The sequence below is a fragment of the Artemia franciscana genome, chromosome 17 (assembly GCF_032884065.1).
Source record: "Artemia franciscana chromosome 17, ASM3288406v1, whole genome shotgun sequence".
NCBI classification, from domain to species: domain Eukaryota; kingdom Metazoa; phylum Arthropoda; class Branchiopoda; order Anostraca; family Artemiidae; genus Artemia; species Artemia franciscana.
The window spans coordinates 16,839,926-16,962,713 of NC_088879.1; the positions used below are offsets into that span (position 1 = coordinate 16,839,926).

The 122,788-nt window shown below is 34.7% G+C and overlaps 6 protein-coding genes across 12 annotated transcripts in view; 4 read left to right on the forward strand and 2 right to left on the reverse strand.

The window, feature by feature from the left end:
* Positions 1-6,074, forward strand: part of LOC136037928 (ribonuclease 3-like) — a 104,786-nt gene extending 98,712 nt beyond the window's left edge. The window contains exon 3 of the mRNA XM_065720792.1: positions 5,938-6,074. Within this exon, the coding sequence (XP_065576864.1) occupies positions 5,938-5,966 (29 nt within the window). The 3' untranslated portion in view covers positions 5,967-6,074. The remainder of the gene's footprint in view (positions 1-5,937) is intronic.
* LOC136037925 (serine/threonine-protein kinase 3-like) overlaps positions 1-11,041 on the reverse strand; it is a 50,234-nt gene extending 39,193 nt beyond the window's left edge. Inside the window, exons 1-3 of one of the 3 annotated variants that reach the window (XM_065720785.1) lie at positions 10,952-11,041; positions 4,020-4,164; positions 1,657-1,740 (exon numbers count right to left, since the gene is read on the reverse strand). In XM_065720785.1, the coding sequence (XP_065576857.1) occupies positions 1,657-1,740; positions 4,020-4,027 (92 nt within the window). In that variant the 5' untranslated portion in view covers positions 4,028-4,164; positions 10,952-11,041. Of the gene's footprint in view, positions 1-1,656; positions 1,741-4,019; positions 4,165-10,913 lie in introns of all 3 variants that reach the window. The other 2 variants (XM_065720787.1, XM_065720786.1) reach the window with 2 other exon arrangements.
* A 62-nt stretch (positions 11,042-11,103) lies between these two features.
* On the forward strand, positions 11,104-31,814 carry LOC136037927 (ras-related protein Rab-14-like). The gene is made up of 6 exons (XM_065720788.1): positions 11,104-11,266; positions 14,645-14,771; positions 19,311-19,428; positions 26,568-26,686; positions 28,245-28,313; positions 30,756-31,814. Exons 1-6 carry the CDS (start codon positions 11,158-11,160, stop codon positions 30,856-30,858), a joined length of 645 nt encoding a protein of 214 aa, XP_065576860.1. The 5' UTR covers positions 11,104-11,157; the 3' UTR covers positions 30,859-31,814.
* A 4,640-nt stretch (positions 31,815-36,454) lies between these two features.
* LOC136037929 (calcium load-activated calcium channel-like) lies at positions 36,455-65,957 on the reverse strand. Its single transcript, XM_065720793.1, has 6 exons — positions 65,828-65,957; positions 57,617-57,754; positions 51,454-51,531; positions 49,318-49,489; positions 45,988-46,132; positions 36,455-36,629 (listed from the first exon to the last, which is right to left on the reverse strand). Exons 2-6 carry the CDS (start codon positions 57,675-57,677, stop codon positions 36,537-36,539), a joined length of 549 nt encoding a protein of 182 aa, XP_065576865.1. The 5' UTR covers positions 57,678-57,754; positions 65,828-65,957; the 3' UTR covers positions 36,455-36,536.
* Positions 65,958-69,718: 3,761 nt separating this feature from the next.
* LOC136037930 (phenylalanine--tRNA ligase alpha subunit-like) lies at positions 69,719-98,199 on the forward strand. Of its 5 annotated transcripts, none has more exons than XM_065720796.1 (11): positions 69,719-69,849; positions 73,926-74,078; positions 75,130-75,267; positions 77,202-77,425; positions 79,039-79,260; positions 80,844-80,959; positions 83,682-83,863; positions 87,711-87,852; positions 88,583-88,805; positions 91,671-91,803; positions 97,378-98,199. In XM_065720796.1, exons 2-10 carry the CDS (start codon positions 73,941-73,943, stop codon positions 91,774-91,776), a joined length of 1,491 nt encoding a protein of 496 aa, XP_065576868.1. In that variant the 5' UTR covers positions 69,719-69,849; positions 73,926-73,940; the 3' UTR covers positions 91,777-91,803; positions 97,378-98,199. The 5 variants fall into 5 exon arrangements, with proteins under 5 accessions (XP_065576868.1, XP_065576866.1, XP_065576867.1 ...); XM_065720794.1 differs by having other exon boundaries at positions 91,671-91,772; XM_065720795.1 differs by having other exon boundaries at positions 91,671-91,772; positions 97,381-98,199.
* Positions 98,200-104,156: 5,957 nt separating this feature from the next.
* On the forward strand, positions 104,157-119,689 carry LOC136037933 (WASH complex subunit 1-like). Its single transcript, XM_065720800.1, has 5 exons — positions 104,157-104,256; positions 108,316-108,568; positions 112,880-113,026; positions 116,706-116,830; positions 119,252-119,689. Exons 2-5 carry the CDS (start codon positions 108,332-108,334, stop codon positions 119,499-119,501), a joined length of 759 nt encoding a protein of 252 aa, XP_065576872.1. The 5' UTR covers positions 104,157-104,256; positions 108,316-108,331; the 3' UTR covers positions 119,502-119,689.
* Positions 119,690-122,788: the final 3,099 nt, after the last annotated feature.

A 122,788-nucleotide genomic window follows, 5' to 3' on the forward strand; every position in this document is an offset into this window, starting at 1 on the left:
TTGAACCAAGGGAGAGAGCCGATACATTTTCAAAGCTATCCATTACTTCTAAATGTCACATAGCTTCCACACTAAAGTGTCTGCATTCACTTTAATTATGGTAAGAAAGTACTTACAGGCAAGGAGTCATCAATCAGGAAATTATAGACTGTTACTTTGCAGCCCAGGCATTAGTAGGCTTTAAATTTAAGTTTTTCAGGAACTTCTCTTCTATCACAAAGAGTAACTGGTAGGCAAGAATCGTAAAGTTTGTTCCTGTTCGTGGGTTGCGAACAGAGTGGTTCCATACTTGTGCTTATTGGTCTACTTTTTGGTTCATTTCTGATACAAATGAGGGTATGATACTGTGTCTTCATGCAAATGGTTACGCAACAATCAGAAATGCAGCGAAATAGCAGTTTGGCATTTATTAGTAAGAGTTAGTGATAGACGCATAATCAACTGTTTCTACAATAAAATAAATATGAAATAATTAATAGGTGTTATATTTTGAGGCACAAAGTAACGAAGTCTCATCTTGAACATACCGTAATTTAAGCAGGAACAACATGAAATATGTTGGGTTTTATGGTTGGGGGCAAAATAATGAAGCGTTTGCCGGTTTGTTTTGTGCTTTTTGAAGGGACATGTCATAATTTTTTTGTTTTTTTTTAACAAAAGAGTTCTTCTTGAAACACATCATTTTAAAGCCTTAAAGAAGTTCACAGCTAAAGCATTCGAACGATGGCGAAAAAACAAAATCAATGTTTTGCTCCCACAATACTTTTGTCGGCGAAAATGGCCAAAGGTTGCTGCAGGGCTTTACGTTATTCTGGCAATGTAAATCTAGCAGTGCTGTGGAGTCGGAGTTTTGGTAAATTTTTGCTGAATGGAATCGGAGTCTTAACTGGAGTTGGCATACTAAAAATGTCGATTATATGAGTTGGAGCCAGAGTTGAGAAATGAAATATATGGAAAATCTGAGTTTGATGAGATATATGGAAAGTTTGATTTAGGACGATTTCTTAGGTTCGCAATGGAGCACAGAAGTAGATTTTGCAAATTGTATTTTTTGTGCTACGTGATGGTTAAGTTGTGTTTATTTAATGACTGTAACTCAAAAGAGAATTTCCTTTTTAATCACAGTAACTCAAAAGAGAATTTCTTTTTTGTTTTGTATTGCCATCGCCCTAGGGCTTTTAGTGCAATAAAACTTACTTACTTTTAAAATCCTGTTAAATGAAGCTTTCAAACAGGGCTGTGGAGTAAGAGGCTTAGTGAATTTTTGCTGAATGGAATCAGATTTGGTATACTGGAAATGTCTAGAGTCACAGATAGAGTCGGTTATAACTTACAACCTATAACTCCACATAACTTGTAACTCAGCAGCCCTGAAATCTAGCAGACTCTTGTTTCTTCCAAGCTATAGTTTAAGAGAAAATGTTGCTTTCCAATATTTAACTTGGCCAAAGATAAGATTAATCTTAAACATATAAAGTATATTCATATTGACGATTTATGCATAGTATTTCAATCAACTATAAGTCGAAAAATTCATAATTTTTCAAAGAGAAAATCCAAATTTCGTGTTTAACAAAAATAATCTCATTTCTTTAGAAAATTCAGGATGTGCGGAAAATCGCAATCATGCTTTATTAGAAGTTAACGACTACTTACCCTTCTCCAAGCTTGCAAATTATATCAAATACTTCTTCTGGAGCTTTAGTCAAACTTTCCTCAGATAATTTTGTCAATTGTTCCCTGTAAAATTAGAAATACAAATACTCATTGTTCAGCTTCAAATTGTTCAGTTCTACAGAGGGCAAATCAGCCCACAAAAGTATTCAATAATTCCCCTTATAAATTGTTCAGTTCTACAGAGGGCAAATCAGCCCACAAATGTTTTCAATAATTCCCCTTATAAATTGTTCAGTTCTACAGAGGGCAAGTCAGCCCACAAAAGTTTTCAATAATTCTCCTTATAAATATTCCCCTATAAATTGTTCAGTTCTACAGAGGGCAAATCAGCCCACAAAAGTTTTCAACAATTCCCCTTATAAATACATCTAAAATTAACACACAGCAAAACTATGTGAACTCAACTATTCAGACATTTAGTAGTGTAATCTAATAAAATAGTTCTTAAGCAGAAAAACACAAAAACTTCACATATCTTTCTACAATCATATTGACCCAACCATAAAAACAAAAAAATGTTTTGCCCCTTCGCCAATCTTAGGTTTATTTATACCTGAAAGCCATGATTTACTAGTAACTTTCATTTGGTTGTTCAAATCATGAATTTTTTAGGGCAGTATCACATTTTTGAAAAGTCTTCCCACGTTTGATCCATGAAAATAAGTACAAAAATGTAATGGGAGGGGGGAAAGCTAAATTTATTTAGGAGCTTAAGACACATTAGCACTATGGATGATATCTTTAACACGAATATCCCACTTTAAATTAGGAGAAATTATGGCGCCATGTGATTTAAAGGAGAACACAGAAATCTCAGGAGGGATAGGAATAAGAGAACAGGGAGAGAATTTTAGGAAACATATCAGCATTATTCTGGACTTAGAGGGGTTTACTGTTATGTCTAAGCCCGAGGCATCATCTCGAATTTTAGTGAGGATACTCAAAAGGTTGCTTATTAAATTTCTGAATCAAGTTTGAACAACCTGAAGGTCATTAACAGATTTCCGTTGGTCAGGAAATTCCTTAATATGGCTGTTAATCATAACTGAAAAGAGGAGGGGACCTAGGATAGTTGGGGAATTCCTTTGTGGACAGAGACAGGATTAGAACAATGATTCTGGTATTTGACTACTGCAATCTATTAGATAAGAAGAGGGCAACCATTTCACCTGACAAGTTTCTCAACTAATATACTTTATGAAGGTCAACAGAAATTAGATTTAGCCAGGAATTCGGCTTTTCGAGGATTTTCCTTGTGTGATCGATAAGAGAAACAAGGCAGTGGAAGGTAGAAGTGAATATGAAGCTCCTGAATTGCCTCAGGTCAGTAAGAGGTACAATTTTTCCCTTAAGTCAATCTGCAAGGAATCCTTCATCTAGTTTTGAGAATATAGAAGTGAGAGAAATAGGAGGAACCTCTTCAAAACCACGCATTCTGCTTTTTCTTTTTCAAAGGGGTTATGAAACCCTGTTTCCATATTATTAGAGTTCGCCCAGTCATGCTAATCTCATTGAAAAGGACAGACAAGGGTTTTGAAAGTAAGTCACTGAAAGAACTAATAGGATGAAATGGGATATCCAAAGGACAAACACTTGTTTTTTTAGTTTCCCAATTCTTCTCTATCTAAGATGGGGAAACAGAGGGGAAAAAGGGAAAGGTCACCTGTTGGTAATTGATAAGACAACAAGAGAGAGGGTGTTATTGCACTGTCACCATAAGCTCACATACTGATGAAATTTTGAAGCAATTGAACATTCAGGAATGGCCAAAAAGTGACTCACAAATTTACATGAAAAACAGTTAAAAAGCGCCAAAAAACTGGTGAGTTAAGGAAAATAAGTTGAAGCATTATAAAAGCTGAATTAAATTATTACACAGTTGATTAAAATTTCGATGACGTTTTTCAACCATCAAATATGTATGTTAAAATACTGACCACCTTTTCTTCTCAACACACTGTTGACATCTGTAAACAAGAATCTTGCAGAGCAATAATGACATGCATGTCATTATTTTTTTTGTCACTTAATGAGCAACATTACAAGTTAATATCCTGAGCAAATAAAACCCAAATTTAAAAGAAAGTAGGTGAGATTCCAACTTGTACACTAGAACAGGAAAAAATTGCATATCAATCTTCTTGTAACTGGTAATTTTGCTTGCTAAAAGAGAGTAAGTGACTAGACACATAAATTAAAAACTAAACAGAAAAAAACAGTTGGATAACAAATTGAATGTACTCTAAACATGTTGCATTATATCTCTCAACATCCTGCAAAAATAAATTAATACTAATTTCATATTTTTAGAGATAATATAAGAAAATTAATAAATTACTTACCCCTCCATTTCTGATGATGTTTCACAGTTGAAGCAGACTTATCTGTGTTTTTGGGAAGCAGTTGTGGTAATACTAACTGACAAAGTCTCAAAACCAAAGGAATAATTTCTAGATATATTTTGACTTGGAATCAACTGCCTAACATCTACAAAGGAATATTGTTAGATTGAGAGATAAAAGTTTGTAAAATACATGTCTGCTTATGCATATAGCAATTTTTTTTAACGAAATTCACTTAAATTACTATATTAAGGGTATGGGACTGAAGTATAATTTCTTGATATCTTGAGATCTAAAATCTTGAAGTAGACCTCTTTTTTGTGAATGGCATTTAATCATGCATTCTTATCTTGGAATTAAAGTATACCAATCTTTTGAAACTCATGGCATTGGATTTTGCAATCCCTACTGGTGATTTGTTTCATGACCCTTCAGCCAAGAAGTATAATAGGGTTTGGGGCCAGCTATTGTGCTTTCACACACCCTTCAGGTTTACCTTCCTCAGATTTCTCCAGGGACCCATCTAGAGCTGGTTCAATTCTGGCTGAACTTACAGTCATGCCCCTGACCGCCACTCAAACTAAATAATCAGCAACGCCAGGACTCAAACCCCTGTCCTCACAAACAAAGAGTCCTAAGTCTAGTATGCCAACCAATTGGCTAGGATGGCCTATCCAACAGCTAAAGCTTTAGAAAAACTTGCTTTGTTAATTTTTAAAAAAAATGGAAGTCTATCTTGTCGTTTTTTGTTTGTCCCTTCCATCATGAGTACAATGGGGGTTGGGGCCAGTCATTATGCTTTCAAATACCTTTCACGTTTACCTCCCCCAGATTTCTCCAGGGACTCATCTAGAGCTGGTTAAACTCTGGCTGAGCTTTCCGAGCCACACCACTGACTCCCATTCAAACCAAATAACCAGCAACACAAGGACTCAAACCCCTGTCCTAACAGACAAAGGGTCTCAAGTCTGTTGTACCAGCCACTTGGCTAGAAAGACCTATCCAACAGCTAAAGCTGCAGAAAAACTTGCCTTGTTAATTTTGAAAAGGAAATGGAAGCTCTTTTTGTCGTTTTTTTAATCTTTCAATTTTATGTACTCTTGCAGTCCAATCTGCTAATAAAATATATGTAATCACCTATAACATTAATTTACAAAGCAACAAGATGGTTTTCTTTTTTACTAACTATTCATTTTTTAAGTTTATTAGAGTAATCTTGCAGTATTATTCTCCAATTAAAGCTTCAGAAGGAATTATTTTACTGTATTTCAAAGAAAAGTTTTTTTTACATATTCAATCAGCTTTTCAAAGCTCTTGGATAGAATGCTAGAAACTAAAATGAAGAATGGAGATCAATACAAGCTTTCTAAATAAATAAAAAAAAACTATTTTATCAACATCTGTATAAAATATGTTTCACTCCCAAATTGTTTTTTTAGCATGTTATTACCTGAGCTTATCCTTTCCCATTCATGTTGTTGATAATCAACATGTAAAGAACATCATTGAAAATAGTAAAACACACAGAAGAAGCCAGGTGAAAGAGGCAGTGCTAAACAGTTTCAAAAATAAAAATTGGAATAAACTTCTTGTAGATTTTAAACCTTTAACTAGAATTTATATTCTTACTTATATGATTCCCAAAAGTTCATCACTTTATTTGCTCCCCCCTTAACATGCAAATTTATAGCCCAAATTACATAAACATGAATTTCACTGTTGCTTGTTACTTGTTTTCTCATAAATAAATTTGAAAAGAAAAGAGTCACCCAATAAAACTCACAGAGTTTTTAGATTGGGCTATGCAATGCAACATTAGGGAGTGGAGGCCTTTTAGAAATTGCTTTGCAGGTGATTTGCTTTTAGAAATATTCTAAGTCCTTTACAATTTTTTGAAGCAGTTTTCTGATTTTTTCAGTCGTTCCTCCTGAGGAGTCCAACCACTAAACAAGAGCCTGAACCCTCTTTGTGAAGTAAAATCTGAATGCTCATCCATAAAATTAACTGATAATCAGATTGTATAAAATTGGAACAAGGCTTTCAACAACCTTGACAAAGGTAGGTAACCTTGACAAAGATAGAGGTATAATAATGTATTTAAAAGACAATTTGCAAGTGGACCAAATTAAGGTGGCTTGCAATGTTAAACCATAGGTCAAGCTGATATGGTTAAAAATCTACCTGTCAGATGACTTTTGGATGTGTTTATTGCAGCCCAGTTCACCTAGATGACTTCTTACTTTCTATTACAAAATCAATAACCCAACTAGTCAAAGCATATGATAGTTACAGGAGACTTTGATTTACCACACATTACCTTAATTTGCACTTCAGAGCAAATTAAGATCTATTTTCATCTGTTAATTGCTCTATACTTAACAACGTGAATGATAAATGCATCAACTTCCAGGGAACACCATTCCATTTGTTATATAATAACTTCTTGAAAGCTTCATCATTGGGTGCTGAAACTGCTGCACTTGAAAGACTATTCCAGAGCTTTACTACAAGGTGGGAGAAAGCCTATTGTCAGTGTGAGTTTTGACACATGGCTTCAAGAGCTTCTTAGAATGTCCTCTCCAGTCAGTGCCAATATTTTAGGAAATTGAAAAATTAAATGGGGGAGGGGTCCCAAAATCTGAGACAGAAAGTTATGGAGATCCTGAGGTATTTACATGATAATGACTTGTATCGGTTAAGTCTAATTCAAGATACTAAGCATACCAGGAACCATCCCTCCTAGATTTACTTATAGTGGATGGTATAGATGATGTTTTATCAATATATGATTTGCCACCAATTGGGTGTATTGATCATGTGTGCATAATTGGTCTTTACTAGAAGATCAAGATCCTGTAAGTATATAGAGTAAAATGAGAACTTATATACAGTTGAAAAACATAAACAGTGACGTCTGTAAAAAGATGCTGGACACTTCCAATAATCTCCAAGAGGTACATAAAACTAATAATAATAATAATAATAAAAAAAAACATGAATGCTGACAAAATCTTTGCATCCCCAGAAAAACTACAAAAGCTCAAAAAAGTAGGAATCACCTCAGCCAAGAAAAGCAACTTGAGAATATGAAGGATTTTTGGCAACAGAGAAGATAATCCCAAAAGATTTTGGAAATGGGCACAGCAGAAAAAACCAGACAGACATTCAGTGGCCCAATTATAATCCTAAGGTCAGTTGATTACTAACCCTCAAAACATAGCAAATGTACTAAGTGAACAGTTTAAGTCAGTGTTTACAACCCCCAGATAATGCAACTCTACCAGAAGAGCCAAACTACTAAATTGATAACCCTATGCAAACCTAGGTTGCCACAGCAAAGCAAAGGAGTGGATGTAGATGTTGTACTTCTTGACTTTGCCAAAGCCTTTGACAAAGTACATTACAGAAGACTGAAAATGAAGCTACATATTAATCAAATTAATGAAGGTGTAACCAGGTGGATAACAACCTTCTTTTTCTAGAGCTATCCATTTTGGGAAAACTAACCTTGGTCATGTATGCAATATGGAATCAAATAACACACAACCTATTCCTGCAAGCACTGAAGAAAGAAATCTTGGGCTTATTATAGGCTAGATAACAAACTGAGATTCACATCCACACAAGAGTAGTTGCTGGTAAAGGATCACAAAGACTGAGGTTAATGAAAAACAAACTTCCTCCAGAGTTCTGCAGAACATGCTTATGCTGTAGAAAGCCCTAGTTTAGCCTGCCATGGAACTCTTTACTATCCTGTAAGATTAGGAAAACTTAAGTACCCTCACTAGTTTACAGAAGACAAAAGGGAGATATGATCTTGACTAAGAAGTTATTAACCAGTGACATATCTCTCTTATCTCCAAAAACATACCCAGATGAAGATCAGAGGTCACTTATTGAAGCTGTTTGAGAAGAATTCATAGACATATGACCAACCACTTCTCTAGTAGAATGTGTCCTATTAGAATTCATTGACATATGAAATGGTAACAGCCCTTACCACCAATGCCTTGAAATATAGAGCTGATTGTGACTAGCAGATTTGAGCCATTGTCATTGCTCTCTACTGCCATCACAGGATTTAGCTTAATTGCTAAACAGCATGATTTACAGCCATCACTTCATGTCTTTATTTATGCTTCTCTGAATATAATAATTACTTCTGGGGTAAATTCTATTTCAAGCCCTTAGTGGGACCACAAAAGGTAACTGGTAAATATTTCACCAGTTCATATAATTGACTTACCAATAAAGTGAACATACCACTCAATGCCTTTTTTTATGTTCTTTACAAATATAATAATTGCTTCTATGACAAATTCAAATTTAAGCTTTTTTTGAGTTCTTAAAAATAACCAAAATATGGAGTATAAAAAAAAAGCTTCCAGAATTTGTAGGCTTAAAACATTGGTCTCAAATTTTGAACATAGGCCTAGCACTTGATGCATTTTTTATGATCTTTACAAGTATAATAATCACTTCTACTGCAAATTCAAGCTCTTAAAATTCTTCTTCTATGACACCAAATTTTCAATTAAATTATGTATTTTCGGTTGTTTTCAATAAAATAATACTATGTTTTCTAAGTGCCAAAATTAATTATAGTTAGGTTAGGTCAAAAAGTGCTTAAATTTGGATTTGCAATAGAAGCAATTACTATATCTGTAAAGAGCATTAAAAAAAGGCATTGAGTGGTATGTTTACTTTATTGGTAAGTCAATTATATGAACTGCAAAATATTTACAAGGCAACTTACTATCTTGTCTATAATTTTTAAACTATGATGTAAAGTTATGAAATTAGTTAATACTTATTAGACATTGCAGATTAGCTTTTAAATGAGTCATATTGTTTCAGTGCCTGGCTTGCAACACAGGAAAAAAAGAACAAAAAGGAGGAAACATTAGTAATAGAGCCTACCAATTAAAAAATATGATTTTCCTTGTTAGTCAAATGAGGGGGAGGGGTTGTTAGTTTCTTGCTCAGGATTTTCAGCAAAGATGGTTTTGAATGATTAATTTTTGCTTTGCTGTGATGCCTTTTTGCAGGGTTTTGAGCTCTTTTTAAAAAATCCTACAAACTTGTTTTTAAAATAATATTTTGCTGTTAAGACTTATGGAAACAATAATGACCATTCCTAAATCAGCTATAAATGGCAATTGTTTCCTCACTAGATAGGCCTAGTTCTATTTAGAAATGTAGTTTTAAACTATTAGTTAGTTATATCAGGCCTAGCCTATATGAAAAAGTACAAAATTACTGAATCAATTCAAAGAAAGTCACATAGGTTATATAAATTCATAGAGGTTGTATAATTTAGCTATATAATTTAACAATATGTAGTGGATTTGGTCATTCTAAGGTTACTTACTTGGAAGGCCTTATTGTTTATTCTTAGTATTTCATAAGACATATTCTTGGACCAACACTTTTCAACTTCTATGTTAACAAATTACCCACCCTTCTTTCAAATCTTATTACCCTTTATGCTGATGACTCAAAACTAGTTGGAAAAGCGGCTATTCCCTCTGACCAGTAATCAATTCAAACAGATCTTGATAGTCTAGAAAGATGGGCTAACATGTGGCTTCTGACTTTCAATGTTGACATATGCCATGTAATTCATTTTGGCAAAAATAACAAGCATCATAAGTATTTCCTTCAAGACAACTTCCTTTCTGCTGTTTCTGATGAAAGAGATCTTGGGGTTATTGTAGATCACCAATTAAAGTTTAGCAGCCATGCTAAGTCTGATTCATCTTCTGCAAATAAAACCCTTGGTATCATAAAAAGAACCATCTCGAGACGACACCCTAGAGTTCTTATGAAGTTATATAAGGTGCTTGTACGTCCACCCCTGGAGGTTGGAATGTCATTGGCAGCCCCTTTCTTCAAAAAAGATAGGAAGTTGCTTGAGGATGTCCAGCATCATGCCACTAAGATGGTTACCAACATGAATAAATTTCCATACAAAGAAAGACTACATCATTTGAAGCTGCCAATGCTGACATACCGATGGAAAAGGGGTGACATTATTTTAACCAAAAAAATCCTCTCTAAAAATACCCTTCCCAGTCTCTTTGCACAGCCCTTGCATTCTGGTACTAGAGGACATTCTTTGAAGCTCTCCATGCAGTGTTCCATGAGTAGACATAGAAGCCACTCCTTCAGCCAAAGAATCATCAATGTGTGGAACCAGCTCTCTGAAGAAACAGTTTCTGCTACTTCAATTAACATGTTCAATCCCACCTTGATAGGGAATTGCTCTGCCAGGAGTTCCTTTACAATTGGGAAGCTGCAGAGTCCTCCACAAGAGTCTAATCTAACAGCCACAATCTACACCAAACAAATTCTTTTTTTTTTCTCATGGAGCAGCACAAGGATGGATAATCCTTATATCGCTCCAAGCTGCAATTTAAGGTAAGGTAATTTAAGGTAATAGCCTAAATGATGTCAGAAATTGGTCTAGTAAGATTAGACTACTTGAAACACTTTGGATTATCCTAACTGTTGAAAAGTAGCTTAACATCTACAAACACTAGAAAATGCACAATTGCACTAGAAGAGAAAGTAATTGAGAAATGTGAAACACCATAAGGGGTTTCTAAAGAAGCCATGCTTACAATGGAGTAGGCCTACTCATGATTAACTAGAATGTTACTTCCCTAGAGTGTTTAAATTCGGGAGTTGCCTGACAAGTGTTTGTTGTTATCTTTTACAGTTTAAACCCTGATAACATAATATTAAGCAGGTGAGTTAGACAAGGGGTGCTTAAACACACTCAGAAGGTGCTGTTAAAGTCAAATCCTTTTAAGAATGATATAGACAAGTCTATGTAAGTATTTCAAGATTATTTTCAAAATTATAGTGTTTCATATAAAGTGGGCAGAATACCTCGGAATTTACTAGAAAAAACGCATTTCATAGCCTACCAGGAGCCTATCTTAAAAGCATTAGGCTACTTCTCTTTTGTCTAGCCTACTTATTTTACTTTTTCTATGAGCTCGACTGCCAAGCATTCTGAAAGAAAAGTGTAAAGGTCGACCGAAAAAATATGGCACGACTGCCCTTCTTGAATATGTCAGAGCCAACATGAACAGAAATCATTTCTTGAAGTAATAGATGATACAAAGTCGAAATGACAAATACAGGACCTTATAATTATTCATATATTTTTAAATATATTATTATTGGTGATATGGGTGTTGGCAAGTCATGTCTCCTACACCAGTTTACCGAAAAGAAATGTAAGCTTTTTTTTTTCTCTGGACTGAACCCCTTAATATAGGCTAGACAAGAACTAAGGTGATTCAGGTAAACTTGTGGTTTTCTTGATTAATTTGCAGAAGTATAATGCTCCTTTGTTGATATGTATTTAGAATATGCTAAGTAGTACCGTTTCTCTTGCAATTGTACCCTAGACTCCACCCAATGGGGCCTAGGCTAAATTGGCCTCTAGATGAGGGATTTTGGTAAAATTCTAGTTAATTGACCTCTTGCTATCTCAGAAAAGGTTCAGGCTAGGAAAATGAAACTTTCAGGGATGAATCTACAGACTAAAGCATGTCCTGGGAAGGTATTTTGAAACAACTATCTCCACTCCTCCCTTTAGAGGGCCCTGACCTTTGATGAACTTTACAAATATGTGTGTTATAAAATTGAAACCTTACAAAATAGATCTTATGCTTAATTGAAGTACAACAAAATTGTTTTCAGCTTCATAACTTTGGTCAATTCCATTTTATAAGGTTTAAAGATATGCAAATACATTTCCTAAATTTTGAAAAAAATATTGATATGGCTCTAAATTCTACTCAAATAACAGGAATTGCTTTTTTAGAACTAAAGGCAGAGAAAAAGCAATTAGTAACTGAAAATTAAGGTAAAATGTTGTTTTGTCAATATTTCAATAGGTATAGACATGTCATGTAGGCAAATTTCATGGCCCTCTAGAGGGAGAAGGAGTGGGGCAAATTTCATGGCCTTCTAGGGAGAGAAGGAGTAGAGATGAGTACTTTAATGTACCTTGCTGGGACATACTTTAGCCTGTAGACCCATCCCTGAAAGTTTCACTTTCCTAACCTAAACCCTTTCCAAGATAGCAAGAAGTCAATTAGCTAGATTTTTACTGAGATTTTTTCTACTTTTTTGAAAGGCAGTTGAGAAAAGTATATGAAACTCTCACCAGGACTGAATTTATTACAAACGGAAAGAACTCTAATTTGCTATAGAATCAAGTTAGCCTTTTTGATAGCCTACTAGGCCCTAGTTTAGTTGTTGGCCTCCTCAAAATAAAAAACTAAAATTTTAAAAATAACTTTGAATAGGCCTACTATTAAAATACTTAGGTTTATACTATTCCTAAAAGTGTTTCACTTTACTGGTACCCCTTGCCCTCTGCCCACCCCCTAAGCCTAAATTATGTAGGCTATTTTCCATGAATTTTTCCAGCACTATATTTATGAAAATTGTCTGTTTGTTGTGTGTAAGTGTTATGTAATTTCAAAAGACCCTAAATACAGAATCTATCCAATAAGATTAGAATAGATGCTTACATTGCAATTGTTTGTAAAGGAAACTGCAAAGATACAAGGCCTACAATTATTGACCAATTATTTTCATCTTGGAAATAAAGAAAGTCCTTGAAGCCATATCAAACTCAGCCATTGTTGAACAATACAAACAAATTAGAATTGCCTTGCCAGCATGGCTTCTGTCTCAGTTGACACAATACTAATTGGCACACATAAGCATTCACCAAATATTTTTTGCAACTGTGTGACTGTCATGTGAAATTCAATTAGCCAAAATACAGTCATGCCCCCTAGTATGTATACTAGGCTAGAAGACCTAAAGATTGAGTATTGGACTGGTAATACAAATGCTTTAACTTGTTTGTTTTTCTGTTGAAGTGTTATAGATTTTTGCTGAAAACTACTATGTTGAGCTAGAAATGTCAATTAAGTACAGTATAGCTTGGATTTAGGTGCATATCAACTGTCTACCACTAGTAACAAAATGGATATATTCTTATATTCCAAATAAATGCAAAATTGTCCACTATGTAGTATTTTACAGACTTGGATATTTAGTTTAGACAGAGAGATTTGTTTGATAGCAAGAATAATTAGCAGCTACTAGGGAGCCTTAAATCAACTTCTCATGTGTAAAGAGTGGCAATAGCTACTTTAATTTAAAAGGTTTAGAGGCCTGTAATTTTTTTTTTTTTTTTTTTTTTTTTGACTGGGGTCTTTTGCCTTTGTATATGGCTTAATCAGCTTTGAAATGCACATGTATGTATGTATACAGATTGTTAATTCTCAATATTTGCAGTGTTTTTAGTGCTTAAAGGTAGGGTTTTCTTGGGTTCTATTTGCCTGCATGCCAAACTATCTTTAATTTAAGGTCCAAATTTTATTTTAGGTGCCAGTTACTGATGTATTACCAAAATGTTTTTCTTTCAAAATGAAACTTTTTTAAAGTAGTAGAAATGAAGTAACTGCCTTTTTAAGCAAAATAATTTAGAAATCCAATGAAAGAGAATGAGAAGAATCATGTATCCCTTAGAGCTATAATTAATGCAAGAATAAACCAATCTTAGCTATAGTCTAAACTCATTGTACTTATGCCAAGAATGTGATCATACCTGAAATACAATGATCTGAAGTTGTGAAAATGTCAAAGATGCATCTACAGCTTGAACTAGGGCAAAAATTGAAGTTTAACAGTTTGATCTAAGTTTTGTGGCTAATTGTGTTTTGTTTTTTTTTAAGCAGGGCTGTATTTAGTTAAGATTAGGAAAAGTTTAATTCCACATTTAGAGCATTTTGTTATTTTGAAAATTTGTTGCACCAGATGAAAAAAAAAATTTCAGGAATGGATCTACAGCCTCAATTAGAGCCTTGAATGTGTTCTTTTGGAAAAATATTTTTAATGTTTGTTAAGTCTGCTTCGTCTTTGCTTTAGTTCCTTGAAAGGCAGTTGAGATTAGGCAATATATATCCATATGAAATATACACATTTTCAAGCATATAAATGCATTCAACATTCTACACCCCTTGTAATGCTCTTTGATTTGGGATGCAAGGAAGAAGAAAACAAAAAGTAAAAATAAAAACACTGAAAAGAAAAATTAAGTATAGGATATATTCCCAGACCCTTTTGGAGGCTTTGGGCTCATTTCGGAAAGTTTTGTTCCTCTGGTATAACTTTTCTCCAAGTTAGAAGAGTCTGAAGCTTCAGGTGAGTGTGATTGGATGAATGTGGAACTATTTCATACTGTGCTATTTTTGAACATGTGCTCTTACCTCAGCCAGTATTCCACAATTCAAGTATCTTCATATATTAAATTAAAAAAAAAAAAATACTGGGTTTAAAAACTGTTTGTGTGTGCATTTTTTTTCTTTTTCTTTTTCCTGCTTTATTTTTGTCTCATAGATGTACACAGAACTATTAAAAAAGGGAAGTGGTCAGAGGATTTCACTGGAGGAAGTTTGGGATGAAGCACAAAAAAACATCTTGTCTATTGTTTCAGTGAGGGGGGGGTCTGTTAAGTTAGTCTCAAGGGATTAAACTCTCCCTATATTGTAATTTTGGATTATGTTATCATAAGTTATTTTTTTCAGTTATGGCTGATTGTCCTCACACAATTGGTGTTGAATTTGGAACTAGAATAATTGAAGTTGCTGGACAAAAAATAAAACTCCAAATTTGGGACACAGCTGGACAAGAAAGATTTAGAGCTGTTACAAGGTAAGTCTTTTACAAATGTGGTCTAGTCATTTCTATCTATCTCTCATGTTATCTAAAGGTTTTGTGATTATTATTCAAAACAAGTTTCTTTGTCCATACAAAATCTACTGTAAAAATCAGAACTGTAGTCACAGAGTTCAAAGAATTGAAAGATTATCTTTAACAAGTTCAAGATCTTATTTTTCAAAGAAATCAATTGGGGACTAAAAATGGCCCCAGCAGCAGACCATTTGGGAAGCCACAGGTGAGCAGCTCACTAGTATCACAAAAGCTGGAAGATACAGAAATTGTTCTATTGCCAGTGAGTGTGGAAGGCAAAGTAAATTTAAAGTAAAACAAAGGATTGGGTTATATTTACCAAATATGTAATAGAAAGAGTTCTTTGACTAGATATAGGAATATTCCCTATCCCTGCTGGGTGTGGATGTTTCTGGAAAGATGTCTTATTAGATTTATGCCTTTTGTAATTGCTCAACTGGGCTGGGAAGGGTCATAAGAAGGGATTAAAAGGAAATAGGAACTTGATGGGAGGTAGTTCAGAAGGAAGCTCTTGACATATTTGGGCAAAAAGCTTGCAAAACTGCATGTTTCTTAATGATGAAAAAAGCGTGCATGTTTTATCCAGGCTTGTAAATTTTAAATAATTAAGGAAAAAACCATAAATTTTATATTTTTCTTGTCACCAACCAAAGTCACATACAGTTGCTTTTTTCCCATGTTAATTTGCATGGCAAATGTGGAAGTTTTTTTGATTTTTGTGTTGTTCTTGAAAAAGCAAAACAGCAACTACAGTTGCTACATGACGCCATAGATGTAAAGGCAGACAAAGTTGGGTTTACAGTGAATATCAGTAGGATAAAGAACATGACCACATCAGACTCTCCACTGAAACTGACATGTGAAGATAAAGCAAATGATCAGGTCAATAAATTTAAGCACCTCTGGAGTTGGATTGATTATAATGGTCAAATAGCCAAAAAAATGGAGAGGAGTACTGGACAAGCTACATAGGCTTTTAATAAGTTGAAACCAATGCAGCAGGCGACCAATGCAAGCAGGTGCAGCAGGAAATATTCTTTGCGCTTGAAGCTCTGTCTCATGAAAAGCAGTGGGATGTCCATTCTATTCTATGCAAGTGAATGCTGAAAACTAAATTTATAACTGGATAAACTTTAAAAAAAAAATGTGCCTTTGAAGAATATTGAACATATGATAGGGAAACCATACCTTTGAACAATATTGAACATGTGGTAGGGAAAGGTCAAGAATATGGGAATTCGTTGGCGAACCAGTCAATCATCAGTTCCTGACCTTCTGAAACCTAGGAGATGGATGTACATTGGCCACGTCCTTCATATGCCAGAGGATCAACTCCCATGTCTATTTTAGGAGTGGTACCCTCAAAAGAGGTCGACTAAGACACACCTTGTGATAAACCATTTGTGGCTCTGGAGGATCTAAAGTCTAAGGTAAGTGACCAACTGTTACTGGCCAACAAAACTACAGTTGTAGATGATATTTGATTGGCCACCCATATATTTGCGAATCTCCATATTGCACAGTTAATTCTAACGCATCTATAGGTTTCTTTGAGGAAATGTGCTGGTGTTGAAATATTTTTTCCATATCTTGGAATTCATGGAACGACTGAATAAGATATTCTTTTACTTGCTTTTATTTTCAAGAAATTGTAATGGAGACATGAGAAAAACTAAAGTTTTAGATTCAATTTGCTTATACTTACCACCAACTGTACACACAACTTCATTTTAGTGAAAAGATAATTTTAAAGATTAGTAAATTTATTTATAATTTTGGCCCCTGAATTGATAATTTGCATGGCAAATGTGGAAGTTTTTTTGATTTTTGTGTTGTTCTTGAAAAAGCAAAACAGCAACTACAGTTGCTACATGACGCCATAGATGTAAAGGCAGACAAAGTTGGGTTTACAGTGAATATCAGTAGGATAAAGAACATGACCACATCAGACTCTCCACTGAAACTGACATGTGAAGATAAAGCAAATGATCAGGTCAATAAATTTAAGCACCTCTGGAGTTGGATTGATTATAATGGTCAAATAGCCAAAAAAATGGAGAGGAGTACTGGACAAGCTACATAGGCTTTTAATAAGTTGAAACCAATGCAGCAGGCGACCAATGCAAGCAGGTGCAGCAGGAAATATTCTTTGCGCTTGAAGCTCTGTCTCATGAAAAGCAGTGGGATGTCCATTCTATTCTATGCAAGTGAATGCTGAAAACTAAATTTATAACTGGATAAACTTTAAAAAAAAAATGTGCCTTTGAAGAATATTGAACATATGATAGGGAAACCATACCTTTGAACAATATTGAACATGTGGTAGGGAAAGGTCAAGAATATGGGAATTCGTTGGCGAACCAGTCAATCATCAGTTCCTGACCTTCTGAAACCTAGGAGATGGATGTACATTGGCCACGTCCTTCATATGCCAGAGGATCAACTCCCATGTATATTTTAGGAGTGGTACCCTCAAAAGAGGTCGAGTAAGACACACCTTGTGATAAACCATTTGTGGCTCTGGAGGATCTAAAGTCTAAGGTAAGTGACCAACTGTTACTGGCCAACAAAACTACAGTTGTAGATGATATTTGATTGGCCACCCATATATTTGCGAATCTCCATATTGCACAGTTAATTCTAACGCATCTATAGGTTTCTTTGAGGAAATGTGCTGGTGTTGAAATATTTTTTCCATATCTTGGAATTCATGGAACGACTGAATAAGATATTCTTTTACTTGCTTTTATTTTCAAGAAATTGTAATGGAGACATGAGAAAAACTAAAGTTTTAGATTCAATTTGCTTATACTTACCACCAACTGTACACACAGCTTCATTTTAGTGAAAAGATAATTTCAAAGATTAATAAATTTATTTATAATTTTGGCCCCTGAAATTTCTGTGCCAGGGGCAGGTGCTCTCGCCCTCTCCCTCCTAAAACCGCCTCTGTCCTTGCGCATTCAGTTTGGAATAAAGCAGTCTCTTTGCTGATAAGATCGCGTCATGCGTAAAGAAATTCATGGCCGTGGTTATAATGCAATCCATTTTCGCATCATTGGATAGCGATCGCGCAAGAAAATTCAGCACAGTATTCAAAACGAGTTTTTTTTGCTTTTGTTTGCCTTTCATAATTAAGCATAATCCAAGAATCATAGTCCAGGAGCAGTCCAAAAAATACGTCACAAAACAGAAGGAAAGATGATATAGGAAGGCAATCAGAAAGTAAGCCAATTTAAAATGCTCATATACCAATAAGCAAGGGAAGCATAAGTTTCTGCTACCTATTCCCTGCAATTTCAAGGAGACATCACTTCTGGCAGATACGGCGGCATTTGCGATAGAAAACTTCACGTCTTGTGCTCGCTTATCAGTGAAATTGGCAAAAGTGATTAACCAGTCAAAATAATAAGGTTATTATTCTCTTAACATTATCTCTTACTATTGACTTGAATCTTTTGGGTATATGTTCCTTAGATAAAAACATCTTGTAAGAAAACTACAGCTGTATTGGCCCCATGCGACTTGGTTTTGCAGTGAATTCTTAGCAGTACTTGCAATACAATCTCTTTCACTGCATAATTTATTTAATATGGTTCTGTTCCAGTTGCTACCCACTTGTTGATTTTTCAGCTTTGTATTTTGCATTAAAATGCATCTGCACAAAAAAAGTGCGGAAAACGTGTAAGTTTTTTTTTTATCATTGAAGAATGAATATTCTATTTGGAAAGAAATTTCGAAACCAAAAAAATATTTTATTTCAAGCTCCAAAACAAAATCGTGTATTTTCTACTAATTTTGCTATAAAGATTTGCTGTGTTAAACAGAAGTTTCTTGGAACTTTTTTTTTCAGTTTGTGTCATTTTTGTTCTCTTTTTGTACATAGTCTCCATTGTTGCCAGTTGGTGGGGAGATTTCTAGGGGACCTCTATATTTTGGAAAATGTTTTTTTTCTTGTATTTTCATTGAAAATTGGCTTTTTGTGTTTTTATTGGAAAGAATTGGAAAAAAACAAGTTGTGTCTCCTTCGACATTTTGAAGTATAAATTTTCCCTTCCCCCTACATGCCTATTTTAAAAAAATCACATGATTGTGTTCCGATTAGCGATTGGCTGGGAGTTATTTGTGATTAACAATTTATTATATTAGACGAATTCATATATTAGACGTCTATGTTTAGCGTGTGCAGAGACACTGCAGTAAATTGTAACTAATATTACAGTATTAGCTTTGATTGCAACAGTAAATAATATCTATGATTTCCTATGTTTCCATTATATAGCCTAAAAAGGTCTTTAAGTTATATTTGGTCAGGTGCACCTCTGTATCTCTTTGGACTTAAGAAAACTATTGACAAATGAAACACTGGAAACATTTATGATGCCATAGAGATAATCCAGCAAACTATGTTGCCTGATTATAATCCTGGATCTGGACTGAATCAACTATAATCTTGAAGGTGCTCTGAAAAATAATGAACTAGTAATTATTAAATTTTAGGTCATATTACAGAGGAGCTGCTGGGGCGTTGATGGTTTATGATGTAACTAGAAGAGCCACTTTTAACCACTTAAGTAGCTGGTTAGCTGATGCCAAAAACCTTACAAATCCAAATACAGTAGGTGCTATTTTTTGTGCCTCTTTCTCATTTTTGTTTAATTCATCTCATTTATGCAAAGATTTGCAAAAGTCATCAGTTTTTTTTTATGTAGAAAATGAAATTGAAAGATTGTTTTTCCATGATCGTTTTCCCATGTTTTTCCATGAAATTGAAAGTTTTTCCATGATCAGTAAAGAATTAACTTGAAACTAAAAAAGCAGAAATTAGATTATACAAGAAGCCAAATCTAAATAGATTAGAAATTACATTGAAGCCAAGATTAAACTGAACAAACATTACCACCAACAGTGGTGATATCGAAAAACGTGACACAGTGAAAAACTCTTAATTACCAAATTTGGGGAAAATCAAACGCTTTTCAGGAAATATGTACTTTCAGCATTTGATTTTGGACTCTTGTATTGTGACCCTTGTTCCATAAATAACACAAACGGAATAATCACAAAAAGGTATACCACAAATACTGTGATTGACAATAAGAAGCTAATACTACAATATTGAAGTTCAAAATCAAAATACAACTAGTACTTGTTCCATAAATAGGGTTTTATTTTCACAACAATTTCTTGGCATCTTTCATTTAACTCCTGGAAAGGGAACAAAGTAGCAACATGACCAGAAAATTTGGTTGAGATTGGAAAAAAGACATTGTCAAAAAAGAGGCTACATACTTGGTATTGTTTTAGGGTCCTAATTTTGTAGTTTTGGAATGATATTTGTGTTTAGTCTTTTCTGAAACCCTTATTGCCTCCTCCCCTAAGATGTTCTTCGCCCCTCCCCCCCTAGATTATGAAAAAACACCTTTTTTTGGTACTTTCATTTGAAAAACTAAATTTTGAAATGTACGAATTTGTCCCCGCTCCCTACCTAATTTCTGTGAACTGAGACCACTGAATCCATTCTATAGCAAAAGTAAGACATAGTATATATTTTACTTTGGGGGGGGGGTGGAGATATGCACATTGCAATTGTAGCCTCATTTTTGTAATTAGGGACTTTAAAACTCCATAAATTCGAGTGAACAACAAAACAACTGGCAAGACAACATAATTACCATATTTTGATTTTGACTTCTGTATTACAAATACCGGCTCACATCAGAAATTCTTCCACTTTTCTGGAAATCAAATCTGAGACATTATTCTCAGATTTGTAATTGATGATCTCAGAGATTTATAAGTACCAATTTCGATGAAGATTAAACTTTAAGAGTGACTTATCTTTTTTATAGACTTATTGTGTAGCTTAATATATACTTAACGTGTTCTGATTTTGAACTTTTGTTTTCAAATCTAGCCTAATATTTAAGACGTCTAGCTTTCTACTGGACCGTATGTAAAATTTCTGTTGTAAATGAGCTATTAGAATAATTTGGAGCTACTATTTTTGAAATATTTAGTTGTATTTTTACTCTGGACTACTTTGTTGTAATATGGGTCTTAGGTTTGTAATCAATACCCTCGTAAATCCTTAAACACTAACTTTGGTATGGAACATATACTCAGCATGTTTTGGTTTTCACTTTGACATTGCAATGTTACCCACAGATCTGTAATTAATAAGCTTAGAAACTGTCATATGTCTGTTTAATGTCAAACACCATTTTCTAAAAAAAAAATCAAACACCATTTTCGAAATATGCACCTAGTATGTTTTTATCTTGGACCGTTATATTTCAATCTTGGGGATTTTTAATGGTTTACATTTGAATATTTAAGACCATTCTCCAAGTAATCCATGAGTTATTGTAATTTGGAAGAGGTGCAACAATTCTCTATACGCCAAGTTGAAGACAAAGGGAAAGAAGGGTAGAGTTGGAACAGACATAAGAACTTCCCAATCATGAAGATTGAAATTCCTTGCTTGATACCATTAATAAGGTGCAACAAATTCACCTTTTATTAAAGTTGATTTAAAAATCTTTATCCACAAACAAGTTTTTCAAAGAAAAGTAAAGAGCTCCATTAAGCCAAGAATGAGCAGAAATTCAAATAATCTTCCAAGCGTAAAACTGCCACAAATCATTGCCAATAAATAAATTAATATAAAAAAGAATAGAAATTACAACAAATAGCAGAGTCAAACCCAACACGAGCAAAAATTAACATGAGTAGGGTTGGTAATCCCCATTCCTTCTCAAGACCAGAACATAGTTTGCACTCTACCGCAAATTACAGTAGATTTGCAGTTCAATTGATATGTACTGATATTTATTCCTTAAAGTATTGATTTTTTTAATTATAAAAGTATAAAAAGTGGAAACATTTAAAACGTATTTTGTTTTCTGTAAAGCGGGAATTATCTTCCGGTTTTGAAAAGGCATGGGGCTATCAGCTCTACTCATGCTAATTTTGCTTGTGTTGAGTTTGACTCGGCTATTTATTGTAATTTCTGGTCGTTTTGAGTTCATCTGTTTGGTTGGGACATAACTTACAACCCTTGCCCCTAGACTTTGGGGAATGCTGTCCATCCCATAGGCCTTATTATATGATATTTGGACTCTTTTGAACAAATGGCTATCTAAAAGCTTTTACAGGATGTATTTGTGGAAAATTCGATGTGGGGAGGTAACTGCTCCCCATCACTTTTGACTCTTAAAAAGGGAATTAGAAGATCTTATTTCCAAGCCAACGAGCCCCCTTCGGAGTTTATACGACCACCCTTTGTAAAAAAAGGGACATGCCCTCAGGGCATAACTTACAACCCTTGCGCTCAGGGCTGCGTGGGGGGGGGATGTCATCCTCAAAGATATGATTTTGAGACCTTTCAACTACGCTGAACAAAATGGTTATCTCAAAATTTTGATTATATGTGTTTTGGGAATTGGTGGGCGTGTGGGGCTTGTTGCCCTCCAATCATTTTGACTATTAAAAAAGACCCTTTTGATTTCCAATCGAATTAGCCTTTTTTTAGTTTCTATGAATGCAAATGGCCATCTCAAACTTTCTATTAGAGGCATTTCGGGAAAATACGGGGTGTAGGGGTTATGTATTATCAATCATTGTCGCAATTCTGTTTACACTTCTGGTGACTTTTTGCCTGCCAGTGTATTCCAGGGCTTTTTCAATATTATCTGTTGTATATTCAGGTAATAAACTATAGTCGAAACCATATTATTCAGCTACGCCAAAAAGTTATCACTTTCATAAAATTCCTTGATAAAAAATGTCCTCAAATTTCATTGGTTTATGTCTGTGACGTAAGCCAATAACATCATTTATTAATTAATTGTTAGAATATCATAGCCCGGCCTTTTTAAAACTGATGATTCAACTTGGTTGAAATTTTAAGGCAGTACAAAACACGATAATTTTTGGTCTTTTCGGTACTCCTTCTGTTTCTCTAATTCTATACTCTATAATCTTATTCATATTTTTCCTCTTCAAATTTTGAAAAGGTTATCGGACTTTTGAAAACTTCGAAAGGCTTATTTTGCTTTTCAGCAGAATTATGAAAATGCAGAATAGACGCTTTAGTTTTCACCACTGCATAATTCTTTTTTCGTTGTGTTAATGGTATTATATGATCATTGTTTCAGTTTGGGTAATTTATTTTACTTTTCACTATGTAAAATTTCCAAACTTTTCAATTCGGTCATATGGTCTTGGCATAAATTCATAATTTCATTTTGCTATATTTAGAAACTTCTCATTTCTGTTTTAATTAGTAAAATAGTTCTAACATAGCATTTAAAACCTTTTATAAGCAATTCAATCAGTTTACGCACGTTTGAATTTGTTTCGGTGAAAGCGATTCAAATAAAACCCACAAAGACAGTCTAATTATATGAAAACTTAAAAAAATATGGGCAAATTAAAAGCCCCTTCAGATGTTTGGGGTGGGGGGTGTTGGGGAAGCACAAAATCATCCCTTTTATATGATGGGTCTAGAGTATATTTTTTAACCTCTTATTAAAAGTCAAAAGTTTCCCGGAGGGAAGTTATTTGGAATGCGAGCTCGATAGTATAATATTTTTCATAAATAGCGTTTTTGATATTTTTAAATAATATACACTTTTTTTTCTTTGTAAAAAAAGGAGGATAAATACCTGTGTTCTGTGTTTTCAGTTGCATTAAAGCTTCTATCTCGAGCTTTCATTTAATTGTGAGCTTTTTCATATGGATAATTTCGGAATTTTAATGAGTTTAATTTTACAATTTTGTTGTAGAACATATTTTACTTCAAATTTGGTACAGAAGTCCTTGATATGAGTTTCAAGGATTGTCAAGACTTTCCCACACTCCCCTAAAAATGGATGTTTCTGTCCTTTGTGCCAGAATTCGTCCATTTTTGTCATAATTTCATCCTTCATGACGAATCGCCGATTACGACGAAAAACTTCCACGCAGACATTCGTTTAATATCCTAAAAGTAAATCATTTTTTCGGAATCTACTACTACTACTAATAACTCACTGCAGCACCAAGTCGCCTGAGGCCAACACAGCTACGCACGCTCCTCCTCCAACCTAATCTATTTAAAGCCTCCCTCTTTACACCCTCCCAGGAAGTTCCCATTTCCTTTAAATCTTTATTTATGACATCCTCCCAACCCAGACAAGGACGACCTGCTTTCCGTGTAGCCCCAGACGGTTGGCCAAAAAGGACAATCTTCGGTAATCTGTCATCCTTCATCCGTAGAACGTGGCCTAGCCATCTCAATCTTTCTTTCATTATAGCCCCAGAAAGCGGGATTGAATCACACTTTTCGTACAACCTACTGTTTGAAATACGGTCAGTCAGCCGGGTACCCAGAACAATCCGTAGGCAATTTCTCTGGAAAACATCTAGTAAATTTTCATCTGCTTTTCGGAGTGCCCATGCTTCAGAGCCATATTTGACCACTGTCATCACTGTAGCTTCCAATATTCTAATCTTGGTTTGTAGACTTATTTTTCTATTCTTCCAAACTTTTTTTAACTGGGAAAAAATACCCTAGGCCTTAGCTTATCTACTTTTAGCATCTTCACTGCTCCCACCATCTTTACTAATAATACTACCAAGGTAACTGAAGCTCCCAACCTGATCAACCTTTTCGTTACCTAATGTCACCTGTTCATCTTCACTTATTCCTAGCCTTAGTGACTTAGTCTTCTTAACATTAATTTTCAAGCCTATTTTAGCACCCTGAACTCGTAAAATCTCTAAAAATTCATTCATTTTGCTCACACTTTCATATAATATGCTTAAATCATCAGCATAATCTAAGTCCAGGAGCGTTCTTCCTCCCCATTTGATTCCATGGTCTTCAATTGCCTTTCCTGTGCTCCTTAAGACGAAGTCCATCAAAATGATCCATATAAAGGGGGATAGAATACAGCCCTGCTTAACTCCTGATTTAATACAAAACCAGTTGCTAACCTCATTTCCTACCTTAACGGCAGCAGTATTATTCTCGTACATAGCGCAAATCACTTTAATGTATTTTTCAGGTATACCATATAACGACAAGACCTTTGTTAACGGTGTTCTATCAACAGAATCGAAAGCTTGCTCATAATCGATAAAACTGAGGACCAAAGGTGTTTGACAACGAAGGGACTTCTCGATTATTAACCTAAGAGTGAAAACATGGTCGACACATCCTCTACCTTTTCTAAAACCGCATTGTTCTTCCCTTAAAACTTTGTCTACAGCATGTCTCAGTCTAAAAAGTATCATATTACTCAGTAATTTGTTACCTACAGAGACCAGACTAATGCCTCGATAACTCACTCTTGTCACCTTTCTTATACAGTGGTTTAATTAAGGTTTTCCTAAAATCATCGGGTACTTCCCCTTTTTCAAAGATCATGTTCATAATCTTCAGTAGCTTATTCCTAACCTCAGATCCACCATATTTAAGAAACTCATTAATCATACTATCAGCAACTGGGGCCTTATTATTTTTTAATCCTTTTAGTACTGTCGCTAATTCTTTCTCACTAAACAAATCTTGCTTCACGTCCAAGGTATCACAAACTTTTTCATTTTCATCTATATCTTTTCCTGCAACTGTATCTTGGTTTAGCACATTCTCAAAATGTTCCACCCATCTTTCTTTAACTTTTTCCTTATCACTAATTGTGGCCCCATTTCTATTTTTAACTGGGACTAGTCCAGATTGGCTACTCCCTTTCAATTTATTAACATGCCAGTATAATATTTTACTATTATGCCGTCTAGCTGCATCTTCCAGATCCTCAGCAATTTTATCCATCGCCTCCACTTCACATCTCCTTAGTTCATATTTTAATGCTTTCTCCACTTTCTTTACATTCCTTTTGTTTTCATACGACCTATCACTCAGATAATTTTTATATAAACCCCTTCTACTCTCTATTAAACCTAAAGCTTTTTCACTAATATTCCTAGTTACTGTCTTAGCACTCTTCCCTAGGACACCATCAGCAACTTCACAAATTGTTTTTCTGAAATTATTCCATCCATCTTCCACATTGTCAAATTTTAAACTCTCAAGTTTAGTACTCAACTGTTCCTGGAATTTTTTTCTCAAATTTTCATCCTGAAGTCTACCAACATCATAACTTTCCGGGAGGGAGTTACCCTTCCGAAATTTCAGCTTTAAATTAACCTTAGACACTACTAGATGGTGATCTTTACTTGTAACATCAATAACGGCACTCCTATACACCCTAGTATCTTGTATTGATCCTGCTAGTCTTCTGTTTACAATAACATAATCAATAAGGTTTGCTGTCTTACCATCACGTGAATACCGTGTCAACTTATGGGTCATTTTGTGACCAAACACCGTATTGGTTATAACTAGGTTATTATACCTACAAAATTGCAAAAGCCTATACCAATCAGAAAACAGATCTTTCAGAAAAATAATTTCGTTTGTGACAGGTCTATAAGTTTAATGCCGAAATTTATCCCTTATTTTTTTTAAGAGTAAGTTTTTAGCTTGTTTGCTTTGTACTCAGTTTGTTATTTTCCTTTATGTCTTTGGCTGCGTCCGTTGGGCGTCGAAAGGAAAGCAGCAAAATACAAACACAGTAAAACAAACAAACACTAAGTAAAACCTTTTATTTAAACTTTACTGTCTCTAAAATTTTGAATTCAGAGTTGTGATACTATTGGCTTTCCGGAACAAGTTAAATCTTGCTAAAAAGTCTTTTTTACTTTTTCAAGGTGATTTTGATGGTAGGTAATAAATCAGACATGGAAGCCCAAAGGGATGTTAGTTATGAAGAAGCTAAGCAATTTGCTGACGAGAATGACCTGATTTTTGTTGAAACTAGTGCCAAGACGTAAGTTGTTATTTCTACGCCTGTACTCACACCTGACTTTTAAACTAAATTGTTTTTCACAGCTTTCTAGTGCCAAAGGATCTCATCTGATCAGATGGAATAGAAAAAAAATGAATATCCTGAATGTCTTAAAAGAATGCCAAAATTTTTTTTCATGCGTCACGATGTATCGTGACGCATAAACAATAGCAAGAGGATTTTCACTTAATTTTCACGTAATACAGTAAAGAAAACTTTTGTAGCCCGTGTGCCGAATAGATATAATTCAGTGCTTCTAAACAAAAGCCAAAAATTTATATACTAGAAAATTATTTTTTTAAATATAGAAAACAGTAAGAAGAAAGGCTTAATACATTTTCGAGGAAACGGTCACCCTCAGTCTTCAGTTTCAAAGGTGTGGTTTAGACTGGAAAGATATCTAAATCAGGCTGGTCAACCGCTGTTTTTACCTTTCCTTTTGAAATGTTATATCTAAGATAACTTGGGCTACCATTTTTATTCTTGATCATTTCTCTTTATCCATCGTCTCATCTTTATTTTTATTTTTGATCTGCGAAGGTGCGCAAGAGGATACAATTCAAACTGTGTAGCTCAGAAGATGCTGGCTGACTGTGACTACTCTAGACTAATATGCCTGCTAATTGGTCATCAAACTACAAGGGCCTTACTTCTCTAATGAAAGGCCTCATTACTTGTTGTTTTTTGTTTCACTTAGATCTTAGTCTTCACGCATGAATGGAAATATAAATAGCAAAGGCTCCTTTATTGTCACTTATAATGACTGAAAATCAAAATTATGTTTTGATTCCTTGCATTTATAGGTGAAGACTTTGAAGCAGGGGTGTTACGTGACCGTTTACCTTGGTCAAATGATACTTTTTGGCCTTTCAGAATAGGATTTGTCGAGGATTGTCTTTTTCTCGTCAGTTTTCGGACGTTTAATGGACAGCCTTTTTGTCAAGAGGATTTTTTTTATCAATCGTCATAGTCCTTTCACAGCACCAGACTTGCTTATAACCCTGTTAACTATCATTAATATTTTAATACCGTCGAATTTTGCCGCTGTTTCAAACATACTAGTATTCAACATACTAGTATTCTATAGCATCAATTAAATGGTCTTTATTGAAGTCGACTTCTTTAAGCTAATTGACTCGGCATTTGCATGGTATTGGAACAGACAATGGTCATTCCTTGGTTGGCTTTTGGGTAGCTCCTGCAGGAGGTCTTGTGGGTTCCCTGCTTTTATAATATCCCCATGAGACTCCTGTTCTTATATCAGAGGCTAAAGAGATTTAATGATAAACAAACATATGTGAGAAGTATGGCCTTGGTTGTGGTATCGAAGTTTAAAAAAAAAAATCCCTAGAGAAGTAAGATTTTAATCGTTTGATTGCTTACACTTCAGTCCAGATAGTTTGAAAAAACATCTAGGATGTTATATGATGAATATATGTATGAAAACTGTTTAAGGCAATTGTAGATTTTGAAATTGTATTTATAAAGGTATCCCGTCAATCTATATATCATAGTTTATGTTACACTTTTTTCGTTTTAGAGGTGAAAACGTTGAAGATGCTTTTCTTGAGACTGCCAAACGAATCTTCCAAAACATTCAGGATGGCAGGTAAGAAGAATTATTTGTTATTATATTATTTACTTTTTTAACTTGTGCATATATTTTCGCAAAAAAAGACGGTAACTTCATCATTATGAAGGTTATTTCAACAACTCTATAAAGAAAATAGAGCGTAATCAATTGAGGACCTAACAGAAGAGTAAAAAGTAGTTCTTAACCTAGTAGAATAACCTTAACCTAGTTAACTTAGAAGCTAGTAGATTTAATTATATTCGATATGTGAAAATTAAATTTGAACTAAACAGCTAAGAGCTTTGTAGTCTTGTTGCTGTGTTCTAAGCCAGTGCAGTTAATTGTATTGGAACGAAAAAATTAGCATGAAACTTTTTTGTTGTTTTTTACGGTTTTTACTTGTTTTAACATAGTTTGCTAACATGCCTCAGATTTAGTATAGTTATGTCTTCTATAAATTGAAAGCTTTTCGTAATTGCTCATAACACTACTAAAAACTATTAAAAGGATAAACGGACTAATTTATTTCCTTTGACAGATGTGCAAAATCTACAGGTAAAATTAACCATACATCCTCAGTTGTAAGAAGAACACATTGCTCCTGATTAGAAATGAAACTACTAAGCACTCTTGCAATCTACTTCTATGTACTAAGTTTTTGCTTTTGTTAAGAAAGATTGAGCTTTTAAAATAGCGCTCTCTACGATCTTGTAATTTCGAAATGATTTAACATGGCATATGCCTTAGGTACAAGGCAATAGGCTGTACTATGATTAAGCCCAAGGTCTAATTGAGCTGGGTTGATATTGTACTGGTGAAGTCAATCACAAACTAAACTTTCAAAACCCTTGGAAAGCTGGTTTTTATAAGTAGGTCATAAGTTACCAAGACACTACTATTATTTCTAACAACTCACTGGGGCACCAAGCCACCTGAAGCAAACACTGCTGAGTATGTTCCCTGTGCATCCCAATCGATTCAAATCATCCCTCTTTACATCCTCCCAAGAACTTCCAATTTCCTGTGAATCCTTCCTTGGGGCCTGTTTCTAATCTTCGAATGCAGTAATTAGTCCTTTTTCCATCTCTTTTTTGCAAACATCAAAAACAAGAAGAACAATAGGGAATTCTTTTCGTAAGACTGTGGAAATCTAATTAGAGTTAATATTTTCGGCCCTATGTCTAAGGGCCGTCCTCATTAAAACATGAATATATAAAAGAAGAAACTTACAAACATTCCAAGCATTTTTATTTCAGTGAAATTCAACCAGGAGTGATAAATAAAGTGGGATAAAACAAGGCAATTCATTGAAATGAATGAACAATAATTAGAAACACGTTTTTAGTGCTAATCTTGCTTTTTCGACAGCTAACCTCAAAGGTTTATTTGTGTTTGGTTCTGTGTTGATATCTACTGTTTTTTTTTAATATTTTGCAAGATTGTTTTTAATTAAATTTGCGTATAGAGCATTTAGTGAATATTCCTCCAAGTCCTTATTTAAGGAAATGTTATTATTAATAATACGTCTCATTTCAATGCTTCTCGTACTACCTGTTTTATGCCTAGGTCGTTGCTAATAAGGGAAGATTCTTAAAAAAATATTTTGTGACTAGGATTTTCAAATACACTACCAACATAGTATTTTCTGAAGTTGCAGAGTATTTGATAGAACCCCCTTTGGCTAAAAACTGGGGTTTTATCTTTACCAGTTTAGGAAATTTATGATTTTGAAATTGTTGGTAAATAGTACATACTGATTGTAAGATTCGCTGTGATTTTTAGGATGCATTTTTTAGGATTCATTATGCCCATTTTCTTCTTTGCCTATTCATTGCTTCTAATGAATGAAGAAAAAGGACTTTTTAAGCCCATTGGGAGTAGTCAAATAACCTTGTGCCGTTGAATGTCTCCATCATGTGTTTTGCAATTTAAAAGTTTTTTTCTTGCTTTTTAACCCTTAGTAAAAAAAAAGGGAAATTCATAAAATATTTAGGTAAATGTTTACTTTCGGTCCAAGTGCTCTAAATTGCGTATTACTGCATATAGCAAGATTCTGATGATCGCATATTGTTCTTTTATCATTACTAGAGAAGCACCACCATTTCTGGTTGAACCTCCTCCTCCATGGGGCAAACTAAAAATGCGTAAAATGGGCTTGCTTACAGTTAACATTACCTATAGAGCAAAGCGTATTAGTTCATGAGCCCCGCGGACAGCAGGGCGAGGTCTGTATTCTACATTTATTTAATAAACCTCCTTATTTTAGTTTTATCAGTCTTTGTTGAAAAATAAGGATCGATCCAAAAAAAATTTAATCCTTTAAAATAATTTTTCTTATTGTGGAATTCATTAACTTAACTGAAAACACTGCCAAGTAAAATTGTACTAAAGTAGCAAGACAGGGATTAATATAAGAACAAGAAAAACCGTGGCTCAAATGTGAATCAACCATGTATTGATAAAATTCTTCGTTTTTAGCTTGGATTTGAACGCTGCGGAATCTGGAGTCCAACACAAGCCAATTGTAGCATCTAGACAACTACAAAATCCAGAACAGTCAAAAGAGTCCTGCTCGTGTTAAAATTTTTCGTCATTCTGATCGGACTCTTATAATACTTTGTCTCTGGCGTGGTGACTTCGGTCTTAGGTTTGATAGCAGACTCTAGTCAAACTTTGTTGCTACCTGCCTAAGAAGTGTTTACATTATTCTTTTTGTTTGATTAGAGTGGATTGCTTAAAACGTATTATTTTCTATTGTTGTGTCGATTAATTTTTTTCGCTTCTTTAAATTAAACTTTGTCGAACCATGTTATGCAGGAATAAGGAGTTCAGTACTGCTGTTAAGATACGTGTCGAATTTAACTATACCTTTTAGATTTATTATTTCAAATATAAATAATGATGCTTATGCCTATTGATGGTGGCTTTGGATAACTTTCGCAAATTAAATAACACGGCTTATTTAACCCTTGTGGCCTCGTTAATTTCAAAATTCGCTTGTATGTGTAAAGCAATGAAGTAAAATTTGGCTGTTCACTTCAGAATATGTTAAATTTAAGCTGTTTGAATAAAACTGAATAAAAAATTATATCTACCAGTTTAACTTCAATGGACACTTCAGTTCATAATCATGTAATTTGAGGAATCTTAAAAGCCTATGCCAAAATCTAAAATTCGTATTGTGGATGAGATTCGAGCTAACTTTGGTATTCAAATCTCTCTCAAGTGAAAACAGTTAGGTTTTAATTGTGTGAACTAGTGTACGGTTCAAAACTTGAAATTTATACTGGACATGTTTGGACTTGCAATAAAATATGTATTGCAAGTAATGAAAGTGTCTCTTGAGGGTTGTTCAGTTCTTGTAAATAGTCCTAATTAGTGTGACTTTTTTGATCAGATTTTGGCTATATTCGGAATTCTGTGTTTATTCTTTAGCTTTCCCCTTTTTGTCTTTTTTGTTCCATTCCAAAAATTTTGTAATATTGCTTTTCTGCTGTGTATTTAGCTTTGTTGAATAAATTATAGTATGATCTGTAAGACGTTCGTTTTATTTGAATAACTACTTCTGGAATGAACTATCAGCGCCGCTGAAAGCACAGCGTCATAAAGCAGAATTGAAAGATTTCAAAATCAGTCTGAATCTAATCTTAACTAGACCTACGTTGCCTGAACAACGTGAAGTGTTGCGGCAACCTTTGTCCGGCTTCGCCGAATAAAGTGCTGCGAGAGCAACACTTTGGTTTTCTTTCTTTTCTATCGGTTAAACGCTGAAGTTGTCAGCCTATCGAAGCTTTTATAACGTTATGTTCAAAGAAGAACGCGATCAGTAATCACATGATCAAAGGCTATGTTTCAGCGTTGAAAAAACAACAATAACAAAAGAATATCGAAAGAAGGGACTAAATTGACTTTGCAGCCAGTTGAACTTTATCCTTTTCAATCGCAGACATCGTGACGGATCAAAACTTGGAACAATATCTTATATAATCTAGTTGGTATTATAAAGCTATCCGTAACTTTTCAGGATCAAAATACCATAGATGACACTATCAATTATTACGAAACAACCTCGTTGTTTTACGTTATCGTTTGTACCCGTTGCGTAAACACTTAATTCTAGGTTACAGTGAGTATGGGTAGGCTACACCAACTAGCAAAAGTTATAAACCTCTCTTTACTAAAGATGATTGTAGCCTAACAGACGATTAATACTTACAAGTCCCCTACATGTCTTACCACTGGAACCAACTCGGTCTTATCATCAAAAACACTGGAAATAAATAATAGGTACACCAAATAGCAAAATTTGCAAACCCCTCACTGCCGAAGATGATTATGAGCTAACAACTGACCTTTCCTTACAAGTCCCCTACGTGTCTCACAATTGGTATCGGCTTATTTTTGGTTTCAGTGTGTACTACTGAAGTTGTCAACCCCTTGAAACTTTCAAACTAGTATATCTCCTGAAGGAATTTTTGCATCAAAAAATGGATGACATACTTTGATCAGCTCATCAAGAGCTATCGATTGCCATCGAAAAAAAAATTCTATCTGTCTTAGTTCAAAAGTTGATTTTTTTTTTTTCGTGGGCCAACTTTCTAACGTCACCACTTAGAAAGGATAAGCTCCAATTTCTTTAGCAATGACAGAGCTTTTAAGTTTAAGAGGTACATCTGATGAAATTTCTCTACCTCAATCCCAAGTCCGAAAAAACAAATGATAAACCCAGCGAAAATCACGGCAGCACTTTCGGACCCGTGGGAAAATGCCGCTTTTTTGCTTCTGTAAATTTTTCTATTTATCACTCAATATATGTTGGCTGTGGGGCCGGGTAACTGCCGCATATTTTTAACACTTATAGATTTTAGTCTTCAATAGATCTTTAGATTTAGTCGTTATAGATCTTCAATTTGAAAGTGGTGCCTGTCTGCTTGCCTGCTAGAACGGGGCTTTCCACTCGAAAGCAGAAACATGGTTTGATGAAACGAAAGCTTGGCTGCACAAAAAAACGGGACAAAACCAAAGTGTTGCTCTCGCAACGCAGTTTCAACGAAAGGTACAAGTTTATCCGTAATCAACCAGAAATTATCTGAAATTAGGTAAATTAATTTGTTTTTAAGCTTTATTTACTAATTATGTAAAATACTTAAAGCTTGGCATAAATACTATCTCTTTAGAACGAACAATAATTATTTATTTATGTATGTATTTATTCGTTTTTTCTCGAAAACGGCTCCATATTTTTTCGGGAAAATTGGCATCCTGGGATTTCCTGGCCTAAAAAAATTATCTATATTGATCAGAAGTTTGAGAAAATTCATTAAAAGCCTTAATTTTGGGAGGAAGATTCATGGCAGTGATGTCTTGTATGAATACATTCGAAAAGCATACATATATCGTATTGGCCTCAGTAGTGGTCGTATCGTTTTCAGTGTCTATGATGCAGGCAAAATTACACAAGAAACATGATTGACAAGAAAAATCATGATTGACGTCATCAGGAACAGGCTAACGGCGTCTGCGGTTATAAGATAAGTGATAATGAGAATCAATATAAACAAGCCTATTGCGTAGCCATTCCGGGGCCCGGGATGAAAATCGGCTACATAGTTTTTTTCTTCTTAGAACTTGCGCATTGACATTTCTGACCACAAGAACGATCTAAATAGGTCACAACTTTAATAAAGAATTCCTACTTTTCCCAGGGTAGCTGTATCAAACCTGTGGTGAACTGTCATGACATCAAGAAAAGGTTCAAATTGCCTGCGGTTAGAAGACAAGCGACAATGAGAATCCATATATAGAAGCGTAACGAGTGCCGGGGCCCAGCGGCGAACCCGCTGGGCTCCCGGTAATCTATATATATAAAAATAAGTTGTGTGTGTGTGTGTGGTGTCTGTCAAGTGACGTCATGTTTGTGTGTCGACTGACGTCATGATGACGCCGGGGGCACAGGGGGATACATAAATGACGACAGGGACACAGGGAATGTTCGATTAGCAATCACCATCAACAAAGCTCAAGGGCAATCATTAGAATAATGAGGTATAGATCTGAATACAGATTGTTTTTCCCATGGACAATTATATGTTGCATGTTCAAGAGTCGGTAAACCTGACAATCTATTTATATGCACAGACAATGGGACAGCCAAGAATGTTGTACATTCGCAAGTTTTACGTAGTTAAAAAAATATATATATATATATATATATATATATATATATATATATATATATATATATATATATATATATATATATATATTCACAGGTGGGACTTAGGGACACAACTACAATGGCGCGTAACGACTTGCGCGCGCTGTCGCGCCACCCCAACAGCTAGTATGTATATATAACATATACATAGATATCTTCAACCGAATGTCAATTTTTATGCCCATGATGGATAGCTGCCCGTGCCAAATATTCATGGTCAGCTTTAAACCGAACTAATGATGCATATTTGAGTTCGCCAAGGAAAGCAGATTTATATTTTATGCATATAATATTTGGCAAAATTCGCTTTTTAAAGTTTCGATTAGTATTGGCATGGGCCACTTTTTAGCTAGAATTCGTTACCACAAACTATTCAATTAAATTTCGGCACCCAAGCATTAATCATTCATTTCTCTTCTTTTCTAGTTGATCAAGTAAGTAAGTGACAACACTGTTCAAACTCTTTAAGAATTAAAATGCAATTCAAATGTCATTGGTTTAAAAAGTCTATGTTCAAACTTCCAGCAACTCTTTTTTGTATTATTGTATTTTAAACACTAAATCTGATTTCATTTGTCTGATAAGCAGTAAATGTTGATCGATACTTTCTTCATTTTAAACACATTCCTTTTAATTCGTAAAAAATCAATTGGTGAGATCATTTACACGATCGTCAAATCAAAATATTGCTTAAACAAACTAGATTACTTCAAAATTACCGATGTTCAAAATTTTACTTAGGTCTCAATTTTCTATGTTTGAATGAAATAGAATCACAAAAAAAACTTTCGAAAAAATACCCTTTAAAATTACATAATTGGTAAGTCATAAATATAATTATTCTAAAAAACTTATTTCCTTATTCTTGAATAGTATTGTGATTTCTTCTTTATCTCTAGTTGTTTTGACAAATAAAACCACTTTTCGAAATACGTTTCCTTTTGGCGAACCACAAATGACACGCACCTTTTAGGGGATTTGGGAGGAAGGGGGTAGGTATTTGTTGTAGCTCTTATTTTTAAACCTTGATTGGGATATTTCTCTTGTTGTTGTTGTTGTTGATATTATGATAAATAAAATAACAACACTCGAAATAAAACTAGTTTTCAGTAAAGCACTAATTACACTCGGGCCGTTAAACAGTTTAAGGGGTCTAATATCGCTCTTCACTTTCCTTTGAAAGATGTTTATATATATATATATATATATATATATATATATATATATATATATATATATATATATATATATATATATATATATATATATATATATATATATATATATATATATATATATATATATATATATATATATATATATATAAATATATATATATATATATATATATATATATATATATATATATATATATATATATATATATATATATATATATATATATATATATATATATATATATATATATATATGTCTTGAAAAGCTCAACGCACATAAGTAATTCTATCATTATTCATTTTCTATCATTCTTGCCCCAAAATGTCTCATAAGAGGGTAAATATTTTCTTATGAGAAAGTACGAAGGTACGCGTAGCAGCCATACTATACCACAGTCCTAGATTTACATACTTGACATAAATACAAGTTAATTAAATTTTACCGTAGAAACAAATCCTTTTCTTTATAGGCGCGATTCCTTTTACGTTTTTAGACAATTTCAAACGACTTTACAAACAACTTTGATATTGTATTCGATCAATACAGCCAGGGGCGTCAACTAACGAAAATTTAGAGGCGGGGGTAAAATGTACTTCTTAAAATTTAGTGGTGGGCAATGTTGTTGTTTTATCCATTTTTTCAATGCAGAATATAAGAGGCAACAAATGAGGGGGATCACCCAATCCCACCCCGCGAATCCACGCGCATCAGCGCAGATACAAATATTAGTCGATATATGCTAAGTTCAAGTGACAATCCTAAAATCGATCAACAGGTGGTATTTAGAAACCACAATTTCTAATTCATAGGTACTGCACAAAAACTTCAAACTTCACAAAATAAAAACAAAAACACAACTGGTTTCACTTCATTCCTTGAGATTGAGGTCCAAACATTGAATTAGCTTGTTTGCTAGCAGCTCGACTTGGCGTGAAACCCAACATTTTTTGAATATTCTAGAAAACATAGATAATCATAGCACCTCTGGCAATAAGAATCAATTTGAACTTTAATATTAAGTCCATTAAAAATAATAAAATCTAAAGTTTCTCAAAAACACAATAGAATCATTTGCGTCTCGTTTTATTTCTTGAAAAAAAAAAAAGTAAAAACACTTGTAAATTCAGAAGGTCTTTCGGACTTTAATAACTCTATTATTTTTCATTAAAAATTTGTAAAACGAACACTATCATTTTATTTAAAATGACTTACAATCATCAAAATGACGCAAAATTTACTGAAAACCAATCAAGAAGAGCATACAAACCATGCGTGCAAATCAAGCAATGAGACTGGCAACGTGGCGTTTGTTCCGCCAACACTGGAGGTGCGGCGCTTGGATGGGCTGCATTTTATTGTATGATCCAACTAAAGTATGGGTTTGAACTCATTGAGTTATTTGGTGTCCGTAGCGGAAATTTTTTGGGAAGCAGTCTTTTCTATTCTGCTCTTAAAAATGAATGACTTCAATTTCGAGTAACGGCGTGCTCAGTCTTCTATTGTGCTCTTAAAATTGAGCGGTAGGTCATCAATTTCGAGGTAGGTTAAAAGGGACTGTTTTGTCAAAATATTAGGTTTTTTGGCGGTCCGAGACATTTTCAGAAGGAAGAGAGTGAATTGAAGATTAACCACGAAGCAAGAGGCCTTCCTCTTCAAAAACCAATAAAATGTTGGCAGAATTCGGAATCATCGACAAAAAAATTGTCCATCGAGGACAAACGGTCAATAAACACTTTTACACGGAGATTGTTAAAAATTGTTGCTCCGACAAATGAAGCCGACAATTCCGAGAAAGACTGTTTCCATTAAGAACTTAATGATCTAGTCAATTAAGCGGTAATAGCCATAGTTATGTACCTGAAGTGATTGGACAACATGGTTTGGGTGACAAATGATAAGGGGGTGCGATTTATAAATATTTGTGCTGACTGTGGCCTAATTGTTGGTGGCTCGTGGTTTCCAACCAAGAAATCCACAAGCATACTAGGACTTCCCTCAGATGGAGTAACAAAAAGCGAAATTGACCACCTCTTGATAAGAAAGTGACACAGACGATGTTTGGAGGACGTGCGTCCCTTTAGTGGTGCCAATTCGTTCTCTGATCACCAGCTAGTGATCGCCCGTTTCAACCTGAAGCTACAGACCATTGTGAAATACAAAAGAACTCTTAGAACATTTGATGTGCAGAAGCTAAAGGACAAATCATTCGACAAAACTATTGTCTATATCTCTCCAATAATTTTATCTAGCCTTGTTTGCGAGGAGAGGACAACATCTGCTGGTGAAACATGGACCAAGATCGTGGAAAATATGCAAAGTGTAGCTGAAGAGACTCTTGGTTTTGCTAAAAAGAAAAGGAAACAGTGGATAAGTGATTCTTCTTGGAAACTCATGTCGGTGAGGAAAAGTTGAAAATTCAACTAGACTCCTGCGACCTCAGTGCCACCTCCAAATATAAAGACCATCTAGGGAATAAATACAAAGAAGCCCACAAGGCTGTAAAAAGGTCAACTAGAGCAGATAGACGTGGTTTTTTCGAGGCCAAAATTGCCGAATCCGAAGCTGCTGCTAGTAAAGGCAATTGCCGGGCAGTTTATCGCATAACAAAAGAGATCACAGGAAATTTCAAAAAGCCTGCTACTGCAATTGAGAGTAAATCGGGACGACTGCTAACACGCAAAGAAGAAATAGATAATAGATGGAAAGAGTATTTCCATGAAATATTAAACTTTGCCCCTTCTGCAGATCCTGCAGACCCCCAGATGGTCGACTCCTTTTCCAATCAGACATAAGTACAGAGCCAATTAGTTTACATGAAGTACACAGTACTGCGTAAACTAAAGAATGGAAAAGCAGCTGGCATTGATGTTATATATCCTTAACTATTGAAATACGGTGCTGGTGTTCTAGCTGAGCCGCTTCACCAAGTGTTAATGCAGATATTGCGATACTGAGGATTTTCCCACAGATTGGAAGAAAGGGGTTATAGTGAAACTATTTAAGAAGGGTAGAACTACTGATTACAATAATTGGCGAGGTATCACCCTACAGTCTTCAGGAAGCACTGTCCTCTGCCAAGTACTTTTGAATCGCGTCCAAACAAAAGTTAACGCCATGCTCAGGGATGAACAGCATGGCTTCCGACCAAGTAGGTCATGTGCTGACTTGATGTTTAGTCTTAGAATACTTATTGAAGAATCAAATGAAAGATAGACAGAAATCATACTGGCTTTCATCGATTCCTTGAAGGCTTTCGACTCAGTCCATAGAGATTCATTGTAGAAAGTATTGCGCTACTCATGATGGGGGCTTGACTGAGTGGTTCAAAGTCAACTCGGGCGTTCCACAAGGGTGCATTTACAATACTACTACTACTACTACTAATAACTCACTGCAGCACCAAGCCGCCTGAGGCCAACACAGCCACGCACGCTCCTCCTCCAACCTAATCTATTTAAAGCCTCCCTCTTTACACCCTCCCAGGAAGTTCCCATTTCCTTTAAATCTTTATTTATGACATCCTCCCAACCCAGACAAGGACGACCTGCTTTCCGTGTAGCCCTAGACGGTTGACCAAAAAGGACAATTTTCGGTAATCTGTCATCCTTCATCCGTAGAACGTGGCCTAGCCATCTCAACCTTTCTTTCATTATAGCCCCAGAAAGCGGGATTGAACCACACTTTTCGTACAACCTACTGTTTGAAATACGGTCAGTCAGCCGGGTACCCAGAACAATCCGTAGGCAATTTTTCTGGAAAACATCTAGTAAATTTTCATCTGCTTTTTGGAGTGCCCATGCTTCAGAGCCATATATGACCACTGTCATCACTGTAGCTTCCAATATTCTAATCTTGGTATGTAGACTTATCTTTCTATTCTTCCAAACTTTTTTTAACTGTGAAAAAACGCCCTGAGCTTTAGCTATTCTACTTTTAACATCTTCACTGCTCCCACCATCTTTACTAATAATACTACCAAGGTAACTGAAGCTCCCAACCTGATCAATCTTTTCGTTACCTAATGTCACGTGTTCATCTTCACTTATTCCTATCCTTAGTGACTTAGTCTTCTTAAGATTAATTTTCAAGCCTATTTTAGCACCCTGAACTCGTAAAACCTCTAAAAATTCATTCATTTTGCTCACACTTTCATCTAATATGCTTAAATTATCAGCATAATCTAAGTTCAGGAGCGTTCTTCCTCCCCATTTGATTCCATGGTCTCCAATTGCCTTTCCTGTGCTCCCATATAAAGGGGGATAGAACACAGCCCTGCTTAACTCCTGATTTAATACAAAACCAGTTGCTAACCTCATTTCCTACCTTAACCGCAGCAGTATTATTCTCGTACATAGCGCAAATCACTTTAATGTATTTTTCTGGTATACCATATAACGATAAGACCTTTGTTAACGCTGTTTTATCAACAGAATCGAAAGCTTGCTCATAATCGATAAAACTAAGGACCAAAGGTGTTTGACAACGAAGGGACTTCTCAATTATTAACCTAAGAGTGAAAACATGGTCGACACATCCTCTACCTTTTCTAAAACCGCATTGTTCTTCCCTTAAAACTTTGTCTACAGCATGTCTCAGTCTAAAAAGTATCATATTACTCAGTAATTTGCTACCTACAAAGACCAGACTAATGCCTCGATAATTACGACACTCACTCTTGTCACCTTTCTTATACAGTGGTTTAATTAAGGTTTTCCTAGAATCGTTGGGTACTTCCCCTTTTTCAAAAATCATGTTCATAATCTTCAGTAGCTTATTGCTAACCTCAGAGCCACCATATTTAAGAAACTCATTAATCATACTATCACCACCTAGGGCCTTATTATTTTTTAATCCTTTTAGTACTGTCGCTCATTCTTCCTCACTAAACAAATCTTCCTTCACATCCAAGGTAGCACAAACTTTTTCATTTTCATCTATATCTTTTCCTGCAGCTGTATCTCGGTTTAGCACATTCTCAAAATGTTCCACCCATCTTTCTTTAACTTTTTCCTTATCACTAATTGTGGCCCCATTTCTATGGGTGCTACTCCTTTTCAATTTATTAATATGCCAGTATAATATTTTACTATTATGTCGTCTAGCTGCATCTTCCAGATCCTCAGCAATTTTATCCATCGCCTCCACTTCACATCTCCTTAGTTCATATTTTACTGCTTTCTCCACTTTCTTTACATTCCTTTTGTTTTCATAAGACCTATCACTGAGATAATTCTTATACGAACCCCTTCTACTCTCTATTAAACCTAAAGCTTTTTCACTAATACTCCTAGTTGCAGTCTTAGCACTCTTCCCTAGGACACCATCAGCAACTTCACAAATTATTTTTCTGAAATTATTCCATTCATCTTCCACGTTGTCAAGATTTTAAACCCTCAAGTTTAGTACTCAACTGTCCTGGAATTTTTTCTCAAATTTTCATCCTGAAGTCTACCAACATCATAACTTTCCGGGAGGGAGTTACCCTTCCGAAATTTCAGCTTTAAATTAACCTTAGACACTACTAGATGGTGATCTTTACTTTTAACATCAATAACGGCACTCCTATACACCCTAGTATCTTGTATTGATCCTGCTAGTCTTCTGTTTACAATAACATAATCAATAAGGTTTGCTGTCTTACCATCACGTGAATACCATGTCAACTTATGGGCCATTTTGTGACCAAACACCGTATTGGTTATAACTAGTTTGTTATACCTACAAAATTGCAAAAGCCTATAGCCATTACTGTTTTCTTTTCCTACACCAAATTTACCTAAGCTAGGATACCATCTATCCCTATTTCTACCAACCTGGGCATTAAAATCTCCTAGCAAAAACACCATATTTCTACCTGGTACCCTGTCTATTTGCTCCTGTAACTGTAAGTAAAATTCATCCGAGTCACTACTATCTCCATCAGTTGGTTCAATGGGGGCATATACTACTATAACTGATACCCTAAACTTTTCAGTCATAAAATGAGCAATTGGCATTCTATTATTAATAATATGAAAAAAACTTCGTTTTCTTAAAGAGTTAAAGAGGCTGCGTCCCAAAGTCGAACCTTAAAACGTACAGGAATTAGAAGAGGCAGTTGGGGGGCTGCCGCCCCCCAAACCCCCAGCTTTTAAAGACTCTTTTGTACAGGTTTTTTGTGTTTTTGCTAACCCCCCGCTCTTGGCTTCGGAAAGGCCCTCTTTTAATTAACAAAAAATTGAAATGAATGAATAATGGAATAACTTCGAAAAATGTTAAACACAAGAGGACAGGAGAACCATTGCGCCGAAACTAGTAAATAGTAACAATGAAGTCCCCCCACAAAAAAAAACCTGTACAAAAGAGTCTTTAAAAGCTGGGGGTTTGGGGGGCGGCAGCCCCCCAACTGCCTCTTCTAATTCCTGTACGTTTTAAGGTTCGACTTTGGGACGCAGCCTCTTTAACTCTTTAAGAAAACGAAGTACAGGTTTAATTTTTTTTTCATATTAATTCTGTACGTTTTTCTACAATCCATGGTGGATGTAATTTAATAATTGTGAAAAAAAATCGCCCGTAAGGGACTTGAACCCTTGACCAGAGGATTAAAAGTCTCACGCTCTACCAACTGAGCTAATAACTTGCATGTGTGTAAATATAACTTCTCAATAGCTTTTAAAAATTTCAAATTAACATGGGCTCTTATGGAGAGAAATCCGTTAATTTAAATAGCTAATGGGTGGTTTCTGGAAAACAGGGAAGGAGTTATCGGATCAAGCTGAAATTTCGCGGATAAGCTCCTGGGCCGTAGGGGACCTTAACTTGTGAATTTCAGCCCGATCAGACAACGTTAAAAGGGGTGGGAAGGGTTGGAGGGTCGAAACTTTCGGGGGGTTAAGATTTTCCTACGAAACTTTCATGGGCACTTACTCGGAGAATTCCGCATCGAATGAGTCTTCGTACACCCAGATCCGATGTCGGATGTGACCTGTAGGCGTGGCGAAAAAAAAAGTAAATGAATTTTAAGTGGCTATGCGTGGTTTCTGGAAAACAGGGAAGGAGTTATCGGATCAAGCTGGGCCCTATCGGATCAAGCTCCTGGGCCCTAGGGGACCTTAACTTGTGAATTTCAGCCCGATCGGACAACGTTAAAGGGGGGCTTGGGTTGACAGGTCGAAACTTTCGGCCAGATTTTCCCCATGAAGAAAAAGTTGGAGGGGGATGAAATTTTGCAGGTTTCTTAGTTGGAGCTCGGGCTACGAAATGCATCCCTCCCCATCCGTCTGCGACCACTGGAACCGAAGATCGCTTAACATTGTCGTGTGTCGCCTCTTTATAGAGGCACGAGTGTGCCTCCTTGATACCTTCCCAGCCTAAACAAGACTTAGCAGCTTCCTTATTCATCATGAGCCCTACTCCCTGTCTATGTACCCCATCCTTCCTGCCTGAGTAAACAAATTCTATGTCACCTAATTTCATGCTTCCTACCCCTGGGATATGAGTTTCTGAAACTCCTAATAAATCCAGTTCAAACCGTCTGAAGTCGTCAGTCAAAATGTCGATGCGATAGTCATTTTTTAACGTCGTAACGTTCCAAGTTCCAATTTTCATGTTCTTTAAATCTTTGAAATTATTTTGGCCTCAAGAAAAGCAGTGATCCCGGATACCACTGCAGGATGTGGACCAACATATCTTCTCAAGTCTACACCGAAGCGCTTAAGCCGGCTTTGAACCGGACAGCAATAAGTCCCTGGGACCTCCAGGAAGTTGGAGGCTTTGTGCAATCCTGGGCCCATCTTGGTCACAACATGGTTTTCAGCACTTGGCGATGCTCTTCTATCAACATGAGTCGAAATCCTGCACAGACAGTCCCAAGCCTATTACCTCCGACTCATTATATATTCATGCCTACAAATATTATGCTACTATGGGGAGGCAGCCCATAGTAGAATAAATTAGCTAGGAAGAGGTTTTTCAGCCCGAAAACGCCCATCAAAACAAACCAAGACCAGAATATGCTCACTGATTTTATCCTGCGGACGTGCAACTTCATAAGTGGCATCCAGTTGAATGAAAATTGCAGTTTATTTGATGCAGACTTCGCAGATGATATAGTGCTCCTTTCTCGAGAGGAGCTCCCGTACAACATAAATGAGCTCTCGAAAGAATATGAACGAATAGGTTTGGCAATAAGCACACAAAGGGAAAAATCATGCGCAATAATGTGAAAATTGGTTGCTTCTATTACTTCCGCAAATAACAATTTCTGGTCAGATACTACTTTTAGAAAAAACTGGCAATCTTAGTTCGACAAGATTAAGACTCAATAGCCTTAAGTGAATATCCCTTTCCTTGGCAAAACCGCTGATCTTAAAATGTAGAATTCACTGATCAACTTAACTAGTTTTAACTTGGAAGATATAATTACTAGAGGAATACAAATATTGATTTTATTTGATCTGATGCGTGTCGCTATTACCCCCTTCCACCTCTCTGCCTCATTTAGTGATGGTTATCATTCCCCTTTCTATCTGTCCACTAATGTCTCCACCGCCCGGTCTTGTTCTATTATCAAGCTGATTCATAGATCATTTAGTGACCATTATTGCAAAAGCTGGGACGACTTCTGCTAAAGAAGTTAACGGGGATCTTTAGTGAAGTAAATCTACATTATTATCATCATTGGTATTACTATCATATTGAAAACATTATTAGAGTGAAACAGAGATGGATATAATTGAGATCTAAGAAGATCCACTTATCTAAAGTATTTCATTAACTGGTCAAAAAAACCTGGAACTCAATCTGGGAGTATTCTGATAAACCACTGTTTCAGAGGTTGCTGAAAAACTATCTGGAAATTAAACCTCAGGTAAACAGATCCAATTCTTTTGTCTTTGTTTGATATGTTAGTTCAGATGCCTTCCATTTTCGTTCGTGCTTAATTTGTAGCGCTAACGTAAGTCACTAGACATGTGCGCTTATTTTTAAGATTAAACATATTCGTGTTAAAATAAAAACTTTTTTTGGGGAAGGGGGGGCTGGTTGCCCTCCGACCGCATTTGAATCGTAAAAAGGGAGCTAGAACTTTCAATTTTCAATCAAATAAGCCTCCTCCAATGTTTATGTGACCACCCCTTCCATAAAAACCTTTTGTGTTAACAACGGGCACCTTATATAACTTACAGCTCTTGCCTCCGAGCTGTGTAGGTTTTGTCAACCCCGGCGGCATAGTTATTTGATCTTTGGGCTATTTTGAACAAACTGGCTATCACAAAATTTTAACTGGATGCCTTCCAGGAAAAGAGAACGTGGAGGGGGCTGTTTGACCTCTGATCACTTTTGACTCTTAAAGAGGACACTGTAACTTCCGCTTCCCAATCGAATAAGCCCTCTCCAAAGTTTATATGACCATCCCTTCCATATGAACTGCCTCTGGGGAAAATAATAACAAAAGAACACTGAAGCATTCCCTCAGATCTAAAGATCTCATGCTAAACAAGCTTAATTTAAGCTTCATTACAAATTTGACATTGTTCTTTGCTTTTTTTATTTTACTTCATTTGAAAGAATTTTATCACTTGTCTAGCTTCTTAGTAAGAGCTTAGTCAACAGATTCTGGTAAATGGCTGACCTTTCTTATTTGGGTTTATAGTTTTTAATTCGTTTTCTTTTATTTTACATGTAGTTTCATTCCGCGTTGTTAGCTTTTTGTTCCTTCCAATTTGGGTTCTTGTTTTATTTTGATCTCTACGTTGTTTGTTTTGTCCTTTTATATTCTTTTTTTCTGGTCTAAATCGTTCCCTTTATGCTCAGGAAATACGAGCCTGATTTTTTTAGACTTTTTCAATATTGCAAAAGACGAGAAGCAGTTGTCTTGGAAACTGGGAAAACTTTCGCTGAGCTAGGGTAAAGTAGCATTGATTTGAACAAATAATTACACTCCGTGTCTTTCATATACATTTTCAAATGATTAATTTATTTTCTCACCTTAAACACTTTTTAATCTCAGTTTCCCTATCTATATCTCTTCTTTTGTCTTTTATTTTAATCCTTTTAGTTATTTAATTTCACCTTTTTGACATTCGGACAGCGTGAAAACCCCGGATAATTAAGATAAAACTAAATTTCAGTCAAGTAAATTTAAATTTGTTTCTTTTTCTTAGTACAACCTTTCTGTCAAAGCATACTGTACTTTCAGGAAAATGTCAAAAAATAAAACAAAATAATTCTAACAGTTAAAACCAAAATTTCTGCCAAAATTTACCAAATCTACCAAATAAACAAAATTTCAAATTGTTTATAAACTGTAGAGGGTCTGAATGTTTGGTTACTCACCTGTCTAATTGACATTGTACATAGTATATACAAAAATATGAAGCTGCAATCATAGTAATTTTCTCCAGGTAAGCCTCTATGAGAAAGTCCTTGAATCCAGGAAATCGGCAAAAACGGTAATTTTGCTACAACTTTTCCTTCAAAACTGAAAAAAAAATCTAAATAGAGCAAAGTAAGATTTAGAAAAAGAACTTTTTCAATTTAATCGTTTCCTTCCAGTGTTGTCATTTTTGGACTTGAATTGTAAATAAGTTCCAAGATTAAATAATAGTAGAAACGTAATAAAATCAGGAAAATTTTCAGCCCCAGTACGATTTAAAAACCTAGTTCGTAGACTCATTCTCGAACACTGTATCTGCTGATTTTAATGCAGAGATCAAACAGTTCGTGGTAACGAACTATAGACTAAGAGCAGTATGAGCCCCTGCTAACCAAGATTATAAAAAGGTAAAAAATAATGCCAGTGCGTAAAAGCAAACCCACCCCTCGCCCCGATTCTTTCTAAAAAAAAATAAATAACGCCAAACTTTATTAGCGTTAATAATGTTTCCGCAGATGATCTCCTCCCCTCTGCAACAGAATCCCAGCTTAGCAGGCATACTTATCTAGGTCAAGAAAATGCACAACATGATTTTTTTTTCATGCTTATATGCCATAGAAAGTGAATTTTTACTTGTGGAATTTTCGACAATTCCTCAATAAGTAAGATATTACGCTCAAAATGTCGAAATTTTACCCGAGGGCACTCTAAATTAATTTTGGGGATAACAATATCTCCCTATCTACTTTTATGTCAAGGCATGAACAGGACTGTCGGCCTTAGTGACTGATCTCAGTTCTAGCGGTTTGTTCTTTCCCCCTACGGAGCTTTACACTGTTTGACACGGCTTTACACGGTTAATTTACATATATTTAGCTTGTAAATTCTGTTTTTGCAGGCACAAAGACGAAAAAATTTGCTACTGAAATAACTTCAAGAGGGAAATATTGTCATTTTCGAAGCAAATATTTGGAAAAGCTGGTAATCAATGCGGTACTGACAAGAAAGCTGATTGAAGACAATGGCTTTGATTCTTGAGCACTTAAAAAAAAGGTGTGTTTGGTTTTGAAAAAAAAGGGAAGAAAACAGCTTTGATTCCTGAAGCTGTTTCTGGCTCTGACAAAAAAAAAACAATTGAAGGCAGCGGCTTCGACTTATGACACGTAACAAGCGTCTTTTTAGCCTACATACTCATTCCAAAACGTTTTCCCTCTCAAGTAATTACGGCGAGCAACGAATCTTTAAGATTAGTCTATTTCATGTTTTAATTTCATGTTAATAGAGAGGAGAAGGGGCATGTACAAGAACTGACAAGAAGTAATAGACCATATGAAAACAAAAGCATTGTAAAGAAAGTGGAGAAAGCATTAGAATATGAACTAAGGAGGTGTGAAGTGGAGGCCATGGATAAAATTGCCAAGGATCTGTAAGATGCAGCTAGACAGAAATATATTAAAATATTGTACTGGCATGTTAATAAATCGAGAGGGAGTAGTCAATCTGGACTTAAAAATAGGAGCGGGGCCAAAATTAGTGATAAGGAAAGAATTAAAGAAAGATGGACAGAAAATTTTGAGAATGTACCAAACCGAAATAGAGTTGCAGGAAAAGATATATAAATAACTTTATTCCTCACGCCTCTTAATACAAAATTTCTATACAACTGACACCTTTTTAAAAGAAAAATGTTATGGCAGGGCGAAGAGCGGATCGACTGCGGCACGATTTCCATTTAAAGTCGTCCTACGTTAAAAGTCTCGAGATATGGTATGTTTATGTTTAGGCTGTTGGAGATAGAAGAACACGAAGAAGTTTGTAATACCTTGAATGTGAAGGAAGATTTGTCATGTAAGGAAGAATTAGCGACAGTAATAAAAAGATTAAAAAATAATAAGACTCCAGGTGCTGATAGTGTGGTAAATGAGTTCCTTAGATATGGCGGCTCTGAGGTGATAAGAATGAGTGTGGTAATTATTGAGGCATTAGTTTGGTCACTGTAGGTAGAAAATTACTTAGTAATATGATACTTTTTAGACTGAGAGATGCTGTAGACAAAGCTTTAAGAGAAGAACAGTTCGGTTTTAGAAAAGGTAGAGGATGTGTCGACCAAATTTTCTCTCTTAGATCTGAGGTCAAATTTTCTCTGAGGGCCTTTGGTCCTCAGTTTTATAAACTATAAGAAAGCGTTAGATTCTGTTGATAGAAAAGTTATAGCAAAGGTTTTATCCTTGTATGGTATACCAGACAAATACATTAAAGTGATTAGTGCTATGTACGAGAATAACACTGCTGACGTTAAGGTAGGAAATGAGGTTAGCACCTGGTTTCGTATTATATCAGGAGTTAAGCTGGGTTGTGTTCTATCTCCCTTTATAGGGACCATTTTGATGGATTTTTTCTTAAGAAGCACAGGAAAGGCAATGGGAAACCACGGAATCAAATGGGGACGAAAAACTCCCCTAGACTAAGAGTATGCTAATGACTTAAGCACCATAGATGAAAGTGGGAGCTCAATGAATGAACTTTTAAAGAATTTGCGAGTTCAGTGTTCTAGAATAGATTTGAAAATAAATTGTTAAGAAGACTAAGTCACTAGGGCTATGAATAAGTGAAAACGAAACGGTGGCGTTGGGTAACGAAAAGATTGATCAGGTGGACAAATTCACTTGCCTTGGTAGTATTATTAGTAAAGATGGGGGGGGAGCAGTGAAGATGTTGAAAGTAAAACAGCCAAAGCTCAGGGTGCTTTTTAAAAGTTAAAAAAAAAGTTTGGAAGAAAAGGAAGATAAGTCTAAAAATCAAGATTAGGAAATTGGAAGCTACAATGACATTGCCTACGGATTGTTCTGAGTAACCGGCTGACCGACCGTATTCCAAATAGTGGGCTATACGAAAAGTGTGGTTCAATCTCGCTTTCTAGGACTATAATCAGAGAAAGGTTGAGATGGCTAGGGCACATTCTGCGGATGATAGATTTTTAAAGATTGTCCTTTTGGGTCAACCGTCTAGGACTAAACAGAAAGCAGGTCGTCCGCGGCTGGGATGGAGAATGTCAAAAAAAAGATTTAGAGGAAATGGGAACTTCATGGGAGGATGTAAAGAGGGAGGCTTTGAATAGATTGGGATGGATGAGGAGCGTGTGTAGCTGTGTTAGCCTCACGCGGCTTGGTTGCTGCTGTGAGTTGTTCGTAGTTGTAGTAGTGTTCCATGCTTTCTTAGGCCAGTATTAGCAGTAAAAAATAAAAATTAAGTTAAAAAAAGTAAAATAAATTAGAACTGAAAATACTTACATTGAATTAAAAACTCCAAGTAAGGCAGTAAAGGTGAAACCGATGGCCAACATCGACTTCATTTTCACAAGCTGCAAATCTCTACTGTTGGCTTTCAGTTTCTCCTCGTCCCTCTCCAGTCTCTTCTTATGTCCTTTATCTAATAGCTCACTTCCTTCCCTTTTCTTCTCTACTGAAAGAGTTTAAAATAGTATAATTAATTTCCATTTTGATTTTCTTCTTTGATTCTTAAATTTCCTATTCAGGGTGCAAGAATATATTGAAGAAACTATAGTCACTACTGTATTTTAATAGATTAGACAGAAACTATACTACCTCATTGTGCTATGATTGAACATTAGAAAACACATTTTCTTTTTATCAGGGTCGTTTTGAGTTTTAAAAATAGCCAGTGCACAACATAGTAATAAAAAAGCGTGTTTTGGAAGAGATGCACCATAAAAAAAAAACATTGGGGAGATACACCATCGAAGAGTCAATTAAGACAAAAAAAGGTTTAAGTCAAAAATTTTCAAAGACCTCCTAAAGCGATTTAACATTTTGAAGCTGAGATATTGGATTTATGCCCTTTTGACAATATGCATGCAAATAGCATGTTTTGATTTAGTCTAAAACAATCTCCTCAACACTCCCCCTCAGCCTTTCTGGTGACCCAGGAATCAAACATGTCACCATTTCCAAATAACAAAATGTATCAGGAAAACAAGTTTTTGTTAACCCTTTAGCAAAAACTTAATAGTTTTTTACCAAACAGAAAAGAACAAGAAGAAAAATTTGGCCTGACAGGCATGAAGGTGGAACTAGTCGAAAATTGTGATGCTAAACTGGTTAAAATGCATGATGAGCCAAACACGGGATTGGCAAAAATATAGTTCACTTTCTTAGAGCCAAAATCTGCAGAGCAATCTTTTTTTTTTCGCCAATTCCATGTTCAGCTTATCCTCTATTTTAATCTGTTTAGCAACATAATTTTCAACTAATTTCACCTTCACGCCTGTCGAGGATCTTTAATGGTAGTAAGAATGTACAAAAATAGAAGCAAAGTAAGTAAGACGGCACTAGACCCTTAAGGTCCAAACTGGCGGTGCTGATCTGGATCAAGAAACAATGATTTTTGGAGTAAAATTGTGCTTTTATAGATTCTAAGCGCGAAAACTTCTTTAAAGTGGTCTGCATTAAATTTTTAGGCCATGAAGATGCTCCAATTAAAACTTCAGGACCAAGGGTGCCTCAGTAAAGACAAAAGATCAAGGAAGCATATCTAGTTGCATTGATTCGTAACGCCCTTTTTTAAACAACAAAGCAAAACTATTTTTATAAATGGCCTTGCCATGGATGTATTTAAGCAAACAAACCATAGCAAACAAAGTAACTACAACAAAGTAAACTATAGCAAAGTAATAAAGGCTTTGAATGGTGGATTGAAATACGCGTATATTCTTGGGCGTTTAGAACATGGGAGTCGGGATCGCTTCAGCCCAGTAGAACACAAAAAATTACACTGATTTTCAATTCATGTAAATGATAATCCCACTCTCTGGCCACCCAAATTTCTACTAGTACAATTATTATTATCAATCTAATTTTATTTGAATTTTGTCCCAGAGTTAAATTACAGTCCAACATCATGATTGTTAATTGGAAAAACTGTAAAACAACTCTGAAAGCCATGGCAAATTAAAGCGACATTTTTTGGAAAAAAGAAATTGTCACAATATAAGATCGTTTTCTGTCAAAAATCATATTGATACTTCATTATGGAGCAGAGATTTGGGTCGCAAGGAAGCTGCTCATCTTGAATTATGTAATATGAACTGTTCAATAGATTGTATGGGCTGGATATGTACGTTCACTCCCAGTATTTGAAGGGGGGCCAGGATCTATAGCCTCTAAAAAGTAATATACTCTTTTCAATTATATAATCTTGTTTAATTACCAAGAGATAGTTTACTTAAGATAATATATCAAAAGTGATAATAGTAATGTAAACTAGTCCCTAAAGTCCCCTAATTTAGCAATGTAAACTCAATTTCAATTCCAAGATTAGATAAGTAGAATTTATATAGTAAAATATGCATATATTAAACTAACAAAAATATAAAGTTATACTATATAGCTAGAGATTAAAGAACTTACACTTTTTGCTTTGCTTTTCAACTTCAGTTTTTAATCTCTGATACTTCTCTGTCCTATAAACCAAAAGCCATGTCAATCCTGTAAACAAAATCATTCTTGCAATTGTAACTTCATTCGAAGATATTAGTAAATATAATTCACAACCCTGAAATGTACTGTTAGTCAAAGCTAAAATCTATACTACAAAATGTTTTGAGATTCTGCAAGGTAATATTGATGTCTCTGCAGGCCCCACCACATCCATCTTTCAAGAGAGGTCCAACCAAACTATCATTTATACATCAGCATTTCCTGATTTATCTGTGGGGTTTTTTGGATTTCTTATGTCTAGTCTAAAAATGCTCTTTTTCCATGCTCGCCTCTCATCATCCTTCAATTGGGATTTTTAGTAATACTCTCCACACCATCTTCTTTTTCAGGATACAAAATGAGATGCTATGGGACTCTACTCTGCAGACTAGATAAAAGTATTGAAGTCCAGATTTTAACAATGACTTAATATTGTTTTTCCCCATATTTTGTAATATACTTTCTGACAACAACAATGCAAACCAAGAATGCCACGGGGGGAGGACATTCTCAGGTGGTTCACAACTGGTAGGATAACGTTGTTTACAAAATGCGATCATTGCATGACATTTACATACAACTCTTCATGCTTAGATTTTCCCAAGTAGAAAAAAAGTTGTATTTTCTACCACTGCAAATCATATAGCCATGCCTTCAAGAAGAAGAGTAAAAGTCCAAATTGAAATATTACTTGATTTTCACTTTTTGCACAGAGCAAGTAAAGTTAATATTTATAATAGTCTGTGTTGTAATTTTGACGATGCTCAGCTCAGAAATATTTTAATGTCATACACGAAAAAGGCAATCCATTGCAGGTGACGTTGATCTACATAACCATATAAGGAACGTTGTGTCTGTCTAGGATACAATCTTAAATAATCCTTTCTACATAGTTATTGATCCTGTATTTATTATGTGTCTCCTCACAGGCGTGGACTTGGACACATGTCTTAACTCCGCTTGGCTTCTCTCCGCTTCGCAAATAATTATGATGTGTCTATCCGTGGACATTTTCAATTGACTACTCCCCGATAATAACCATGCTTAGAAAGCAGAACTGATGGAAATAGAACTCTCTTTTCTTGGAACTTCAAGGAAGACCTAAGGCTAAGATGGAGAAGAGTGGATAACAGCAGGCTTGCTGACATTGACAATTCTATCGAACTGTTTGCTGAAGAACTTAACATAAAGATCTCTTTATTCACAAGAGTTCAAAGAAAAAAAAATCATGTTCCAGGTTGGACTGCCATGCATCAAAAAGCACACTTACAAAAAAAAAGCAAGAAACTTATTTAGGTGTAACCGATCCTGGAAAATATGTGCAAGAAAACACAGAAAACATATGTGTGAGAAACACAGAAACAGAAAAAAAAGTTTTCTAAAAAAAAGTCATTAGGGAAATTATGGCTTTTTGGACTTCTCGTATTGGAGACAAGCTCATTCTACAAAGCTCTGAAGAAATTTTCCCAAGCATACAAAGAAAAAGAAATAAGTTGCATACCCCCAGTATTCGACAATGGGTTTCAACCAGAGGTTGATGCATAAACTAAGCTTAATCATTTTAAAGTAATTTTTCTTATAGGTTTGTCTGAACACCAAAAAAAAATACCTGGAGTAAGTCCAATAGCCCAGTTAGAACCCACAGCTATTACCTCTGATAAAAACCTATAACACACAACTAGTCATAATTAGTAATAATCAGTTATGCTTACCGAATGTGCAGTGTCGGTGAACAATTTCTATACTTCTTTTATATATATTTATTTCTTTGTTGCATAAAACACATCATGTGTTTAATAATAAATTGTAAAAAAAGAGCTTTATAGCATATGAGCTTTCGGAAATAAAGTATAATTACCCAAAATAAAATATTATCTCAGCAATATATATCAACAAAGGAAAAAGCTTTTGGCTTTTTCTTAGCAACAATCTAGTAAAGAACGAACCACGTTGCCTTTTCTTTTACCCAAGCTGCTCTTTGAAGTAATTAACTAAGAAAAAAAAAACTTTTCCATAAAATAGGTTTTTCAAAGAAAAGTAATGAGCTTCATTAGACAAAGAATTAAAAAAAATAGAATCAAGTAATCAAATAATGGGGCTCAAAACCCCTATGCCTTCCACGGGCAAAAACGAAATTTACACTATACTGGAATTTTTTTTTTTAGTGTTTTTACTTTTATAACTTTAGCAAATCAAATATTATTAATATTATAAGGAATAAATATCACCATCTGTACATTAAACTAACAATGCACACTCATGTGAATTTTTTTCACATTATGATACACCCATATCATCAATCTGTATACAGATTAAATAAAAAAAAACTAATTTTTTTAGCTGAAAGTAAGGAGCGACATTAAAACTTAAAACGAACTGAAATTACTCCGTATATGAAATGGGTTGTCCCCTCCGCAATCCCTCGCTCTTTACGCTAAACCTCTTAATTGTTTTAAAAAGTAGAATTGTGGCAAAGAGTCAAACTTTAGCGTAAAGAACGAGGGATTGCGGAAAATTTTGATGCGTTGACTTTGGGAAAAAAATGAGCGTGGGAGGGGGCCTAGATGCCCTCCAATTTTTTTGGTCACTTAAAAAGGGCACTAGAACTTTTCATTTCCGTTAGAATAAGCCCTCTTGCGACGTTCTAGGACCACTTGGTCGATACGATGACCCCTGGGAAAAAAAAAACAAACAAAAAAAACAAACAAACAAATAAACACGCACCCGTGATTTGTCTTATCTTGGGGAGTAATTCATCCCCAAAGACATAGTTATTATGATTTTCGACTATGCTGAACGAAATGGCTGTCTCAAAATTTTGATCCGTTGAGGGGCCTAGATGCCCTCCAATTTTTTTGGTCACTTAAAAAGAGCACTAGAACTTTTCATTTCCGTTAGAATGAGCCCTCTTGTGACATTCTAGGACCACTTGGTCGATACGATGACCCCTGGGGGAAAAAGATAATAAAAAAAAATAAAATAAAAAAAATAAACACGCACCCGTGATTTGTCTTCTGACAAAAATTACAAAATTCCACATTTTTGTAGATAGGAGCTTGAAACTTCTACAGTAGGGTTCTCTGATACGCTGAATCTGATGGTGTCATTTTCGTTAAGATTATATGACTTTTAGGGGGTGTTTCTCCCTATTTTCCTAAATAAGGCAAATTTTCTCAGGCTCGTAACTTTTGATGGGTAAGACTAAATTTGATGAAACTTATATATTTAAAATCAGCATTAAAATGCGATTCTTTTGATGTAGCTATTGATATCAATTTTTTAGAGTTTTAGTTACTATTGAGCCGGGTCGCTCCTTACTACAGTTAGTTACCACGAACTGTTTGATAGTATGTTTTGATTTAGTTCAACTTTCCCGTCAACGTTTCCTCAAATATTTTTTCAGTATCCTCAGCCTTACTAGTACTCGCTATAGAAGTAGAAGTTTTAGTGACGTTAATGGTAGTAGTTACATTAGTTAGGTAGCTGTAGAAGCAGCAGTAGTTGTAGTGTAGTACCATGCAAATATGGCCTTTTTGGTCAATTGATCACCTGCCGTATCATTTCCTGAAAGTCCCAAATTAATATACTTAGTCATTCTTCAGTTCCATCTTTTGACATACCATATATTTAGTTCAAAACTCCCCTCAAAATTACCTGAACAACCCATCTTAGTTCCCTTCGTACCTTGGGAAAGTAGAAGTCAACCATGCATACCTTTTCATATACTATATGTGAACAATAAACAAATTGCCTTGCTTGCATCCCTAAACGCACAATTACTGAACTTTCCAACAATGCTGAAAAAATGATGTCTCAAAATTTTGTTTGGATGTTTGTTTTGGAAAATGATGTGTGTGGGGGTGGGGGAGGTTGCTCTAAAGTCACTTTGACTTTTAAAAAGGACACTATATTTTCCAATTTCAAATCAAATGAGACCCACCTAAATTTTATACAACCACCAATTCCACAAAGATCTTATATACCCCCAGGGCATAGCTTAAAGCCCTTTCCCTAGGGCTCTGGGGGGTTGTGTCAACCATGAAGGCATTGTAATATGTTCTCTGGACTATTTTAAACAAAATAGCCATCGCACAATTTCAATCAGATGCGTTTGGTAAAAAGAAGGGTAGTTAAGGGGGGGGGGGCTAGTTGACCTCCATCACTTCTGACTCTTAAAAGGGAATTATAACTTCCAATTTTAACCAAATGAGCCACCTCTAAAGTTTATAAAACCATCCCTTCCATAAGATCCTTAAATGCCCCAGGGGAAAAACTTACAGCCTTTGCTCCCAGGCTCTGGTGGTTTGTATCAAACCCAAAAGCTTTCTTATATAATCTTTGGACAATTTTGAATTTAAATACTGTCTTAAATTTCGATTGGCTTTAACTTAGGAAAAAACAACGAGTGTGTAGGGGGGGAAGGGTGTAGCTGGGGTCTGATCATTTTCTCTCTTAAAAGGACATTTGAACTTCTGATTGTCAATCCAAACGGTCCCCTCCAAAGCATATACGACCTTGAACTTCTGATTGTCAATCCAAACGGTCTCCTCCAAAGCATATACGACCACCCTTTCTATAAAACCTTATATGCCCCAGGGCATAACTTACACCCCTTGCTCCATGAGCTGGGGAGGCTGTCTTCCTCAAAGACATAAGGGGGTGGGCTGGTTGCTCTCAAATCCCTTATGAATTTTAAAAAGGGCACTATAACTTCCAATTTCAAGTCAAATGAGCCCCATCTGAAGTTTACACCACCGCTAATTCCGCGGTTTCCAAGCACTAAATATGATCTCTAGACAAATTCAATTATGAAGACTATGAAACAGCATTTATTTTATTTATTATGTTTAATATCTCTATATTATTTTATTTATGATTTTAATTGGGTAACCACTACAAAATAAAATGTCTATTAGATAAAATAATTCTGAATCAAGAAATTATTGGGAGCAACTTCTGAAAGCCTTATTAACTAATGAAACTAAAACTCCTTGATTACAGAAACTGGCTGGCACAAGTTAAAATGCAGATATATATCACTGTTTGTAGGCTTTGAGAAAAGCATATCAAAATCTCCTTTAATTAATAAATCCAGTTGCTTTGGTGTTCTCATTTAAGCAACCCTTTTAGCGTCTGTGATCTATAATCTCAATTGCGACTGTTGTAGATATTAATATTATCTTTTTTTTTATTTCTTTGTTTTGGATTTTATTAACTTTAAGTTCAGTTTAGTTTATCTTTGTTTTTATCAGTCTTGGAGACGCCTTGTTTCATACAGGCAAAATATCCATGTCATTTGAGTTATTAATTTTTTTGCTACTAGCCATAGTCTCAATTATTTGTTCATTGTTGAGATTTATTTTTTTGTTGTTCTTTGTCATGGTCTGAACTAGACAGTTCAGCTTTAGATTGCTCATTTTCTCTAAGGAGTATTCTAGGCTATCCAGAGATACCAAGATGGGCCAGAATAATATCTACACATTATAGGCAATATAATTAGAGCGACTTAGTGAATCTTGGACAGAGGATAAGAAAATGTTAAGATTGAAAGCAAATACATTGCTGCTGTAAGTTTATGACTCTTGATTTACCCCTTTCCTTAATTGGTCAAAATTATATCCCAATTCCGTAGCCAGTATAATATAGAGGGGAAAGAACTTGACTTTATGTTCTTGGACTTCCTGCTTTATAAAGATAATTATGCATTAAGGGGACCTACTCTTAATACATACTACAAAGTACACAGATTATCTCTATTGCCTAAAAGACTTCTTTATAAAACAAATCCAGGTTTCCCATCAAGTGTTAACTAGCAGTAAGATGACAGTAACATATGCAAAAAGGCAAATCACCTAAAAGCACGATTGACTAAGACAACAGCAATTACTGTTTTTCATTTTTAAAGACTTTTTTAAACAAGTAAGGGTGCTTTGGATTGCTATGTGACTGCTGAGTTGGTATTCTTGGTTTTTCCTGCTTAGTGTTCTCAGTTAGCAGACATTAAGTTGAGTCATAAACCAAAATATTCTAAAGAAACCTATTTTTCAGAAGAGAAAATAGAAGCAACAGAACTGTGATTTGAAGTTATGCTTACCTTCTCCGAAAAATGCAGTACAAATTGAGATAAAGACAATCAGCAAGGTTTCACCCCACATTCTCTTGGATATTAGTATGATTTATAATAAAGCCTTTGGGCAGCTTGGTTTGCCTCTTTTTATGATGTCTTGACTTTCTGAAAAATCACTAGATTACAAATAGTACATACATTAACTGTAAACAAGGCATTGAGAGACAAGGTGGTCATTGATTATAATTAGCTGTTGATACCTCATTACTTAGCTATTAATAATTGATAACTCTTTAGAAAATAATCTGTAATAGATTAAAACATTCACTAATAGTTGATGGTTAATAGTTACAGATGTATAAGTGCATTTAAGTAATTAGTGGCATGACACAAATAATGCTGCTGCAGTTAAGGGATAATAACATCAAATTTAAAGGTAATACTCTCCTAGACTTAGATCACATAGATGATTTGAATGAGATAAGTGAGATATTTATTTCAAAAAGAGCACTATCACAAGCCCTCAAAGGGCCGAATTCGGACTTCGGAGTCGACTAACAAAGCAAAAAAAGCAAAAAATACTAATAATAATGAATAATCAAATTATGAGTCAAAGAAAAAAAAAATCGGTCAGTCAAACTACACTTGAACAAATACAGGTCAGAAAAAAAAGAGAAGGGGACAAAATAATCAAATAATACAGAAAAGAACAAGAAAAAAACATGTATATCTACAAATTAAAAGGGACACTAAAAAAAAGTCCAAAAACTCACAAAAAAAAGAACAAAGCATAAAACACACAAAATATACACATGAATTAAAAGGGAAACTAAACCAAAAACAGCGGGGGGGCAAGCAAATTAGTGCAACCACCTAAAGCACCTCACATGAGAAAAAAAAGGGGGGAGAAACTAGTTGGCTATTTTATTTATTTTTATATCTGGAAGTAACGCAGTGGATGGGGGACAAAACTGAGAAAGGCTCAGAAACAGCTCGAGGCTGTCGTAATCTGGATGGCGAGTGACGTTTGGGGAAAATACTTGCCGTCTGAGGGTTCGTTATTGCATTTTTTGAAAAACGGAGGCACAACGACGACCTCCTTCGCTCAAGGGTTTCCAAACTAGCTTTTTTTTAGGAGCAGAGAGTAAGGCACCTTGCCTTCTTTGAAAATTATTTGCAAAGGCTCTTTTTTGGATTGACTCAATTTTGTCTGATTCTTCACGGGAGATGCCAGGGTGCCAAACTGGACAAGCATATTCAAGATGCAGGCGGACAAAAGACAAAAGAATGACCTAATTAAAGGTTTTTGCAAAATGGATGAAACTAGTTCAGGGCAGGGATACACACAATTGAATAATTCCTAATTCCTTATATTAAAAATAACCACAAGGAAATCATAATTATCTGTTTCTTGCAATTAATTTGACAATTAAATCTAACAAAAAATAATAAATTTTAGTGTGCTGTCATTGATTTTATTTCTGCTTTGACACTTTTTTCCTTGAAACTCCAATTAACCCCAGAACAGAATATGCATACTATATTATCCCAAAACATACCAAGGGCATTGCAGATTCAGGTTCAGGACTTGCTTCGAAGCTAATGTACAGACTTATGTGAAACTTTGAGTGTATATTCTAGGGAACATACTAAGTAAAGCATGCACACAATGATTCATTTTTTCCCTTTTAACTGAAATATATTCATCACTGAACTAGAAATTATTGTAACAGAATGGAACCTTACCTTTGACCTTAGATACCCCTGTGCCTTTGGAGGCGACCAGGACATTGTCAAAGAGACGCCAGTCGTCCCTCAAATAGGCTACTGCCATAACACCTACCCAATTGGGTTGTATAGATGTATTCCCATTGAGAAGGCCCCTCTGGTATGTCTTGTGTAGTGTGTTCTTTGGTTTTCCCTTTTGCTGTATTCTTGTTGGTTGCCTCTGGAGGAAAGACTTTGGTGTTTGGTCGTCTTTCATCCATACAAGATGTCTCATGTGTTTCCATCTTCAAATCCTGATCACCATTGATGAATAGAGGTTGCCCAGTAATTTGGCATATTGTCTGTTTCAAGACATGTGTCCAGTTTATGTTGAGGATTATTTTGCTGAAAATTGTTTTCAAAGGCTTGGAGTCTCTTCTCTTGCTGCCGATTTAACTTCCAGCATTTGCTTCCATACAGTATAAATGGGAGAACATTACTATTGGAAACACAAAGTTTTAGCTAGTTTGAGAACTTCTGTGAGCGCCAAATCTGTTTAAGTCTAGTAGATGAGCCACTAGCATGTCCTATACAAGAATAAATCTCTTTGCCTGTTGCTCCTCTGTGCTTCTCAAACATTTAAACTGAACAACCAGTTCTACAACTTTGTTGTAGCACTTTATGTTGAGGGCGGATCCTATGACAGCCATACTTTTACTTTTTGATGCATTTATCTTGAGGCTTCACCATAACGCATTTTTTCTCCCAGCATCCAAGAACTGTTACAGTTTCTGCTTGTCTAATTCAAGGAGACTAATATTGTCTACTAATTCTATATCCTACAATCCTCTTTTCATTTCTGATAGGGATTCCATAATTTGTACATCTGTGAAGGATATAATCTATTACCACTATGAAGAGAAAAGGGGACAGGACATATCCTTGCTTTACTCCAGAGATGATCCTGAAACATCTTCATTTGCCTTCACTTATATGTACACAAATTTCCATGCTTTTGTACAGGGCAATAATTAGCCTTACGAGTTCATCAAAGATACCATAGTACTTGAGGATTTTCCAGAGTGTATTTTGATGGACAAAATTGAATGATTTTCCAAAGTCTATGAAAATTAGATATAGCTTCTGTCTCCAGGCGTTTGTCTCTTCTAACATCACTCATAATGCAAAAATGAGATCTACAACAGAGCAGTTTGGGCAGAAATCATACTGTTTATCCCTTAAATGCTTGTCAATCAGGGACCAGATATAGTGCAGAATTATGAGAGCAAGAAGGTTTCCCAGAATAGGGAGCAAGCTGATTCCTCTCCAGTTGTTGCACAGCATAACATCACCTTTACTGAACGGTTTCACAAGGGTACTGCACATCCAGTCTTTCAGGACAACCTTGGCAACCCATATCATAATAAACAACAGAATCCAGGTTTTGACACAAGATCTAACAGATGTTTTAAGCATTTCAGTGGAAATTCTATTGTTTCCTGGAGCTCTTCCGTTCTTCAGCTTCTTTGATGCTGAGATTATCATAGTTTCTGTAGGAGCATTGGTGTTGATTTCAAGAATAAGCAAAGGAGGCTGTGGTATACTGGGGGATTTAATCAATTCTGGATGGTTTGTGACACTTTTGAAATGGTTGGCCCAGACTTCTTCTATATCTATTTTTCTGTGACTGTTCTTCCATTTTTGTCCTAGACAGGACCATCAGTTTTTCACTGCTTGCAGATCATCTCGTTAGTGATCTTAGACCATCTTGGAATCTCCTTTTTTTTTGCTGGCATCTCTGCTGCTGCCTTGCTCTCCAGGAAAGTCTTTGTCAGATCTTGAACTTTTCTTTACAACCTTGTCCTTATCTCTATATGCCTGCATCTTCATCTCTACATTGTTCTGGAACCCTGCTGAATCTAAATGTTATTTCAGAGTTTGTCTTTCATGGATCAAGTTCCAAGTTTTATCAGAGATCCACATTGGTCTTCATGTCTCTTTTTATGTCCAATTGCTTCCTTTGCAACATCAGTGAAAGTGTTTCTGATGCTACTCCATATAGTGACCATGTCTCCCTCTCTTTCACCAAGATGTCTAAGAGACTTAATTCTGTTGTGGAGACTCAAAAAAAAACTTCCTCCTGACCTCTGGTTCAGCAAGCTTATGAGAATCATATAGGGGCATCAAGGAGTCTGTCTTTTTTTTTCAGATTCTTTAGTTTGAGCACAATCTTGTGCTCACTGTAGTCTGAGCCAGCATCAACACCTCTGAGTGTCCTTATGTCTTGCAGACTTGATTGCCATTTCTTGTTTATAAGAAAGTGGTCGGTCTGAATTTCTTGCTGTAGCGTCAGGTTTGGTCCCAAGTGTACTTGTGGATGTTCTTATGATGAAACTTTGGTATGCCAATCAGGATATCATTTGCGGAAATGAGGTCTGTAAATACAGCTCCATTTTCATTACAGTCACCTAGACCATGTGGGCCAAGTACTTTTGGGCAGTAGGATCTATTGTTGCCTACTTTGACAATGAATTCTCCAGAAAATATAACCATATCATGACACAGTATATTCTTGAAGCCTGAGTGAAGAGTGTCATAGAAATGCTCTTTAACCACCTCTTCAGCATCAATCATCAGTGCGTAAGAGACAACTAATGTGACTTTAATTGCAGTCAGAACTGAACAGCAATTACTTTAAAAAAGTTGTTACCAATAATTAATAAACCCTCAAGAGTACATCCCTATTTCAGCATGTAATAAAATATTTGAAAATCAGTGTTACAAACACAATAGATTAAGAAATGTCCTGTGGTGGTGCAGTGGGTTTGACCTTAGCTTGGTAATATGGGACCCAGAGATCAAATCATGCTGCAGGAATTCACTGCAGGGCCAACGCAGGGACCTTAGTAGTCAAGAAGCGTCGTTATTCCAATACAAATAGATTAAGAACAAATGAAGAAGTGATCTTAAATGAAAAAAATATAGACATTTTCATTTATAGAAAGCTGAATACAATAAGGAAACATAAAGAACATCCCAGATGCCCAACAAGCAAATATGTATAATGCAAGCTTGTCTTAGCTTAAATCCACTTTAAATTTTAGCCCTTATTGACTGAAGTTGAATCAAGGAAAAGATATGGCTAACTTACAATCTGAAAATGATCCTTCTTATGGATGCTTGAATCAAGCCAAATTAACAAATTTGCCACAAACAAAACATATACATGCAAGAGCAGCATGCCCATTTTTTCATCTTTAGGGTTCATGTTCTTGAGAGAGAGAGAGAGAGAGAGAGAGAGAGAGAGAGAGAGAGAGAGAGAGAGAGAGAGAGAGAGAGAGAGAGAGAGAGAGAGAGAGAGAGAGAGAGAATGGTTTATTACATAACTTTCATAGCTCTAGGCTAATTTACAGTTGCAAAACATTACATGTTAAACATAAATGCAAAGAAAACAGCACAACATTACATGTAAACATAGATAAATATTAAAACATTACATGTTAAACATAGAAAAAAAGATGGCACAAATGCAGAGCTTTAATTGGATGAACATAGGCAGTAAAGTGGCCACCCTTTCCTCACAATAGTCCAAAACTTAAATTAATCATTGCACTTCTCACACATTTACTTTCTATTAATCAAATCCCCTAAAAAACAACTAGGCTACGTTGTATTCATATATAATTTATAAGTCAACAAAGGTTGACTCTAGTTTGGCATTGTAGAGTGAAGTGCATGAGAGGTGTAGCATAAGTGGGAGATGGTAACAACAGCATTGAAAGGGGTAAAATTAACCTTGACTTGAGGCCCACTTAATTGGACCATCTGTCTTGGCTTTTTCTACAATTGGCCATGACTTGACTTTTTCCACAACTATTCGATTTGAATTAAAAATTGAATAGTTGTGGGCAAGTCAAGTCATGGCTAATTGTAGAAAAAGCTCAGGCAGATAGTCCAATTAAGTGGGCATCAAGTCAAGGTTAATTTTGCCCCTTTCATTGCTGTTGTTACCATCTCCTACTTATGCTACACCTCTCATGCATGTTAATCCACATTGCCAAACTAGAGTCAACCTTGTTGAAGGGGTCTCCACAGGGAACACATGCTGGTTGACAGTAGTAGAGTTGAAAATTTTTGACTATACTTGAAAATTTTCCTCTCATGCATGTCACTCCACAAAGCCGAACTAGAGTCAAGCTGTTGTTCTAACCAGCTAACTCATGCTGGGGGAGCAAATTTGCAATTATATTGACTGGTTGCAAATATATTTGCAACTAGCCATGGCTTGAAGGCATCCATGCTTTTATATTTTATTCCTATAATTTCATTCATATTGTAAAAGCCTAACTTTTCCCTCAGCTTCAAAAATCTGCCCCCTTTATAAATTTTCAGTTTGCCCCATGGAGCAGGGGGGTCAACAATAAAAGGATATGCTTCTAAAATTAGCATTTCTAAGTGCTATAATATGGAAACTATGCTGCTTTGCAGCTTAGTTTCCAGTGTAGAGAGCTTGTGATGAAACTAAGGTTTTACCTGATTTTTAAGTAGTTGTAGTGGGTATTCCCTATACTAAGCTTAAAATTAAAGAGAAGATAATTTTGCCATCTTTGTCTACACTCTCTGCAATGAGGATGCACAAGTTCTTTTTTCTGATGAATCAAGATAGACTCTACTTAAATATAGATGAGTTCAATTTTTTAATTAATTTGCCAGCTAAAAGATAAATATATATTTTTTGTATGCCTTTTAAAACTCTTTCTAAATTTTTACATGGGAATATTTGCTAAAATAATGAATTCCATTTTGAGGGCTTAAACTTAAACCTTGTTCATAATTTCTTTGCAGGTAGAACAAAAGAAAAGAAATTTATATGGTAAAATTCTAGTTAATTGACTTCTTGCTATCTTGGAAAGGGTATAGGTTAGGAAAATGAAACTTTCAGGGATGGGTCTATAGGCTAAAGTATGTCCTTGGAAGGTATTTTAAAGTACCCACCTCCATTCCTTTTCCCTCTAGAGGGCCCTGAAATTTGTCTACATGACAGGTCTATACCTATTGAAATTTTGACAAAACAACATTTTACCTTGATTTTTAGTCACTAGTTGCTCTTTCTCTGCCTTTAGTTCTGAAAATGCAATTCCTGTTATTTGAGTAGAATTTTGGGTAAAATTGGTGCAAACAGTATTACTGGCTTTCACATAAAGTGAATATACTACTCAATACCTTTTTTAATTCTGTTTACAAATATAATAATTGCTTCTACTGCAAATTCAGATTTAAGGACTTTTTGACCTCTTAAAAATGACCTATATATGGGGTCATTACAAAACGGGGTAACAGTTTAGAAACAAATTTGGGCTATATATTTGCACATCAGGGGGGGGGGGGTAAAGCATAGCATATATTAAATACGTAAACTAACCATTACTGTTTTTTTGTTTTTGTTTTTTATGTGTTTGTGCTGTTGCACTGGTGATTTCTCTTCTCATTAAAATTCAATGTGCACAAACAAATAAAAAAAAAGAAAAAAAATACAGCAATGGTTAGTTTACATATTTAATATATGCTATGCTTTACCCCCATCCCCCTGATGTGCAAATATATAGCCCAAATTTGTTTCTAAACTATAACAGATTTGTGATGATCCCATATATAGGTTATTTAAAAGAGGTCAAGAGGTCAAAAAGTGCTTAAATCTGAATTTGCAGTAGAAGCAATTATTATATTTGTAAAGAGCATAAAAAAGGCATCAAGTGGGATATTCACTTTATATGAAAGTCAGTAATACTGTTTGCACCAATTTTTACCAAATTTTGAGCCATATCAATGTTTTTTTTTCAAAATTTAGGAATTGTATTTGTATATCTTTAAAACCTTATAAAATAGGATTGAGCAAAGTTATGAAGCTGAAAACAATTTTGTTGTACTTTAATTAAGCAGAAGATCTATTTTGCAAGATTTCACTTTTATAACACACATATTTTTAAAGGGTCATCAAAGGTCAGGGTCCTGTAGAGGGAGAAGGATTGGAGGTAGGTACTTCAAAATGCCTCCCCAGGACATACTTTAGCCTGTAGACCAATCCCTGAAAGTTTCATTTTCCTAACCTAAACCCTTTCCAAGATAGCAAGAAGTCAATTAGCTAGAATTTTATATTTATACTTTTAGTTCATTGAGTCCCCTAGTACTCAGACAGTACCTAACCTTGGACAAACATTGTGATTAGAATATAGGCCTATCTTTCATAAACATGGACAGTAGGATACAAATCTTGAATATGATGTAGATAGTTTTGAATAGGTCATATTGGACGACTAAAATCTAGGAATAGGCCTACTTCCTTTTTTAATACATATTTAAATAGCCTATAGGCTATATGAACATTTAGGCTAGACCTATTTGTTTTCTAGTTTTAATATTTAGCCTGGGCCTATGTAGGGGATGGAGATGAATTGTCGCAAATACAGTTTTATCATAAAAAAGAGCATAAAATTAGCAATCTAAAAATGATTCCTCATAGTTCTAGCACACCTCCTTCTGAAGAGTCAGAGTTTCATGGATAAAAACTCAGCAATGTCCTTGCAATTTGAATGTAGCACGGTAATTACGATGTTGCAAAATTTATAGTTATTACGAAGAAAGACTTCATGAAAAATCTTTTGGGAATGTTGAGCAGTTAATGACTTGACAAATTACCAAAACCTTTGAAAAAGGCAGATTCAATATTTGGCAATATAAGGTTAATAATTGTCACTATGTTTAAAAATATGAAGTTTTCCTGACAAGATTACACATCGAATATAAAAGTAAAACTCCAAACTCTTATTTTACAGCCTACACGACATTGAATTAAAAAAAAAACAATTTCTTTTCAGCTAAAAGTAAGGATCAACATTAAAACTCAAAATGAACAGAAGTTGTTCCATATATGAAGCAGTTTCCCTGACAGTTTATTCCTGAGCATAAGGCCTTCTATAAAACAATAACCAACTAATATAAGTTTTAGGCTTCAAAGAAAAATAAGCGGTAATTTTTCGACGGACAAATAAGATACAAAATGTTTTTAACGCTTACACCTTTCCCTAAACATCATATTTTTCTCTCCTTCCCATAATACTTTGGGAGGGTGAGACCCTTTGTTCTCCCAAAGATCTCTCTGAAAGTTTTATTTCCATCCCCTAGTTGTACCTGATATTCAAAAGACAAGTCACTTTGATAGCCTAGGTGAATCTACTTTATTTTGAATCGCATCACTACTTAACCCAAATAGATTTTGAATTATATTGGGTAAATTGCCGAGTTTCAAGGAATGAATATTGTTTTTCATTAATTTTTTTATTTATTTTCATTAGTTTTTTCCAGTCACCTTGATTATTATGGAAGTTTTCTGTTTAATTGTCATCGAGGGTTTGAAAAAAAACAACAACACTGTTTAAAATACGTACAGTTTTCATTGTTTACTGCTACTTCAATAGTTAAATCACGGCCTCTAGACAAATAAAAACCAACACCCGTCCTAAATGGGCCTCTGCGTCAAACTTCAAAGGCATGTTTTAAGTCCACGTGAACTTTTGGTTTTTAGATTGATTCAGTTAGTGAAAGTATGTTTGTGGTTTCGTCCTTCTTTCGTTCGCTTCTGTTGAAAGTAAACAAAACACTTTCATTCAGTTTAACAATATCGCATGCAATACCGATGTATTCTAACCTATCGATAGGCTCCACCCTCCAGCAGATCTATTTCATCAAGTTTCAACAAAATAATCTCTTTTTCTTCAGTTTCCAGAAAATATAATGACATTATGCTTATGGAGCAATTACCAGTTTTGACGTACTACCTAAAGGTGCAGCTTTTCAACTGGGTCCTTTTTAGTTTAGAATCGGCATGTCGTTACCTTCCTATTGGCTTATGAAACAAAAACGAGTTTTGTGACGTCAGGTCTTAAAAGTACCAGTATTCGACGAATTTTTCTTTTTGTTTAAAATTGGAATGACCGCAAGAAACCTCTGACTCAATTCACGAGATATTATCACGCAAAGATCCAATGCTAATCACAGTAAACTAACTTTATCTCTATTTCATACAAGAGTAAATACAGTGCTATATTATCGGCTGAAATCAGCTGCCCTACTTTTAAATAGCTTGTTATTTAATTGGAAGCTACATCACTCCCCTTTATGCCGAGTCTGCTTTTCAGCAGATGAAACAATCCAGCATATATTATTTGATTACCAGGCTCAGAGTGAGGAGACTATTGCTCTTAAGCGTTTCTGCTCCTTGACTAAGATTCCAAATACTTTTACAGCTATCCTGGATTCTAACCTGCCATGGGAAATTGATCTTAAGATATTTAAGGCAGCAACTGATATCTTAAAGAAAAGAAATATTGTTTAATAATGATTAAAGCTTGAAGAGGTCAATTTTTAGAATTATGTGATTTATCTATAGTTTTTGATTGTGCAGAAGAGAGCAGGAATGAGTAGGAAGAGCCGTAATAGTACAGGCCGGCCTAGTGGCCTAAACTGCTGGGAACAGGTAGCTCAGGTACTCGCACTTACCATAATCAATAACAGTGTATTATTGTTCATAATTTCATATATTCATTGTTTGGAGACTGGAGGAGAATAGCGCTTCCAGTGGCTAGTTTTTCTGAAGAAGAAGTCAAAGAGGTGAAAGGACTTGTTGTTAGTCCATATACCTCCCTGCAATTTTTGGAACTGGAGCCTGTTTCTAACATGCTATAAGGTGGATGTGCTCGTTTTTATCCGACCCACACTGATTATTAAAATTATTAAGTTGATTGTTAGATTATTAAATTGGAACTATCTGGGCACGAAAAAGGGATGTTGAACTAGACCAAAAAAGAACAATGTGAATATTATTAGTTTTACTACGACTAATTCTACTACCAAATGGTATCCTTTACACTTGTTAATCAATTTAAGGTTTCTGCTGCAATGATACAAAAAATTGTTGAGGTTTTCTGGATATTCTTTTTATTATCAAACCCAATGGATATTCAACAATTCTAATTTTATTTTTCAAATGCTTTCGAATTTAAAACACAGTCACTGTTTAAATTTGGCCAATGTTTCACAATATAATGTTTCACAATGTGGGTAAAACTTTGACTTAAACTGTATCTTTACTTAGACAGCTCTATTGCGCTGCCTATGATTTTTGTGTTGGCTTTGGTACGCTGATACCAATGCTATTTATTAATATAAATCGGCGGACATACACACAAATCAATTTACAAAAAGATCGTAAAAAATATTTTGTTCGATAAATCATTAATATTGTAAGTTTAATACAACAAATTAAATTGTACTGCGTCAAAATCCATTCAAAATTACGAGCAAATGAATACACGATATCCAGGGCTGTTAAAGTAGACCTGGTTCAATTACAATATTTAGTATCCCGTGTTGGGCGTGAAGAGGTGGGAGAAGTGAAGGGGAAATATGTACTGCAACATCGGTAGTGAATCTGGTTGAAAAAAGCTGAGTGTAACTAAATTCATCTTCCCCCACCAGAAGCTAGTTTACGCTGTACTACTTTTGCCTGCAGCAGCTCATTGCTGACAATTTTAGTAAAAACTGAGAACCAATACTTATATTTATGATTTTTTTATGCGTGTTTAATGTTTAAAACGTACTGCATAATGTTTTTAAATTCACCATGTAGTGTATTTGTTAAATATTTTCTTTTATTTATTACCATTTGAATAGCACCCGCGTCAATAGAACTTTTTCGTACCCCCTCCCCCAATAAAATATTGTAGCTACGCTCCTGCCCGGGTGCCGTTGATGTATTAAATAAGTAACTGTTTTCTCCCTCCCCTTTTTCAAAAATATGCGGATTTTATTTAGAATCTTTTTATTACGTTTCTTATATTCGTTTTTTTATATTAAGTTTTATATTAATTTTAGATACATGACTAAATTGGGTTTGTAGTTTTACTTGGTTTAGTTCATTTTGAAATCTGTAACAATGTTTGTTTTTTAATAATATGTAACCTGTTTGACATATTGGTATTTATTTCATTTTTTTTCATTTATTGGCTCTAAAATGTGAATTCAGCCGATATGTGCATGTAAACGACATTTTGTGGAGATAAATCCCATAATATTAATTTGGTACTTCAGTGGGCTTCGGACTTCACAAGCCCATAATGAGCGTAGAAGATATTGCGGTTGCAGGAAATATATCATAATGACAGAAATGTAAACTATTTAACTTTTAAATTCTATTTTAATATCCAACATTGGACATTATTTCACCCCAGAGTGCAGACTATTTATATGTAGCAGATTTGTGTCAAATCCGGGTCTGAAAACATGCAGCGCAGATTCAACACATGTTGGAGTCCGCTAATTGAAAATGAGGGATTTGATTTTTTGACGTGTCAAAGCTTCCAACTTCAACCGCTCATATTTAGGAAGAAAACATTAAAAATTGTTCGAATTTGACAGTAGCCTAGGTTCAATTTGAAAGTGACAGGCTTTAACTCATTTTAGTGTAGTTGTTGTGAATTTGACTTCTTTGCTGGACGGTATTGATTTTCCTAAAGATTGATCAAAGACAATTGAAAAATATATTTACTGATGAATCAGTTTCTAAATATATGCTTTGAATAGAATAATACATCAGTGGGAGTTAGAGGGTCTCCAAATTTTCCATTCAGAATAGGCCTACTTTGTTCTCTAAAAAGTGTTGGACACTATTCTGGAAGCTAGCTCATTTGCATTTGTTAATCTCTCTGGCTCTGAAAGTGTTCTTTCTGATCTAAAAAAATAGGCAAGGAAGAATAGCCTAATTCCAACCAGAACTCAATTCAATTTTTTTTTTTGGGGGGGGGAGACAGCTTACTGGCCTGACTCCAACCATTTACTTTAACATCAAAAGACTCAATCAATAGACTAATATCTTCCCAGACTTTATGGGTTAAAATAATTTGGGCTTCTTCTCATCAAGCCTAATGATTAAGGGTAATGAAACTTATGACAATATTGCAAAACAGGCTATTCACCACCCAATTTCTTGGAAGAAAGATCTCTCAGTAAATAAAATCTTAAAGCTGGCTAGGCTAATAACTTCTGTTTTAAATAACCAGAATTAAAAAAACTCATACTGCTGCTAGAATGACATACCTTTTGTCTTTTGCTCAGCATTTTATTCCCCACCACCTAATCCATCCAATAGGAACATTACCAAAACTGTTTTGTTTCAAAATTAAGAATGCAATTACCTTAAATTGAAGCTTGGAGCAATCTAAGGATTTCTACTTGTAAGCTTCAGAGTTGATGGTTTTATTTGTATTCAGTAATCTTTTGTGACCAGGTACACTGTTTTGATACATAACTTCTCAGTTGAGTTTACACTCCCTCAGCACCTGGTCTTTGTTTAGAGATTTCCACAGATTTGGCAGTAATAGTTTCTTCAGAGAGGTTATTCCAACTATTCATGATTCTTGAGGAAAATGATTGAGCATGTACTCTAAGATAGGGTAGTTAGTCTGGCTAACAAGTTTCAACTGATAACCTATAGGCCTAGTTTTTTAGTTAGAATCAACATTGGGAAATAATGCTGGAAGTATGTTAGCCCTCATTAATTATAGGTTAAGATGACATCACCTCTATTTCTTCCATATACAAAAGTTAAGAGTTTCAGTTTTGCTAGTCTTGCAGGATAGGAAAGTTCCCTCAGGTTGTATATCACTGGTGGCACATATTCCAACATCTTTATGTTGTTATTTTTTTTTTAAATAAGGACAAGCTAGAGACATCCTTAGGATGCAGAAGTCTCTTATACAGAAGACTGATGACTTGAGGGAATGGGTAGAAAGAGTATGCTTAATCACCCCCATGGTTGAACTAGCACCAGCAGCAGACTTCTTAGCATGAATACTGAATTTCAATTCATTATTTATAGTGATTCTGAGATCTTGCTCAATATTTACAGAGGAAAGTAGGTGACCTGAGAGAAAATAAGAGCAACAAGGGTTCATTTTGCTAAAGTGAATGACAATGCACTTCAGAACATAAAATTTAAGAAGCCTCAGTCTATTGATCAAGCAGTCTAAGGATTATTCTGTAGAAGGACATGACCTTCACAGGGCAAGGCTGGTTCAATATGCTTCAGGTTGTCAGCATAGAGCATTAGTTTACTGCTTATACTAGAATGAACATTGTTGATAGAGAAATTAAAAAATATAGGACCCAAAACACTTTGTTGAGGAACTATATTCAAGACATTTTTAGACTAAGAAAGAATATGGCTACCAGAGTCTTCAAATAACCAAACACATTGAAGTTGCATATAAAGAAAATCAAGGACCCAAAGTAAGGACTTCTCTTCAAGCTTGACAGCATGTATTTTGATTGTAAGTCACTTATGACAGACTCTGTCAAAAGATTTAGGAAAGTCAAGCAGAATCATGTCAGCAGGCACCCCTGTATCAAGCCACATAGTTGTATGGTCATATAATTCAAGGAGGCTGGTATCTACATATCTTGGAGTACACAACCATGCTATGAGCTGTGCAAGAGATTATTTGCTTCAAAATATCTAATAACTGCAGAATTGATTATTCTTTTAACAGCCATAATAACTGCTGATGTCATGCTAATAGGTCAGTACTTTTCAACAAGGTTCTTTCTATTTTTCTGAAATATTTGAACAGTATAGGCTGTTTTCCAATCCAGCAGTAGTCTGAAAAGACTTGATAACTGAAAATGATAACTTGAACTGCAAGGAAAGAGGTTGGGACAAGACTGTCCAACATTCATGGAGGATAAAAGGATGAATGCAGTCTGGACCAGCAGATATTAAGCAATGACTGAACCATTTCAAAGATGTGCAAATACAGATGAGACAATTGATTTTATCCTTTCAGAATTTCCTTATTTCATAACTGAGAGAAATATCCATAAAAGAAATATAGAATTATTAGGTCTGGAGATTTCCACTCTGCTAGTTTTGGGTTTTAGTTGTTTCAGAAAAAAACAAAGGAAATAGGTGTATTTGTAGTTCTCTTTTCTTTGATAAATATCTACAATTGGTTGTAGTTTAGATATTGTTTAAGGAGGATATTTTATCAATAAAAAGCCTGAATTTTTCCAAATTATAATTACAAATTGATAGAGAACTGATATTTAATAAAAACAAATTTGGGGCAGTTTGTATCACTGACCTACAAATAAAGTGAACATACCACTTGAAGCCTTTTTTATGCTCATCCCAAAATAAATATTGCTTTACTCAATAATTTAATCTTAAGCCCTTTATGGACTCTCAAAGATGATACCTTTTTTCTCCCATTTTAGATACTGCTGTTTGCATCATTTTGTATAAACCAGTGTACCTGTAAGTTGAATCAACAGTGACAAAATTGAGAGCAAGAAAACAAATAGAAAATGTATAATTTTGGCTATATATTTACACACAAGAAAGAGTGGGGTAAAGTATAATGAAGCTACTGTTAAAATTTGTTAAACAAAATTAATCTCCATATAAACAAGTAAGAATTGTTGTTTTTAGTCCTTTTATATAGCCAGAAATAGAGAAAAAGGCATCATCTTTGAGGGTCTATAATGGCCTTAGAATTGGATTTCCCAGTAAGGCAATTATTATATTTAGAAAAAGCATGTAATGATGCTCTTTCAATATAATACAAGATTCCATAACTGACACAAGGGGAAGGTGAATATACTATCAGTTTGGCTTTACATGCTCTTTCCAAAGATACTAATTAATTCAATTGAAAATGCACTCCTTTTCCTAACCAATGGTCCTATATATGAAATAATAATGGGTTTATTTGTTACATCAATGCAGTCATTCCATTTAGCTCCTATATTAAATTAATTGTCTTCTCAGTTTGCAATTTATCTCAGTGTAGGATTGACTGCATAATTTACCAAAATGTTATTTGAAATGATTGTTAAAAGTGTATCCTTCCCAGCTAACAAAAATTAACAAAGAAGGTTCCAGAATACTACTGACTCTTGTTGAATCTGAAAGAAATATCAGCATTGTTGTGGACTTGAAGCTAAAATTTCACTGGCACATTTAAAACATGATTTCTGAGGCATCAGACAAAGTTTCAAGCACTTAGGGAATCAGATTCTTGTACAAATCTATCAGGGGATTGTTGGACCTACAGTTGAGTATAGGAATGTGATTTGGGAATCCCACTATAGAACCAATTCATCTGTAGTACAAAAGTTTCAAAGAGACATCATCAAACTTATCTCTGGTCTTAAAGACTTAAGCTTGGAAAAACAATGATTTAAGTCACTGAAAGGAAATGAAGTGCTTCTACCTCAAATGTAATTTCATTACAAATACAAAATTACTTATTATTTATTGATTGCCCACTTGCCATAAGTATACACTGGAAAAGGTATCCCAAGGATTGGCCTAAAAGAATTACTTTTTTTTAAATATATTTTTGAACATCCTCCCACCTTAGGCTTGAACCTTCATGCAAACATTAACTTTATTCAATATAAAAGCCAAAAGTCCTTAAACAACCAGTGTGTATCCTGTCATACTTTTAGTATTGTCATTTCTAATGCATTCATAATGCCACTCTTATACAATTTTGTCTAATATTTACTGTTTTAGGTATACTTGAAGAATATGTCTGACCTTGTTGAAAAAGTCTTAAAAGAAATTGATAAAAATGAGAAAACCAGCTCCTTAGTGCTTGCTAAACAACTAAATGTTGACCATCAGAAAGTGGTTGGTGCCATTAAAAGTATTCTTTCAGCAGGAGAGGTAAGTAGTGTTGAAATAAAATTTGCTACTTTTTCAGTAACAACTTTTTAGTCAGTAAATCAACCTATCAATTCTTCTGTCAATGCTTAAAAAAAACAACTCAAGAATCTAGATAGGCTGACAAAAATACTATTTTTTTTCAAAATCATGGTGAACTCCACATAAAACTTTATCACATTATTTTCATCTCCTATCAAGCAATGTAATTGTGAGATTTTTTCATGATTTTTGTGAATTACTATAGGTAATTACCTCCTTTATCTACTTTGTGTGTCATTATTTTTGAATTATTTCTTCATTGCAGCATTTGAGCAAAGCGAGATCATGTTGCTCTTGAAAGTTGGGATTTACCATGCTTAGCAAAAACTCCTTAGAAAACCCTTCTAGCTTTCTACATTCCCTGCATCAGCCCTATGATTTAGTGTTCTTGTTTTGAGCATCCAACCCAACCTTTTATTTTGTGTATCCAACCCAAGTATGTGCAAAATAGAACATTGAATGCATCAGTTTATGAAAATATATACCCAATTCTGGTATTTGATGAGTGTAGTCTATGCCTGTTAGAGTTTAACCAACAATAGCAACTTTGACATAGCCTTGCTTTTACTAATTACCATCAGGAACAAACTTGTAGGGTGGATTATTTATTGAAAGGCCACTTTCACTAGCTAGATACCATGTGTAACAGCATCTCAACCAAAATTAAGCCCACATCTTTCTTCTTTCAAATGTAAGATAACTGATTAGATTAATAACAGTAGTATCATTTTTGCTATTATTTCTAATTTTGCTTAAAAACGAGTTCTAGATGCTTTTTAGCTCCTTATTAAGTACTGCTTTTATATAAAACAGAAAATAAAAGGGCTGATATATATAACACAAAAGACAGTCTTGTTGATTGTGTTTGAGCTTTCTGGGACTATTATGGATAAAATAAGGGATAGTAATTAAAATAGGACTTGGATGTAAAAGAATAATCAGCAAATTTGAATGGACAAATTGCAATGACTGATATGACATTTTCTTGTAAGTTGAATACTTTTTTGGATAGGTTATCAAGGCAGAACAGAAAAGTGACAAAAACTGGGAGCTAACCTCTGAGGGTTTGGAAGTTGCCTCACAAGGTAGTCATGAAGGACTGGTCTTCAGAGCAATACCTCCAGAAGGAGTTACTAAAGATGAGCTTCTGGTGAGTTTTTTTTTTTTCATAGTAATTATCTTTAATGATTCAGGTCCTTAAAAATGTACATTATTGACAATGAGAATATTATTGTTGAAGCCTTTGTGATACAGTAGAACCATTCAATTAATTAAATCTTAGAATAAGTGTATATTGCAGAAAGTGAAACATTCAACCTTGTAGTGAATTATGCTGTTCGTAACTGCCAACCAGTTAATTATTGCAGCTGATAGTTCAAGAAAATCGTTTCTTACATCAATTGAGTTTGATTCAGATTTTTGTTAAAAAAAAAAAAAATGGCCCCCAGTTTGTTCTTTTATTTTCTTAGGTTCTAAATAAAAGAAAAACACTCTGTTTCCAGCTTTCCTCTTTTTTTTTTCAGCTGAAATGATTTGAATTTTCTGCTTATTCATCATATAAATACTTGATGAGCTCTTTGGTTACCATTTACAAGCAATTTGTATTAGAAATTATGTCTAAAAAAAATGAATATTCTCCTACAAATATTACTCCCTTGATTTCATATTGAGGAGCGAACCCATGTGAATTTTTAATCAGTGCCAAAAGATAAATTGTTTTTTCTATTTAGAAAAAGCCAACACGACAGAAAAAACAACATGTATATTGTAGTAAAATTTTGACATATTCTAATCTCTACAAAAGATAAATATCCTTCTCCTAAACAGCCAGAACTAGACCATTCTAAGCTCATTTTACTTTCATTTTTGAGCAAAAGAAACCGATGAATATACTTTTGGGCTCGGCAGGCATGCAGTAGCTTTTTGGGTGGGCTAGGGATAAAAAAAAGTTGCTGTTGCAGCTTTTTAGAGTTGTAAGGATACTCAGATCATTACACTTGGAAGATTTTTTAGAACGTTGATTTTTCGAGAATAGACCCACAAAAATTGTTTAATGTAGATTTTTAAAAATTAATTAAAAAAATTCCTCCACAAAACAAGTTTGTCAAAGAAAAGTAGAGCTTAAATAGACGAATGAAACCCAAAACGAACAAAAAATACAATAAATAACTAAGTCAAACTCTAAACAAGCAAAAATTGACTTGAGTATGGCTGGTAACCCCCATGCCTCTCAAGACCAAAACATAGTTTGTACTTTACTGAAAACAAAATACATATTAAACATTTTCCCTTTTTTTACTTTAATAAATAAAGAATTTTTAAAATTTTAAGAAATAAATATCAGTATATGTATAATAAACTGGCAACCCACAGTCATAGTCTTTTTTTTTTTTTTTTTTTTTTTTTTTTTTTTTTTTTTTTTTTTTTTTTTTTTTTTTTTTTTTTTTTTTTTTTTTTTTAGAATGACATAAATCATGTACATATTCACTGATTTAAAGTAGAAAAGGGAACAGGGTTTAATTGTACAAACTAAATAACCTATGACCACTAGGAGAAGAAGAAGACTATCTGATAAATATATATCTAAGGAAGCAAACATGAAAAACCGGGAAAATATATTCCCCAGGGAAATCTCTGAAATCCTGAAGGGCAAAACTGATTGTCAGATGTGTGCAATTCTCAGAAAGCGAAAACACAAATATCGTTCTTCATGAAATGTTTTTTGGAGATCACTTGAATTACTTTAAATTTGTATTGACTCATAACTACCACTGCTCTCAAGACCAAATATTCCCACTTGTAATTCCTTTGGTATTTTATGTTCACATATCAAACAAAGCACACTTTCAAGCATGAATCCATTTACTAGACAAGAAAACATTCCTGGTTTTTATCGTTATAAATATACTCATATTCTTCAAGATTGAAACAATCAGCATGTAATACACTAACCACTATAATATTCTTCTTAAACTCATCTTAAAAAATAATGAATTCCTCTGAAGTTTTTTTTATTTCTTTTTGACTGTTGTACTTAGGATTCCTGTATTTTTTGGTAAATGTGAGCTTGCTTCTTTTTTTTAGGAAATTATTTCTAAAGACAAAGTTGACATTGGATTAGGAAAGGCTATTTCTCTTGGCTGGATTATGTCAGACAAAAACACTGGAACAAAGGCACCGAAATTTGAAAGAAAGGTTCAATTTATTGATGATAAGGTTCAAAAAAATTTAAATTCTTTTCAAAAAGGAAAGGAACTGGACAAATCTGTTTTATTGGAGTACAAGAAAAGAAAGTTGGTTCGAGAGGTGTAAGTTTCTCATTTTTGTTATAACAAAACTTCTTGGCAAGAAGAAATAATCTGAATTAGATATTAGCAAATATTTTGAAATTCAAAATGAGACAGTAGAGTGAAAAAAGGTAGCAACTGTTAAAGGTGAAAAAAGGTAGATATTAGCAAATATTTTGAAATTCAAAATGAGACAGTAGAGTGAAAAAAGGTAACACTGTTGAAGGACATATTTGTTGGCAAAAATAAAATCATGAAAAATTCTAAATAAAGAAAGCACTTCAGCGAAAAGAAAAAAACATAGAATGAGACAAGACTTAGTGCAAAAGAAAACTTTTACCATTCTAAATTCCCTACCTCAGGCCCATGATTTAGTATACTTGATTTAAAATTCAATGTTGGTTGACAAAAACTGTATTCCTGTATTTCGGTTCGCTTCAGTTTCAGATTAGATTTGAAAGATTGATTTTACAACAGTCTTAACTCCCTTTAAAAATATTTATTAGTTTTCTCTCTATTCTCCCACAAAAACTTACTTTTGGTGTTCTCTTTTTGATGGGTTTTCAACTATTTTTTTTTCTTTTCTTTTTTTGAACTTTTCCATAAGAGCGGCGAATTATGCGAACCTGAATTTACATAGTGATGTCTCTTAGACGTTTATGCTTGACAAACTTACCATCTCCTTATAGAAGTTAGTTTGACAGTAAAATAGATGCAAAACTGGGAAATTAAAGACTCATTTGATTCAATATTGTGCTGACAGCAATGTTACCCTCTACAAACTTAGTTTGGGCAGTAGATCTATTTATGATGAACCCTTTTTCCAGGTTCGAAAGGAGTACTTTGTTGTAAGTCAGGAGGCGAAAACTTGAAAAGCCTCACCGAGACCTAACTTAGGTGTCATACCTTTTTTTGAAATGCTCCGTTGATTCAGGATAGCTGAAATTTGACCTTTCAAAAATCATCTCTTTCTCCCTATTATGAAAAATTTCTGCCAGAATCGTAGAAACAGTTTGTCTGTTTTTTATTATAATTATTACAGGCTTCACGGCTCCATCATAGATGGCAATATGTCGTTAGCCCTGGTAATTTCCTCATTTTCCGACACTAAGGTATTTGTTATTACTTCTTTTGAACGTGTCAAGGGAAGGATTTTCCAGGATTACTTCTGCCGGCAATCTATCCCACTATGGCAACCTATCACTGGGAGAAACTCGTTTTCAGTTATTCTTGGCAGGGAGTAACCTGCTAGGTAGTCCTGACGAGCTGTACTTTGGCGAGTTGATTGCTAGGGCTTCGCTCTATCTGGAACGAATTTCGATAGCTCCTCTGATGGAGGGAGCTATCCTTTGATTTAAAAAATTTGAATATTATGAGGCAGTAATTTACATTGAGCATTTCAGAATTTTTTTAGACCGGATTAGGAAATTAAAATAACAACGTTTAGGAAGCTTTTCTCTAGGAAACTTTTTATAAAATTACTTGTTTTAGACGAAATAAAAGAAAAAAAAAATCAGATTCTGTGCTCTTCAATATAGAATATATTTACATTTGGGGATTGAAAGTATTTTCTATTATTTACAATTGTCATTGAAGTGAATTTCTTATATTGTATTTATTTGCATTCTTTTCAGACTTATAACAAGCTATATTGTGTCTAAAGGTTCTCAGTTTAGCACAACTCTCAGCAAACAAGAGACCGAGCTGACGACTGACATGATTACTTCTGGCTCTTGGAAGGAAAAAAGCTTCAAATCATATAATTTTAATGCTCTTGGTGCTACCTTATCTAAAGGACATCTTCACCCCCTTCAAAAAGTTCTAGAACAATATCGACAGATTTTCTTGGAAATGGGGTGAGTACGAGTAAAAGTATTTTTAATTGATAAATTAGTCTTGTTTGCTAAATCTAGTTTTCATCAAATACGGCACGAAAGAATGTTTTGTTTTTGCCTGTTATATAATTGGTTATTTTTTTTTCAATAATTAAATAATTGGTTATTGCTTAAATATGATGTAACTTTGCTCATTGTAGGCTTTAGTTTAATTTCTTTTATTTTCACCTGTTTATTTGTCAATCTTGTGAGAAATTTGATTTTAGTAACTTTATTCTGATGAACCCAAGGCTTATGCTCAATGATCTTAATTAGTCATTTAGTGGCCAATAAAAAATATACCAAAGAGCGTCTTTAAAATGCTCCCGAAGCGAAATTAAGATTTGTCAATTTAGATTTTTTATGTGTTTATTCTTTTAAGAGATGGTTTTCTTGTATTCTTTAGAGAATGCGCTATTATACTCTGCTTAATAAAAAGAATTATGTGTGTCTGAGATAAGTAAGGTGGGGTTAGCTCTTGAAAAAGCTTTTAGCACAAGAATACTAGAAAACATAGATACATTGGTTTACTTCAACGTTTTTGCAATTTGTTCTCGTTTTCTGCGTTAAAGATTATTTACGGTATGATTTTCCTATCATACATTGTATATATGGATGTGGCGAGTAACTGGGCGAGTTACTTTTATACTAATTATTGAAAAATCCCGACAATTCAGAAAAAAATCTCTCTTGCGAAATTACGCAATGTTTTGTTACTCACTTGTTATTGCCATCTAGTTTTTGATACTGGTCTGTCGCGGGATGTCCGTTGATTATGTTGCTGAGCATTTCCGCTGCTTGTGCGTCTGTTTTTCTTTTTTTTCTTGTTATCAGTGGTCTGTAGCTCTTAAGTCTCTTAGAGATGCTGACTCAGAATTTTTACTGGGTATGGGAATCGCGAAACGGGGGAAAAGATTCCAGCAAATTTCTAAGAATTTTCCGAAAAATAAAAGCCTTTTATATCCTCATGCTGTCAAGAAAATCTATCATTGCTTGGAAAGTAGCCTTTTTCAGAACAATTTTATGTCGTCCTTCTGCAGGGCATTAAATTTTCTAAATGATGCTTGGTGTCTGTCCTAGATTTCTTGGAAATATATGCAGAAAAGACGGATCTCGAATGCCAAATTCCGATAACTCAGGTTATTCTTAGAAATTTGTATTTATTCCTTCTTGTAATTTAGTTGATTAATACTGTGAAGAGTACATGAACTTTCTTAAAAATGAAATTACTTCGTTCACATAGGAATTATTTCCAAAGTGGTCGTGAAGCATCAAGTTGTTTATATTATATTATATTAAATCTCCTAGCATTATACTCTGGGTAGCACCGGGGGACAGTCCCCTCATAATTGGACCAGAAAGACATAATTGGTCGACATAATTGGTCTTTCACCGGGGGACACTCCCCTCATAATTGGACCAGAAAGACATAATTGGTTTTTCTAAAAAAAAAATCTTTTTATCTTTCATGGATTAGAAAAAAATGATCTTTTATTCATCATTTGCTTCTAGATATCACTAATATTCTCCATTTTTAATATTTCATTGTTTCTACAATTTCACAGGTTCTCTGAAATGCCCACAAATAATTACGTTGAGTCGTCGTTTTGGAATTTTGATGCACTGTTTCAGCCTCAGCAGCATCCAGCTCGCGATGCACATGACACTTTCTTCCTATCTGGTATAGTCTTAATTTATGCTTTGATTTTTTTTTCAATTAATTCCACCTCTTCTATTGTATATTTGAAGGCAAAGATTATTCTAAAGGAAGTAACCGCAGTAAAAAATGATTGTGATTAACTTGGATTTTTGATAGAGACAGTCGACTTACTGTTAGTATGCATCCTATTTTTGATCCATATATGATACAACATCTGGTCTTTGTTTTTAGAAGACCTTGTATTTTTGGAAATTAACGGAAAAGGCTGTACTGCCTTTCTACCAAAAAGTTATTTATCAAAACCAAAAAAAATAGCCCCGATCCTTACAGACAGCTGAATGGAAAAACTGAAAAGGCTTCCCGACATTTTGATTGTACAGTCGTAATCTTCACCAGTGTAAAATTTAAGTTGCCTTAAAATAGTTATAACCTTGAGCATGGCTTTCCCTTTAAAAGCTTTTATTTTTCAAAATTGTAATTTTTTTTCGAGACACCAAGATCCTCAAAATTTCTGACAAATTTGCTACGACATCAAACACTCTTTAAAACAAATGCAGTCACTTAAATGGAAATTTAATTAAAAAAAAAAAAATTATAGAATCTTGCCAAACTGTATAAAATTCAAGGCGATCGCTAAGCGATTTTAACGCTGCGTATGAAATTTTTCTGTGCAAAGTGATTAGATTACATTATGTTAAGCATAATTTTTCACACTTGAACAAGTTCTTTTACTCTAAGCTATTGTAAAAATCCCTGAAAACCATCATAACTATCGTCTAAATTCATCATAGTCATTATAAGCAAACTGCTTAAAAACTAAAAATATGGAATGGAGACAGAAATTCAAGCTCTGATCAAGCGTAAAAGGCTTTCTAGGTAAGGTTGATCAAATATTTTCCAAAATTCATATCATTCAGGAGATGCATTTTATTGCTGCTATGTTGGCTCTTCCATAACGTTGTTGCTGTTGTGTTGTGTTGGCTCTTCCATAAGATAAACGCACTTGTCGACCATAAGATAAACCTAACGGAAGATAAACGCACGTAATGTAACTTAACCTTCAAAGTAGGGCTCAAGTCCACTTGGGACTGCCCACGTTACGGACAAAATCTGCTCTGTAAGATTATGTTAAGTCTTAATTTACAGTAGTATGTAAGGTTCTACGGCTTAGTGGAAAAGAAACAATCATATGTTTTTACTTTTGTTATTAGTGCCATTTACTTTTGTTAGCTACTTTATTTTATATTCTTATAGATCTAGATTGTTGTGGCCCTTCACTAAAGAACTGTGCAAGCGCACGTATGTGCTTGTGCAACTCTCTCTCTCTCTCTCTCTCTCTCTCTCTCTCTCTCTCTCTCTCTCTCTCTCTCTCTCTTTCTCTCCTCTCTCTCTCTCACCCCGTCTCTCTCTCTCTCTCTCTCTCTCTCTCTCTCTCTTTCTCTCCTCTCTCTCTCTCACCCCGTCCCTCTCTCTCTCCCTCTCTCTCTCTCCCTCTCCCTCTCTCTCTCTCTCTCCCTCTCCCTCTATTGCTCGTCAACGAATTTGTATTTGTACCATTTACTTGTTTTCGTGGTTCTACCTGATTTCGTGACCTAAAATCTCATTCAGACAGAGAGAAGAGGGAGGAGGCGCGTTTTTTTAGATACGATTATTACTTATTTCACCCGTTTTCATACAAAAAGAATACAAAAAAAGAGAAAAGTAAAAGAGCTATACAACTATAAAAATTTAACTAGTGTAGACGAAATGGTTCCAAGCATGTTTTGAACTCTTTCGGTTGTTTTTCTTTATAAGTTTAGTAATAGCTGCAGTAAAGTCTTCTGTATGAAAATAACTGATGAGCTTTGAACTGTGTGTCCAAATTGGATATCTCAGTAAGTATTTTATGAAACAGAAAAACGTGCAGTTGATTTTCAATTTATCAGAATTCGCAAGAATCATCCAGAAGGGTGCATTATAGAGGATGTGGGGGAGAGCAGTTGATGTGCTCTGTTAGGAGATGACGAATGTTAGCAATTGTATTTCCAGTGGAATTACCAAGATAAACGTTTTGGTCAGAAGGAGCAGATTTTTGAATTTCCAAGTACAATTTTATATAGAAGTGGGTCTTTCCAGTTGAAAAGCAATACGTCGGACTTTTCAGCATGGTATTGAAGGCCACATTTTAAGCATTCTCTTGGCATTTTTTGGAAAGTTTCTGAAATGTTGCCCAAAGCGTGGCTGAAGTTAAAATGTCAGCATAAGTGACTAAGAAGATATTGAGGTCAGAGAGAACGCAAAAATTTTGACACTGGTCCGTAACTTTGAGGATATATTTAAGGAAATAAGTAGGTGAGGCAATGGCACCTTCCCCTGCTCCTTTCTTAACTGGTACAGTTCTATCCAGGGGCCTTGCCATTTCATCTTAACACGGTTTTTAAGTCTCACTCGTAGCTGAGCATATATATATCCCTTTGAGATTCTATAGTAGCCGGATTTACTCCTCTTTTTACAGCCCTTAAAATTATAGGGGTTGGACCAGGGAGTCAAAGGCACGACAAACTATTGTTCAATGTTTAATTATTGAGCAAAATTTTAATCTTTCTGTTAAAATATATGAACATATTCTAAAAAAAAAATCAATTCGCTTTAGGCTGGGCATTATTTTGTTTGTCCCCGAGCTGCCCTAGTTTATTATTTCATATTTTAGTTAGCGACTTCAAAACTTTGTCATGTCGCAGAAGCTAAATTTTGTACTTTTTAGAGCCGAAATATGGTGACAATATACCACCGGAGTATATGGAAAAAGTTGAACGGGTTCACAGCACTGGAGGTTATGGTTCGATAGGGTACAGATACGATTGGAAAGTGGAAGAAGCTAGGAAAAATGTTTTAAGGACTCACACAACTGCTGTTAGCGCGAAAATGTTGTATAAACTAGCCCAGGTATTTGCTTTTCTTGTGTCAATGCGTATTATAAAGTTATTCATGCTGATACCCTCGTGCTCAATAAAGGACGGAATAAGAACAAAGCAAGAAATGAGGCCAATATTTCAAGGCTGATCAACAAAAATGAATAAACGCACTTCTAAATTCAATATCCCCAAATACCAACCAATGAAACTATCCCCGCACAAAAAAATTTCAAGCAATGAAGGGGGATTGTATTTTTATTAATTTATCCGAAAACGAAAATATATATATATATGTATATATATATATATATATATATATATATATATATATATATATATATATATATATTCCGTTGTGAGTCTGACCTTCCCCATTATGACGAAAAAGCCTGACTTAAGGGAATAAAATACAACAAACTTGGCATAAGCCTAGAATGGGGGCTGCTAAAAAGGAAACATATTAAGAAAGCAATTCTTACTTCATAATATGCAGAATAATTGCAGTTTGTGTATTCCCTCCCAATGTCCCAGTTTATACTTCCGATATGTTTTTCCGTTCTATGCTTTCTTCAGCATTGAGTCAATTTAAGAGTACATGGGTTGAAACAAGTGTGATGCAGGGCAAAATGCATGAAAAATATATAATTTTGGCTTTATATTTGCAGAATAGTGTGGTTGGGATAAAGTATCGCGGAATTGCAGTCAAAATATGTAAACTACTATTATTATGAAGTAAGTAAGAATTATGAAGTATGAAGTGCATATTATGAATTAAGAATTGCTTTCTTAAGATGTTTCCTTCTACTCTTATACCACAAACTCTTTGCATGTGTACAGTTTTTGTTTTGTTTTTTTCCAAGAAGTTGAATTTACAGTTTTTTCAGCCTCGTGCATAATTCGATGTCTTTCTATTTCATTCAAGATAGTAGTCCTCTTTTTTTCTTTGTTTTATTTCTTTGTGTATATGACCATAGGTCCAGAGATGCTAAAAAGTGATATGTCTGGCTTTTGATTTCTACAAAAAAATTAAGCAACTAGGAAAATTGAAAGTCTGCTTATAGTCCATAGGCAAATTCACAAGTTTTTTTCTTTTTTTTAGCCTTTTTCAACTAGCCCCTTTTCTTCCTATTTATTAATTCTTTTCTATTCTAATAACTATTACTTTAATTTGTTATTTACCTTCACTGTAATAAATAGCCCCTTGTCTATAGCTACTGGTATTCTAACTTTCCTTTTTTTTTTCTTTTTTTTTTATCTTCTTCTTTCGCCGTGCCCAGTCTTTGTCAAGGGAACAATCTGATAAAGTCAGTGTATGCCTAAGTTTGTACAACTGTTTAGGAGCTTTCAAAATGAATTTAACAAAGAGTAAAGTTTGAAGAAATCCGAATTATTATTTTTTAATATACAGTAGTTGCTGTATTCAAGGAAAACGGTGTTGAAAGATGTCATTGATCAAAACATAGTGACTTCGAAATTTAACAAAAATCTCGGAAAACTAGATAATAAGCGGTTATTTAGATTGAAATCCTAGTTAGAATGTCAGCAAAATGTCGTCACCGTCCTGCCTAAAGGTTATATCTGAAGTTCGCACACTTTATGACGTAATCGCCAGAGTCGGTTGTAGTATAGAAGGGCTGAATCTCGGTAGTCCAGAAAAGCAGTTGGAGGACGTGCAGTTGCCCAGGCAGAAGGACAGTTTTAGAAGGATAATCAAGAGCAGGAAGATCAAAGCTTGATTAACATGCATTGCCCTGCTGACACTTCTAAGAAGCGATTAGTAAAGAATATTTGGCAGCCTGAAGTGTAAAAACAGTGGATATAACCTTTAGACATGGCAACGATAGCTGCCATATGCTATCGCATATGCTAATTTCATCTTTTGATCTAGCTCTAATATTGTTGACGTGATTTATTTTGTGGCATTACTGTTGTACTATAAAAAGGGAACCCCTTCCTTAGGGAGAATTCGTGAGACCGTTATAAAAGATGCTTTCTCAAGCCAAACACATTCAAAAATTTGTAGCATATCACCTTTTGTATGCTGCGTGTCTTATATTGTGTCAAGTATTAGATTGTTGGATAGCTGATTATTTCAAATGAAACAGTTTGAACAGTTTTGTGTTTGATAGATGTGGAGGATATAAAAGACTCTTGAGCTATCCATGATAGTATAAAGAGAGCCTACGGTCTTTTTATGATCTTGCAATATTTGTTTGCAGTATTTTAATGGACTTTACTCTAAGGTACACAGTTAAGGCTATTGGACAGCAAAGAATCAAATGGGAAGGTATAACTCTCAAAGACTTAAATGCCCGAGATAAAATGTTAGCAAAATGAACGAATTTTGGAGGTTTTTGAGTTCGGGGTGCAAGAATAGATTTGAAAATAAATGTTAAGAAGACTGAGTTGCTTAGATTATGAACAAATGGAGGTGAAGAAGTGATGTTAGGTAACGGGAAGATCGGTCAAGTGGATAGCTTCAATTACCTCGGTGGAATTATTAGTTAAGATGGTGTGTACAATGAAGACTTAAAAATTACAATGACAAAGGCCGAGGGTGTTTTTTTTGCAGTTGATAAAAGTTTGGAAGGCAAGTTTGGGAACAAAAACCAAAACATTGAAAGCTAAGCTCAGATATGGTTCTGAAACGTGGGTGCTTCGAAAGGCAAAGGAAGATGTGTTAGATGTTTTCCAGATAAATTGTCTACAAATAGTTTTAATTACCCGTTTGAAGGTCGTATGTCAACAACAAGATATACGAAAAATATGCTTCCACTTCTACGGTCAAAGGAAGGTTGAGATGGCTAGGGCACGTTTTACGGATGAAGGATGACAAATTGATAGAGGCTATTCTTTTTTAGCCGTTATCTTGGTTGAAAGGGAACGCAGGTTGTCTCTGAGTGGGGTGGGGAATGGGCAGGAAGGATTTGTAGGAAATTGGAACTTCCTAGGAGAAAGGCAAGGGGTGAAGCTTTGAATAGACTGGACGGGAGGAGGAGCCAATGCAGTTATTGTGGGCTAAGGCAACTTGGGGCTGCAGTGATTTGTTTGAAGTAATTGTTGCAGAATCATGTGTTCGTGAAGTATGTAGCTTTATCTAGGTAACGGAAGAATTATAAACTTTTAAAATTCAAAGTTATCACAAAAAACAAAGATCTGTCTCGAGCTATGAAAATTGTCTGTCTGATGACTAGCCAAAGAGAGTGTTGGACGAAAAGCATAAAAAAGATGGGAAAATGGGTGCTCTTTTTTTAGGGGGGGGGGCAAAAATATTATTTCCACCTCCCCTAAACGCAAAGTTACAATTCTACTTATCCCCCTCCGAGAAGATTTACTGAAAGCTCCAGTACGATTCCCCAGCTGTAAGAGAAAGCGAGTCAGGCTTACCAATATGCCGCAAAACATTGAGACTAGATTGTTCGCTTTTCAAAGACACCTGTCCCTCACTGTATAGCATCGTGTGGTTGTTTTGACGTGGAGTAGCCATCGCTACTAATTATGTTAAGTAAAACTTTAAGTTAAAGATGCTTTCCGCCCTACTGACAGATTGCATACCGTCCTTGGCTGGTAAAAACAAAGTATCTGTAAAAGCTAGAATTGAGAACATAAAAAGGTTGTCGGAATCAGCTTTTTATCCTTTATTGCCTCATCATCCTTTGGTCCGTCTGTTCGGTTCATCTCATTGTAGCGTAGTGTTTTTTCTCTTTGTAGTGTATTTTATTTGCGTATATTTCATTTTCTTTTTTTTTTCTCTTTTTCTTGTGCTACTCCACAAGTGCCATAACTTGTTATGGTGTGGGTTGTGAATAATTTATTATTATTATTATTATTTCTTGAATTTTTTGTTCCTTTCCATATCGCTTTGCCTTATTTTTCAGGAGCCAGTTTTTATGCCTGTGAAATATTTCAGCATTGATAGAGTCTACAGGAATGAAACTCTAGATGCAACTCATTTAGCTGAATTTCATCAAATTGAAGGTGTCGTTGCTGATTATGGCCTTACGCTTGGTGATCTGTTGGGTAAATTTTTACTTTTTATGCTACAAATAGATAAAGAGTCCAAAGAGAATTGAAAAACGTCACGCAAGAGTGCACTATTTTTTTTATTGTATTACTGATTAATAATCAGTAAGGGACTAGTAATCAATTAATTGTTTAATCCTTGTCAAATATATAGCAAAATATTTTAATAATACTTTCTTGTTTATCTCTCTTGATGTCCCTCAATTTCTTTCTGGAAAGGCAGTGGCATGTCGGGTCTTTCCAGTTCAATAATTTTTTTTCTCTCTTTTTTAATTCTATCCTGCTTTGTATGTTTCTCTTCTCTTCTTTTAATATCATTTTCAGCTATATGTTAAATCTCCTTCTAAATCTTCTATCTGTTAAATATCCTATCTGTTAAATGTCCTTGTCTTGTTCCAGTGTTTTTTTTTTTTTTTTTTTTTTTTTTTTTTTTTTGTATATATTTATAAAAGTGTTTTATCCTTTCACGAAAGGATGTCCTCCGTAACTTTCAAAATGTATCATATATTTGTAGAATTTATTATTGTCTGCAATAAAAACATTACAAAGTTTTTACATACTCTGTAAATATTGCAATTATGATTATTTTTAAGTTCATGTTATGATTTCATTTGATTTGAACAAATTTCCTGGGTTAAATTTCAAATTCTTGATGAATTTTGACTTAAAGAAGCGGGGAATTTGGTTGTGTCCAGACCGGTTTCTTTACATTTTTACTTAATTTCAGGTGTTATAAACGAATTCTTCAAAAAGCTAGGAATTGAAAAGCTACGTTTTAAGCCTGCTTACAATCCGTACACTGAGCCGAGTATGGAAGTATTTAGCTACCATGAAGGTCTCAAGAAATGGGTTGAAATTGGAAATTCTGGCCTTTTTCGACCTGAAATGTTACTGCCAATGGGACTGCCGGAAGGTGTAAACGTCATTGCCTGGGGACTCTCTTTAGAAAGGTTTCTTTACATTTTCTTTTTCAAAATTGCCAGGCCTCTAACCTTTTTTTAAGATATTAATGCTAGACATCAGATATATAATGGTTGAAAGAGCTTTGTGAGATAAGACACAAATTTTAAGAAGGTTGTAGATCTTTTAAAATTATCCTTTTATTACTGTTAATAACTGTTAATAATTACAGGTTGATTACACCTTGAAGTTACTGTTAAGAAGAAGTCTCATTTTCCAGTCATTTTAGGAAGAAAATAGTAAATAAAGCTCTTTAGAAAAAGTATAAAACTGAACCATGTCGAATATGGCCTTTTGAATTACTGCTGCCATATCTGATAACTCTAGCGGGTATACAAGTTAAATACAATTCTTGCTGAATTTGGTGGTACTGACAGTGGCGGTTTTAGGGGGACAGAGAGGGCACTTGCCCCGGGCAAGTTCAAAATTTAAAATAAATAATTTAACTACCATAATTATTTTTAAATTTTTGAAGTTTTATATTTATTAAAATAAAATAGAGGGCGCAGTTGGTAGTAGGTATAAGTAAATTGAATTCAACATTGTCATTTTTTCTACGTCTTGATCGCCATTCCCTGATAACAAAAGCAAGTAACAGTAAAAGTAAAACATTGCGGTGATCCAGATCCCTTTTAGCTGTCCCACGAACTCCAAGACATGGAGAAAATAATTCAACGTCTACACATTTTCTTAAAGAAGCCTATAAATGTGAAAGAATTAATTGCGGTATGTGGAGATGAAGCGGGTCTTCGCAAACGTAAGATCTGCGTATCAAATATTATTAGCATTTGCAGTGTTGGTGGCCCGTAATGAGACGTCATTTACCTTAGATCCTCCAGAGCCAGGATTGGCTCAAAGGACACCTTCGAAATAGTGGCAAACACTGTGGTTGAAGAGACATCTACCTCTACTCAGATCATGTTCATACTGCCTTCGTAAGGCAAGTCTTGGACGGCCTGTTTTGCCCCCCCCCCTTCAGGGCACCAATCATAAAATGTACAGGAGAGTTGATCCTCTGGCACACGAAGGGTGTGGTCAAGGTACGCCCACTCCTTACGTTTCAAAAGGTCAGTAACTAATGGTTGCCCGGTTTTAAGGCAAACTCCTGTGTTTGTGACCTTTTCCTGCCACGTTATGCTCAGTATTCTTCTAAGGTACGTGTTTTGAAAGGCTAGGACGCGTTTCTTCAGTTGGATATTTAGTTTCCAGCATTCACTTGTATAGCGGAGAATGTATATCGCTTAGCTATTCCTGAGGCGGAGCTTCAAGAGTATAGAGTATTTTCTGCTGCGCCTAATTGGTTTCAACTTATAAAAAGCCGATGTAGTTTGTCCAATCTTCCTCTTAATTTCCTTGGTTATCTCACCATTATTTTCAATCCCCCCAAGGTACTTAAATTCATTGACCTGTTCAATTGCTTTATCTTTTCATTTCAGTGCCAGTAGAGTCAGATGTTGCCATGCTCTTTGCCTTTTGACATTCACTTTAAGTCCCACTTTTTCAGCCTTTTGTTCTATGGTGTCGAGTAGCAGCTGCAGTCGCTGATTTGCTTCTTCGAGAAGAGCAAAGTCGTCAGCAAAGTCCAGGTCGGAGATCTTTCGGCTGCAAAACTTTACTTCAGAATCTGAAGACTGCCTTAGAATGTAGTCCATAACAATAAGAAACAGAAATGGGGGTATGACACATTCCTGTTTGACACCAGACATTATATTGAAGAAATATCTATCCTCATTTTCTGTGGGCGCACAACATTCACTATCTTCATAGAGTGTGACTTTAATTTTGACTAGTTTATCAGGTGATCCGTAATAATTCGAAATCTTCGATAAAATCTTTCGATCAACAGAATCGAACCCCTTTTCAAAATCAGTGAAGTATTTATATTTTTTTGTCCCATTCCCTAGATTCTGCAACCCTTAGTCCTACCAGTCCTACCAGGCCGAAAGTTGATACCTTCCAATTGTCAGAGATTAGTACATCGCCCTTCGTGAAGAGTTGGACCAGCGTGCCCCTGGTCCGTTGTTTTGGGACTTTTTTTCTTATTCCAGACGACCACTAGGAGAGCAGTCCAAACAGTTATACAGACTCGAAGGCATTTCTTCAGCATATCTCTCGTGATCCCATCGACTTCAGATGCTCGTTTATTTTTCAACTTTTTACAGCTGTTGTAACTTTTTTGGTGCTATGGGGGTGGGGTCAGCACTTATGTCAATTAGTAAGAAAGGTTAGATTGGCTATGGTCCAAGAGTACCTAAATGATTTAGCCTTAATATGCATACAACGCAAAGAATTAAAAGCAAATAATTGGGACAAGATAATGAATGATTTTGGAGAGGCTAAAGTAAGAAAAGTTAGATTTAAATAAACGGAAAATTTTGTTAATAAATGAAAATTTTGTTAAAACTTGGCTGGAAAATTTTGGGAGGCTTGGGTAGGGGCGCTAATCAAGATGCGAAAGAGAGGACAGAGGCACAACTGGGTTCTGAATTCGTTTCTCTTTTGCACTCAAGAAGAATGCATTTCGCTATATACTTTCTTCTGAATTTTTATTGTTTCGCTTTCTTCAGTTTTGTCAATTGAAGCCAAAAAAGGAAAAAGTGCCCAAATTTAAATCATTTTAACTTATCAAGCTAGCCGTGGAATTTCAATATGTTTCGGATTATGTCGCTTTCAATCAATTTGATTACTAGTGTAGAAATCTCAATTGGACATTTAGTTTTTATTATTATTTTGTATTTTTACAGAATCCAGCTGTAAAAAAAAGTTGTATCTATAGTGTCGGCTAAACATATAACTGACATAAATACTTAAAAAATTGCTGTCTGTTGCTGTAAAATACTGTCTGTTCTTTTCAGGCCAACAATGATCAAGTATTGTATTAATAACATCCGTGACCTGGTTGGTCCTCGAGTGAATTTGGAGATGGTTCACGAAAACCCTATTTGCCGAATTGACAAGTAATCACAGTTTTGGTTTTTGATGGTACTTGTATGTGCATGATTTTTTCATTTTTCAAATTCTGGTATTTGTGCTTGTATGATGTATGTTTAAAAAAGAGTTACCATTTCTAGTATTGTTTGAAATTCCCGTTAAATGGAAGTAATGCTTTAATGTTCTAGCTTCAACCCTTTGGTGGAGTCGTGTTTCACTGTTGCGTTTCTGAGGCTATAAAGTTATATCCAAAAACTAACTCATTCAGTTACAATTCATTTCTCGAATTCTAGCTCGTTAAAAGAATTATAACAACTCCGTACTTTTTTTTTTTTTTTTTTTTTTTTTTTTTTTTTTTTTTTTTTTTTTTTTTTTTTTTTTTTTTTTTTTTTTTTTTTGAGAAACTAAAATGCACTAAAGTCCAGCTTGGCTTTGTTCGTCGAAATCCTACTAAGCAAAATGTAAATGGGATTTATATAATTGACAAATTTCTCTTCTCTCTCTCTCTCTCTCTCTCTCTCTCTCTCTCTCTCTCTCTCTCTCTCTCTCTCTCTCTCTCTCTCTCTCTCTCTCTCTCTCTCTCTCTCCTTCTCACCTTCTTTATTTCTCTCTTTCGCTGTCTCTCTTTTGCTTTTACTAATTGTTATTAATAAAAATTTGTCAACGTGAATATAAAATAAACAGCTAAAACAAGCAAAAAAGTGATGAATAAAAACTACATGCACAGTAAAAGCAGAGAAAAGGAAAATGAAACTTACATCTGAAAAACTATTTGAGTGGCTTTACAAAAATTCTGACCAACTCATAATAACAACACACTACGCAATCTCAATTAAGTTGTATCAATAATATTGCCAAGGTCTAACAGAATCAATAATATCCTGTTATTGAGTGGCTGGGGAGGCTCCTTTAGATACGTAAGGATTACTTAAAGATTTTAGGGGTTCTTAGGCTAGTACATATATATATATATATATATATATATATATATATATATATATATATATATATATATATATATATATATATATATATATATATATATATATATAATGAAAAGAGAAATCACCAATGCAACAGCACAAACATATTAAAAAAAAAGAAAAAAAAGACAGAAGGAGAAAAGGAAGACTGTTTTCCTACATTAGTAATTAATATAGATCAGCACTTGAATGAGGCCTTAACCCCACTCATCCAAACAATCACATAGGTCAAACAGCATAGCCATACACAATCAACCATAAAGAATAATCCATTGACAGACAGTCGTGTCGTCAGTACGTATAAGTCGTCATTTACCAAACAGATTATTTTTCAAAAAATCAGTATGGCTTTAGAAAGGGACATAGTACGCAGGACGCTATCCTGACAATGGTCCAATTTATTCACGAATGTCTTGATAAAAAAATGATTCCGGCCAGTATTTTTTTGGATCTTGAGAAGGCATTTCACACGATTTGTCACGAAATATTGTTGTTTAAATTAAGTCATGGCGGGATACGAGGACCAGCGCACGATTTTATCCCATCGTTCCTAACAGGTCGATCCCAAGTAACAACTATCAATAAAACAGTTTCGGATCCATGCTTATTGCCCAATATTGGTGTTCCTCAGGATTCAATTCTGGGACCACTGCTCTTCCTAATATACATAAATGACCTTCCATCAGCAACAGAAACCAACAGCCTGAATGTCCTTTTCGCCGATGATACCGGATCAACACTTGCAGGGAAGTTGGAAGATGATGTCAAAGAGAAGCTGCAAATCGTGTTTTCCCAGCTGATTGTATGGCTAAAAGCTAATCTTTTGTCATTGAATGCCGCCAAAACGAAATTCATCATTTATAGTAGACTTGGACACAAAGCAAAAGGAATTTCAACTATAATTGATCAGGCTACAGATATTCGAATTTAAAGGGTAACTTCACTCCGGTATCTTGGTATAACTATTGATGAAAATCTATCTTATAAAGAACATTGTAATAGATCACGCGTTAAAATCGCCCAAGGAGTTGGTGTAATGAGGAGGCTTCAGCATTTTTTTTTCCCTATGAAGTTCTACGACTCACTTATTTTGCCTTGGTGCATTCCCATCTTACGTATTGTCCCCTAATTTATTTAGCAACTTTCAAATATCATATAAATCCAATACAGGCTCTTCGAATTTTGCAAAGATATTTACCGTCGCCTTCTTCCTATCCGAATAAATCTAAAACTGAAACTATATATTTATTAACTAATATTTAGCCTGTTTCAGAATTATTCACTCTTCATTCTTTTTTATTCAAGGTAAAATATAACCGCTCAGAACTGTCTTCGTACTTTCGTACGAGAAATTTTTCCCTGAGCAACCTGACCATGTTTATGAAACCCGTAATAAATGGAGAATGCAGCACCTGAAATTAACCACTGAGAGATCACGGTTCTCGCCATATTTCTCGATCATGGCTTCATGGCATTTTTATCTACCATATATTGACCACAGTAAATCTCTCCCACATATTAAAAAGCAACTTCATTCTATCCTTATAAATAAATTCAAGAATCAGTAATAAAAAAAAAATCTTAAAGTGAATATTTGTTTGTTTGACATTGATAAGGTGGGTTCATTTTTTTTTTTTTTTTTTTTTTCAAATAAGTTGTCAGTCATCGGTCACCCTCGCTTGCACACTGTTTATGTTTTGTTTTTCGGATTGATATTTGCCGAGTGTCAGTTGTTTTGTGGGTGGGTTCCCGTCTAATGGTGAGTCGTGGATTTATTTGTATTTATTTTATGCATTTGTTTCTTTTTTCTGTCAAATAGGTGTGCTATATTGTTATACCGGGTCTTTGTCAATCGACCTTGTGTCTCCGGCTTGACCCTTTTTTTTTATATATTGTGTGTGTTGTACAGAAGTGTGTACAGTAAAAAAAAGACAACAGTAAAAAAAAGACAAATAATTCAGTGCCAACAACCCAATACAAGGGCTCATCAAGAGAATACACACTTGCCTATAGGGTTTCGGCTCTTTAGATTCTCTACCCAGGCAAGTGGTGTGCCTACCATAAATTCCCTATGGTATCCCCGTTTTAGGTATCACCCCCAAAATGTATGCCTATGAAAAAAACAAGCAAATGTAGAACAACCAAGTAACACCAAAACAAGCCTCTCTTAACTTAATTCTGGCTCTCATGTATTTAAGTTACCAATTCACAATTTATATTTAAACTTCAATAAATACGAAAATAAAAAACAAATTGATTTCAAAGTTTTCCATTTTAAAATCAGTTAAGTTTATTGTGTTTTAATGAGCCTCCAAGCTTTTGAAAGTAAAATTCAAATGAAACTGATTTTTAAGTTTTGGCTTTCAATTGATTTGGCCAGTCAAAAAATTACAACCTGTTATTACTTGCTCCTCTTGACTCAGATTCATCTTAGTCAATTTATACTGCGTATTGACAGCCAATAAACTTTATCGGCTTGTAAGTTGTGAAAAGCCGAATAATTAGTTTCTATGTCATTAAAAAGCTTAGAAGGCAATACAACTTTATTGACTTTTACGGACAATTTAAATCATTTATAAAAATTTTTTAAAATTAGAAGTCAAAAACAGGACGTAAACGTTTGACCAGTTGAAGCTTATTTTCTTTTAATTGACTTTAGAAGCCGACTTAAAACCGAATTATATATATTTTCTTCTAGCCAATTTAGATTATCTTTAGAAGATCGGTGCTTTACTAGTCAGGTTTTTATAATTGGTTTCCCTTTGAGTCTTGCATTGGCTTTTGGAAGCCAATAGTGTATTTGAAAGCGAAGTGTATTGTCATTATGAGCTGGTCAGAATTTTTGTAAAGCCACTTAAATAGTTTTTCAGATGTAAGTTTCATTTTCTTTTTCTCTGCTTTCACTGTGCATGTAGTTTTTCTTCATCACTTTTTTTTAGATTTCAAGTATGAAAGTAACGGTGGCTTTTTAGTCGCTTCTAAATTGTCTAATTCTAATTCAAAAATGTTACCACCTATCTCATCAGAACTTTTTCTAAAATCGTATAAAAGGCACTTGCCATCTGAACTAGGAAATAGAAGGAAGAATTCGCCCATTCGAAACGTTCACCTTCAAAGAATTTTGAATATCCACTCCCTGCTGAGGATAGTAAATCAAACCAACCACTAGAAGACTGGACAACCTCTTGTAATATAAATATCATAAAAGTTTTTCAATGGAGACTTTTAGACCATCTATAAGAACGAATGACCGCATAATCCCAAATGCTTCAATACCTTGGCACACACTGGGATCTTATTTGACTTTTGAAAAATCTTTACAAAGGAGCCAAAATATCTGGCTTCGAATTTTCAAAACTTGATACAATCCAATTTGGTCGGTTAATCACTGAAGTTTCGTTCTTTTCTGACTGACCTGCTACTGGATTCAACACGATTAAAAAACAAAACATTCCACAATACAAACAACTATAAATGGCCAAACAGTTGAGAACATAAATGGTAAAACATAATTTACAAGATTGGTAACCTAGTAAAGAACTTTCACAAGACTCGTGGATTTTTCTTTCGTAGATACCTGGTTTTTTCTTTGCTTGAGTCGTAGTTGGTTCTTAATTTTAATCGTAGTTCTTTGCTCTTTCCTATTTATCTATGGCTCCATAATAATAATATGTTCAGTTTTACGTCATTGATTATCAGATACTGTAGTATATTGGTTAAGCGATATATTTGTTAAGCGGAGGATGTAATTTCTATGATGCACTTCTCCAACAAATGGAGGACACAAGTTCAAACCAATCTGCGGTTACGCTGTATCTTTTTTTTCTTTTCTTTTTCTGACCACAAGAACAAAAAACGATTAAAATAAAGAACCAAAAAAACACATGTTTAGTGAAGGTTCTTTACTACGTCACGAATCTTGTATTTGCCATTTGTGTTTTCAACTATTTGGCCATTTATGGTTTTAGTCACTTCGCCATTTATGGTGTTGCATTGGCTTTTGAAAGCTAATATATCCTTTTAGATTTCAATCATGAAAATAACGGTGGCGTTTTAGACGCTACTAAATTGTCTAATTCTAATTAAAAAATGTTACGACCTATACAAGAAGGGGGATTGCCTAAGTCCTATTCATCCCCAACCTCCCTCTAATGGTCGTAGAAATTTCGGAGGATGTTCTTTCGATCGAAAAATGGGGAGTTCCAAGTTCTTTTTTAAGTTAAACGTGATTGAAGACCAACCAGCCCCTGTCCTAGAACTGTTCTGATATTTAGATTTGTTATTACCCCTCAGGACATCTGATCGACATTTTGAGGTACCTATTTTGTACTTTCTCTATGGCTGCTGAATTTTGCGGGTGGGGGGGAGTAACACAGCCCCCTATTTGGAAGAGCCTTAGCGTGCTATCAATATTTTCCGTGTTTAGCTCATAAGGTATTAGAAAGAACTGCATTATGACAATCAAGAAAAATACTTAGTACAAAATGGAAGATAAATAAAGAGAAAGAATTTTTTCTGAAACATCAGGACTTCTCTGAGTAAATTGAGTTGGCTTTGCTAATTAAAATAGATGTCGTATTGTGATTGTCAATTTATTTTTCATCAATGGTTTTGTGCTTTAATAATTTTTCTTCTCTTTTATATTTAGAAGAGGTGACAAAAAACTACATTCAGATAAAGATACAATTGGAGATTTAGAGGCAACTTTCAACTCTGTTTGGATTCGGGCTAGTCAACTTGCTCAGGAGCTGAATCAACTGCGTAAAGATGTTGGCCTGGGATCATTGGAAGTACCGACATATTTAGAATTGACTAATTCAAAACCATTAAAGACTTTAGAGCCATCTATTGATTTGAGTAGTATCTTTGTCAGTTTGAGTCTTACGTGTGATCCTGATTTTCCACCAATTGGAATTTTTAAATTAGTTGAAACGATTTCGAAATATATACCAACCATTACTTCTGTGCATATTCATTCTTCTATGAAAAATAGGGATTTCAGGACGGATTATATCCCTACTCTAGACACACCTGGTTACCAACTGAGAATCACTCTCATTTTCAAAAAAGTTGGTAGATCAAGTATAGTTTGTATAGGAAATAGAAAGATGTCCCTTAGTCAGGCAGACTTATTCAGACTTGTTTGTAGGATCTATGAATTAGTGACAAAGTGCCCAGTTTATGAGTCCGTTAATGAAGCAGCCTTTATTGATATGTGGTTGGAATTGCAAGATGAATGTGAGACAAGTAGAGAAATTAATTTGAAAGGGTTTCTAGAGGAAGTTATAAAGAGGCTGGAGAAGTTTGGTTGGCTTATTAACAGTGATAAAAGTGTTTGTGATGTTTTTGTAGCCGATTATTTACAAACGAGGAATGATAAGTATCCTTCAATTGTTTCCAATTGGATCCAGAGATGTATGTAACATGCTGTTTGGGAATTTCTTTGCTTTAATTAAATTATTGTTTAAAATTGGAAGTCTCATTGTGTAATTTTTTTCAACTCTTTTTATTGAATTATCTTGAAGATGGAAGTTTGGTCAATATTGTTTTAATTTCTTATTGCACTTGGTATTAATCAAGTGACATAAAGCGATCGTAAATCCTCTCCGTCTGTCAGTGTCTGTCTGTCTGTCGGTACCAGTTTTGCTAGTTTAGGTACTTAGAGATAAGCTAGGACGATGAAATTTGCCAGGCCTATCAGGGACCAGACCAGAATAGATTATAAATAGTCGTATCCCCGATTCGACCCTCTAGGGAGGAGTGGGGGACGGTTAATTTGGAAAAATTAGGTATTTTTAATTTACGAACGGGTATCGGGTCTTAATGAAATTTGATATTTAGAAGGATATCGTGTCTCAGAGCTCTTATTTTAAATCTCGACCGGATCTGGTGACATCGGGGGGAATTGGGAGGGGGCGAAGAGAACCCTAAAATCTTGGAAAATGCTTAATGGAGGGATTAGGATGAAACTTGGTGGAAAAACTAAGTGCAAGTCCTAGATACGTGATTGACATAACCGGAATGGATTCGCTCTCTTCTGGGGAGTCGGCGGGAGGGATAATTCTGATAAATTAGAAAAAATGAGGTAATTTTAACTTCGAAGGAGTGATCGGATCTGTATATGTATATATATATATATATATATATATATATATATATATATATATATATACTAGCTGTTGGGGTGGCGCTTTGCGCCACCCCAACACCTAGTTGGTGGGGGCGCTTCGCCCCCCCAAGCCCCCCCGCGCGCGTAAGTCGTTACGCGTCATTGTAGTTGTGTCCCTATGTCCCACCTGTGAATATAGATAGATATATATATATATATATATATATATATATATATATATATATATATATATATATATGTTCTTAACTACGTAAAACTTGCGAATATACAACATTCTTTGCTGTCCCATTGTCTGTGCATATAAATAGATTGTCAGGTTTACCGACTCTTGTTTATCTTTTTTTTAGTTTTTTAGTTATACCTCATGATTCTAATGATTGCCCTTGAGCTTTGTTGATGGTGATTGCTAATCGAACATTCCCTGTGTCCCCGTCGTCATTTATATATCCCCCTGTGCCCCCCGACGTCCCCGTTGTAGTTGTGTCCCTGTGTCCCGGTCGTCATTTATATTCCCTGTGTCCCGGTCGTCATTTGTATTCCGGTGTCCCGGTCGTGATATACACACGTTTCTGAAATGGTATATGATGAAATAAATTTTTGTATTTTTCCCCTTTTTTTCTTTTTAGTTTTTTTTTTTTTTTTTAGTTTTGCTTTCTCTTTTTTTTCCTTTTTTATTTTATTTTTTTCTTTTTTAGTTGTTTTAGTTTTTTAGCTTTTTTAGTTTTTTTATTAGTTTTTAGTTTGTTTTTTTCTTTTTGGTTTTTTTGAAGTTTTTACCTTATTTTTAGTTTTTTTTAGTTTTTTTTTTTTACTTATGTCCTGGTCGTCATTTATACTCCCTGTGTCCCGGTCGTCATTTGTGTCCCGATGTCCCGGTCTGTAATTTCGTCAGTCGAAAACATGACGTCAGTCGACACACAAACATGACGTCACTCGACAGACACACACACACACAGACAACTTATTTTTATATATATAGAAGATATATATATACGTCTTATTCCAATTTTCTTTGTTTAAGTAGTCGTTATCAAAGGGGTGAGAGAGAGTGGCCACTTCAATAAAGACGAAAATAAAAAAACTAATTGACTTCAAAGTTTTCCATTTTAAAATCAGTGAATTGTGTTTTAATGTGCTTCCAAGCTTTTGAAAGTCAAATTCAAATTAAACTGATTTTTAAGTTTTGGCTTTCAATTGATTTTGCCGGTCAAAAGATTATAACCTGTTTTTTACTTGCACCTCTTGATTCACATTCATCTTAGTCAATTTATACTGCGTATTGACAACCAATAAACTTTATCGGCTTGTAAGTTGTGAAAAGCCGATTAATTAGTTTCCATGTCATTAAAAAGCTTAGAAGCCAATATAGTTGTATTGACTTTTATGGACAATTTAAATCATTTATAAGAAGGTTTAAAAATTAGAAGCCAATTAAAAAACAGGAAGTAAACGTTTGACCACGAAACACAGCTTTGTGTTTTCGGATTATTCTCGGATTTCGATACGATTGAGGTAGATAAATCAAGTATTTATAGTAACATCTACGCAGTTTACATAAGCCACTCTTTTTCGGTAGAATGATGGTCCCAGAAAGATAAAGTTCAGAGTGATCACAAAAAACTGAATACAAAGATATCAGAGCCTTTCGATTATATTTTAACCAGTTTACACAATCTTGGAGTATCTAAATCTGACTTTTTTACAAGCTTCAGATATTGAAGCCTGGCGGAAGGACATAATATTTGTACCAATTGTTAAACAAAGCCACCAAATCTTTTCGACCGAGGGAATGGATGTATTTTTAATTTGAAGAGGATTATTTGGGAAGGTACCGTTAAACCAAATATACTTGTATTTTTCTAGATTTAGTCCAATATAAAGGAAACCTTTTTTAGCCCTTTGAACTGTGCGGGAAAAGTAAGATTTGCATCTACTGATAAGGAGAATATCATCTGCGTAAGTAATATATGTGACACGTCAGTAAATCCCATGAAATACGTCCGGAAGATCTTGGTAATTATTCCAGCAATACACATCTTGAAAATATAAGGTGACAACACTCCATCTTGACGTATACCACAAGGGACTCCAATATTTTCTTGCATGAGAGTCCCACTTAGTTTTAAACACAAGTGTGCATAACTGCAGAATAAAGTATCTCAGAACAAAGATAATAGAAACATTTACACCATTTAAAGAAAGAAAATACAAAACTCGACTATGAACAATACTATCGAACACTATACAAATATCTAACGAACAAAAATGAACTTGCTCATTTCGTTGAGAGGCTTGACGTAGAACATTCGCGAGTACCCTGTGGGCGTGTACACAACTTATTCCTTGCTTGAATCGAAACTGATCTTTTCCATAAAATGCGTTCCAATTGACTGACAGAAGCAAAACATTCAGAAATCTTGATTAGCGTTCACGTGACTGTAATAGGGCGACAAGAAAAACAAGCAGAACCATCCCTTCTGAGTTTCAATATTGATGTAAGAGTTCCAGAGAGGAAACTCTCAGGAACTATAAAAATAACCAAACACATTTGAAATAATAACTGCAAATGAAACATCAGTTCTTAAGATTCAGGCCGAAATTTTTTAACAGAAATAGCATCTATATCGCCTGACTTTGATTTGAGCCGGTTCGCTGACTTAATGGTAAGGTCATAAGAAACAGTTAAGACATGTCGCTGTGACAGGTTACAAGGTAAACAAATGTTCAGTAACTTACTATACACCGAATGCACAGAATGATTCAACTTCGAGAAAATTTTTGAGTAGTATGACAGCCATCGAGACGAAGAAATATTACATTGAGTATTATATTCGTCAAACTTGGAACTATTTGAAACATTTTTCCAATCTTCCTTATTCTTAGGGCAATTTTTCCCACTAAGACGGTTTTCTGAGGCCCTTTTTATAAGCAATCTCAATCAAAAGGCGTTGCCATACCTTCCGATTACTTCAAACAATAAATTGTTTTTAAATAGTAAATATTCAAATCAAGTTATTATTCGGGCAAAGGACCCTAACAAAAGGGAAGCAAGCGTTCTTAAATAAACGCTCCAATCTGTCTTTTCTCAATTTGATTTTTCGAACCATTTTTCTTCTTTTGGGTATTAGCATGAGAAATTAAAGGCAAAATTTTTGAAACATTTCTGAACGTGGGGAAATTACGTTTACATCAGTATTTATATTCCCCCAAACAACCCACTGTGGACCATTTGAACTAATGTCCTCAAGTAACTTTTGCAGCTGCGTGCAAGCTTTCGCATAGACATTTAAGGATAACACTGTATTTTTTTTTACACGACAAATAACAGTTTAAAAAGACAGTATTGCCTAGCAAGACTGCCAAAAAATGTCTATCTGAAAAATACTGTACCAGAGATGAATGGGACAGTCTTTTTTTTATTTACTATGCACGCAAGACCACCGGAACGGTGACCACGTGTACGTCGAGCACTCACCACAAAATAAAAGATCTTTGCTTTGCTTTAGGAAATTAACAGAAGAACATAGCAGATGCTAATGCAGGCACACAATGTCATCAATAGAAAGCAAATAGTTAATTGAGTCATCTTTATCTTTGGAACCGTTTATGTTAAATAAAACTATGGAAACGTCCAATTCATTCATTTAAGGGTTGGGTTTTTTCTGCTGTCAACAATATCACGTAGAATAAGGCAACGTAGGCTATAAGAAACATGGGATTCACCACAGTTAGCGCATTTGGGCTGTATTTGACACGGCAAATGAATTGTCCTTATGAGGACCAGCACATCAAGAGTATTTGGGGGAAGATTTTTCGCACGCCACCTATAGGTTGTTGGGTGAACAGTACTTATTACAGCATCATGGAAGATCGTGAAAAACAGATACTCAAATTAATTTAGACTCAATCCGGATGCCATTTTTAAATGCATTGTCGAGTGACCTGGTATCCGTAAAACAGAGCTTTACAGAATTCGAGCTGCCAGGACAAGTAGCATCAATGATCACAGGGACCTCCTTAAACAAATCGATTTCAAAATCACTTCCAATACCTTTAACTAAATCATAGTAGTTTTTGGCTTTCATTTTCACGATTGAGGAGGTTAAGACAGACTTGGCTGAGAAACAGAACTCCAGGGGACGGTTTTCAACTCATCATCTTGTCACCAGCAGGTTCAACTGACAGAATCGTTTCATGACCGCAACCTTGTTCCAGAGCTTGTCTCCACTTCGTAGGATTGCTCACATGATTTTCATTGTTGTAAGACGAAAGGAATGGGAAATTGGTTTCACAAGACACAATTTTAGAAAACGTAGCTTTCAACATCTTTTCGCAGCTAGTTACTTTCACAGCTAGTCTAACGCATCAGATCGAGAATAGTCTTAACATTATTTGACGCTGCCTTAGCACCAATACGCTTTGTTGGCTGGATATCATTGTTACATGTGTTCCAAAATTCCACCTTAGCAGAAAAAATGACTGGTCCGTCGAAAAATTCAACGGCATACTTAATTATCACCTCATCGTCGATTCCAGATTTGAATTTAGTCTGTGTCAAATTTAGCACGGGCAAGTAAACCAGTTTCCTATTACCCACCGATCGCATGATATCACTGTCCGCATCAGACATAATTCGATGAAAGTTCGTAAACTTGAATTCTCGATGCTCAAAGTTTGATTGTAGTCCAAAAATAAGGTCAAATGACATATCTTTTCGAGAGGTGAAAAATCCAAAAAAAAAATGACTGTAGATTACCTGAGAAAATCCAAAGTACAATTTTACCACAATTTAAAAAGGTAGATATAGCTTGAGAGGTCCACAAAATAGGCTAAAAGTCTTTTGCCCAGAAGTGGAATTGGATTCTGTCTATAAACCAATTTCATCATAATCAAATCAGGTAATAATCACGAACAAATCAGGCATTCAGGTAATAATTTATAGCTATTGAATAGATTTAGTCTCTAACTATTTCACAATATATCCTTTCTTTTCATCACTAGTTAAAACTGAGATTAAACATTTTCACAGAAAACATAAGTCTTAACAGGTCGAAGACTGAATGAAGATAATGTCACTCTTCACTTTCGTTTGATCAGCTATTATATTTTAAGTTTAATATGGTCAAAATTTTACAATGTTTTGAATTGTATTAACCAAAATTTGCTTACATTTTGTGACAATTGATGAATATCGATACGTGTTGGTAAATCATGAGATCTGATTTTTTGGTTATAAAAATCATTGAATTTGATGATAAATCGGTAAGGAAACTACGAATAGATGGCATGAAAATAATTAATATTTGAAATTAAATCACGAAAAATAAAGCGTCAAAACGCAGTCTAAACTCTAAAGTAGCCTACCCAGGTTCAAGCAGTATAACTGTATTTAAATAGGTTAGTATTGGCTATGTCCACTTAAGGTGTTAGTTTAAAGGAGAAGCAAGATAAAAGAAATATAGCCTGGCTACCATTGAATTCTCCTTTCAGTTATTTGGTGTATACCTAGAGAAGGACCTATAGGAAAGGAAACATGTTAAGAAAATCTTGGAAAGAGGTTAGTGTAGGAAAATAAGACTTTCAGTTATAAATTCAGGGCCAAGAGCATACTCTGGGAAGATATTGCCAAGCTAAGCCTACTATGTTACAACTTCTCATTTCTAAGTCTGTGGGAAATCTAACAAAATATTATTATAGGCTACTTTAATTTTCTGTTTGTTTTATCTGATTTGGTAAAATTCTAGTTAATTGACTTATTGCTATCTTGGATAGGGGTTAGGTTAGGAAAATGAAACTTTCAGGGATGAATCTACAGAATAGAAAACATTCTACAGAATAGAATAGCAAAGGCTCAGGTTGTTTTTTCACAATTTAAAAAAGTTTGGAATAAATGACAAGATTAGAATATTGGAAGTTACAGTGATGACAGTGGTCAGACATGGCTTTGAAGCATAGTTGCTCTGAAAAGTGGATAAAGATTTACTGGATGTTTTCCAGAGAAATTGCCTATGAATTGTTCTGGGCACCTGGCTGACTGATTGTATTTCAAACATGGGCTGTACCAAAAGTTTGGTCCAATCCCACTTTTGAGGGCTATAATAAAATAAAGGTTGAGATGGTTAGGCTATGCTCTGCAGATGAAGGATGACATATTGCCAAAGATTCTCCTTTTCAGACAATCATCTTTGGCTAAACAGAAAGCAGGTTTTCCTTGTCTGAGGTGGGAGGATGTCATAAGGAAGTGTGCAGTTGTATTGGTGTCAGGTGGCATGGTGCTGTGGTGTGTTGTTAGTAGTAGTAGCATGGCTCACAGCTGAGTGTTATTGTGTTTTCCATGAGAAAAAGCCCATTCAGTGTGGTTTTCAATGTTTTTGTTTCTGGGGGGAGGGAACTGGGAGGCTATATTTTCATGTGGCACCAAAGTACAATAATGGATAGTGATTTGAATGAAATCCTGTTATCAAGGTTACAAGAATTAGAAAGAAGGTCAATTTTATTTAATTCGGTTTTTCAAGCTCCTTTAGCTCATGATATTAATGATATTTCATTTAATATTCCACCAAACAAATATGTATTTTGTAATGAAATGAAATGATTGTTCTTGAATTGTCAGGGATATGTGAGCAGATGGGTGTGATTGAGAAGTTATATTTAACTCAGGCACTGATATTATAGGCCTTTGTGAGACTTTCCTAGATTTTAATTCTGCAAATAAAATTGATGTAAGAGAATACCAATTTTTTCATAGAAATAGAACTCAGCAAATACATGGTGGTTTGGATTTTTAATTAAAAATTATATTCTTGCATGGATGAGAGATGACTTTTTACAATTTGATATTGAAATGAATTTTCAATGTTGTGTAGTTGAATGTTTTCTGCCTAGTAATGAAAGACTTTTATTTGTAGTGATAGACCATCTCTTCTAGTAAGGTAAACTTCATAAGTAGAATGGAAAATATGATAGTTTACCTTTCAAGTCTGCATATTCCATTCATGGTCCTTGCTGATATTAACTTAGACCTAATGAGATGCTTACCTTCAGACCATCACAGGACTGATAATTATGCATTACAGTTTTTGGAATGTTCTTTTTCTTGTAATTTATATCCAGTTTGTTTTATCCTGTCATATGTAGCCGACTCATCTGATTTGCTCATTGAGAATATTCTTTTGCCTTATACATGAATTATGTCTGATTATAAGATTCAAAAGGCTTTGATTAGGGAGATCATTATTAGAATACAAGAAAGATAAATCTTTCTCTAAAAAACATATATGGTTTAAAATCAGCCCAAGGTGATATAGACTAGAGTGATTTTAGAAGAGAGAGAACAAAATAGATCACTGGATATTTTTATAGAGTTTTAAATGAACAATTAGATCATCATTGTCCTTGTGAAAAATGCATTGTAAAAAAAATTTTTTACTGAGAAAACTATGGATTAATGAGTCACTCCTGAGATCAGTTAATGAAAAAATCGTCTTTATAAGATAATAACAGAATATCCATTACCTGATAATTGTATACAATTTAAAAATTATAAAAATCTATTGGTGAAAAATCTTAGAAGGAGTGAGAAAAGGCATTTTGAAAATTTCTTTAAGAATGCGCATTTTCCTAGAAAAAAAACTTGGGATCTAATTAAACAAAAGATTGAAGACAATTGTAATAATTTTACCCAGAATTATTAATTGATAAGAAGGGTCTTGAGTTAAAGGGGCATGGAGCTATTGCAGAATCTTTCAGTTATCATTTTGCTAGTTTTGCATCTGATGTTACTCCTGGTCTTGTATTGACTTCAGCTCAGTCATATAAAGAATACTTTCCTCAATCAGAGGACACAAATATGTTTCTGGCACCAATTAGTTTTGATGAATTCAAAAAAAAAATTATTAGACTTAAAGTTAGTCAATTCACTAAGTTCGGATGGGTTTTCAACTAATCTTTTGAAACACCTTGCATCTGTACTTTATATACCTCTTGTTTGTATTTTAAAATTGTGTTTATCTTCTGGGGTATTCCCTACTAAATGGAAAAATGCCCTACCTATTGTAATACCTTCTCCTTTGTCAAAGATTCTATAAAAGTTATTTCAAAAGAATGTCATCTTATCTGGATAAAAATATTTTAACAAAAAGTCAGTTTGTTTTTAGATTGGGTTGTTCTAATGAACAAGCAGTTGCTATATATAGTAAATATATAGTAAACTTAATGATTCAATGAATAAAAAAAAATACATTTGATGTTGTTAATTATTCCATTGTGTTTGAAAAATTGAATAACTCTGAATTTTTAGAAGAGCATTTGATTTAATAAAGTCATATCTATGAAATAGCAGATTTAAAGTAGAAGCCCGAGGCCATCTGTCTCACCCCAACTCCCTGGATTATATTGAAGTGCCCTGGGGGTCTATACTTGGATTGTTACTATATATATATATATATATATATATATATATATATATATATATATATATATATATATATATATATATATATATATATATATATACATATATATATATATATATATGTATATATATATATATATATATATATATATATATATATATATATATATATATAGATGATCTCCCTAATTGTCTATCCTATAAAGATAGCATGGCACTTATGTTTGCAGATGATACTGTGGTATCTGTTGATGCTGAAACCCCTTTATTATTGATTGGGATTATGGCGTCTGAATTGAAATCAGTTATCCAGTGGTTTCTTGTTATCATCATTTAGTCCTGAACTTGTCTACGAGAGGATATTTGGTTTTTGGGAGATCTAAGCAAGGAGTTGCTAAAGTTGGGATTGATGAGTTAGTTGTTCTGGGTTTAGATTAGAATTAGAAGGGTTAAGACATATATATATTTTGGGATTATTATTGATGAACTTTTATCTTTCTGTAGTCATTCTGACCACCTCCGTATAAAATTAGCCCAAAATTTAGGATGTTTACATTGATTAAAGTAGGTTTTTCCTTTTTCATTAAAATTTGTTATCATTCTTTAATAGAATTATACCTTAGATATTGTCCCACTATCTACCTAAATACATTTTTTAGTCATTTTAATCCCCTCCAGACAATGCAAAATAAAACTGTAAGAATCCTTGGTACTTTCTTTCATCATCCTGCATGACTTCAAATTCTCTTTGAAACAAAACTTTATTTTTATTTCTTTATATATTAAACCTATGATATATACATAATTCCTGCAAAATAGGGAATTAATTCTCAAGGTGAGGCTGAGGTCTGGTTTTGGAGAAGTGAATTCTCTTTGCTTTGGTGGCCAAAAAAGCAAGTCTTACAAGTTTAATGATCTGAATGAACCAATGATGTGAATTCCGTGCAGCCATCAATTGATTTTAGATAAAATAAGTAAAGGAACTCATGCTTACAACAAGACACCTGTGTCTTTTTTTCTTTTGACTTATTTGTCTTTTCTAGGTATCCCAAAGAAAACATGGACAAAGTTTCAAGTCAAATAACATTGGTGCCTTTAAATTTGAGGCCAGAAGAAACACTTGTACAAATACAAAAATCTTTAAAAACTTTAATGTCAGTTTCGGCAGCTGTATCTGGAGAAATGAATAAAAGAATTCAGGAAGTTCAAACAAGGGTATCTCACATTTCAAAGAGGGTTGATTCAGCTCAAACGGTTGTGAATCATTTACTCACAATCAACAATAAAGCAATTAAGGTATTTTGAACTGATCTATTCTTTTTGCTGAAATCGAAACTCGTAATTGATGTTAATTGGAGTACAGCTGCCCTCGAAAATAGGTTGAAAAGCGAAATTGCCAAATCGGTAGTTTTGAATATGACAGAAGTCAATTTTGGCAATATTACAGTTTTTTTGATTGGATTTGGTTTTTCGAAAAGTGGCAAATAGTCTTTTTTATATTTACTGGAGATGAGGCCAAACCATTGTCACATACCATGAGAGATGGCAGAAATATTGAACATCTATCACTCTGTTGTTCTGGATGACCTAAAGAAACAGGGTGTTAAATAAGTTTGTATGACCATACAGAAGCATGCAAAACATGCTCATAAAAGCTAGGATAAACATCCTTTTTTGAAATGAAAAAACGTACAATTTTTCCACAAAAAGTGAACCATAAATTTACAACAAGTCTCTCTTAGACTTAAGTCCTCCCACGCCTTGAGGCGCATAAGGCAGAAACTGTGGACTTCCAAGCCTCTCAGTCCTGGGGCAACGACCAGACCTCCTCCATTGATATTTTTGACTGTGTAGCCTCCTTCTCTAGTGACCAACCTAGGGTTGTATGCTGCATAGAACCCTTGGTTCTATGCGGAACTACAGTGAACAGGGGGGGGGGACTCCCGTCAAAGTTCCAAGACCTCGGCACTACGTGCCGACGCCTTGAAACTGCGTTTTGGTATCTTAATTTTGCTTACGTGTCTGCATTTTTTGACGCGCTGGACGATATTGTTGGCACATCTTTATTTCCCTCCCCAAAGTCAAAACCCTATATACGCCCCTGTCCACCGCTCCTGTGCAGACCAGATGGTTTCTTGCACCACACATCATATGGGAGCCTGCCCTCCTCCATTCTTTTCATATGTCCCCAGTACCTCCAACGTGTCTTGCGAATTTCATTAGTGGTAAATAGTGCTTTGTCCAGGCTCTAATCTGCACATTCCGTATTCTTTCAGTACAGTGCACTGCAAGCATTTTTCTGAGGTAATCGTTCTCAAATCCAAACAGTTTTTTTTCCTACGGCTTTTGACATGCTCCATAATTCACACCCCTATAGGAGTACAGTACTGATAAAACATTGCTATTCAGCAATCGTAGCTTGAGCTTTCGGGAGTATTTAGAGCATCTCCACACATTATTTAGCTGGGAGAATGCTGCCCCTGCATAAGCAATCTGAAGCATTATCTTTGTGTTGTAAAATGTGAAAGATTGTAACGCTATGAAGCTGATCGAGATGGCGGCTTACTTGCTCAGGGTGGTTCAGTTTTCTTGTTGGTCAATAGGCTATTAACCTGTCACCGTGAAAAGGTAAAAATTTACTATTAAAGTATCAGTTACTAATGGCCTTAGATGTAAAACAAGTACGAATTAGCTTATATAAAGCTAGAAACTTGAAACAAACTCTAATTGAAGAAAATAAATCTGAAATGAGCAGAAATATTAGTGAACAATGAAGTTAAACTAAAAAACGAACAGATATTACCTTAAATATGTGTAGTGTTCAGGGATTCTTAATTATTTTTGAAGGGTTCTTTTTTGTTTTTTAAAGTAATATTTTGGATTTGCAAATCAATAAATGTATCATTATTTTATTTTTATATATTTGAAAGGTATTTATTCAAAAGGAAGAAAATTCCCTGCAAGTCATACTAATGAAACTGGAGAGTTTATTTAAAATATAATTATATGCAAAAAGAAGAACCAACCTTCTGTTTAGAACCAACAAGTATAATCCTTTAGGAGATATAGATTCTAGTCGTAAATGGTTAGGAATTTATAGAAAGCGCAGTTTGGGGAGAAAAATGTGATTTTGTACTGTCCGGTTCCCTTTTTGGCATGGGCCTGACGGGCAAGATGGACTTATAAAATGAGGACTTCAAGGAACCGCATCCGCTCTAACGTTCATAAGAAATAGTTTTATCATCAGATGGGAGGGAGACATACGGCAACAAAAGAGAGAAGCAGTCCTAGAACAAACTAGAGAGTTTCCTTGAAATATAATTATATGCAAAAAGAAGAATTCCTGAAAGTTTAAGCGTTTTGATTTTTTAATGCTATGCCTTTGAAAATAATTATATATTTGCTTAAATGCTTCGAATTCTTTTATTCCTCTGTGAATCACGGTGGACACTATAGTTTCTAGAGGGTTTAAGGTGGAGATATCATCACTTGTACTGTAGTAATTATGTTTTTTTTTATTTACTCGTAGCAGTTTTTATTTGTTTGACTAGTTATATGACTTTATTTCTGCTCGAACTGAGGACGTGCAATAAATTCAATCTTTATGCTATTTGGCATAAAATGAGTCCGTGGGTCCTCCAGTCCATCTTCTTTCTGCATGTGTGTGTGTTTTTTTTGTGTGTTTTTTTTTAACCGGAATCATACACTATTTTTCACTCTCTATGATTTGAGGCACGAAGAGTACCAAGAAGACCGAAAACACGGAATTTTAGATTTTTAACCTTAACAGTCAAGATGTTAAGTTTCCTTTTTGGGGATTTTTCCTCTGTCACGAAGCGTGACTTGTAGGCAAGAACCATAAGGCATCTATATCTTCAAGGACGATATCAAGACGATAATCATGTTAATAGGTCTACCCTTTGCTCGTTTTCTTATGCGTTTTAGGCCTGAAAAATTTGTACTTATGCTAATGGTTATGTTACAAAAATAAATGACAGTGAAACACAGTGACAGGGTTTTGTAATTATTGTAAATTGTTTATTTGTCACTGAGTTGATCATAAATAGAATCAAAATTTTCTTGCCATCAAACAGATAGGAAACAAAAAAGAGGCATTATGTTTTAATGTAACATGACTATATATCATCACTTTTACTGTAGTGATTATGTTTTTTGTTTATTTATTCATAGCAATTTTTATTTGTTTGACTAATTATATGAATTTATCTCCTCTCGAACTGAAAACGTGTAACGTGAAATATTTTTTTCCTCAAGTAGTTCTATATATTTTATATATTTTGTTTTGTTCTGAAGTGGGAACCCGAATGCACTGATGTAAATTAATGGCTTTTTTGGAGTGGCAATACAAGCTCAGGCTACTGGACTTCATGCTTTCTTTTGTTGATTTTTGTGTGAATAAATTATGTCTCCATTGAAAAAAAAACAAAACATCTCACATGCTGCGTTTTTGAAACAAAAAAGGGTTGGGCTTGGTTTTATGCTATGAGGCAAAGTAATACAGTATTAACTTGCACAAATAACATACCTTAATTGTATAAGTTAATTAACTTATACAATTAGATTAAACATTTACTTGGTATTGAGAAATAGAGAAGGAGCTTGGGTTTAAGTAGAAACGGCATATTTTGAGACTGTCTTTCAGGAACATATCATCATGTCTTTTAAAGAAAGATCAGGGACATACCATTTTAAAGTGTCCAGGGGTGAGGGGGGGGGGTCAACAACCGCTTGTCAGTGAAGCCAACGCAAAAATTTACACCAAACTTTGGGTTGTTTGGGTACTTGTACTGTTCAGTTTAAGTTTTACTTATGATGCTTTATGTATCGTCGTTTTAGGATTTAGTATTTGCTAGAGAGAAAAAAGGGACTTTGTTAAAAATAAATAAACTAATTAACAACAAACACTAATTTTATAAAATTGTATGTGTAATTTTCTATTCTTCTTTAGCTTCCTTTGTTGATTTTCAAAACTTCCTTTTCAATTAACAACGAATAGATGGCTTATGATAACAGTTGATTAAGATAAAGAACTGTCGTTAAGCCACTTTTCATCTGGTTTTTACATGATTAAGTTTATAATCCTTCCCTCCCTGTCTATACATTTACCTGTGTCGATAGGTAGACCCAGGTCTACCTATCAACAACATGCTAGTCATATGTTGAAAATAGTTACAGATGTAATTCCTTCATTTAAGATCAAATTTATTTTATATACCTGAAATTTAACCTTTTTTTGCGGATTCTAAAGCTAGGGGAGAAAGTCTCCAATAGCTTTAGCCTATATTAACCTATTGATCAGCAATGTTTCTCCTTTTCCGACTCATCCTTCTTCGTAGGGTACTATTTGATATCATTCATTATGCTCCTTCTCAAAGCTTTAATCTGCAATTAATCAAATTTATTGAACGTAATGTGCTTTGAATTCGCGCAGTCAATTTGAATATTTAGATTCCACACTTTTGCCCCTGTTATGTAGTAATTATTGGAAAATTAAGTAAGTTTCATCTTTTGTATAATAAATTCATTTTGAAGGTTTATTAACATTTCATTTGAATACTGTTTTAGTTGTTTGTTTTTTTTTTGCAGATATTTTCAAGTGCATCATACCCAGTTGAGCAAAATGATCCCTTTGGATTCACTACGTTGAATCATGTTGTAAAATCTTATCCCGCTGAAGAAGAAAGATATGTTATTAGAAAGCCATATTCTCCAGTGGATGAAAAAAGATTAAGAGTAATTCTTTTGAGTTTTTAATCGTCTTTACACCTATTTATGAAAACAGGGGACATCCTATTGACAACGCAAGTCGCTAGGAACATGTTTTTTTTTTTTATCTCCTTGCAAATGAGTATGCTTTCTATATTGCGTAATTGATGCATCTACTTACTTTCCGTTTCTCTTTCTATCATGGTTTATGGTTTCGTAAAGCTTAAAGACTTAATACGAAAATATTTACGAAAAACTTAAGTTGGCTGAATGCTGGGTCATATATATATATATATATATATATATATATATATATATATATATATATATATATATATATATATATATATATATATATATATATATATATATATATATATATATATATATATATATATATATATACCTGGCATCTAGAAGACTACGGATGGTTGACTCAAATTTGTTGCGATCTTGTGCCAACTCTTCAGCAAGCCGTAGCCAGCAACTCTCCCACTTTCTACCAAATCTTCATAATCGGCCAGTGGGGTTGATTTCGTTTTTGGCAGTTGCCACCAATTCTTCAATTGACCGCCAGGTCGCCTGCGCCAATCTGGAAATGGAGCAGTTAGAAGTACTTGCTATATAATGTGGTCATTGGATCTTCTAAGGACAAGGCCAAGCCAACGCAGTCTTCTCTGTTTGACAATCGTGGAGGCGGGTTTGATTTTACAGCAGTGGTGGCGCACATCAACATTTAAGAGTCTGTTGGAGTATCGAATCTTCAGGATTTTTCGCAGACAGCGGTGGTCAAAGACTTCCAAATCATAGAGATGAAGCGCCTTCAGTGGCTAAGTTTCGTCTGCATAGAAGAGAACAGATCTAACAGCCGCTTTATATTACAGAAATTTTTGTCTTCATGCTGATCTCCCGCCGGTTCCACAAATGGCAGTGGAGTTGTGAGAAGATGGCTTGAGCTTTGTTGATTTTGTTCTCCACATTAAGGTCAAAGCCTCCGAAGGTCTATTACCGAGCCAAAATAGGTGAATCTATCGACTTGTCAATTTCTTGTCCGTAAAGCATAAGCTGATAATCCGACTGTATATTTAGATCCAGGATTTCAGTTTTGGCCGTGTTGATCTTCATACCCAGTAGCTGAGAGAAATATATGTATATAATCGACTCACAAAATTGAAGATGGTGGATGCACCCAAAAAATAAATTATTCATATCACAATGACTTAAAAAGTAAAATTAATGTCTATATAAACCAGACAACCAGAAAAGGCAATGATGCAGGTCCAGCCTTAGAAAAGAATCAGTGGCAAGTTTACGCGAATGATACTATAGAAGAAGGAAATATTAGTACCACCAAACTGAGTGATTATCTTCCCATCCTGACACTCTGTATGATTGCTTAACCAATTTTTAAATTAGAATTGACTTTGGATACAGAGCTAAATAATTGAGGAATAATTGAAGACCGTGCAACACAGATGGAATCAGAGATAAACACCAAGAACAAAAAGAACAATAGGGAATTCCTCAAGACAGTGGGAAATAAATTATAATGAATATTTCGGCCCAACTATGTCCAAGGGCCGTCCTCAGCAATACAAAAATGTATAAGAAGAGAAAACTTACAACAGGATACTGCTGAGGTGATGCTGGGACTGTTTTGAAAAAATTTTCATCTTAGTTTTATCGATTTTATCCTGTTGTGAGTTTTTTTTTTCTTATATATTTTTGTATTGCTGAGGACGACCCTTGGACATAGGGCCGAAATATTCATTCTAATTTGTTTCCCACTGTCTTGAGAAATTCCCTATTGTTCTTCTTGTTTTTGGTGTTTGTTATGGAAAGGCAGTGTGGTCTTCATCGCTATTTATGGATCATAGATTATTGGAATCCATCCAACTATCTATGTTAAAAACGTAAGAGAGAATACTGACAATTTTAGAAGCTTTTTTAAAATCTTATATCAATAATCAATGATCTAATTAAAGTCAATAATCTCGGTAGACGACATAAATATTTAAAACGATTACTAAACAAGAAGTCTAAAAACTAAGCTTGTATTTATTTTGGTGTTAATAATGGAATGATTTTGCAAGAAAAGAAACAAATTGTTATAGTTTGGTGTACTAAACTAAAATCTTAATTCAAATTTTTCTTAATTATGCTGAATCTTCATATATTAAGTGTTTTGAATGTTTAACCAAAATTAGCAAATACAGACGAAAAAGTTTGAGGTGTATTACTTTCGAAAAAGGTGTACAACATTCTTCTGAACCAACCTGGTCTACCGAGAATTCAATAGAAAATGATGAAAATGAAAAAATAACATCGAAATAATTCAATGAAAGTTTACAAATTGCAATTTACTAGTTATTACTTTTCGGAGCATATACTGAACTTTTGGCTATAGTCTTGACTAAAGTTAGAAACCAAAATAGAAGATTTGCTCAAATTTTTTAAATAAATTAAAAAAAAGATTATAACTTCAAATGTTTCGCATTTTCTCCATCAACCCCCCCCCTCTGAATAAAAATACTGTATGTGTATCTGTCCCTTCCTCTTTGATTGTACTTTTTTTCTTGATGAAATCTGTAGCAGCTTAATATTTTTGTTCGCTGCTAAAGACGAACTACTAATAGATAAAAACAACATCTAAGGGGGCGGGTTGTTCTTTATTTTTGAGAGGACACTAGTATTTTCGGAGCTACACGCTTCTTAAAGATCCCCCCCCCCCAGCATTAACTGAGGTGAAGTATTTCTTATAAGAAACAAATTTACCAATAGACAAAAATTCGCTATAGAAAAGGGAGGGTGGTCTTTCCTTATTGATTGTTAGGGCACTTAAGTATGTTCAGAGCAATAAGCTTTTGAAAGTTAAATTTTTTTGTAATGTCTCGAATAAATTTTGTCCTGATATTAGTCGCTGAGAGTTCCCGCAAACGATATAAAAATATAGGCTCTGTTCTTCTTGCACTCGATGAGTAGAGAATCACGTAAGTGGACATCATATCGGTTTCATAGAGAAATTCCAAACCGACCAAAAATTTTACTTTTTTGTATATTACGTTGAAGTTTTGAAATATATTTTTTCTTTAAATTTAAACAATGGGAACATTGTAAACATGTATAAGAAATCTGATTTCAATTAAAAAAAAAAGGAATATAAAACAAAATACTGTGTGCCTTCCCCTTCATTGTTTTTAATTTTTATTTTATAAACATGACAACTCAGGCTCAAGATATTCGTCTTTAATAGAAGATGCATTAAAGAGCCGCTGGGGGGAAATATTTCTTTTTGAATGCCAGCTGGCCCTTAATTGACCAAGAAGGGTTAAATAATAATTCATGTGGACAGATCAGTCATATAAAAGAATATTATTCACTGCTTGTTTAATCTTTTATGTTTCTACAAAAAGCGACCTTTGTCCTCCTGAAACAGGTAAATTCCGCCCTGTGGGTTGCCGAAAATTTCTTTGTCAAAGACGAATATTTATGTTTTGTTCTCGGATATTAAATAAATGAATATGAAGTCTGATATTTGTTTTCTTTCTAAGTGTCAGAGAAAAGGGGGAAGCCCCATTGCTTCAGTATTTACTTGTTGTCCTATCTGCTTAAATTTTGAGTATATTAGATCCATTTCTTTTTCTTCACTTTAAGTTTTTAATTTTAATTAAGTTAGTTTCTTAATGCCTTATATATTCTCTTTCAGGAAAAGTTAAACTTTTACCATGTCGACGTTGGAGAAAGACAGAATGATCCGTCTGTGAGGAATAACAAGAATAATGAATTTCGGTCCATTTCACAGCTTCTCTTTTACCTTTCAAGCAAAACCAGGTAAAATCAAACGTCCATTTTCAATTGTGCTCATTTCTTTGTTTTGTCAAGCCTAGCCAGTTCGGCTTTAAATCTTTCATGTATAGTATTTGTTATTCAAATGAATACAGACTTTATAGCTTAAAGGTATACCATTCGACATCAGATCGAGAGATCACCGGTTCAGACATGTCCCCTGATTTTAGTAAGAAAAAAGTGAACATCTATGACATTTTAAAATAACATAATTTTGTAATAAAATAACTTAAAACATTTTTATCAAATAGTTATCTTTGTTCCTGGCGTAGAGGGCGAAAGTGGAGAATGTTTTTTTTTCACAACAACAATTACCGTGGTGTATCGCTAGACTTAGTTAGACCTCTTTTGTACATGTACCGCCAAATGAAATCAAAAATACGTATACCTGGAAGCAATTTGCTGACTGATGATATACGAATTCATATTGGGGTTAAGCAGGGTGCAGTTACTTCCCCCAAGGTTTATAATAATGCAACGTTTCCAGATCAGTGTTAACTTTCTTCGTGCTGTACATATAAAAAAGTACTGATTTGTCGATATTATGTTATGCAGACGACGTTTTTAACATTAGTAGGACTATCAATGGGCTAGAAAAATGTTTTTTGGAGATATGTAAAAACTACAGTGATATTGGACTTTCCCTAAATGCTGAAAAATGTGATGTTTTGATTTTTAATGAAATAGATACGACTAGATCAGATAATATATCTATAGATCTGAATGGTACAGAAGTAAAGCCTTGTGTTAAGTTGAAATACCTCGACCTCCCTATTGGAAAAAATCTGAAGAAAACTAGGCTATTGATGCTAGAAAGTATGGAAACGAAAATCCGTCGTGCATATGGTACAATTGTTAGTTCTCAGTTTCATTTGAATAGAGCCCATCTTGCGAGAATTTACAATAGTGTCGTCCTGCCACATATTCTGTATTTAGTACCGTTTTACCCTATATTTAGTGAATCTGACCTTCTTGGATAAAACTCGTTTTCTTCAAATTTGCTAAGTTTCTGTTGCGAGTTCCTCCGTGGACCCGTAACTCCTATTTGATGAAAAAATATAGCTTGTCTGACCCGTGTGCTAAGTTGGCTGAGCTGAATGTACACATGTGCAATAAGCAAACCGGCCATGAATGGCAAAATGTTGTTTTTTGAAGTGGAATTATTTTTGTTTGTATTTTAGAATGTAATTACGATATGTTGTTTCTTTCTTCTTTTTTTTCCTTTTTTTTTCAATGTACTCCATCACTTCATTATTTTGTATGATGGGTTATAAATAAATACATACATACATACAATAGCAATATTACTTGCAAAACAAATTTGATTATGCTATTATTCTGCTGGTTTGTATAAATGCTTTTGGAAGATTATCCTGCTGATAAACATTTTTGAACTGGTGCTTTGTGTAAATTAAACAAAAAAAAAACAAGTCTTTTTTAACTTGTAGTAAGGAGCGATATTAAAACTTAAACAAACAGAAATTATTCCGTATATGAAAGGGGCTGTCCCCTCCTCAACGCCTCGCCCATTGCGCTAAAGTTTAACTCTTTTTCCTAACTCTACTTTTTAAACGATAAAAAACGTTAGCGTAAGGAGCAAGGCGTTGAGAAGGGAACAGCCGCTTTCACATACGGAGCCAATTCAAAACCTGCATTAATTTAAAAATGTTCAGAAATTAAATTAAAAAATAAGTTTTTTTTAACTGAAAGTAAGGAGCGACATTAAAACATAAAACGAACGGAAATTATTCAGTATATGACAGGGCCTGTCCCCTCCTCAACGCCCTGCTCTTTACGCTAAAGTTTGACTCTTTCTCACAACTCTCCCTTTTAAAACAATAAAAAACTTTAGCGTAAAGAGCGGGGCGCTAAGGAGGGGACTGCCCCTTTCATATACGGAATTTTTTCTGTTCGTTACAAGTTTTAATGTCGCTCCTTACTTTCAGTTTAAAGAACTTGTTTGTTTTTTATTTAATTACGAATCTGAAGCAAATATTGTAATATAAAAGTCTAAAAACAAAATAAATTAAATGTGATTCCCACCGATACCCTGTATTCCAGTTAAAGTTAGAAAAGTTCCGGGCACAACAAGAGTGTGAAGGTAAAAATAACAAGCAGAATACACCACCATGATTCAAACATGAATTCTAAAAGAAAAGAAAGAAAATGATTAAATAAAGGTGGGTTCAAAAATTTACTTTCATGGATTAAGACCTTTAATCATTTCAATAATTTTTCTTTCATTACTTTATTTTTTCATTTGCCATATTTTCTGTTTTAATAATATCGATAATAAAAATATACCTTGCTGTAGCCTATTTTTATAGAGTAGGAATGAAGTTACGTTGGATTGTGCTTTGCATTTATCACTTTTTTTATAAACAGAAAATATTTTATAAATTTCAGGTTTTCTAAAGATTCCTTGGACCATAGTGATATGGTTACATCCCTTGACTGGCGATCATCTGAAAAAGAGCTAAATGCCTCAGCACCTCTCCTAGGTGATGCCCCGCCCTCAATAAAGAGGAGAGGTGGTCTAAGGAAAATTCAAGCTGGAAATCTATACTACCAACCACAGGTGACTATTGCCATGTTTTTGTCCGTGTCGTTCAAGATACCCCCTCCCCCTTTTCAAAGATTTGACCTTGAGACTTGAATGTAAAAATTTTTGCAAAACAAAACAAAAAAAACGCACAAAAATGTTGTTCCTTGTATATTTTTGCTGATTCTCTCAGTTTGAGTCTCAGAAAAAATTGCTCAGTATGGCTCTTGCTGGAACGAATGTTTTTTTTTTCAGCTTATACCGAGCTTCGATCTAAATATAAATCTTTTCTTTTGATATAGGTGTACATTTTATGATGTTTCTCGGTAGGCATATTAAAAATAAGTTAAACACTAAATAAAAATATAAATTTGGATGCCAAAAGTTGAATAAAATAAAGTTTTTATGCTTGGAATTCTGTTATTGTTAATAATTGTTGCGTTCAGTTTAGTAAACATTGGTTTAATTTCATGAATTTTTGTTGTTTAAACTGAATGTTAGTCAGTTTATTTCAAGTTTGAACTCATTGTTATTTTTCTCTGTTATTTTGCTCTTTTTTTCGCCCTTTACTGTTCATGTTTTTTTCTAATGCAGTTTCTGTTCGTGTTCTAGTTGGAATTTTCGCTACTTGCATATATTCATAATGCTAAAGTATAAATTAATTGTAGTTTTTTTCTAATAATTTCATTGAAAATAGCCGTTAAACATTTGAAGTGATGGATGCAAAAGGAACAGCAAAACGCTGGCGACAATTAGTGATATATTTAGATAATAAAGGGCGATTTTTGACTTCTGTAGTTCCACATGATCGCTAATCCGCTATTGGAATCCTCGGAAATCCTCGAAGGCCCATTCACAATGAGATTTTACTCATACTGAGTTTAGCTAGCGCTAATTTGAGCAAGTAAGAATTTTTCTAGTGATCAAAATACAGCTTTCACAACCTGTACAGATTGTGAAAGCTGATGGCTGTTTAACTTAGTTAGAAATCAGTAATCATTTCTGATATATTTTTTTTTTCATTTTTTATATCAATGGTATAAATAAGAACCAGGTTTTAATTATTATGGCACTTGGTATTAACCAAGTGACATATAGCAGTCGCAAATTCTGTTGGTCTGTCTGTCTGTCGGTCCCGGTTTTGCTACTTTAGGCACTTCCAGGTAAGCTAGGATGATGAAATTTGACAGGCTTATCAGGGACCCGACCAGATTAAATTAGAAATAGTCGCTTTCCCGATTTGACTATCTGGGAGGGGAGAGGGGGCCGGTTAATTCGGAAAAAAATAGAAAAACTGAAGTATTTTTAACTTACGAACGGTTGATCAGATCTTAATGAAATTTGATGTTTGGAAGGATTTCATGTCTCACAGCTCTTATTTTAAATCCCGACCGGATCTGGTGACATTGGGGGGGGGAGTTGGGAGGAGGAAACCTAAAATCTTGGAAAACACTTAGAGTGGAGGGATCGGGATGAAACTTGGTGGGAAAAATAAGTACAAGTCCTAGATACATGATTGACATAACCGGAACAGATCCGCTCTCTTTGGGGTAGTTGGGGAGGAGGGTTAATTCTGAAAAATTAGAGAAAAATGAGGTATTTTTAACTTATGAATGGGTGATCGGATCTCAATGAAATTTGATATTTAGAAGGATATCGTGTCTCAAAGCTCTTATTTTAAATCCCGACCGAATCTGGTGACATTGGAGGGAGTTCGGGGGGGCCTAAAATCATTGAAAACGCTTAGAGTGGAGGGATCGGGATGAAACTTTGTGGGAGAAATAAGAAGAAATCTTAGATACGGGATCGGCATAATTGGAACGGATTCGCTCTGATTGGGGGGGGGGGAGGGATAATTCCTAAAAACTAGAAAAAACGACGTATTTTTAACTTACGAAAGAGTGATCGGATCTTCATGAAACGTCATATTTAGAAGGACCTTGTAACTCAGATCTCTTATTTTAAATCTCAACCGGATCCAGCGTCATTGGGGGGGGCAGTTGGGGGAGGGGACCGGAAATCTTAGTAAATACTTAAAGGAGAGATCAGGATGAAACTGGGTGGGAAGAATAAAAACAAGTCTAAGATACGTGACTGACATAACCGAACCGGATCCGCTCTCTTTGGTGGAGTTGGGGGGGGGGGTAATTCAGAAAAATGAGGTATATGTAAATTACGAACGGGTGATCAGATCTTAATGAAATTTGATATTTAAAAGGATCTTGTGCTTTAAAGCTCTTATTTTAAATTCCGACCAGATCCTATGACATTGAGGGGAAAACTGTAATTCCTGGAAAACGTTAAAATTGGGGTATTTATTTTACGAATAGGTGATCGGATCTTAATGAAAATCGATGTATAGAAGGATCTTATGTCTCAGATGCTCCATTTTTGACTCGACTTGGATCCCGGGACATAGGGGGTTGGAGGAGGGAAACAGAAATATTGGAAAACGCTTAGAGTGGAGAGATCGGGATGAAACTTGATGGAAAGAATAAACACAATTTCTAGATAATTGATTGACATAATTGGAACGGATCTGTTCTCTTTGGAGGAGCTGGGGGGTCTTAATTTGGAAAAATTAGAAAAATTGAGGTATTTTTAACTTAAGAACGGGTGACTGGATCTTAATGAAATTTGATATTTAGAAGGAATTCATGTCTCAGAGCTCTTATTTCAAATCCCGACTAGTGTTGTTGAAATTGGGGGGAGTTGGAGGGGGAAATCGTAAATCTTGGAAAACGCTTAGAGTGGAGGAATCTGGATGAAGCTTGGTGGATAGAATAAGCAAATGTCGTAGATACATGATTGACGTAACCATACTGGGTTCGCTCTCTTTGGGGGAGTTGGGGGGAGGGGTTTAGTGCTTTGGCGAGTTTGGTGCTTCTGGACGTGCTAGGACGATGAAAATTGGTAGGCGTGTCAGGGAGCTGCAATAAATCCCAACCGGCATTAAGCCTCTGATTTTCCTTTTAAATCAATCTATTGATTCTTAGAATTTTGTTAGAGCTCATACCATATGAGCTCTTGGCTCTTAGCTCTTCTGGTCTCGTCACAAGTGCCTTATGAGCTCTTAGCTCTTGTTTTTGTTAAAGAATATTATTGCTTTGTTTATTTTTTGAAGTATTTACGGAATTTTCTTTATGTATTTTTTGTATTCCTCGATTTGAGGGAAATAAATAACTGAAATAAATTTGTACTTGGTGTTTTAGGATAATCATGCTGCGATCCAAATGATTGTTTGTGATTACCATTTAATCATTTAGGACCTTTGCCTGCATAATTCTCAAATGATTAAGAGGCACATCATATCTATATATGTGAAACTTGGGATGATTGTGAGGAGGGGGTGAAAAGAGTTCTGACTCAGGACCCACTTTAAACACTACAGTTGTCAGCAG

What these genes read in the sequence shown, in the direction of transcription:
- LOC136037929 (XM_065720793.1), bottom strand. Translation starts at nt 57,677, where the DNA reads ATGTGGGGTGAAACCTTGCTGATTGTCTTTATCTCAATTTGTACTGCA. An exon ending in TGAAAAGCAAAGCAAAAAGT is followed by an intron (nt 49,490 to 51,453) that starts GTAAGTTCTTTA and finishes AAACTCTTTCAG; the next exon opens with TAGAGAAGAAAAGGGAAGGA. An exon ending in CTTGGAGTTTTTAATTCAAT is followed by an intron (nt 46,133 to 49,317) that starts GTAAGTATTTTC and finishes TTTTTTTTTCAG; the next exon opens with TTTTGAAGGAAAAGTTGTAG.
- LOC136037930 (XM_065720794.1), top strand. Translation starts at nt 73,941, where the DNA reads ATGTCTGACCTTGTTGAAAAAGTCTTAAAAGAAATTGATAAAAATGAG. An exon ending in TTACTAAAGATGAGCTTCTG is followed by an intron (nt 75,268 to 77,201) that starts GTGAGTTTTTTT and finishes TCTTTTTTTTAG; the next exon opens with GAAATTATTTCTAAAGACAA. An exon ending in CAGATTTTCTTGGAAATGGG is followed by an intron (nt 79,261 to 80,843) that starts GTGAGTACGAGT and finishes ACAATTTCACAG; the next exon opens with GTTCTCTGAAATGCCCACAA.
- LOC136037927 (XM_065720788.1), top strand. Translation starts at nt 11,158, where the DNA reads ATGACAAATACAGGACCTTATAATTATTCATATATTTTTAAATATATT. An exon ending in CCAGTTTACCGAAAAGAAAT is followed by an intron (nt 11,267 to 14,644) that starts GTAAGCTTTTTT and finishes TATTTTTTTCAG; the next exon opens with TTATGGCTGATTGTCCTCAC. An exon ending in GTTGAAACTAGTGCCAAGAC is followed by an intron (nt 26,687 to 28,244) that starts GTAAGTTGTTAT and finishes TTTTCGTTTTAG; the next exon opens with AGGTGAAAACGTTGAAGATG.
- LOC136037933 (XM_065720800.1), top strand. Translation starts at nt 108,332, where the DNA reads ATGGACAAAGTTTCAAGTCAAATAACATTGGTGCCTTTAAATTTGAGG. An exon ending in TGGATGAAAAAAGATTAAGA is followed by an intron (nt 113,027 to 116,705) that starts GTAATTCTTTTG and finishes ATTCTCTTTCAG; the next exon opens with GAAAAGTTAAACTTTTACCA. An exon ending in TACCTTTCAAGCAAAACCAG is followed by an intron (nt 116,831 to 119,251) that starts GTAAAATCAAAC and finishes TATAAATTTCAG; the next exon opens with GTTTTCTAAAGATTCCTTGG.